Source organism: Chrysemys picta, chromosome 4 (assembly GCF_011386835.1).
Source record: "Chrysemys picta bellii isolate R12L10 chromosome 4, ASM1138683v2, whole genome shotgun sequence".
Classification (NCBI taxonomy): Eukaryota; Metazoa; Chordata; order Testudines; family Emydidae; genus Chrysemys; species Chrysemys picta.
In genome coordinates, this window is record NC_088794.1 from 7479385 (window position 1) to 7612666 (window position 133282).

Here is a 133282-nt window from a genome sequence, read left to right on the forward strand (position 1 = left end):
CCCCCCATGCTATTATAGCCCCCCCCCCCCCCTGTGCAGCTAGAGGAGCTGGAATCCCATCCTGTGTCGGTGACTGAACCCCCCCCTGAGTCCTTGCCTTCATAGCCACCCCATCCAACCCCTTCCCTTCGGTGCCCTCCTCCCCCGCCTGCAGCCTAGCAGGGAGGAGTGGTCGACCTCCCCCTCTTTCCCCTCCAGCCTCGCCTCTCACTAGGGCAGGGAACAAGGTGGGTGGGAACCCTTGGGCAGCCCCCACTTCTTCTCCTCCACCTGCCCCCCGTTGTCCCCTGTGGCTCCCACCTCAACCGCCGCTGACAATCCACCTGCTACCGCCCCTGCTGGCGCACTGTCAGCGGCAGGCAAAGGGGTGGACTCCACTGCGGCCATGTCCCTTGCCCCCTCTGATTCTGGGGGACCCCCCCCCAGCCAGTGGTAAAGGCCAGGGAAAGAAGAAAGGCAAGGGCCCTGCCAAACAGGCTAGGCCCTCCATGGTAGGGACTGTCCCTTCTAGTGTGGCCCGGCCGCAGCGTCCCTCCCCACTACTTCCTCCACCAGCTCTGCAAATGCCCCTCTCCTGGCCCCCAGGGCATACGCCCAGGTGACAGCGGCTCCCCCGCCTGCTGCTACGTCGTCTCCCACAGTCATCACCTCTGCTACCATCTCTGGCGGCCTGGGCCCCTTCCCCACCTTGACCAAGAAGCACGGTGTCCGTTGCCTCCTGGTGCCTGCCTCGCCCCAGGTGGAGACCTACGTGTGGGCGTTGGCGAGAGTGGTGGGGCCCACGGCCATAGTGGCGGCCTCCAAAATGTACGGGAAGGTGGTCTTTTTTCTGGTAGCGGAGGCTGCCACCCAGGAGGCGGTGAAGAAGGGGGGGCCTGGTGGTGGGGGGCGTGTTCGTCTCCCTGGAACTTCTGGAAGACCTGGGCGGCCGGTTGGTCCTGACCTCTGTTCCGCCGTTCCTCCCTAATGCCGCCCTGCTACCTTGCCTCTCTACCCTGGGGAAACCCCTCTCCATAGTCAACCCTCTCTCGCTGGGCTGCAAAGACCTCGCCCTCCGTCCTGTCCTCTTGTTCCATTGGCAGGTGCAGCTTCAACGGCCACCAGCGGCGCGTGATGGAGAGGCCCTCAAGGGGTCCTTCCTGGTGCCCCACCAGGGGGCCCGCTATTGGGTGCATTACTCTATGGGGGCATGCCAGGAGGGACTGCCCCTTGGCCCAGTACGGAGGAGTGTCCGGGAACCCCAAGTCCCGGCAGGGCACCGGCCCCATCATCGTCGGCACACCTGGCTGCCCAGCACCCAGAGCCGCCCTCCTCCTCCCTGACCCACCACGGCTCCTGCTCAGACCCTAGGGGCACCTCCCCCAGCACGCCCAGCGTGCAGTGTGGCAGGGCCTATGGAGGAGGGTGAGGTGGGATTACCACCGGGCATGGTGAAGGGCCCGCCCCAGGGGGGAGTTTTCCCTCCCTCATGCCGCCCCACCACTACCTCTCTGAGTTTCTGTGCCACCACGCCTACCACCCAGCCCAACCTCTGTTCACCGGCTCACCGATTATACCATGGAGGGCTGGATCCAAGCACAGGGGAAGCGGGGCCAGTGGAAGTCTTGAGCTCCACTCCTCCCAGCTGATTCAGAGGCCCCTCAAAAGATCAGGAAGGGGGCCCCTGACACCGAGCCTTCTGCCTTTCCCCCAGATGAATCCCATCTGCTGGAGCCAGCTGGAGATGATTTGGCAGCAATGGAGGGTAGCACTGCCTCTCCTCCGGAGTCCCTCCTCAAGGGGGCCTCCGATGGAACCCCTCCTGCCCCCTGCCACCTATGACCCCTGCAAGTTTCGAGGCGAGCGTTGCTTTGGGTGCCAGCGAAGAGGTCCCCGGTGGGTGGTGACTTCCCCTCCATCTTCAAGGAGATCAAGGCCCTGGGTCTCGCACCAGTCACCCAGGGGGAGCACGACCCTCTGCCAGCGGGCCTCGATCTGGGCGACCTCACCCTAGCCCCCCTTTCGCCATGCTCCCTCCCCCTAACCGCTGCTTCTGCTCCCACCTCCAAGGAACGCCTGGACTCTTCCACCGGCTCAGCCGCAGATGGCACCCGGCTACCAGTCACCGAGCCGATCGAGGTGACGGCCAGTGCCATGCAGCCAGAATCTGAGGTACCAGGGGCATCCCTCGCTGATCCCTCCTTCTCGGGTGGGGGCCCCACTGCTGCTTGTCCACCTGACGATGCCGTGTCTGCAACACCCGCCATGGAGCACGAGCGCGGCATCACCAAGGGCCCCCTTCCCCCTCCACAGACCCCTGAGCCCGGCTGAGAGGTGCCCTCCAGTGGCTTGGCTGCCGGGCCTCCAATTGCAACTCTCCCCCTCTCCCCGACCCTGCTCCTGACCCCTGCCTCGCCCCTGATGCCGACCTGACCCCCCTCCCTCCACCTCCCGTGCTGCTATTGCTACCCCTGGGGCCGTCTCCTTCCCGGATGATGATTCCCAGGAAGTTGCCTTCATGTTTCTCTATCCCAACCCCATAGGGGCTATTTTCCCTCTACTGCCCCTCACTGAGCCGAGGTCTAAGGCGAGTTGTGTGGCACCGGCACATCCCATCGCGGTAGGCCACGGGTCATTGACAGGGGCCCCACCAGAGGAAGTCCAGGGGCCAGCGCCCCCACCCCTTCATAGGCTGTGAGACAAGCTGCGAGAATTTCTCCAGAACACCCGTGGGTCCTCTTCAGCTCTGGGGGGGGACTTTCATAAAATCCTCCGGCCATGCCGGCCATTTTCGGGGAGGATAGAGGGACCAGGAGCCTGGGCGCTTTGGCCTACCAGAGGACCTGCTGCTTCCATGACGCCTTGCTTACATATGGGGTCGGTCGTGGATTGCTGTGCGGCCCAACAGTGGCTGCAAGCATCCCTGCCGGCGAGGATTCCCCCCACCCTCCACCCCGCAGCCCTCCCTATGGTGCCCAGCACCTTTGCTGCACTAAACACCTGGGATTGTAGGATGGGTCTCTGCAGATGCCAGGTGCTCTTTCCTTCGGGGGCGGGGGTCTTTGTGGTCTTCCTGCAGGAGACCCATAAGGATCCAGCCGCCAAAGCCAGTTGGCGGCTGGAGGCGGAGGAAAGGGTTTATTTCAGCCACCTTACAGCTCGTACAGCTGGAGTGACTACCCTGTTCTCCCCCGACCTACGGCCTGAGGTGCTGGGGGTTGCCGAGGCTGTGCCAGGCTATCTGCTGCACCTGCGGGTACGCATGGAGGGGCTGGTGGTCAATCTCGTCAACATCTATGCCCCCGCCATCGGGCCCGGAGCGGCTGCGATTTTTTTTTCCGGCAGGCATCCGCCTTCCTTGGATCCTTGCAAGTGCCTGGTCCTGGGCAGGGACTTGAACACCACCTTCGATGAGCGGGACTGCTCAGGGGTCGAGTGGTGTCCGGCCGCTGCAGATGTCCTCTGGGAGATTGTTAACCGTCACTCCCTGGTGGACGTTTGGCGCTACTACCACCTGGATGACGTCTTGACGTTCACCTATGTCCGGGTGGAGGCCCATCAGTCACGCCACTCCCTGGTTGGACTGCATTTTTGTATCACGCTGTCACCTTTCACGGGCCCACTCCTCCAGCATCCGGCCAACCTCATTCTCGGATCACCATCTGGTGACTGTGATGGCCTCTCTCAGCGCAGAGAGGCCAGGGCCAGCCTATCGGCATTTTAATAACAGCCTGCTGGAGGATGTGGGCTTCGTGGTGTCCTTCCGGGAGTTCTGGCGGGCCTGGCGAGGGCAGTAGCACAGCGCGGGGGTGGTGGGACGTTGGGAAGGTGCACGCCCAGCTCTTCTGCCGCGACTGTACTCGGGCTGCCAGCTGGCGGAGGGATGCGGCGATAAAGCAGTTGGAACGGGAGGTCGTGGTGAAGGCCATCTCGCTGTGACTGGGGTTCATGCTGGCGGACGTGGTCCATCCTGACCAAACCTACACCGCCCTGGACCGTACCATCTTCCACAATCTTTATTTGGTCTGAGATCTTCTTGAGCTTGTGTATAGGGATGGTCTGTCATTTGCCCTCCTTTCCCTGGATCAGGAGAAGGCGTTCGACTGGATGGACCAGGTATCTCCTGGGCACTCTGCGGGCATTTAGCTTCGGGCCCTGTTGTGTGGGATTTCTCCAGGTGCTGTACCCTTCCGTGGAGTGCTTAGTCAGGCTCAACTGGACCCTGACCTGTCAGCTTCGAGCGAGGAGTGCGTCAAGGCTGTCTGCTGTCAGGCCAGTTGTGTACTGCGGCCATTGAGCCCTTCCTCCATCTCCTCTGGAAGAGGTTGATGGGCTGGTGCTCCATGAGAAGGGGATGCGGCTGGTCCTGTCAGCGTACGCCAATGATGTGCTCCTCATGGTACAGGACCCAGGTGACATAGTGCAGGGGGAGGCCTGCCAAGCTGTGTACTCGGCGGCCTCCTCCGCCCAGGTCAACTGGGTCAAGAGCTCTAGCCTAACAGTCGGGGCTGGGTGGCAGGCAAACTCCCTCCCACCCACGCTTCAGGCAATTTAGAGGGGCCCAGGTCCACTGCTCTATCTTGGCATTTATCTTCCTGCCATGCATCATTCTCCACCGGAGAACTGGCATGATTTGGAGGGCAGGGTGGTTGAGCGGCTGCGGAGGTGGGCAGGACTGCTCCAGTGCCTCTCCCTTCGGGGGAGGGCACTGGTGCTTAATCAGCTAGTCCTTTCCATTCTCTGGCACTGGTTCAACACCCTGTACCCAGCCCTGGGGTTCCTGGACCAGCTCCAGGAGTTGGTTCTGGAGTTCTTTTGGCCAGGGCTGCACTGGGTCTCTGCAGGGGTTTTGCATCTTCCTCTGGAGGAGGGAGGACAGGGCCTGATGTGCACGTGCACGCAGGTCCATGTCTTTCGCCTCCTGGCCCTGCAGAGACTCCTTTATGGTGCAGGTGGCTCAGCATGGAGCATATTGGCGCATGCCTTCCTCTGCCGCCTCTGAGGGCTCCACTCATGGCAGGACCAGCTCCATCTATAACATCCCTGACAGGTGGTTGTCTAACCTGCTCTTAAAAATCTCCAGTGATGAAGATTCCACAACCTCCCCAGGCAATTTATTCCAGTGCCTAACCACTCTGACAGGAAGTTTCTCCTAATGTCCAACCTAAACCTCCCTTGCTGCAATTTAAGCCCATTGCTTCTTGTACTATCACTAGATGTTAAGGAGAACAATTTTTCTCCCTCCTCCTTGTAACCACCTTTTAGGTACTTGAAAACGGTTATGTTCCCTCTCTGTTTTCTCTTTTCCAGACTAAACAAACCCAATTATTTCAATCTTCCCTCATAGGTTATGTTTTCCAGACCCCTAATGAACCTCGTTGCTCTTCTCTGGACTCTCTCCAATTTGTCCATATCTTTCCTGAAGTGTGGAACCCAGAACTGGACACAATACTCCAGTTGAGGCCTAATCAGCATGGAGTAGAGTGGAAGAATTACTTCTCGTGTCTTGCTTACAACACTCCTACTAATATATCCCAGAAGGATGTTTGCTTTTTTTGCAACAGCGTTACACTGTTGACTCATATTTAGCGTGTGGTCCACTATGACCCTTAGATCCCTTTCCACAGTACTCCTTCCTAGGCAGTCATTTCCCATTCTGTATATGTGCATCTGATTGTTCCTCCCTAAGTGGAGTACTTTACATTTGTCTTTATTGAATTTCATCCTATTGACAAAGTTGAGACACATCTTATCAGGACAATACTGATCAACAACTTGTGAGGTATAATTTGAAAACTCACAAGGCATACTTTGTACAAAGAATATTACAATAGTATGTAAGATGTGAATACAGGAATGTATTATGTCACAGCCTCATTACTACATGTGGCAGGGAGTTCCTCAGGTTAAACCTTCAGGCCAGAGACATTTATTTTTTCCTTTTCAATCAGTTTTAAAAATTCTCAAGCAGTAAATTTTGATTATTAGCGATGGAAATATTTTGTCAGCAGTTTGCATGTGTGTGATTAATTCAACATTTACCAATAAAAATCCATCCTTCCAAGCATACTTATAAAACTTTAATTTTCTGAATCTCAACCTCTAATTCAGTAAATAAGTGTCTTACCTTCACATATGGCCTGACCCCCTGTCAAGGCTGGATCCCCACTTTGAACTTTAGGGTACAAATGTAGGGGCCTGCATGAAAACTTCTAAGCTTAACTACCAGCTTAGCTCTGGTTCCGCTGCCACCATTTCAATATTTCCCTCCCTGGGAAGCCTTGAAAAACCTTCACCAATTCCCTGGTGAATACAGATCCTAACCCCTTGGATTTTAAAACAAGGAGAAATTAACCATCCCCCCTCCTTCCTTTCACCAACTCCTGGTGAATACAGATCCAAACCCCTTGGATCTAAAAACAAGGAGAAATTAACCATCCCCCCTCCTTCCTTTCACCAACTCCTGGTGAATACAGATCCAAACCCCTTGGATCTAAAAACAAGGAAAAATCAATCAGGTTCTTAAAAAGAAGGCTTTTAATTAAAGAAAAAGGTAAAAATCATCTCTGTAAAATCAGTATGGAAATTAACCTTACAGGGTAATCAAACTTAAAGAGCTCAGAGGACTCCCCTCTAGTCTCAGGTTCAAAGTACAGCAAACAAAGATAAACACTCTAGTAAAAGGTACATTTACAAGTTGAGAAAACAAAGGAAAACTAACACGCCTTGCCTGGCTATTTACTTACAAGTTTGAAATAGGAGAGACTTGTTTAGAAAGATGTGGAGAACCTGGATTGAGGTCTGGTCCCTCTCAGTCCCGAGAACGAACACACTCCCAAACAAAGAACACAAACAAAAGCCTTCCCCCCCCCCCCCCAAGATTTGAAAGTATCTTGTCCCCTTATTGGTCCTTTAGGTCAGGTGCCAGCCAGGTTACCTGAGCTTCTTAACCCTTTACAGGGAAAAGGATTTTGGAGTCTCTGGCCAGGAGGGATTTTATAGTACTGTACACAGGACAGCTGTTACCCTTCCCTTTATAGTTATGACACCCCCAATACACACACATTCCCAAAATCGTGATCGTTTAAATTGATAAAAATGGGGGTGGGAGGCTTAAAACCCAGAATTTTCCACATCAGAATTTAAATCAATTGAATTCTAAAAAAAGCCTATAAAAATAACCTCAGTGTTCTCCATCAAAACTATAGAAAGGTGAGTAGAATTCTGCCCAGCGTAATTTGAGTAACGATTGGCTCTAGTTGGCACTAGGACCGCTTTTGTTGGTGGGAGGGGGGCAGTGACCAATTTTTCTTCATCTTAGAGGTGGCAACATAATGGGGGTGGGGTGGATCTGGAGCAACCCAGAGGGAGGCAAAGGCGGGGGGTGGGGGTGGGCAACATTGGCAACTCGTGCCTGTGGGGAAGGGGGACAAGGAGGGGGGCAGAGTGAGGGTGCCCAGCTTCAGCAATTAAAATTTGGGGGTTCTGTGACCCATCTAGGGGAGTGCATGGGGGGCTATTGTTTGGGGGTATTGGAAACAGGGATTGCCAGCAGCATGCTCTGGGTCAGGCGAGGCCCCTCGCCCTCCACAGTGTCCTCCATCATCTGCTTGTACTGGGGCTTGAAGAAGATGAGCTGGAAGGAGACAGAGGGGGGAAAATGGTGAGAGCCAGACAGACACAGGCTCATGGCTGAGGAGCGGGAGGGACAGGCTGTGGAAACCTAGGAAGGGAAGACCCTTGCTCCTTCTCCACCAGCTGGGAGAGCCACAGGCCCCGCCCCCAGGGTGATGGGCTGTGGGGGAGAGATCCAAGCCCTGCCCCACTCACCTTGTAGAGAGCTGCGGTGATGAGAGCCAGCAGGACCAGACCCCCCACACTGCTGCCCACAATGATGGGCAGGTAGTTATAGGCCTCAGAGCGCTCCACCACCGTCTGCACCTGGGGGAGAGGAGCTGTGAGATGGGGACCCAGGAGTCCAGGCACTATCACCCTCCCCTGCTCTAAATCCCCAGACTCCACTTCCTCCCAGAGCAGGGACAGGACCCAGGAGTCCTGGCTCCCAGCTCTAACCACTGGCCGATGCTCTCTCTATCCCGGGCACTGTCACTCTGGTACCTGGCGCTGGACGAATCCCTCCTTCTGGGTGTATTTCTCCTCCTCGTATTCAATCCGGGCCTCACTCACCAGACTCACTTTCTGCTGCTGAGTCTGGAACAGAGAAATTCACCGTCCCTGACTGGAAATGACACAAACCAGCCCAGAGCGTCAGCCCAGAGGGACCCAGAGCAATTTACAGGCCGTTCAGAGAGGGATCCCTTGCCCAGCACTGAGTTGCAGCCACCTCTGGGGAGGGGCTCAGGGGCTGTTCACATGGGGGGATCTTTCGCCTGGGGCCGGGGGGCAGAGGCAGCTCTTGTACCTGGGAGACCCACTGGAAGCTGACGTTCCCTTTGATCATGAACTCCAGTGGCTGCTGCATTTCCAGGGAGGTGATTTTGCACTGGATCTTCTTACAGGTGGCCATGGAGCAGTCCTGGGGGTGGAAGGATATCGCCGGGTGAGGCAGGGGGTGTGCAGGAGCTCAGCATGGCCATGAGGGTCTGGGTCTGTCTATAGCAGGGGTCCCTCCTCCAGCCCAGCCCCCCACTCACTGTCTGTGTTAGTGAGGAGGGGAAGGGGCTGCTGGGATCCACCCCAGCCTGTACTCACCAGCAGGGGGCACTCGCTCATCTGCTTCACAAAGGCCTTTGAACCGGGCGTTTCAGCCTCACTGATGCACTGAGCCAGCTGGGGCTGGGGAGGGAGAGACACACGGTGTTAATGGGGGCAGGAATGGGACATGGGGCCTTCCCCCTTGTGACGGTATCTCCCATAAGGCTTTATGGAAATATGCTTAGAATGTGTTTTATGCTACATATGCCATGTAATATCTCAAAGGTTATGATCTACTGAATGTATTAATCCTATTTGTATGCATGTATCATTTTTGTATTAGAAGTTATGAATATTGGCTGTGTACTGGCTTGATTTCTAAATAACCTTAATAGAGCATTTGGTCAGTTCCTGGAGAAAGGAATGTTGAAATTAAGTACCTAATCAAGAGACACTTAAAGGACAATGAATCTTGGAATGCTCCAATCCACATAAGAAATCTTCTGGAGACAGTCAAGATACCATGTGGGCAAGGGCTCCTGCCTGTAAAGACAGTGAGTCATGCATTGACATGTGACTTGCCCAGGTGACTCCTAAACTCCATCTTGGAACTGGGAGTCTGGTGGCACCTTAAAGACTAAACAGATTTATTTGGGCATAAGCTTTCGTGGGTAAAAACCTCACTTCTTCAGAGGCATAGAGTGAAAGTTACAGATGCAGGCATTATATACTGACACATGGAGAGCAGGGAGTTACCCCTGGAAGACCCCTCCATTTTGTCTTCAGCTGTCTAAAGAGAGAGCCTTTCCACCCCCCAGGATACTTGAAAGAAACTGGAACAAAGGACAGTGTGCAAGAGGTGTGAGTGATTGCTGGACCCAGGCTAAAAGGAGATTAGTCTGTAAAAGGGAGCATTCGGGAACTGGTGAGGATCTTATCTGTATTCAGTTCGATTAGACATAGATTTGCACATTTTATTTTATTTTGCTTGGTGACTTACTTTGTTCTGTCTGTTACTACTTGGAATCACTTAAATCCTACTTTCTGCATTTAATAAAATCACTTTTTACTTATTAATGAACTCAGTATGTATTAATACCTGCGGGAGCAAACAGCCATGCATCTCTCTCTATCAGTGTTATAGAGGGTGAACAATTTATGCGTAAAATGGATTCATTTGGGTTTAGACCCCATTGGGAGTTGGGCATCTGAGTGTTAGAGAAAAGCACACTTCTATGAGCTGTTTTCAGTTAAGTCTGCAGCTTTTGGGCACTTGGTTCAGACCCTGGGTCTACGTTGGAGCAGACGGGCGTGTCTGGCTCAGCAAGACAGGGTGCTGGGGCCCCGAGCTGGCAGGGAAAGCAGAGGGATAGAAGTAGTCTTGGCACATCAGGTAGCAGCTCCCAAGAGGGTGTCTATGATCCAACCCGTCACACCCCTCTAGGGGGCCTCAGCACCAATCTGGCCCTGGGCAGGAGACTTGCTGGCTCGGGGCTGGGGAAGGGGCAGAGGTGAATGTAAGCCAGTAGGGGCCGCTATGATGTACTGATAAGAAAAAAGCTGGTCCGGTCCACTGTACCAGCAAGCTAGTTATAGCCAGTACGGCATACGAGAGACACCGTACCGCCCCCAGCCCCTCCACAGAACTGAGCCTCCTCTGGTCGGCCCATACAGCGGTAGCCCTGCTGGAGGAGATGCAGCTCCTGGAAGTATAGGGGGCTGGGAGGGGCAGTGGGGAAAGGAGCAGATGCCGGCAACTCCTCCGGCTGCTGTACAGCTCCCAGCCCCCTCTCCCCCCAGGTAACGAGGGATGGGAAGAGCGCAGAGGTCCTGGGCTGAGGGTGGGGTGGAGTCGGAGGGAGGGTCATGTGGGGAGGTGACGTGCCTCCACCCCTTAGCTAGTGTGACTCCGCCCCACCCCCCATACCGGGAAAAAATAATTTGACTTTCACCACTGGGAAGGGGTCTTCCTCCCCTCCCCCCCCCCCCCAAGCAGCCTGTCCCAGCAGGGGGCACTGTAGGGCAGAGCAAGCATCACTGGGCCCATCACACACACACACGGCCATGGAGAGGCAGGTACCTTGGAGGTGACGACTTCAGAGGTGTCCCACACCCGGACCCCGCTCAGCTCCACGGGAAACTGGAATGTGACTGAGATGGGGATGCTTCGCTCCCGCAGGTTCTTGAACTTTGGCGGGGGGGAAGAAACAGACTCACCATAGGGCACTGCAGGAAGAGAACCCAGGATCTCTGATCCCCGGCACCTGCTCTAACCCTCAGAGCCCACTCCCCTGCCAGGTCTGGGGATAGAAGCCAGGAGTCTTGGCTCTCTCCTCCCAGCCTCACCTCGTACTGATGTGTCACTGGCACACTTGCCCCTGCCTCCTCGGTGGACAAGCTGATGTACTGGCTGACTCCTCGAGGCTGGGGGAGGCAAAGGATGGAAAGAAGGAGAGAGACAGCGATGGATGGGGCTGGAGAGTGGCAGTGAGTGGGGGCGCTGTGCTGCAGGAAACAGGGGTCCTAGCAGAGGGCGCTCTCCCCTCTGTCCCTGCACTGACCAACCTGGTGAGGATGATGAAGATGCCGTTCTGCAGTATCAAGTTGGGAAGAAGAGGAAGGGGGACTGCTGGTCATATCGACAGCCTGACCGGTTCTGGAAAGCAGTTTTGTCTGTGCCATGCTGGTGCAGTGAGAATCATAGAAGTTGAGTCTTGTCTGAGCTTCATTAAAGTTCTTGGAATCAGTGGAATTGATGGTTAAGCATAATGAAGGCCAAAGATCCTGAGGTTGGGGGTGAGTAAAAATACTCACATCCCTAAGAAGGAATATGGTACCTCTTTTCTGATCATGGTAAGCTCCCAGATGGCCTCATGAATAAGCAAAACCACTCTGGCAGGCCCAGCCATATGTCAAATATGAAATAATTTATATGGATTGTCATTAACCAATTCTACCTATGCACCTAGGCTGCCCTTTTCATAAGTTCCTGGTACACCTTATAATTGTCAGGAACCAGGAGGATGATTCAGAGACAGTGGCCTCTGTGATGCCGACAGACCAGGTGCCAGCACATAACAAGGCCCCTAAGTCTCAACTGAACACTGACCTGGAGATGAATCTGGTTCACCTATATGAACTTTTTAAACACAAGGCCAAAATTAGGATGGGACTAACACCCCAGCATGCCTGTCGGTGGTTCAGAGCCCTAAGGTGGAAACCAGACATGGCATTTTCCTGACACGCCTACCACATTGTAAAAAATTGGAATGCCTGGATATCAGGAGCGACTGTTAAGTCTCTGGAAGATTTGTCTCTCCTAATACAAATGGAGCAGTTCTTAGAGGGTGTTCCTGAGGAAATAAAAAGGTACATCCTAGACAGGAAGCCCAAAACTGTAATTTGAGGCGGGGAAGATCAGAACCAAATGGGTGGAGGTGGCAGAGAAGAAAAAAATTGGGAAAAAACTTCATGGAGCAGCTAGTCCTGGAACCCACAAAGGGAGAGGCAATGCTTGATTTAGTCCTAAGTGGCGCACGGTATCTGGTCCAAGAGATGAACATAGCATGATGGCTCAGTGATAGAAACCATGATGTAATTAAGTTTAACAACCTTGTTGGGGGGGAATACCAAAGAAACCCACTACAATAGCATTTAACTTCAAAAAGGGGAGCTACACAAAAAAAAGAGGAGACTAGTTAAATGGACATAAAAAGGAACAGCCACAAGAGTGAAATGCCTGCAAGCTGCATGGAAACTATTTAAAACACTGTAAGAGGCCCAAACTAAATGTATACCCCAAATAATAAAAAAAAAAAAATGGAAAAACGTGACCACTGCTAAACAGCAGAGTAAAAAGGGTGCTTAGAGGCCAAACAGCATGCTTTAAAAATTGGAACTCAAATCCTTCTGAGGAAAATAGAAAGGAACAAACTCTGGCAAGTCAAGTGTAAAAGTATAAGTAGGCAGGCCAAAAATGAATATGAAGGCTAACAAGCAAAAAACTAACGGCAAAAAGTGTTTTAGAAGTAGGAAGGCTGCCAAACAATCAATGGTGCCACTGGACCATCGGGGTGCTAACGGAGCACCCAAGGAAGACAGGGTCATTGTGGAGAAGCTAAATGAATTCTTTATATTGGTCTTCACAGCTGAGGAGGTGAGGGAGATTCCCACACCTGAGCCAAGCTTGTTAGGTGAGAAATCTGAGGAACTGTCCCAGATTGAGATGTCAATAGAGGAGTTTTTGGAACAAATTGATAAAGTAAACCATACTAAGTCCCCAGGACCAGATGCGATCCACCCAAGATGAAGTCAAATATGAAATCCCAGAACTACTAACTGTGGTACATAACCTATTATGATGTCCCAGGACTTGAACTCAGGCCTACACATCCCCCAACAGCTGCCACATCCTGGCTTCCACCCAATAGCTGTTGAACTCAAGTGGGCTGAAAAGCTACTGGGGTTATATGAAACACCCACAATCACTCTGACTGGAGTACTGCCCGGCTCTGCTGATTGTCCTACTACGCTATTTAAGCCAGGAGGCGGAACGGGACATTTGTCTGAGCAACAAGGTGGTTTCCTATTGTGACTGCATTGGACACGGCTTGTGTCTGCCTCCTGCCCCCATCCCTGCTCCTGGTTCCTGCCTTACCCCTGGCTTCGCTCTTATTCCCACCACGCTCCTGCTCTGTGCTTGATCCTGGTCTCTCCTCCTGGCCTTATGCCTGACCTCCAATCCTCAGTGACCCGTCCTGCCTTTGACCCCATCCTCTGACTTCTGATCCTGGCTCTGGAATTTGGCATCCGACCTTGGCTCTGACCTTCAGCTTAGATTCATAGTTTTGACTCTGGCTTCACCCCTGACTCTGGTAACTGGTAGTTGACTGGTGATGACCCTTGGCTTCATTCCCCAACCTGGATGCCTGCTCCACCCGCTACACTTCACTCCTGCTCTGCTAGGCCAGACCACCTACACCCCAGTCCATACCACCTATCCCTTAAATCAGCCTCTGTACCAGAAGACTGGAGGATAGCTATATAACACTGACTTTATTTTATTTTTTGTTAAATAAAGGCTCTAGAGGTGATCCTGGCAATTACAGGCCAGTAAGCCTAACAGAGAATCCCGGACAGCGCTCACACCCATGCTCATGGCTCTGTGAAGAAGCGGCCAACTAATATCCCTGGTGGGCCGTGGGACCAGAGTGAAATATACACTTGCCCACCAAAGCTCCTCACCCTCCACAAGGGATAGGAGGTCCCACCACTTAGTGCTGGGGCAGGACACAAGGCTGAGGAAGTGAAGGGTGTGGAGCACAAGCCTTGACAGCTATTCCAAGGCACAGTTCAGAGGTGGGCCAGCTGCATATCACACAGCTGGCTCAGATAATGCATAGGGGGTGGCCGGGGAGGCTCGCGGGTCAGGGGCCTGATTGTACTTGGGGTGGATAGCTGAAGAGGCAGAAATGTCTTATGTATTTACACTTTCCCTGACAACCGCTTAGGAAGTTTGTCCATTGGAACTGGACTATGGCCACTACATCATTTCACTCTGGGGTCCATGAATGCCCAGCAGAAGGGGTGTGCATTAGGTAGGAAAGGCATCTATTAGTACTCAGCAGATGGGTCTAACAAAGATTTATTGAGGCAAAACACTCAGCAAGTTGTGATCAACTACTTACAAGTTGGAAGCTCATTAGGAGGACTGCAGTCACTTCCAGCATCAGACAATACAGCTTCAACCTCCCTTTGTTACACAAACTTACTTATACTTTTTTATCTTTTCTCATATATGTGCAGTAGTCTCTCACTTCCATGTTAACTCTCCTCCCCCATCAGTACATGTTTAGTGTTAGTTCAAACTGGTCTTTTCCAGCTTTTTAGTCACGGGGTCTTTTCTTGTTCTCACTACCATGATTGCTCTGCAGTTTCTTACACATACATAGCTCTGCTTCTGCTGTTAAACGTTATCAGAACAAACTCTTAAAATCCACAGCAGGCTTCTGCCTATATATGCCTTCTTCGTTCCCAACAAGCTCTAGTTCACGCTTTGTGATTTTGTTTTGTATTGCGACCACCTCTCTCTTGTTTCTAGGGGAATGTCTATCTTTCCCTTAAATAAACCTTTTGTTTTTAGTATAAGTGCTCACAAGTGCTATGCGAGCGGTGAGGTAAGGTCAGACTCGTAAATTGGGGTACACGGCTTCTTTGGGAGCAGAGGATCTGGGATTTCTGTGAGTAATCAGTGTCAGGGGCTGGATGTACCACGGGGGATGCTTCAAGGAGACTACAGTGCACTCTTGTTTACCTGCGAAGTAAAGACAGGGCTGGCACAGCTCAGAGGAGAGTGTTTGGTGGCTGAGCAACATAACTCGGTTGACTTAATTTTTGAGTGTAGACGTGGATTTAGGAAGAAAAAATAAATCAAATGGACAACTAGAAAAGGGGGAGCCCTGGCTAGCAGTAATACAACTGAAAAGGATCTGGGGTTATAGTGGATCACAGATTGGATACGAGTCAATACAATACAGGCTAATATCGTGCTGGGGTGTATTAACAGGAGTGTTGCGCGTAAGACATGGGAGGTAACTGTCCTGCTCTACTCAGCCCTGGTGAGGCCTCAGCTGGATAGCGTGTCCAGTTCTGGGCGCCGCGCTTTAGGAGAGATGTGGACAAACTGGAGAGAATCCAGAGGAGAGCAACAAAAATGATCCAAGGTTTAGAAAACCTGATCTATGAGGGGGGAAAATGGAGCATATTTAGTCCTTACAAAAGAAGACAGGAAGGGAGAACCTAATAACATATTTCAAATAGAGCCAGGGCGATTATAAAGAGGACAGTGATCGTTTGTTCTCCATGTTCACCTACGGCAGGACAAGAAGTAAGCAGCTCAGTTTTCAGGCAGGGAGATGTAGGTCAGAGATTGGGAAAACCTTTCTAACTCTAAGGGTACGTCGACACTACCCGCTGGATCGGTGGGTAGCGATCGATCTATCGGGGATCAATGTATTGCGTGCAGTGTAGACACGATAAATCGATCCCTGATCGCTCTCCCGTCGACTGCTGAACTCCAGCAGTGCGAGAGGCGGAAGCAAAGTCAACAGGGGAGCCGCGGCCGTCGATCCAGTGCTGCGAGGACGCAAAGTAAATAATTTTAATTTGATCTAAGATACGTCGACTTCAGCTATGCTATTCTCATAGCTGAAGTCGTGTATCTTAGATCGACGCCCCCCAGTGTAGACCAGATCTAAGGATAGTTAAACTCTGGATCAGGCTTCCAAGGGAGGCTGTGGCCTCCCTGTCCCTGGAATTTTGGATGAACAGGTTGCACAAATACCAGTCAGGGATGGTCTAGACAGGATTGGTCCTGCCTCAGTGCAGGGGGCTGGACTAGATGAGCTCGGGGGGTCCCTTCCAGACCAACTTTTCTTTGTGAGGAATGAATGGCAATGCTGTATTGCTCCCTGTCTCTCCAAAGATGGTTTGGGATGAGAAGAACCTAAATATAAGGAGATATACCTATCTTATAGAACTGGAAGGGACCCTGAAAGGTCATTGAGTCCAGTCCCCTGCCTTCACTAGCAGGACCAAGTACTGATTTTACCCCAGATCCCTAAGTAGCCCCCTCAACGATAAGCCCCATAACCCTCTGCTTAGCAGCCCAATGCTGAAACCACTGAACTATCCTCACCCCCTCCCCAACTTTTACTGGAAGTACCTTGCCTGATACATCCTGGGATTGTTTGCGCCTTTTCAATGGCCACATGACATTGGGCTCATAGGTATCCCAGCAATGGTGTTTATAAAACTAAAAGGTTAGGACAGTAATGAAATGCCCTCCCCACTCCAACCAGCAGACCCCGCATCCTCCTAGAGCTGGAAATGGAACCCGGCCATCCTGACTCCCAGCGCCTCCTCTAACCCACTAAATCCCACTCCCACAACAGGGAATAGACTCCAGGTGTCTTGACTCCCAGCCCCCTGTTTTAACACACTAGACCCCACTTTTCTCCAGGTGCAGGGAATAAAACCCAGGAGCCCCGACATCCATCCTTACCGCTGTTCTATCCCATCAGACCCCACTCCCTTCCTAGAACTGGGAATAGAATCTAGGAGTCCTGATAATCCAAGACCCCTGCTCTTGCCACCAAGGTCTGAGCTCCAAATTAAGCTTTCTTTCAAATTTATGTCTCAGGCCCATCCTGGGTATGTGTCTTCAGATGTCTTGTGAAATTTGGCCAGTCACTAAAGCGCTTCCCATAGTTGGGACATTTACAGGGTCACTCCCCTGTGTGGATCCTCTGGTGCATAATAAGCCTGGAGCGAACACTGAAGCTCTTCCCACATTCATCGCATGTAAAGGGTCGCTCCCCCGTGTGGGTCCGCTGATGCTGGGTGTGGTTGGACCTCTGGCTGAAGCTCTTCCCGCAGATGACACATTTGTAGGGTCGCTCACCAGTATGGATCCTCCGATGGCCTGTCAGCGAGGAGCTGTGGCAGAATACTCTCCCGCAGTCGGGGCATTTGTAGGGTTTCACGCCCGTGTGAATCCTCTGATGCTCCAGGAGGTTGGAGGTCTGAGCGAAGCTCTTCCCGCACTCATCACACCTGTAGGGTTTCTCACCTGTGTGGGCCCTGCAGTGCTTCATCAGGCTTGAGTTTTGCCCAAAGCTCTTCCCGCACTGGGCACATGTGTAGGGTCGCTCCCCCGTGTGGCTCCTCTGATGGCGAAGGAGGTTGGAGGGGTCGGCAAAGCTCTTCCCGCACTGGGCACACACGCAGGGTCGCTCCCCCGTGTGGCTCCTCTGATGGCGAAGGAGGCTGGAACTGTCACCAAAACTCTTCCCACACTGGGGGCATTTGTAGGGTCGCTCTCCTGTGTGGGTTCGCTGGTGCTCTAGGAGCTTGGCGCTGTCAGCAAAGCTTTTCCCGCACTCACACCCATAGGGTCGCTCCCCTGTGTGGCTCCTCTGATGGCGAAGGAGCTTAGAGCTGTCGGCAAAGCTCTTCCCACACTGGGGGCATTTGTAGGGTCGCTCCCCCGTGTGGGTTCGCTGGTGCCTCCTTAGGGTTGAGCTCTGCTTAAAGCTTTTCCTGCAGTCTGAACATTTATGGGGTTTTTCTTCCATGAGGGTGGGGTCGTCTTTACACCGGAATGAGGGGGTCTCTCTGCTGTCAACCAGCCCCGCTCTGATTCAGGCTGGTGTCTCTCCCTGCTCAGGGCTTTGGGGTCTCCCCGCGAGTGGCCTGTGCAGCGCTGGTCTCCAAGTCCCGGCCTGATGGGGATTCCCTGATCCTTTGTTCCCACCTTCGGGACAGGAAGAAAACACCGCACAGCTGATCTAGAAACCCCCCTCCGACCTGGCTGGCGGGGAGTCTCTCCGGTACCAGCCGCGTTTCGGCTCCGATCCCCCCCGGCCCTGGAGCACTTCCCCAGGCAGTGATTTCCTGCCTCGGCCTCTCTCCGGCGCCCCCACTCACCGCCCGGCCAGCCGGGGCGAGCTCTCCCTGGGCCCGCTGGCTGCAGACTGGGACTCGCCCCTCACGGCGCTGCGAGCCAGGCTCGGAACCCAGACGTCCGGAGCGCCTCTGGGCTCGCCCCCTGCTCCCGACCTGCCCTATTACAGCCCCCTTATGGCACCACGTGCCCCGGGAAGGGGCGGAGTTCGGATTAACCCTTCCCTGCCCAGACGTTAGGCTCAAGACTCTGGGGAGGCGCGCCGCACCGTCATGCTTGGCCGAGCCCCAGGGGGGCACTGGCTGGCAGCTAGCCCTTGTGGAAGGGAGCCCCGGCCGGGATCTCACCCAAGGCCCCATCCCTATGGATGTTCAAGCACAAATGGACACAGCCCCACAGGGATCCCTTATCCCAACAAGGAATGTGCAGCTGGATGGAGTGTTGGTGCCCTGCCCTGTTCTGGTTCTGTGGCAGCTGAACAGAATGTTGGGTTCCTGAGCGTTCCGAAGCAACTGGATGGAATGTTGGGGTCCTGCGGGTTCTGAGGCAGTGGATGCGTGAGAAGCAGACAGACAGGTTTCATTGGAAGGGATTTCATGCCTAAGCATTTGCTCTGGTGCGGGGTGTTGGGTACTGGGCATGGGTGGGCCTAAAGGGAGGATATTATTTTGAGGGACAACAAAGTAAAAATACAGGGACATGAGTGAAAGTCACCGTTTCAAAGGCAAGGATTCAGAGGGGGACACTGAGCAAGGAATCCCGGACAGTGCCCACTGCTCCTTAAAGCCATCCAGGGAGCCAGTGGACATGGACCTGAGGAACTCTGCCTGGAGATGTGATTTAAGGGAGGATTGGAAGTAGGCGCCATAGTTACAGAACACCTCCCTATCCGGCTTCCTCCTCCCGGTATGGTGGATGGTCATCTTGGCCAGCACCAGGAGGAGGTCCACAACACAGGGTACTGAGGTTTTTTTCTTTTCCTGTGTGCCATGGAGATGCTTGCCCCATGAGACAGCCAGTATTTTTCAAGCCCAAAGGGTCAAGCTATAAAAGGAGAGAACAAAGGCTCCTCCCCACGTCTTTCCTATCCCACCTCTGGACTGATGAATTCTATCTAACAAGAGAATTTTGACAAAAGGACTGAGGTCCCCCCAAACTACTTGGGCAATCCAGAGAGATTTACAGAAAACCAGCCGATTAAAATCCCTGCTATCTTTTGGACTATATGCGATATAATTCAACTGTAATGTACTTTATCGGTTTAACCTTTTAATAACTTTCATTTCTTTTTCTTAGTTAATAAATCTCTAGACCGCTTACTAAAGGATCGGCTATCGGCATGGTTTTTTATTTATGATATGAAGTATCCATTGACCTTGGTAAGTGGCTGGCCCCCCAGGGCTGGAAGAACCAGATGTGTGGTGAATTTGGTTTTAATAAGCTTTCATCACAAAGTCCAGTTTGACTGTGTGGTAAAAAGAAGGGGGGGGCTGGAATGTCTAAGGGGACTGTCTGTGGCTTCAAGGTAAAACTAATACAGTGTCCCAGGAGTGACTTTTGTTACTGGCTTGGTGAAATCTAATGCGAGAATATACCACCTTTTGGGGGGGGGGGGGTCTGCCCTGTTTTCTGACAGTCTGCTCTGAGTTTGTCATTTTCAGCTGGGACCCTCACTCAGGCCAGGCACCCTGACAGCTGGGTCCACGTGCGCTTGAACATCCGCAGCGATGAGGTCCGGGATGGCTCCTCAGGGACGTCTGCATCCCTGTGCCTCCTTCCATAAGGGTTAGCTGTGTCCCAGAAGCCCCTCACGGGGCCAGTCTAGAGCCAAGCTACTGAATAACGTCTGGGCATTGAAGGGTTAATCCCAGTCCCTCCCCACCCCCCACCCCCCGCGGAGTGGGGGTTTCACAGCTCAGGCGCTTTCCTGACACCCCCCCCCCCCCATCTGCTGATGATGTGACCAGCTGGGCTCTGTGTGGTGAAGGGGGCCAGGGGCGAGTCCCCGTCTGCAGCCCCAGGCCCAGGTGGGGATCGCCCCGCCCGGCCAGGCGGTGAGCGAGGGCTCCGGGGAGAGACAGTCTCAGCGAGGGGGGCTCTGGGGAGGGAGAGAAACAGCAGCAGAGGCAGGAAATCGCTGTCTGGAGGAAATGTGTGTCTGTGTGTGAAGGGGAGAAGAGGTCGGGATCAGAGCCAAACAGGGGCTGGACTCTGGACACACACACGCACCGCAGGTGTATCGGAGCAGCAAGGGGAGGGAGTTTGGGGAGCTGAACCCCGTGGGTCTCCCACCCACCCAGTCGGCTCTTGGGCAGCAGTGAAGCAGGAAAGATTGGGCTGTATTCATCGGCTGCTCAGCTGTGGTTTATTCTCTTCCAGGAGACGAGGAGGAGACATCAGCGAGAGTCAGGGCAGAGCAGGACAGCAGCGGGGAGACCCCCGCCTCGCTCAGCATGGAGAAGACTTCAACCAAACCAAAGCCAACCCTATCCCCATGGGAGAAAGAGCCCACAATGGGGGCAAATCTTTAGCCGGAGATCGAACCTTCACAGGGGCACCAGAGGAGCCACACGGGGGATCGACCCTACAAATGCCCTCAGTGGGGGAAGAGCTTTGCCGACAGCTCCAACCTCCTTCACCATTAGTCGTTTGCTTAGCATCTCGGCTAATAATTGTGATGGGTCTCTCAGGGTAGCCAGGATTGTAAGTCGCCTTGTTACCCTCCTGCCTCTGGGGAGAGGGAGTCTTGCGCCTGACTTCGGGGCAGGGAAGGGTTAATCTCAACTCCGCCCCTTCCCGGGGCACGTGGTGCCCTAAGGGGGCTGTAATAGGGCAGGTCGGGAGCAGGGTCTCCCCCTAGCTCCCTTCAGTTCTACCTTGTCTCTGTCAGTATCGTCCCCAGCAGGTCCTTGTCGTCACGGCAGGTGACACTCCCAGATTCCCACCCCTGGCAGGAGCCTTCCCCCCCTCCTGCTTTTCTCAGAGGGCTCAGCTGGGCCCTTGGGGCAGAACTGGCCCCTCCTCTCCCCTCAGGGAAGGGTTTGGGGGATTTGCTTCCTGACCATCAAGTTTTCCGCTCAGCATCCAAGCCCTGTGCCCCTCCCCCGTCTCCCCGGCACAGGGAATGAGCCCCGGCTGGATTCTCTCTCTCTCCCAGCAGGTGCCAGGACAGAGGGGGAGACTTCGCAGCAGGAAGAGGCTGCAGGAGCAGAGCCGAACGGGATGTCCCGGAGCCCTGAGTGGGAAGACCCCGGTGGAGCAGGATGGCAGCAGGGAGACCCCATGGTGGAGAGACCTGCTGGAGGTGATGATCATAATCCTCAGAGATCCCACACGGGACAGAAACCCCATAAATGCCCCGACTGTGGGAAGAGTTTCAGGGGGAACTCGGCGCTCCTCCATCACCAGCAATCCCACACAGGGGAAAAACCTCATCAGTGCAGGGAATGTGGGCAAAGCTTTGTGCAGAAATCAAACTTGACTAGACACCTGAAGGTCCACACTGGGGAGAGACCCTACACATGTCCCCAATGTGGGAAAAGCTTTCGTCAGAAGTACAGCCTTTCCCAGCATCAGTTAAGGCACCGGGAAGAGAGACCTCACAAATGTACCACATGTGGGCAAAGCTTCGCTCTCAAATCGTACCTTGTTCAACACTTGATGAAATGCCACATAGAAGAGAAATTCTATAAATGCCCCGATTGTGGGAAACTGTTTGCTCGGAGCTCATACCTTAGGAAGCACCAAATGACCCACATGAGGGAACGTCCCACAGATATCTCCAGTGCAGGGTAGGGATCACCCAGAGGTTCAACCTTCTGGTGCATCAGAGGACCCACACAGGTGAAAGACCCTATGGATGCTTGGACTATGGGAACAGCTTCAATTGGAGATTGGGGCTTATCCAGCACCAGAAGACTCACATGGGGGGGGGGGAACCTCATGAGCGCACTGAATGCGGGCAAGGTTCAGGCAGAAATCAAACCCGACTAAGCACGTGAAGATCCACACCAGGGAGAAGCCCCATAAATGTCCCCAGTGTAGGAAAAGCTTTCATTAGAAGATCGCCCTTTCCCAGAATCAGGTTATACACACCAGCAACAGAGCCCTCACAAATGCAGCAAGTCTTAGAAAGCTTCACTTTCAAATCAAACCCTGTTCCACACCCGATGCCACAAATGTAAGTTCAGATGAAATGCGATCTAGCATCGCAATAGGGACTCCACACAAGATAGAAAACATTGGCGTGGTTCTTCCTTTTCTTGGAGCGGGGCACTACTCCACTCATATATATTAAAAATTACAAGGTTCAAAGTGCATGGGTGGGTAGTAGCGGCTTATTTATGGTGAGAGGTGTGAGATTTGGGTGGGGGAAGGAGCTGGTGAAGGAAGGAAAGGAGATATTTCACTGGGGTGAGATGGTTAGTGGAAATTTCAAGGTATGATGATTAGGTGTTGGGGAGAAGTGATTGCCAGGGATTGGCAGGAACCAAAAACAGAGAGAGCCTGGTTGTGTCCACATAGGTACTTATGGTGATATAATTAACGAGGTATATTTGTGATGGTAAAATTCCCCATGTAAACAAGTCTTTAGGAAGGAAAGTTTAAAGGTAACAGCTGAGCACTTTCAGGTTTATAGAGAACTAATATGCCTTGAATGATTAGTACCTATTAGTTCCTCCTGGTCCTCAAAAATTAGCAAAGCTATCTACCTCTGTTCATCCTCAAATAAGATCCACCTGGACAGTAAGAAAATGGTTCATATCATGTGAGACACTTTGTCTAAAAGCGTGGTTCTCAAACTTATTGTATTGGAGAACACTTTCACACAGCTAGCCTCTGAGTGTGACCCCGGTTATAAATTAAAACCACGTTTTAAAATTAAAACACATTTTTATCAAATTATTGTTCTACACAGAAAAGTTGGTTTGTAAAATAGTTACTGGTTAACAGTGAGAGGGCGCTGCTGTGAAGTCTGCCCCAGCCAGTCTGCTATGAAAAGTGCGATTGTAGGTTTGTTAATTTCACTTTTCAAAGCCTTCCTGGTCTGAAGGCAGCGGTGCCGCCAGCAGCAGTGCAGTGCAATAGGGTCCTAAGTCTGCTGTGAAAAGTGATATTAATAAAGTTTCTTCGCGCCCCTCACCAGAGAATCTCAGACACCCCTCCCAGTTGGTGCACCACTGGTCTAGTCCAGCTCTTCCCCACCTCAGGGAAGAGGCTGGCACAGCCCCTGACTCATGACCCCCATGTAATAACCTCGCAACCCCCAGTTTGAGAATTCTTGATCTAACACACTTGTCCACAGATCAGCCAAGGTCTGGAGTTCCACTTCTTCCCAAAAACACAACCTAAAATGGCTGAATGAGATTATTGTTAATTGCCTAAGCAAGAATCTCACTCATAGTGTCATACGGATAAAACCTCTTTCTCACTCCCAATATAGCTAAAAAGATCTCCAAAAAGTCACCAAGTAGGGTGATACCCTGCTTCCCCATGGCACACTGGGAGTGGATCAAATAATGGGCGGGGAAGCTGGCAAAATGTCTGTTACCCCAAGAAACCAAAGCACATGTTTTCATCCCAAATGCGAAACTATATATCTGTTGTGCTTATCAATCAAATATACCATTGATGATCTGTTTTGTCCTATCAATATGTCCTCCACCCCAAATTTAGAAGCTGAACACGTGTCTGCTCTGTGAATCAGATATCCTCAGAGAGAGAGAGAGAGAGAGAGTTTAATTTCTTTTGTGCTATTGTGATAACTAAATAGTATGACATGCTTATATACGATGAAAGAATGTATGGAATTTATCCACCAAATTTAGAAGACTACAATGGATTTTGTTTGTTTTCCTAGAGAAACATGGCTACTCTTATTTCCATGCTGCTGCTGGTGGCAACACTGCCTTCAGAGCAGGGAGGCTGTGAAAAGTGAAATTAACAAACATACAAATCTCACTTTTCACAGCAGACTTGCTAGCACAGAATTCACAGCAGCAGCGCAGCAGGACGGGTGGCAATGGGGCGCTAAGTCTGCTGTGAAAAGTGATATTGACAAAATTCCTTTGCACCTCATCAAGAGTATTAAACAGTAACTATTTTCCAAAATAACTTTTCTGCTTAGAATAAGTCAATAAAAATGTGTTTTAGTCTTAAGTTGATCCAATAAAAGATATCACTTCACCCATCTTGTTTCTCTAGTATCCTGGGACCAACATGGCTACAACTACACTGCATGCAATAAAGGAGGTGGGCTAATCTGAAATACAATCCTTGAAATGAATCAAACATAAAAAGACATAGGAAAAGGATTGTAGACTTTTGTTGTACACTACCGCCATCTACTGGATACCCATGGAAGTAGCAGAGAAACTGAGCTGAAATCTGAGCACTCGGTTGGCAAATGACCAGTAGAAATTACAGGGAGGTCCCCTCCAATAAGGACTGGAGTCGGGGTCTATAAAACTGAGGTCACTCTGTGGGAGGAGCCTGGGGTTGACTGAACCCATGAAGAAGCTGCAGTATCCCCAGATGTTCGGAAAGCAATCTCCCCCTTGATCCAGGGTTAACAGGATAAGAAGAAGAGGTGAGATTTCATTTCAAAGATTGTATTTCCCCTTCTGTTCTTTAACGTAAGCTGAAGGTTGTATTGAGTAAGTCAATATTCTCTAGTGAGACATCATGTAACAACACTATAGATTTTCACTAATGCTCTAAGCACTCTCTCCTTTATAAACGCAAACAAACTGGCCTGCGAGAGATTTAAAACAATAACTTTAAGCAATTGCTTTTAATAGTCTAAACTTGTCTCTTTTGGGCCAATCCATTCAAGTAGCCGTGATCACGCTCTTCAAAGTGCCTTAAAGATAAGTACCTCCTTGGAACTGCCATAAGGTGTCAGGTACTAAAGTACCGATGCCTGATGTCATAATAAAGGTCATAAGAAACCTTGGTGCCTTGTATCGTTCATTGATAATGACTGCAGAGCCTCAATGCTTGCAAGATTGTGTTGTGTATTCCAGTGGCTCTCAAACTTTTTTACTGGTGACCCCTTTCACATAGCAAGCAGTAGCATAGCTGCGGGGGCGGGGGAGTAGGGCAGCAGCCGCTCTCCCACTGAGCACAAGTGGCGCCTTTTCAATTTCTTGGTGCCTTTTTAATTTTTACTAACCTGGCGGTACTCCGGGTCTTCAGCGGCACTTCGGGGGCAGGCCCTTCACTCACTCCGGGCCCGCCGCTCTTCACTCGCCAAAATGCCGCCGAAGACCCGCGGAGCAAGTGAAGGTCCCGCCGCAGAGTGAGTGAATTTCCGCCGAGGTGCTGCCGAAGACCCGGAGCGCCGCCCCGTCAGTAAAAGCACCGCAGCGGGTGGTGCCTTTTTTTGTGATCGCTCCCCCTGTTCCCTCCACCTGGCTACGCCACTGATTAGCAAGCCTCTGAGTGTGACCCCCTTATAAATTAAAAACACTTGTTTATATATTTAACACCATTATAAATGCTGGAGGCAAAGCGGGATTTGGGGTAGAGGCTGACAGCTCATGACCCCCCCCCATGTAATAACCTTGTGACCGCCTGAGGGGTCCCAACCCCCAGTTTGAGACCCCCTGGTGTATTCAGTACATCCCCAGAATGGTGGTTGTATCTACACTGGATTGGTGAATTGTTGGTTCTACACTAGGATGGTTCTAGGTGAATTCATAAATTGTTGATTGGTTAAGAATAACCAGTGTCCTGATTGGAGAGAGACTGTTCAAGTTTAACGTTGACCTGAAGAGAACCTAGTGTTAAATTGCTGAACTAGCATTCTCTGCCTTCAATAGGAAGTGATTATCCATTAGATTCCATTCTAATATTGGCCACACCCCCTCCACAACGGATCTAGTTTGCTTTCAATCTAATTGGCACATGGTCAGTTTATTAATTTGCCATTCTTTCACGCTTTCAGCAGGACTAAAGCAGTCATGCCCCACTCACACAGCAGCTTTCTACCATGCACTAACTGGCTAGTGCGCTATTGGCTGAAGATACAGTTCATGTGCACAAACACTGTTAATAATGTTACCAATGGTGCATCTTAACTCACAGCTTCCATCTCTAGCTGCTCCGTCTATCCCAGGATTCCTGCAGGTGGCTAGGCACACAGGGATTTTCCCGTGTGGTAGGTACCCCCAACTGGTCATTCAAGTCCTACTCTTGCCCATAACTGCATCCCACAGTCCGCTGAGTGTGTCTGAAAAAACAAAACAACCCTGCCCCCCACACCCCAAAAACCATAGTCCTTGCTGCATGGCCAGTGTGGAATAGCTGCCCAGGATGTTTCACAATTTACTCCTAAAAACACATCCAGGAAGGGTGCAGAGTGTGAACTGGAAAACAGAAGATGATTCAGTTGGGAATTGGTCCTGCTTTGAGCAGGGGGTTGGACTAGATGACCTCTTGAGGTCCCTTCCAACCCTGATATTCTATGATTCTAAGGGACCTATATGCCCATCCCTTATTTAAATACCTCGCAAGTTGATTAATGCAGAGTTAAAGTTGCCTACTGGTGTCCTGTCCCCTTTCAGAGTGGCCGAACCTAAATCTCTGAAAACCAGGAAGCACAAAGTCAAGGTACATGATCTCGAGGTACAAAAGAACCTTGGAGATATTTGAGTCATGAAGCAAGTAGAGAGGGTTTTGAAAACAAATTCTAGCTGCTTCATTGTGGTGACATCCATTGTGCTGGTTGCAACATCTGAATGCTGTGTGTATGTATATGTATCTGTGTGTTCATGTACTGTGATGCAATATGCCTGAAAGACCACACTTTGCAGAGAACAGATCCCATTTCATGAGAAAATAATTTCTCCGGAGGATTATTTTTAAATTTCTCACCCACTGTTTCTTAGAGGTGATGATGCATGCTGGGATTTTCCAAGGACCCTGGGGGAGTTAGGTACCCAAAATCCCAGCTGTAAAGAACTGCTGGATTTACAAGGAATAGTGAAGGGCATTCCCTCATCTGTGTATTTGATCTTTCCTGGTAAAACAAGAGTATTTATACTTAAAATTACTAAATAATTTCCTAAACAACCTAACGTATGTCCACAGGAGGGGAAGAAGTTCTGCGATTGAGCCTTATAGGTGCTATTTTCAAAAGACCTCAGCATTGCTCTCTCTCAGCTTCCTTGGGAGGAGCAGCTGAATGGGATGCCCTGGGAAGGGCCCATATCTCAGTGTCTGCCCTGGAGGTCACTGAAGTAACCTGAAGTGTCCCCAGAAGTAAGACACCCCATTCCTCTCCCAGCCTGTCCCTTAGTGAAGACATTTGTGCATTGGATCCAGACTGACCTGGCAGAAGGGGGTAACTGTGTGGGATGTTTGACACAGGGCAAATCTACACTACAAAATTAAGCCGACCCAAGTTAAGTCGATGTACAGCCACTGCAGTAACTGAATCGGTTTTACACGTCCACACTACGCTACTTGCATCGGCTGTGCACATCTTCACTACAAGTGCTTGCACCAATTTAACTGCCAGGGTCGGGCTTGGGGGATGGTTTCTGAAAGGCAGCAACAGTCGATGTAAGCAATGAAGTGTCTACACTGACACGGCGTCAACCTAACTACATCAACCTAAGCACTATGCCTGTCGGGGAGGTGGAGTTAAGTTGGTGGGAGCTACGTTTCAGTATAGACACTTACAAATCTAGGTAGACGTAAGCTGCCTCACGTCGACCTACCTCTGTAGTGTAGACCAGGCAATTGTAGGGCACTGCTAGCCCCATATGGTTCTGATCAATGGTACACAGGAATTGACTCCGAAGGGGACAAGATTGGCCTCAGGAAAAAAAAATTGATTCACCCCCCAATGATAGTGTGAAGAAAAGTTACATTCTACCAGAAAAGACAACTTCACATTTCAGTTGAATTTTTAACAACTCACATTGCACAAGATCAACACAATGACTCTTCCAAAAATAAGAGGTAGAAAAGAAGCTCACTATCCGCCCCCCTCTAACCTGGAGGCCCCACTCCTCTGCCACAGCAGAAGTCCTGTTCTGAGCTCTGAATGACGCTTACCTCCACATTTATTGCTCAGGCCTGTCTCTGCTGTAGATCTTCTGATGAATAATAAGGTACATCCTGGGACTAAAGCTCTTCCATCAGTTGGGGTGTTTATAGGTACCCCCCCCCCCCCCGCCCATGTGGATTCTCTGGTACCTACAAAGCTAGGAGCTGAGACAGAAGCTCTGACTACAGTTGGGACATTTATAGCATCTCTCCAATGCATGGGTTCTCTCTCTAAAGAGCCCAGAGCGCTCACAGTAGCTTCTCCCAGAATTGGGTCACCTGTCGGGTTTACTCCTGGGCGTGGGTCCTCAGATGCCTGCTAAAATTTGGCCAGCCACTAAAGCTCTTCCCACAGTCGGGACATTTATAGGGTCTCTCTCCTGTGTGGATCCTCTGGTGGACAACAAGGCTGGAACTTACACTGAAGCTCTTCCCACACTCATCACATCTATAGGGCCGCTCCCCGGTGTGGGTTCTCAGATGCTGGGCATGGGTGGAGCTTTGACTGAAGCCCTTCCCGCAATGAACACACTTGTAGGGTCGCTCGCCTGTGTGGATGCGCTCATGCCGGGTCAGGACGGAGGGATCGCTGAAACATTTCCCGCAGTGGGCGCATTTGTGGGGTTTCTCCCCTGTGTGGATCCGCTCATGCTGGATCAGGACTGAGAGAACGGCAAAGGCCTTCCCGCAGTGGGGGCATTTGTAAGGTCGCTCCCCTGTGTGGATCCTCATGTGTCGCACGAGCATGGAGCGGCGTCCAAAAGTCTTCTCGCACTCAGGGCATTTATAGGGTCTCTCACCTGTGTGGACCCGCTGATGGTTGGTCAGCGAGGAGCTGTGGCAGAACACTTTCCCGCAGTTAAGGCATTTGTACGGTTTCAGGCCTGTGTGGATCCTCTGGTGCTCTAGGAGCTTGGAGCTTTCCGAGAAGCTCTTCCCGCACTCATCACATCTGTAGGGTCTCTCGCCCGTGTGGGTCCTGCAGTGCTTGATTAGGGTTGCGCGGTGCCCGAAGCTCTTCCCGCATTGGGCACATATGTAGGGTCGCTCCCCTGTGTGGCTCCTCTGATGGCGAAGGAGGTTGGAGCTGTCAGCAAAGCTCTTCCCGCACTGGAGGCATTTGTAGGGTCGTTCCCCCGTGTGGGTTCGCTGGTGCCTCCTTAGGGTCGAGCTCTGCTTAAAGCTTTTCCTGCAGTCAGAACATTTATGGGGTTTTTCTTCCATGGGGACGGGTCGTCTTTCCCCTGGGATGGGGGGGGGGGGGGCGGGTTCCTCTCTGCTGCCAACCAGCCCCGCTCTGATTCAGGCTGGTGTCTCTCCCTGCTCAGGGCTTTGGGGTCTCCCCGCGAGTGGCCTGTGCAGCGCTGGTCTCCAAGTCCCGGCCTGAGGGGGATTCCCTGATCCTTTGTTTCCACCGTCGGCACAGGAAGAAAACACCGCACAGCTGATCTAGAACCCGCCTCCGACTGCTGCCCCAGGGCGGGCTCGGCTGGGGGGACCCTGCTGGGCTCAGCTGCACAGACCCCCCCGCGCTGCTCCAGAGCTGGCTGGGGGGGGGGGGTCTCTCCGGTACCAGCCGCGTTTCGGCTCCGATCCCCCCCGGCGCTGCGAGCACTTCCCCAGGCAGCGATTTCCTGCCTCGGCCTCTCTCCGGCGCCCCCACTCACCGCCCGGCCAGCCGGGGTAAGCCCTTCCTAGGCCCGCTGGCTGCAGACTGGGACTCGCCCCTTACCGCGCTGCGAGCCAGGCTCGGAACCCAGGCGTCCGGAGCGCCGCTGGGCTCGCCCCCTGCTCCCGACCTGCCCTATTACAGCCCCCTTAGGGCACCACGTGCCCCGGGAAGGGGCGGAGTTGAGATTAACCCTTCCCTGCCCAGACGTCAGGCGCAAGACCCTCAGCTACCACAGGCAAGACTCCCTCTCCCCAGAGGCAGGAGGGTAACAAGGTGACTTACAATCCTGGCTACCCTGAGAGACCCATCACAACTGTTAGCCGAGATGCTAAGCAAACGACTAATGTTGGTCTAGGGGTGAAGGAGGTTGGAGCTGTCGGCAAAGCTCTTCCCCCACTGAGGACATTTGTAGGGTCGATCCCCCGTGTGGCTCCTCTGGTGCCCCTGTGAAGGTTCGATCTCCGGCTAAAGATTTGCCCCCATTGTGGGCTCTTTCTCCCATGGGGATAGGGTTGGTTTTGGTTTGGCTGAAGTCTTCTCCATGCTGAGCGAGGCGGGGGTCTCCCCGCTGCTGTCCTGCTCTGCCCTGACTCTCGCTGATGTCTCCTCCTCGTCTCCTGGAAGAGAATAAACCACAGCTGAGCAGCCGATGAATACAGCCCAATCTTTCCTGCTTCACTGCTGCCCAAGAGCCGACTGGGTGGGTGGGAGACCCACGGGGTTCAGCTCCCCAAACTCCCTCCCCTTGCTGCTCCGAAGCCGGCGGTGTGTGTGTGTCTCCAGAGTCCAGCCCCTGTTTGGCTCTGATCCCGACCTCTTCTCCCCTTCACACACACACACACACACACACACACACACACACACACACACACACACACACACACACACACACACACACACACACACATTTCCTCCAGGCAGCGATTTCCTGTCTCTGCTGCTGTTTATCTCCCTCCCCAGAGCCCCCCTCGCTGAGACTGTCTCTCCCTGGAGCCCTCGCTCACCGCCTGGCCGGGGCGATCCCCATCTGGGCCTGGGGCTGCAGACGGGGACCCGCCCCTGGCCCCCTTCACCACACAGAGCCCAGCTGGTCACATCGTCAGCTGATGGGGGTGGGTGGGTGTCAGGAAAGCGCCTGAGCTGTGAAACCCCCACTCCGCGGGGGGTGGGGTGGGGTGGGGAGGGACTGGGATTAACCCTTCAATGCCCAGACGTTATTCAGTAGCTTGGCTCTAGACTGGCCCCATGAGGGGCTTCTGGGACACAGCTAACCCTTATGGAAGGAGGCACAGGGATGCAGACGTCCGGATGTTCATCGCTGCGGATGTTCAAGCGCACGTGGACCCAGCTGTCAGGGTGCCTGGCCTGGGTGAGGGTCCTATCTGAAAATGACAAACTCAGAGCAGACTGTCAGAAAACAGGGCAGACCCCCCCCCCAAAAAAAAGTGGTATATTCTCGCATTAGATTTCACCAAGCCAGTAACAAAAGTCACTCCTGGAACACTGTATTCGTTTTACCTTGAAGCCACAGACAGTCCCCTTAGACATTCCAGCCCCCCCCCCCTTTCTTTTTACCACACAGTCAAACTGGACTTTGTGATGAAAGCTTATTAAAACCAAATTCACCACACATCTGGTTCTTCCAGCCCTGGGGGGCCAGCCACTTACCAAGGTCAATGGATACTTCATATCATAAATAAAAACCCATGCCGATAGCCGATCCTTTAGTAAGCGGTCTAGAGATTTATTAACTAAGAAAAAGAAATGAAAGTTATTAAAAGGTTAAACCGATAAAGTACATTACAGTTGAATTATATCGCATATAGTCCAAAAAATAGCAGGGATTTTAATCGGCTGGTTTTCTGTAAATCTCTCTGGATTGCCCAAGTAGTTTGGGGGGACCTCAGTCCTTTTGTTCAAAATTCCCTTGTTAGATAGAATTCATCAGTCCAGAGGTGGGATAGGAAAGAGGTGGGGAGGAGCCTTTGTTCTCTCCTTTTATAGCTTGACCCTTTGGGCTTGAAAAATACTGGCTGTCTCATGGGGCAAGCATCTCCATGGCACACAGGAAAAGAAAAAACCCTCAGTACCCTGTGTTGTGGACCTCCTCCTGGGGCTGGCCAAGATGACCATCCACCATACCGGGAGGAGGAAGCCGGATAGGGAGGTGTTCAGTAACTATGGCGCCTACTTCCAATCCTCCCTTAAATCACATCTCCAGGCAGAGTTCCACAGGTCCATGTCCACTGGCTCCCTGGATGGCTTTAAGGAGCAGTGGGCACTGTCGGGGATTCCTTGCTCAGTGCCCCCCTCTGAATCCTTGCCTTTGAAACGGTGACTTTCACTCATGTCCCTGTATTTTTACTTTGTTGTCCCTCAAAATAATATCCTCCCTTTAGGCCCACCCATGCCCAGTACCCAACACCCCCCACCAGAGCAAATGCTCAGGCATGAAATCCCTTCCAATGAAACCTGTCTGTCTGCTTCTCACACATCCACTGCCTCAGAACCCGCAGGACCCCAACATTCCATCCAGTTGCTTCGGAACGCTCAGGAACCCAACATTCTGTTCAGCTGCCACAGAACCAGAACAGGGCAGGGCACCAACACTCCATCCGGCTGCACATTCCTTGTTGGGATAAGGGATCCCTGTGGGGCTGTGTCCATTTGTGCTTGAACATCCATAGGGATGGGGCCTTGGGTGAGATCCCGGCCGGGGCTCCCTTCCACAAGGGCTAGCAGCCTGTCAGTGCCCCCCTGGGGCTCGGCCAAGCATGACGGTGCTGCGCGCCTCCCCAGAGTCTTGAGCCTAACGTCTGGGCAGGGAAGGGTTAATCCGAACTCCGCCCCTTCCCGGGGCACGTGGTGCCATAAGGGGGCTGTAATAGGGCAGGTCGGGAGCAGGGGGCGAGCCCAGTGGCGCTCCGGACGCCTGGGTTCCGAGCCTGGCTCGCAGCGCCGTGAGGGGCGAGTCCCAGTCTGCAGCCAGCGGGCCTAGGAAGGGCTCGCCCCGGCTGGCCGGGCGGTGAGTGGGGGCGCCGGGGAGAGGCCGAGGCAGGAAATCGTTGCCTGGGGAAGTGTTCGCAGGGCCAGGGGGGATCGGAGCCGAAACGCGGCTGGTACCGGAGAGACTCCCCGCCAGCCAGGTCGGAGGGGGGTTTCTAGATCAGCTGTGCGGTGTTTTCTTCCTGTCGCGAAGGTGGGAACAAAGGATCAGGGAATCCCCATCAGGCCGGGACTTGGAGACCAGCGCTGCACAGGCCACTCGCGGGGAGACCCCAAAGCCCTGAGCAGGGAGAGACACCAGCCTGAATCAGTACGGGGCTGGTTGACAGCAGAGAGACCCCCTCATTCCAGTGTAAAGACGACCCCACCCTCATGGAAGAAAAACCCCATAAATGTTCAGACTGCAGGAAAAGCTTTAAGCAGAGCTCAACCCTAAGGAGGCACCAGCAAACCCACACGGGGGAGCGACCCTACAAATGCCTCCAGTGTGGGAAGAGCTTTGCCGACAGCTCTAAGCTCCTTCGCCATCAGAGGAGCCACACCGGGGAGCGACCCTATGGGTGTGAGTGCGGGAAAAGCTTTGCTGACAGCGCCAAGCTCCTAGAGCACCAGCGAACCCACACAGGAGAGCGACCCTACAAATGCCCCCAGTGTGGGAAGAGTTTTGCCGACAGTTCCAGCCTCCTTCGCCATCAGAGGAGCCACACGGGGGAGCGACCCTGCGTGTGTGCCCAGTGCGGGAAGAGCTTTGCCGACCCCTCCAACCTCCTTCGCCATCAGAGGAGCCACACGGGGGAGCGACCCTGCGTGTGTGCCCAGTGCGGGAAGAGCTTTGCCGACCCCCTCCAACCTCCTTCGCCATCAGAAGAGCCACACGGGGGAGCGACCCTACACGTGTGCCCAGTGCGGGAAGAGCTTTGGGCAAAACTCAAGCCTGATGAAGCACTGCAGGGCCCACACAGGCGAGAAACCCTACAGGTGTGATGAGTGCGGGAAGAGCTTCGCTCAGACCTCCAACCTCCTGGAGCATCAGAGGATTCACACGGGCGTGAAACCCTACAAATGCCCCGACTGCGGGAGAGTATTCTGCCACAGCTCCTCGCTGACAGGCCATCGGAGGATCCATACTGGTGAGCGACCCTACAAATGTGTCATCTGCGGGAAGAGCTTCAGCCAGAGGTCCAACCACACCCAGCATCAGCGGACCCACACGGGGGAGCGACCCTTTACATGCGATGAATGTGGGAAGAGCTTCAGTGTTCGCTCCAGGCTTATTATGCACCAGAGGATCCACACAGGGGAGTGACCCTGTAAATGTCCCAACTATGGGAACCGCTTTAGTGACTGGCCAAATTTCACAAGACATCTGAAGACACATACCCAGGATGGGCCTGAGACATAAATTTGAAAGAAAGCTTAATTTGGAGCTCAGACCTTGGTGGCAAGAGCAGGGGTCTTGGATTATCAGGACTCCTAGATTCTATTCCCAGTTCTAGGAAGGGAGTGGGGTCTGATGGGATAGAACAGCGGTAAGGATGAATGTCGGGACTCCTGGGTTTTATTCCCTGCACCTGGAGAAAAGTGGGGTCTAGTGTGTTAAAACAGGGGGCCGGGAGTCAAGACACCTGGATTCTATTCCCTGTTGTGGGAGTGGGATTTAGTGGGTTAGAGGAGGCGCTGGGAATCAGGATGGCCAGGTTCCATGTCCAGCTCTGGGAGGATGCAGGGTCTACTGGTTGGAGTGGGGAGGGCATTTCATTACTGTCCTAACCTTTTTCGTTTTATAAACACCATTGCTGGGATACCTATGAGCCCAATGTCATGTGGCCATTGAAAAGGCAAACACAATCCCAGGATGTATCAGGCAAGGTACTTCCAGTAAAGGTTGTGGAGGGGGTGAGGATAGCTCAGTGGTTTGAGCACTGGGCTGCTAAGCACAGGGTTATAGGTTCAGTCCTTGAGGGGGCTACTTAGGGATCTGGGGCAAAATCAGTACTTGGTCCTGCTAGTAAAGGCAGGGGACTGGACTCAATGACCTTTCAGGGTCCCTTCCAGTTCTATAAGATAGGTATATCTCCTTATATTTAGGTTCTTCTCATCCCAAACCATCTTTGGAGAGACAGGGAGCATTACAGCATTGCCATTCATTCCTCACAAAGAAAAGTTGGTCTGGAAGGGACCCCCCGAGCTCATCTAGTCCAGCCCCCTGCACTGAGGCAGGACCAATCCTGTCTAGACCATCCCTGACCGATATTTGTGCAACCTGTTCATCCAAAATTCCAGGGACAGGGAGGCCACAGCCTCCCTTGGAAGCCTGATCCAGAGTTTAACTATCCTTAGGCCTGGTCTACACTGGGGAGGGTCAATCTAAGATACACGACTTCAGCTATGAGAATAGCGTAGCTGAAGTCGACGTATCTTAGATCAAATTAAAATTATTTACTTTGCGTCCTCGCAGCGCTGGATCGACGGCCGCAGCTCCCCCGTTTACTCTGCTTCCGCCTCTCGCACTGCTGGAGTTCAGCAGTCGACGGGAGAGCGATCAGGGATCAATTTATCGTGTCTACACTACACGCAATACATCGATCCCTGATAGATCGATCGCTACCCACCGATCCAGCGGGTAGTGTCAACGTACCCTTAGAGTTAGAAAAGTTTTCCCAATCTCTGACCTACATCTCCCTGCCTGAAAACTGAGCTGCTTACTTCTTGTCCTGCCGTAGGTGAACATGGAGAACAAACGATCACTGTCCTCTTTATAATCGCCCTGGCTCTATTTGAAATATGTTATTAGGTCCTCCCTTCCTGTCTTCTTTTGTAAGGACTAAATATGCTCCATTTTCCCCCCTCATAGATCAGGTTTTCTAAACCTTGGATCATTTTTGTTGCTCTCCTCTGGATTCTCTCCAGTTTGTCCACATCTCTCCTAAAGCGCAGCGCCCACAACTGGACACGCTATCCAGCTGAGGCCTCACCAGGGCTGAGTAGAGCAGGACAGTTACCTCCCATGTCTTACGTGCAACACTCCTGTTAATACACCCCAGCACGATATTAGCCTGTATTGTATTGACTCGTATCCAATCTGTGATCCACTATAACCCCAGATCCTTTTCAATTGTATTACTGCTAGCCAGGGCTCTCCCTTTTCTAGTTGTCCATTTGATTCTTTTTTCTTCCTAAATCCAGGTCTACACTCAAAAATTAAGTCAACCGAGTTATGTTGCTCAGCCACCCAAACACTCTCCTCTGAGCTGTGCCAGCCCTGTCTTTACTTCGCAGGTAAACAAGAGGTGCACTGTAGTCTCCTTGAAGCATCCCCCTTGTTACATCCAGCCCCTGACACTGATTACTCACAGAAATCCCAGATCCCCTGCTCCCAAAGAAGCCATGTACCCCAATTTACGAGTCTGACCTTACCTCACCGCTCGCATAGCACTTGTGAGCACTTATACTAAAAACAAAAGGTTTATTTAGGGAAAAGATAGACATTCCACTAGAAACAAGGGAGAGGTGGTCGCAATACAAAACAAAATCACAAAGCGTGAACTAGAGCTTGTTGGGAACGAAGAAGGCATATATAGGCAGAAGCCTGCTGTGGATTTTAAGAGTTTGTTCTGATAACGTTTAACAGCAGAAGCAGAGCTATGTATGTGTAAGAAACTGCAGAGCAATCATGGTAGTGAGAACAAGAAAAGACCCCGTGACTAAAAAGCTAGAAAAGACCGGTTTGAACTAACACTAAACATGTACTGATGGGGGAGGAGAGTTAACATGGAAGTGAGAGACTAATACACATATATGAGAAAAGATAAAGTAAGTTTGTGTAACAAAGGGAGGTTGAAGCTGTATTGTCTGATGCTGGAAGTGACTGCAGTCCTCCTAATGAGCTTCCAACTTGTAAGTAGTTGATCACAACTTGCTGAGTGTTTTGCCTTAATAAATCTAATAAATCTTTGTTAGACCCATCTGCTGAGTACTAATAGATGCCTTTCCTACCTAATGCACACCCCTTCTGCTGGGCATTCATGGACCCCAGAGTGAAATGATGTAGTGGCCATAGTCCAGTTCCAATGGACAAACTTCCTAAGCGGTTGTCAGGGAAAGTGTAAATACATAAGACATTTCTGCCTCTTCAGCTATCCACCCCAAGTACAATCAGGCCCCTGACCCGCGAGCCTCCCCGGCCACCCCCTATGCATTATCTGAGCCAGCTGTGTGATATGCAGCTGGCCCACCTCTGAACTGTGCCTTGGAATAGCTGTCAAGGCTTGTGCTCCACACCCTTCACTTCCTCAGCCTTGTGTCCTGCCCCAGCACTAAGTGGTGGGACCTCCTATCCCTTGTGGAGGGTGAGGAGCTTTGGTGGGCAAGTGCATATTTCACTCTGGTCCCACGGCCCACCAGGGATATTAGTTGGCCGCTTCTTCACAGAGCCATGAGCATGGGTGTGAGCGCTGTTCGGGGTTCTCTGCTTGGTGCCCCAGCTGGATCTAGGTTTTTGAACCTATGACTTGTATCCCTGTTTTTTTCCCCACTTGTTGTCCCTCAAAATCATTTGAAAGTTGGGTCCAGTAGCTCCCCCCCCCCTTAGGCTGGAGGAGAGGTGCCTTAGATATGGGCGGACTTGTACCATCCCCCATCCTGAGAGCCTCAATAGATACCCCCCACGCCGCCCTCCCCAGGTCAAAGTCTGAGGCATGAAACCCCTTCCTGTGGAATAAAGTTTGTCTACTTCTCATCCCCACCACTGCCTCAGAACCCTGAGGGCCCCAACATTCCATCCAGTTGTTTCAGAACTCTCAGAGGCCCAACATTCTGTGCACCTGCTTCGAACCCTCAGGGCCCCAATATTCCGTGCAGCTGCCACTGCACCTTCAGGGTCCCAACTTCTCGCCCAGCTGCACATCCCTTGGGATAAGGGATCCCTGTGGGGCTGTGTCCATTTGTGCTTGAACATCCATAGGGATGAGGCCTTGGGTGAGATCCCGGCCGGGGCCCCCTTCCACAAGGGCTAGCAGCCTGCCAGTGCCCCCCTGGGGCTCGGCCAAGCATGACGGTGCGGCGCGCTAATGCCCAGGCTATAGGTATATCCCGCCCTCGCCAGAGTCTTGAGCCTAAAGTCTGGGCAGGGAAGGGTTAATCTCAACTCCGCCCCCTTCCGGGGCACGTGGTGCCATAACGGGGCCGTAATAGGGCAGGTCGGGAGCAGGGGGTGAGCCCAGCAGCGCTCCGGACGCCTGGGTTCCGAGCCTGGCTCGCAGCGCCGTGAGGGGCGAGTCCCAGTCTGCAGCCAGCGGGCCCAGGGAGAGCTCGCCCCGGCCGGGCGGTGCGTGGGGGCGCCGGGGAGAGGCCGAGGCAGGAAATCGCTGCCTGGGGAAGTGTTCGCAGGGCCGGGGGGTACTGGAGAGACCCCCCCTTCCCTCCAGCTCTGGAGCAGCGCGGGGGGGTCTGTGCAGCTGAGCCCAGCAGGGTCCCCCCAGCCGAGCCCGCCCTGGGGCAGCAGTCGGAGGCGGGTTCTAGATCAGCTGTGCGGTGTTTTCTTCCTGTGCCGAAGGTGGGAACAAAGGATCAGGGAATCCCCATCAGGCCGGGACTTGGAGACCAGCGCTGCACAGGCCACTCGCGGGGAGACCCCAAAGCCCTGAGCAGGGAGAGACACCAGCTTGAATCAGAGCGGGGCTGGTTGGCAGCAGAGAGGAACCCGCCCGCCCCCCCCCCCCATTCCAGGGGAGAGACGACCCTGTCCCCATGGAAGAAAAACCCCATAAATGTTCAGACTGCAGGAAAAGCTTTAAGCAGAGCTCGACCGTAAGGAGGCACCAGCAAACCCACATGGAGGAGCGACCCTACAAATGCCTCCAGTGTGGGAAGAGCTTTGCCGACAGCTCTAAGCTACTTCGCCATCAGAGGAGCCACACGGGGGAACGACCCTACAAATGCCTCCAGTGTGGGAAGAGCTTTGCCGACAGCTCTAAGCTACTTCGCCATCAGAGGAGCCACACGGGGGAACGACCCTACAAATGCCTCCAGTGCGGGAAGAGCTTTGCCGACAGCTCCGACCTCCTTCGCCATCAGAGGAGCCACACAGGGGAGCGACCCTACATATGTGCCCAGTGCGGGAAGAGCTTCGGGCACCGCGCAACCCTAATCAAGCACTGCAGGACCCACACGGACGAGAGACCCTACAAATGTGATGAGTGCGGGAAGAGCTTCTCGGAAAGCTCCAAGCTCCTAGAGCACCAGAGGATCCACACAGGCCTGAAACCGTACAAATGCCTTAACTGCGGGAAAGTGTTCTGCCACAGCTCCTCGCTGACCAACCATCAGCGGGTCCACACAGGTGAGAGACCCTATAAATGCCCTGAGTGCGAGAAGACTTTTGGACGCCGCTCCATGCTCGTGCGACACATGAGGATCCACACAGGGGAGCGACCTTACAAATGCCCCCACTGCGGGAAGGCCTTTGCCGTTCTCTCAGTCCTGATCCAGCATGAGCGGATCCACGCAGGGGAGAAACCCCACAAATGCGCCCACTGCGGGAAATGTTTCAGCGATCCCTCCGTCCTGACCCGGCATGAGCGCATCCACACAGGCGAGCGACCCTACAAGTGTGTTCATTGCGGCAAGGGCTTCGGTCAAAGCTCCACCCATGCCCAGCATCTGAGAACCCACACCGGGGAGCGGCCCTATAGATGTGATGAGTGTGGGAAGAGCTTCAGTGTAAGTTCCAGCCTTGTTGTCCACCAGAGGATCCACACAGGAGAGAGACCCTATAAATGTCCGGACTGTGGGAAGAGCTTTAGTGGCTGGCCAAATTTTAGCAGGCATCTGAGGACCCACGCCCAGGAGTAAACCCGACAGGTGACCCAATTCTGGGAGAAGCTACTGTGAGCGCTCTGGGCTCTTTAGAGAGAGAACCCATGCATTGGAGAGATGCTATAAATGTCCCAACTGTAGCCAGAGCTTCTGTCTCAGCTCGGAACTTAGTAGGTACCAGAGAATCCACATGTGGGGGGGGGGTGGGTTACCTATAAACACCCCAACTGATGGAAGAGCTTTAGTCCCAGGATGTACCTTATTATTCATCAGAAGATCTACAGAAGAGACAGGCCTGAGCAATAAATGTGGAGGTAAGCGTCATTCAGAGCTCAGAACAGGACTTCCTCTGTGGCAGAGGAGTGGGGCCTCCGGGTTAGAGTGGGGCGGATAGTGAGTTTCTTTTCTACCTCTTATTGTGTTGATTTTGTGCAATGTGAGTTGTTAAAAATTCAACTGGAAGGTGAAGTTGTCTTTTCTGGTAGAATGTAACTTTTCTTCACACTATCATGGGGGGGGGGGGAGGAAATCAAGGCAATAGCGCACTAGCCAGTTAGTGCATGGTAGAAAGCTGCTGTGTGAGTGGGGCATGACTGCTTTAGTCCTGCTGAAAGTGTGGAAGAATGGCAAATTAATAAACTGACCATGTGCCAGTTAGATTGAAAGCAAACTAGATCAGTTGGAGAGGGGGTGTGGCCAATATTAGAATGGAATCTAATGGATAATCCCTTTCTATTGAAGGCAGAGAATGCTAGTTCAGGAATTTAACACTAGGTTCTCTTCAGGTCAACATTAAACTTGAACAGTCTCTCTCCAATCAGGACACTGGTTATTCTTAACCAATCAAGAATTTATGAATTCACCTAGAACCATCCTAGTGTAGAACCAACAATTCACCAATCCAGTGTAGATACAACCACCATTCTGGGGATGTACTGAATAGACCAGGGGGTCTCAAACTGGGGGTTGGGACCCCTCAGAGGGTCACGAGGTTATTACATGGGGGGGGGGTCATAAGCTGTCAGCCTCTACCCCAAATCCCGCTTTGCCTCCAGCATTTATAATGGTGTTAAATATATAAACAAGTGTTTTTAATTTATAAGGGGGTCACACTCAGAGGCTTGCTAATCAATGGCGTAGCCAGGTGGAGGGAACTGGGGGAGCGATCACAAAAAAAGGCGCCACCCGCTGCGGCGCTTTTACTGACGGGGCGGCGCTCCGGGTCTTCGGCAGCACCTCGGCGGAAATTCACTCGCTCTGCGGCGGGACCTTCACTTGCTCCGCGGGTCTTCGGCGGCATTTTGGCGAGTGAAGAGCGGCGGGCCCGGAGTGAGTGAAGGGACCGCCACCGAAGGGCCGCCGAAGACCCGGAGCACCGCCAGGTGAGTAAAAATTAAAAAGGCACCAAGAAATTGAAAAGGCGCCACTTGTGCTCAGTGGGAGAGCGGCTGCTGCCCTACTCCCCCTCCCCCGCAGCTATGCTACTGCTTGCTATGTGAAAGGGGTCACCAGTAAAAAAGTTTGAGAGCCACGGGAATACACAACACAGTCTTGCAAGCATTGAGGCTCTGCGGTCATTATCAATGAACGATACAAGGCACCAAGGTTTCTTATGACCTTTATTATGACATCAGGCATCGGTACTTTAGTACCTGACACATTATGGCAGCTCCAAGGAGGTACTTATCTTTAAGGCACTTTGAAGAGCGTGATCACGGCTACTTGAATGGATTGGCCCAAAAGAGACAAGTTTAGACTATTAAAAGCAATTGCTTAAAGTTATTGTTTTAAATCTCTCGCAGGCCAGTTTGTTTGAGTTTATAAAGGAGAGAGTGCTTAGAGCATTAGTGAAAATCTATAGTGTTGTTACGTGATGTCTCACTAGAGAATATTGACTTACTCAATACAACCTTCAGCTTACGTTAAAGAACAGAAGGGGAAATATCATCTTTGAAATGAAATCTCACCTCTTCTTCTTATCCTGTTAACCCTGGATCAAGGGGGAGATTGCTTTCCGAACATCTGGGGATACTGCAGCTTCTTCATGGGTTCAGTCAACCCCAGGCTCCTCCCACAGAGTGACCTCAGTTTTATAGACCCTGACTCCAGTCCTTGTTGGAGGGGGCCTCCCTGTAATTTCTACTGGTCATTTGCCAACCAAGCGCTCAGATTTCAGCTCAGTTTCTCTGCTGCTTCCATGGGTATCCAGTAGATGGAGATAGTGTACAACAAAAGTCTTCAATCCTTTTCCTATGTCTTTTTATGTTTGATTCATTTCAAGGATTGTATTTCATATTAGCCCACTTCATTTATTGCATGCAGTGTAGTTGTAGCCATGTTGGTCCCAGGATACTAGAGAAACAAGATGGGTGAAGTGATATCTTTTATTGGATCAACTTAAGACTAAAACACATTTTTATTGACTTATTCTAAGCAGAAAAGTTATGTTGGAAAATAGTTACTGTTGATGAGGTGCAAAGGAATTTTGTCAATATCACTTTTCACAGCAGACTTAGCGCCCCATTGCCGCCCGTCCTGCTGCGCTGCTGCTGTGAATTCTGCGCTAGCAAGTCTGCTGTGAAAAGTGAGATTTGTATGTTTGTTAATTTCACTTTTCACAGCCTCCCTGCTCTGAAGGCAGCGTTGCCACCAGCAGCAGCATGGAAATAAGAGTAGCCATGTTTCTCTAGGATCCTGGGACCAACACGGCTGCAACTACACTCCATGCAATAAATGAAGTGGGCTAATATGAAATACAATCCTTGAAATGAATCAAACAAAAAGACTCTGATAGGAAAAGGATTGAAGATTTTTGTTGTACACTATCTCCATCTATTGGATACCCATGGAACCAGCAGAGAAACTGGGCTGAAATCTGAGCACCTGGTTGGCAAATGGCCAGTAGGAACAAAAAATAAGTTATCACCTCACCCATCTTGTGATGTTGTTGATTGGAATTTCACCCCTTTTAAGCAATTTCTTTTAATAATTCAAGGCTGTACCCTGGTGAAGTGGTGTTATCTTTCAGTCTTCCATTTTGTGCTATCCAATGCCTATTGCTTCTGGAGTGCAACCATCATATACCAGGAAAACAAACAAAATCCATTGTAGTCTTCTAAATTTGGTGGATAAATTCCATACATTCTTTCATCGTATATAAGCATGTCATACTATTTAGTTCTCACAATAGCACAAAAGACATTATCATCATAGAGAGAGAGAGTTTATCTGATTCACATAGCAGAGGAGTGTGCAGCTTCTAAATTTGGGGTGGAGGACATATTGATAGGACAAAACAGATCATCAATGGTATATTTGATTGATGAGCACAACAGATGTATAGTTTCGCATTTGGGATGAAAACATGTGCTTTGGTTTCTTGGGGTAACAGACATTTTGCCCTATTAGACCTTCAGTCTGCCAGCTTCCCCACCCATCATTTGATCCACCCCCAGTGTGCCATGGGGAAGCAGGGTATCACCCTACTTGGTGACTTTTTGGAGGTTTTTTAGCTATATTGGGAGTGAGAAAGAGGTTTTATCCGTATGACACTATGAGTGAGATTCTTGCTTAGGCAATTAACAATAATCTCATTCAGCCATTTTAGGTTGTGTTTTTGGGAAGAAGTGGAACTCCAGACCTTGGCTGATCTGTGGACAAGTGTCTTAGATCAAGAATTCTCAAACTGGGGGTTGTGAGGTTATTACATGGGGGTCACGAGTCAGGGGCTGTGCCAGCCTCTTCCCTGAGGTGGGGAAGAGCTGGACTAGACCAGTGGTGCACCAACTGGGAGGGGTGTCTGAGATTCTCTGGTGAGGGGCGCGAAGAAACTTTATTAATCTCACTTTTCACAGCAGACTTAGGACCCTATTGCTCTGCACTGCTGCTGGTGGCAGCGCTGCCTTCAGAGCAGGAAGGCTTTAAAAAGTGAAATTAACAAACCTACAATCGCACTTTTCATAGCAGACTGGCTGGGGCAGACTTCACAGCAGCGCCCTCTCACTGTTAACCAGTAACTATTTTACAAACTAACTTTTCTGCATAGAACAATAATTCGATAAAAATGTGTTTTAATTTTAAAACGTGGTTTTAATTTATAACAGTGGTCACACTCAGGCCTGCTGTGTGAAAGCGTTCTCCAATACAATAAGTTTGAGAACCACGCTTTTAGACGAAGTGTCTCACATGATATGAACCATTTTCTTATTTTCCAGGTGGATCTTATTTGAGGATGAACAGAGGTAGATAGCTTTGCATTTTTGAGGACCAGGAGGAACTAATAGGTACTAATCATTCAAGGCATATTAGTTCTCTATAAACCTGAAAGTGCTCAGCTGTTACCTTTAAACTTCCCTTCCTAAAGACTTGTTTATATGGGGAATTTTACCATCACAAATATACCTGGTTAATTATACCACCATAAGTCCCTGTGTGGACACAACTAGGCTCTCTCTCTGTTTTTGGTTCCTGCCAATCGCTGGCAATCACTTCCCCCCCAACACCTAATCATCTTACCTTGAAACTTCCACTAACCATCTCACCCCAGTAAAATATCTCCTTTCCGTCCTTCACCAGCTCCTTCCCCCTCCCAAATCTCACACCTCTCACCATAAATAAGATGCTACTACCCACCCATGAACTTTGAACCTTGTAATTTTTTATATATATGAGTGGGCTCCAAGAAAAGGAAGAACCACGCCAATGTTTTCTATCTTGTGTGGAGTCCCTATTGCGATGGTAGATCACATTTCAGCTGAACTTACATTTGTGGCATCGGGTGTGGAACAGGGTTTGATTTGAAAGTGAAGCTTTCTAACACTTGCTGCATTTGTGAGGGCTCTGTTGCTGGTGTGTATAACCTGATTCTGGTAAAGGGCGATCTTCTAATGAAAGCTTTTCCTACACTGGGGACATTTATAGGGCTTCTCCCTGGTGTGGATCTTCACATGCTTAGTTGGGTTTGATTTCTGCCTGAACCTTGCCCGCATTCAGTGTGCTCATAAGGTTTCCCCCCCATGTGAGTCTTCTGGTGCTGGACAAGCCCCAATCTCCAATTGAAGCTGTTCCCATAGTCCCAGCATCCATAGGGTCTTTCACCTGTGTGGGTCCTCTGATGCACCAGAAGGTTGAACCTCTGGGTGAACCCTACCCTGCACTGGAGATATCTGTGGGACGTTCCTTCATGTGGGTCATTTGGTGCTTCCTAAGGTATGAGCTCCGAGCAAACAGTTTCCCACAATCGGGGCATTTATAGGATTTCTCTTCTATGTGGCATTTCATCAAGTGTTGAACAAGGTACGATTTGAGAGCGAAGCTTTGCCCGCATGTGGTACATTTGTGAGGTCTCTCTTCCCGGTGCCTTAACTGATGCTGGGAAAGGCTGTACTTCTGACGAAAGCTTTTCCCACACTGGGGACATATGTAGGGTCTCTCCCCAGTGTGGACCTTCAGGTGTCTGGTCAGGGTTGATTTCTGCACAAAACTTTGCCCACATTCAGTACATTTGTGAGGTCTCTCTTGCTGGTGCATTAACTGATGCTGGGAAAGGTTGCACTTCTCACGAAAGCTTTTCCCACATTGGGGACATGTATAGGGTCTCTCCCCAGTGTGGACCTTCAGGTGTCTAGTCAAGTTTGATTTCTGCACAAAGCTTTGCCCACATTCCCTGCACTGATGAGGTTTTCCCCCTGCATGGGATTGCTGGTGATGGAGGAGCGCCGAGTTCCCCCTGAAACTCTTCCCACAGTCGGGGCATTTATGGGGTTTCTGTCCCGTGTGGGATCTCTGAGGATTATGATCATCACTCCCAGCAGGTCTCTCCTCCACCATGGAGTCTCCCTGCTGCCATCCTGCTCCACCGGGGTCTTCCCACTCAGGGCTCCGGGACATCCCGTTCGGCTCTGCTCCTGCAGCCTCTTCCTGCTGCGAAGTCTCCCCCTCTGTCCTGGCACCTGCTGGGACAGAGAGAGAATCCAGCCGGGGCTCATTCCCTGTGCCGGGGAGACGGGGGAGGGGCACAGGGCTTGGTTGCTGAGCAGAAAACTTGATGGGCAGGAAGCAAATCCTCCAAACCTTTCCCTGAGGGGAGAGGAGGGGCCAGTTCTGCCCCAAGGGCCCAGCTGAGCCTTCTGAAAAGCAGGAGGGGGAGAGGGCTCCTGCCAGGGGTGGGAATCTGGGAGTGTCACCTGCCGTGACGACAAGGACCTGCTGGGGACGATACTGACAGAGACAAGGTAGAACCGAAGGGAGCTGGGGGAGACCCTGGCAGCTTTGCTGGGATCCCAGCTTTTCCCTTCACTCCCGGACAGTCTCCGAGCCGGTGTTGCTCATTCCTCACCTGTGCGGGCGCCTCTCGGGGTCTCCCTTTCCTCAGAGCCCTGGAGATCCGGGACCCTCGGCTTTTCCCCTCGCTCCACTCGAGAGACCATGGCCAGGTCGGGGACGGGGAATCCTGCTCGGGGGAAGGAAACAGGTGAGATGGCGCTCGGTGAAATCTCCCTCCAGGGCGCGGTATGGAGAACTGCTCCTTGATTTTAACCCCAGCCCCGCTCTCTGCTTGGGGGGAAGCGGGATCTGCATTGTGGGGTGACGGTCTCTGTGCTGCTAGGTCTGGGGGATCCAGAGGCCAATGCCCCAAAGGCACCATGTGGGCTTCAGAACCTCCCTTCCCCCCACCCCCACCCAGCTGCTAATCCCGGAGGGGAAGCTGCTCCTCACCCGGTGAGATCAGAGGCTTTTCTTTATTCTCCTCCTTCACCTCCCTGCAGATCTTGCCCTGCTCTGGGGCCAGCGCTGCCCGCTCTGCCCTGGAGGAACACGCAGCCTCCTCCTCCCATGTCACCGGCTCCTGGAACAACAAAGACTCCCGCTCAGCACCTGCAATCCCCGCCAGCCCCACTCACTGCCCATCAGCCAACGAATCATCCGCTGGGAGCTCCTGCCATGGGTCCTAGAAGAGAATGGCCTCATGTCCCCTTCCCCACCCCCAGGAGCCAGCCAGTCCTGCTGCCCTGGGGCCGGATGGGAGCTGGTGACGCTGGTGGGAACGTGCTCAGGATCTGCCGTTTGGTAAACTGGGCCCCATGCAAACACAGTGTGTTTCAATACAGCCAGATGCAAGGTCATCCCACCGGGAACAAAGAATACAGGCCTTACTGACCCCACGCGGGACTGTCTCATGGAAAGCACTGCTTCTGACAGGGATTCTGCTGTCATTGTCGACAGACCACTGGACATGAGCTCCCAGTGAGATGTTGTGGGTGGGGGGGGAGAAGGGCCAATGCCATCCGTGGCTGTTTAAACAGAAGCAGCGAGGAGGGAGGTGGTTTGACCCCTTTGTGTGGCTTTGGGGAGACGCATATTAGAACAGAACGTCCAACTCTGGTGTCCCCATTTTAAAAAGGATGTTGACAAACTGGAGAGGGTGCAGAGAAGAGCCACAAAAATGATTCATTGTGCAAGGCACTGCATTTAGCCGTATGGAGTGGAAATCCATCTTATTGTTCTTTTTTAAAAATGATTCCGGGGCTAGAAACGATGCCTTACAGGGAGGGACTTGGCTCACTCTGTTTAGTTTATCAGAAAGGTTAGAGGGGTAGAAGTGTCTTCACAGGGAGAAAATTCATCAAAATTTAGGATCTACTTTCCTACACACACACACACACTCTGCATTATTAGCCTGTGTAACTCATTTCCACTAGATAGCACTGAGGCCTGGAGCTCAGTGGAGGATCGGATAGCACCAGGGATAATGAGAACCTCCCTAGGTACATTATTAGCTCAAGTAAAAAATGTTTTTAGGAGGAATCTGCTTCTGGGCACAACCCAACAACTAGCTGACAGGATTAGGAAGACACTTGGACAAGGGGCAAATTGTGCCCCCTTTGTCCACTACTGGATTTCTTTCATGTACCTATGAAGGGCCTAAACATTGGCCACTGGCCCCCAGTGTGGCTTGTTCCTGTGGGGACTGAACAACGTCATGGCAGACGGTGAAAGAAGAGAGAGCTGATTTTGGCGAGGGGCAAAGGGAAAGAGACTCATATCTTAGTCTTGGTCTACATCAAAAACTGGTATCAACCTGGCTATGTCACTCGGGGCTGTGAAAAATGTCTTGAATTCTTTGCAGAATTCTTCTGCCAACCTAGCTACTGCCGCTCGTGGAGGTGGATTTGCTACAGGGACAGAAAACCCCCTTCCATCGCTGTAGTGTCTGCATTACACCAGCAGAGGTGCAGCACTGGCGTTGTGCTGTGGTAGCACGTGTAGTGTAGACATACCCCTAGTCTCTTCCCCGCGGACGGCAGTGACCAGGCATCTGAGGAGACTCTCCAAGGGGATCCATTTTTCAGAAACAAGGGATTCACCCCACCACCTTCCAGACTCAAAGCAACATGTCCCCTGGGAGCCCTGGGATGAGGGATGGGGGCGGGGGGGGTCTTTTGTTGTGAGCTGCAAGGTCACAGCTGTCCCCAGCACAACCAAAAAAATACACAAACTCGCTGTTCTGCAATAGGCACAGAGGCCTTCACAGGGCACGTTCCTGCTTAGTTAACAGCACGCAGGGTTGATCAGGTAAAGTAGTGATCACTTGGTTCCAGCAGCCTAGTGGGAAACGAAAAGGAATGGCCGCTTCGCCGTGCCCTGCAATCCCCTCCCCTAAAAGCCCCACACTTCTGGGACACCGTCCTGCTCAATCCCTATGAAACCGACTGGCCGATGCCCCATTTACACTGCAGAGAGAACTGGGGTTTTGTGATTGGTCTAGGACATATTAGGGCTTAACCAGCTACGAGGCAAATGGGGCATTTTCCGGTTCACACCCAGCACTCGGCCCAGCGGTGTTTGTAGGAATAAACGGGGAAATATCCTGGTCTGCTAGTCCACACTGGCCAAGCAGCAGCTCCCTACAACAAGGACGTTATTTATTTCAGACACTCACAGTGGACTGTGGGATGCAGAGCTAGGGGAGGAAGTAGGATGTAAATCACCAGTTACAGGAAGCGGCCACACAGGAAAACCGCTGTGCGCCCAACCACTTACAGGAACTCTGCGATAGTCTGAGCGGCTCAACACTGAAGCCGCAGGCTAAGATGGGATGGTTGGTGACCCATTGTTCACCGTGTGCTTTGTGACAGTGAGCTGCATTTTTATCCCATAGTGCCACTTGCCAGTTAGGAGCATGGTAGCAAACTGCTGTCCGGATGGGGCACGACTGATTTACTCCTCCTCGGCTGTCACTGTTAAACTTCCCCCTGTGAGAGTTGGTCAATACAGGGTATTTTACAGGCATCAGTATACACGTCTAATTATAACTCTGTAACTTCCTGTGTGGACACACTTATTCTGGAATAAGAGTGTTCACTGCGGAAGTTATAACCTGTATTACCAGAGAGGCATAATTATACTAGTAAACCTCACGGGGTAGACATGCCCTAAGACGTGTTTAAAAGACACACACGCACGCACACAGAAACACACACGTATTCCCACTCCTACATCATCCCACTTTTCAAATGGTCCATACCTCCACTACCAGTCGCTCTCTGCTCTAGTTTTCTACCACTAGTGCCCTTGTGATCACTTCCCTCCAACATCCAATCATCTAACCTCCCTAACTATCTCCCCCTCCCCCCTGAGAAAGATCTCTTCCTTCCTCCCAAACATAGGCGCCAACTCCATGGGGGCTCCAGGGCTGGAGCACCCATGGGAAAAGTTAGCGTGTGCTTAGCACCCACTGGCAGCCAAGCTCCTCCCTTCCTCCCGCCCACCGGCAGCCCGCCAATCAACTCCTTCCCCTCCCTCCTGGCCTCCATGATCAGCTGTTCCATAGCACGCAGGAGGCACTGGGAGGGAGGGGACAGGGTGCACTCAGGGGAGGGGGGAGAACTGGGCAGGAAGAGGTGGAAGGGTGGAGTGGGGGCAGGGCCTGGGGCTGAGCAGGGGTTGAGCACCCCCAAGGAAAATTGGAAGCTGGCGCCTGTGCTCCCAACTCTCACACTTGTCACCATCGATAAGCCACTACTACCCACCCACGCTCTTTAAACCTTGTACTTTTTAATACGTATGGGGGAAGAAGTGCCCCACTCCAAGCAAGGAAGTACCACACCAATGTTTTCTACCGTGTGTGGACTCGCTATCGCAATGCTAGATCTACTGAATCTGAAGTTACATTTGCTGCATCACGTTTCTCTCCCATGTGGCGTTTCATCAAGTGTTGAACCAGGTTCGATTTCTGAGTGAAGCTTTTCCCACATTTGGTACATCTGTAGGGTCTCTCCCCAGCGTGGATCCTCAGGTGTCTAGTCAGGTTTGATTTCTGCCCGAAGCCTTGTCCGCATTCAGTGCACTCATGAGGTTTTTCCCCCGTGTGGGTCTTCTGATGCTTGACAAGCCCCGATCTCCTGTTGAAGCTCTTGTCACAGTGGGGGCATTTGTAGGGTCTCTCGTTCATGTGGGTCCTCTGATGCGTTAGGAGGCTGAACCTCTGGGTAAACCCTACCCCGCACTGGGGACATCTGTAGGGGCGCTGCCCCATGTGGGTTGTCTGGTGCTTCCTCAGGTCTGAGCTCCAAGCAAACTGCTTCCCACAATGGAGACATTTATGGGGTTTCTGTCCCATGTGGCGTTTCACCAAGTGTCGAACAAGGTACGATTTGAGAGCGAAACTTTGCCCACATGCGGTACATGTGTGAGGTCTCTCTTGCTGGTGCGTCATCTGATGCTGGGACAGGCTGTACTTCTGGCTAAAGCTTTTCCCACACTGGGCACACGTATAAGGTCTCTCTCCAGTGTGGATCCTCAGGTGCCTAGTCAGGGTGGATTTCTGCCCAAAACTTTGCCCACATTCCCTGCACTGATGAGGTTTTTCCCCCGTGTGGGATCGCTGGTGGTGGAGGAGCGCCGAGTTCCACCTGAAGCTCTTCCCGCAGTCAGGGCATTTACAGGGTTTCTGTCCCATGGGGGTTCCCTGAGGCTGGGGCTCACCACACCCAGCAGGTCTCTCCTCCCCTGGGGGATCTCCCTGCAGCCATGCTGCCCCACAGGCATCTCCCTGCTCAGGGCTCCGGGACATCCCAGGTGGCTCAGCTCCCACAGGTCCTTCCCATTGGGGATTCCCGTCGTCTGTCCCGGCACCTGCTGGGAGAGAGAGAGAGAGAGAGAGAGAATTCAGCCGGGGCTCGTTCCCTGTGCTGGGGTGAGAGGGGGCAGCAAAAGGGGTTTGTCGTTGAGCAGAAAACCTGATGAGCAGGAAGTGAAACCCCCAAACCCTTTCCCAGAGGGGAGAGGAGGGGCCGGGGCTGCTCCAGCATCCCAGCTGAGCCCTCAAAGAAAGGCTGGGGGAGGGATGGGCTCCTGCCAGGGGTGGATCCAGGAGTGGCACCTGCCATGAGGCAAGACAGAACTGGGGGGCTCCCACTGGCTTTGATGGGATCCCACCTGTTCCCTTCACTCCGAGGCGGCGTCGCTCATTCCTCACCTCTGTGGGCGCCTTTCGGGATTTCCCTTTCCTCAGAGCCCTGGAGATTCGGGACCCTCGGCTCTTCCCCTGACTCCATCCGGGGGATCGCAGCCAGGTCAGGGATGGTGAATCCTTCTGGTGGGGAGGAAACGGGCGAGACGCACCTGGTGAAATCTCCCCCTAGGGCTTTGTATGGAGAACACGCCCCGATTTTAACCCCAGCCCTGCTCTCTGCTGGGAAGATGCAGCATCACCATTTGGAGGGTGACCGTCTCTGTGCTGCTGGGCCCCCATGGGGGCTCCACAAGCCACTTCCCCAGAAATGTAATGCCCCCGATGCAGCATGACTTCTTCAGTAACTCCTGCCAACCCCCACCCCCAGCTCCTGAAGCGGCTCCTCACCCAGCAAAATGAGAGTGTCCTCCTTAACCTCTCTGCAGATCTCACCATGTCCTGGATCCAGCTCTGCCCGCTCTGCCCCAGAGAAACACACAGTCTCCTCCTTCCATGTCACCAGCTCCTGGAACAACAAGGGCCCCCGATCAGCATGTTATCGTTCAGTTTAGCCATCTCACAACCAGGCTCAATCAGGCTTCATTAGTCAGAGCCCAAAAAGCACAGCACAGAAAGGCAAAGGTTAATACATCACCAATCCGATCTGGAAGACCGTTTTTGCAGCGATCCAGATTGTCCTGAAATTATTGGCTTACCTCTAATCATATTTATTCCCGAGTTGTTTACAACAAAGGGAAAGTTCTACTCATCCCATGATATTAACCAAGGTTGACATACCAGTCCTCACCAGTTTCTTATCTTGTTTTGAACATAGTTCTCTAAAGGTCAGCAACCCTTAGAGACACGTACCTTGATACTGACCGGATGTTGGTTACGCATCAACAAAACTATCCATCTTATCCTGTCTCTTTGGTATGTCTCTGTACCTGACACTGAAATTGCAACTCTTCATATGTGCCCTCAGTTAACCAATCTTAGCATAACTGAAAAGCACCCTGGGAAGAGCTTAATATGAATACAATTCATAGTCACACAAAGCATTAATATAACACACGCTATTGATATAGATTGTATATGATATTGGTTAACACAGAGACCTCATCAATTTTCTCGTCTCTAGTTCCATTTAGGAGTTGCCAGACACAGAGGTGTCTTGTAACAGCCAGACTCAGATACCCGGAGGCTTCTGGGTTTCGCAAGCCTCAGATATCCTCATTCTGACAGGTCCTGCTAAGCTTCCAAACATCCAAAGAACAGAGGCACAGGCAAGCAGCACAGCGATTGCAACAGTGATTTAGTTCCCATGAGGTTTGCACAGCAAAGTTGAATACAACTCTAAAGAAATGGGAGAGTACAGTTCACGGATATACAGCATATCCTATTCCTTATCTGCTGTGCACAGCCACCTTAGACAATCATACTGCAGTAGTAAAGCAAGTCACATTTTGTTCATCCATCTGTTTGCGAGCTGATTTCACACTCCGCAGCAGGATTCCATTCCTTGTATGGAAATTGCCTCTCTAGCACTAGTACGGGAGTTTTGCAAGCCGTGGTCTCTCCCGTCACATACGGCCTAGGCGCTGCTTCAGTTGGTGACCAAGAGCTGTAACCTTAGCCAGACCCACTCCTTCCCCGCCAGCCTTCAAACCATCAGATGGGAACTCCTGACCCAGAGACGTAGAGGAGAAAGGCCTCTCGTTCCATTCCCCACCCCCATGAGCCACACCGTCTCCCCTTCTAGGGGGTGGATCGGAGCCAGCGCCTCTTAGAGGGGAAAGGCCCCATGGCCCATTCTCCACTTCCTGGGCCAGCCAGTCCCCTGTCCTGGGGCCAGGTCAGAGCCAGCACCTCCCCGTCCCAAGGTGAAAGGTCCCGTATCCCATTCCCCGACCCCCTTCAGCCAACCAGTCCCCCCCACCTCATGGGTGGATTGGAGCTGGCGCCCCCTAGAGGGGAAAGGCCCCGTGTCCCACTCCCTAATGATTTCACATCCGTAAATTACCTCCTGCTGTGGCCATATTCCGGGCTCTTCCTTGGCTAACTGGAAACCCTCCACCAGAGCCACGGCCTGCTCCCCGGTCTGGGGGTGACACCCCCCTACCCAGCTCTGGATCTCCTGGGGCAGGATGCTCAGGAACTGCTCCAGCACCAGCAGCTCCAGCATCTGCTCCTTGGAGCGCTGCTCCGGCCTCAGCCACGCCCGGGAGAGAAGGCAGAGGTGGTCGTACGCCTCCCGGGGCCCCTCAGCCTCCTGGTAGCGGAACCCCCTGAAGCGCAGACGATGCATCTCCATGTCGACGGGTCCGTGGGCATCCGGTTCCTCCACTTCCTCTTTGGGAACCAGGTCACATCCCGGTGGGGGCTGGAACTGGAGCCTGAGAGTGGCTGGGGGAGCCACCTGGGCAGCCATGGCCCGTCTCTGAGCCGGAGCACAGCTGTATCTCCCTGGGGATCGCCTGGCATCAGCAATGGACCCCCTGCAGCACCATCTGTACGGGGGGGCACGTCCAAGGGGGGATGAGATCAGCCCAGGGGATGATCACCTCTGTGGAGAGGGGAGAGAAATTAGAGCCACAGAAGAAATGAGAACAGCCCCCTCCCCCCCCATCCCCAGTGTTGTGGGGAGAGATGCAGACCCAGCACAGGTGACCCCAAGATTGGTGGCTCTCGATCTATCACCTACGTACTTCTGCACACCCGGGTCTCCTCCTGGCCGTGTGAAGTGAAAATCAACCAAAAAAGTATCATTGTTAGGACTTGTAGCCTGATCTACAGGTTATATATTACTTAAGAATCACCAATTATCACTTTGAGGGTTGACAAATTCTTGCCCCCAAGATCAGGCCCTGTATTATTCAAATTATTATATAGTTGGAAACCCCAATGTGCACAGTTGCAACACTCACACTATAGGAACTCTTCTATCTTTATAAATATAGTTTATTAATACATTGAGCACAGTGACAAACACCCCAACTCAGTAAGGTAGGTAGAGATACTACAGAATGTACATCTGCACGGCCACATACTCTCACCAGCCCTTGCATTACATTACGATCAACTTCTCCATCTCCTCCAGTGGCCAACCCAAGGAGTACATCTCCGTCTCCTACTGCCCCTGGGCTGGATGGGACTTTTATAATATGATACGCTGACGACACTATGTTTGATGCATATTCAGTAGGGGTATTTCCCTTTTTCCTTATTTGTATATCCTTACCTTTCCAATTTTGGACTGTCTTTCTTCTATGGGTTAGTATATCAATGATCTCAACTTATTATCATATATGTCAATTCGTTGCCATGGCCCTTTAGTGGTTAAGTATCTGCGAATGTAGCTCATGTACCTGTTATATATGTAAATTCGTTGCCATGACACTTCTGAAGTTGGATCGTGTACCTGTGGTCAGAACTTCCCCTTAAACACTCTATTTTCAGCTCCCAAAATACTTGGGGTTTTCCACTGGGCCGTTTATCTGCGCAAAGTTTAGCTCTTCAAAGTTCATAGGCCTCAAGGCTTATGCTAACTTGCTGAAGCTAATGTCTTACAGGATTCAGGCCTGTAGGTTCCTTGCATTACTGCTGAATACAGAGGCACTGGAGCCCCCATGGAAAAAAATTAGTGGGTGCTTAGCACCCACTGGCAGCCAGCTATCCCCGTCCCCCCAGTGCCTCCCGCCTGCCAGCGGCCCTGCTGATCAACTCCTCCCTCTCCCTGCCAGCCTCCCCACCCGCTGTGATCAGCTGTTCCATGGTGTGCAGGAGGCACTGGAGGGGGGAGGAGAGGGGATGGGCGCACTTGGGGAGGGGATGGAACTGGACAGGAAGAGGTGGGCCGAGGGCGGAGTGGGGGCAGGAAGAGGAGGGGTGGGGTGGAGCCTTGGGGGAAGGGGTGGAATGGGGGCCTGGGCGGCGTGTCCATTAGGCCGGGGAAGGCTGTGCCTCCCCAAACAGCCCCGCATGGCCTCAGCCATGGTCCTCCCCAAAGCTACCTCCTTCTTGCCCTTCCCCTTTGGCCCCAGCCCAGGCAGGGTATTCCTCTTCAGTACTGCTGGGGCTGGAGCTAGGGTGGCCAGGACTTGGGGGGGGGAGGTTGGGGCTGCCTAGCGCTGGGGGGGCCCCAGGTGCTGGGGCTGTGCCACCTGGTGCTGGTTTGGGGGGCTGGAGGCGCTGGGGCTGCCCACCCTGTGCTTGTGGGGGCTGAGGGTACAGGGGGGGCTAGCAGCCACGTGGAGGGGGGGCTCCAGATGCCTGCAAGGGAAGGGGGTGGGGCCGCAGCAGGGGGCCAGCCAGCACCTGCTTCCTATGAGTGGGGGCAGGGCCAGGGGGGAGTCAAGCACCTCCAGGGAAAGGAGGAAGCAGGTGTCTGTGGCTGAAAGGCAAGCTAGCCCTCTGGGCTACAGACTCCTTACCTGTGTCTTGTTCCTAGACCAGTGGGTCTCAAACTGTTGTCCTGGTGACCCCTTTCACACAGCAAGCCTCTGAGTGTGACCCCTCCCTTATACATTAAATCCACTTGTTTATATTTAGCACTATTATAAATGTGAAGCGGAGTTTGGGCTGGAGGCTGACAACTCGCAACCCCCCTGTAATAACCTCACGACCCCCAGTTGAGAGCCCCTGTCCTCAGTCCTGATACACAGATCTTCACGGATCTAATTACAAGCCCCCACTGCTTTCCCAGAGTTGAGGACAGAACCCAGGAGTCCTGGCTCCCAGCCCCTGCCAGAGCCAGGGAGAGAACCCAGGAGTCCTGGCTCCCAGCCCCTGCCAGAGCCAGGGAGAGAACCCAGGAGTCCTGGCTCCCAGCCCCCCCTGCTCTAACCACTAGACCCCTGGGGACCCAACCCAGTGTGTAATATCTGTGCTTTCCCTGCAGCTGGCTGGGGAGGGGAGGCGGGTGTTTCTCCGTCCCAGCCACAGTTGGGCTCCGATCCCCTCGCCCCTGTGGTGCCGCTTTCTCCAGGCAGTGATTTCCTGCCTCTGCTGCAGTTTCTCTCCCTCCCCGGAGCCGCCTCTGGCTGCTTCTCCCCGTGTCTCCCCCGCGCCCCCACTCACCGCCCGGCCGGGCTGCAGACGCAGACTCGCCCCTGCGCACCGGGAGTGACTCCGAATCCAGGCGAGGTGCAGGGGGCTGGACAGGAAGGAGCTAAGGTCCCTGCACTATTTACAACCGCCCCTTACAGCACCGCTCTGGGAAGTGGCCAGGCTCGGAGCTCATTGGTTTTAACCCTCCAGCCCGCAGGGGAGCTCCAAACAGGGAAAGAACCAGGGAAATCCACAGCTTCCTCCCTGCTCCATTACCAAGCCGGACCTCCCTTTCTCCCTGGCTCAGACCAGTGCTGGGCCCCTAGCCAAGTATCCTGCCTCCAGCTCTGCCCAAAGCCAGCTGCAGCAGGGGGATGGTGCGAGAAACACAGTGGCCAACTCTCACCTGGGTAAATAAGCACCCCGACGGTCATAAGAAGCCCAAACACAAGGTAATCCCATTTCAAAACAAGCCAATCCCTAAGAACCCCAACACTGTATGAGACTAGACCTCCCCAACCCCCCGACATGCAGTCTGGGACGGTGTTGGGCCCGCTGTGCACCCCGACTCTCTCCCCCCCCCTTTGCCCCTGCTTGCCAGGAGCGGATCAAACAAACAAACAAAAAAGAAGCAGCAGCACCAACAAGCTACAACAAGCCAAAAACTAGCCAACAAGCAACTCACAAGCCAATTAAGCCAAAAACAAGCCCAATTTCTGCAATGGGGGAAGGGATAGCTCAGTGGTTTGAGTATTGGCCTGCTAAACCCAGGGTTGCAAGTTCAATCCTTGAGGGGGCCACTTAGGGATCTGGAGCAAAATCAGTACTTGGTCCTGCTAGTGAAGGCAGGGGGCTGGACTCAATGACCTTTCAAGGTCCCTTCCAGTTCTAGGAGATAGGATATCTCCATAAATTTATTTACAATGGGCACTTTGGGAAGAGTTCCCCACCCAGGGGGGAAATTCCTTCATAGATCTGTAGAGATGAACTGAAGGCACCATCGGATCATCTACGCTGACCTCCTGAATAGCTCGGGCCAAAGATTTTCACCCCGTCACCCCTGTACTGAGCCCAGTCGCTTCTCTTTGGCCAAAGCATCTTCCAGACCAGCCTCCTGTCTGGTTTGGATGCCGTCAAAGGACAGCAAATACATCATGCCCCTGGGGAGTGTGTTCCCATGGTTAATCATGCGCACGGGTAAAAACTGGCACCCAGGGGCGCTGGAACGGGGCGGGGGGGGATCAAGGGGCCATGGCCCTCCCACTTTTCACCACAGTCCCAGCTCCCTGCCCCTCTTCTTCTCCCCGAGGCCCTGCCCCCCGCAGCCAGGCCAGAAACTGGAGCCTGGCCTGGGTAAGAGTGGCCAGGCAGCTGTGGGGAGCCCAGACCCCTCCACCTGCCCAGCGTGGGGGGCCTGAGAGCAGCCCCCAGCCCCCATTCCCAGGGCAGATGGAAGGTCTCTGGCTCCCTACAGCTGCCCGGGCGGCTCTTACCATGGCCCGGCTGCGGTTCTTTGGCCCCCAAGGCCCCACCCCCAGCCAGGCCAGAAGCCAGAGCCAGGTCGGAGTAAGAGCCATGTGGTCAGCTGTGAGGAGCTGCAGACTCTCCATCTGCCCTGGGTGGGGGACACAGGGGGTGGGGACACAGGCCGGGGGCTACTCTCAGGCCCCACAACCCCAGGTAGGTGGAGGGGCCCAGGATCCCCGACGCAGCTACAGTTTTCAGCTTGGTTGGGGGCAGGGCCTCAGGGGGAAGAGGAGGGGCAGGGTGGGACCATGGAGTGGGGGTCTCTGGCCCTCCCACTTTTAGGAAGAATCCCTGGTGCCTTGTTTCTAATTGGAGTTTGTCTGGGCTTAACTTCCTCCCATTCATTCTTGTTCCACCTTTCTCCTCTAGGTGAAAGGGCCTTTTCATACCTGGTGTTGTCTCCCCTTGAAAGTACTGATTGTTGGGGTTTGCTTTCGAATATTGATGAGATGTCAAATAACCAATCCTCAATCAGCTTTATTAGTCAGAGACAAAAAAGCCCCACCCAGAAAGGAAAGGGTTACAGCCAGAAAGGAAAGGGTTAACCCTTTATCACTCTGATCTGGGAAGCAGAGACTCCTCTGTTTTCTCCAGCAACATTCAATCTTCTCCAGAATCGTCAGCTTCACCCTCCTTGTGTCTATACCTCAGTTGTTTACAACAAAGAAAGGCTTCACCCAGTTTTTAATCAGTTTCTTATCTTGTTTTGAACACAGGTTTCCAGATGTCAGCAAACCCAGCCGGATCCTGCCCTAGCCCCAGGTGAGCCTGCATATTGGTCAAGCATCAATAAAACCATCTCTCTCCTTACCAAGCTGTACAGACTGTACCCGGCCCGCTAGCATATTTGGCAAACTTCAGCACAACATTGAGTATCGGACAGGTCCTGCGTGCACAAAGAACTGGGATTACACACAGTTCACTGCAGGCTTGGCCTCAGTGAAAAGCATGCTGGGAATCTGATTCACAGTTACACACTGTTAGCATAAGTATAAAGAATATAAAGCCTGATAGATAGATATGTAGTGCCCCCTCTCCACCCGGTTACCTTCTTGAATGCCAATCTGCTTACAGGTTTTGATGGACAAGTCTGGGTCCTTCTGGATCCCGCCACCCACTCAGCAGGGTGTATCTTCTTTATTTTTCACTATGAATTTATTTGGCAGTGACTCCACCCCCCTCGCTTCTTCCTGGCAGGGTCACCAGGGCAGCTTGGGAGGGAAATTCTAACCACAGGGTAATCCCCACGTACTTGCCAGATAGTTGGAGACTTCCAAGAAATAACACAAACACATAGAGTATATTCAACACAATAATTATATTAAACAGGAGACAAATATAACATAACAGGGTAAAACACTATTCTTAGGGTCACCGGTGCCCATGCTGCTAATATCTGTGACTTTCCTCAGTCACGTGACTTGATGTAGCAAATGTAAGATTAGTGTCCCGTTGTTGTACGTGTACTTTGTTGGGGCCCTTGATGACCGATGACCACAAAATTCTTCTCTGCAGTGGTTTAGCAGTGTGGCTGACTGGGCTCATTACGGCCCAAAGGACGCACAAGTGGGAGAAGGTGGTGGCACCGGTCTTTTCCCGGTCGGGGGGCTGAGGTGGGCCTTAGGCCCCCCCGCCACAGGGCCCCTCCTCTCCTCCTCTCCCCCTGAGGCCCTGCTCCCTGGCTAGGCCAAAAGCCACTTTGGGGAGCCCCAGACTGTCCACTTGCCCTGGGCGGCACGCCCTCAGGGATGGAGACACAGGCTGGGGGCTGCTCTCAGGCACCCCACCCAGGGCAGGTGAGGGTCCGGGCAGGGCTCCCCACAGTGGCCCAGGCTCCATGGGCAGCCCTTACCACAGCCCAGCTCTGGCCAGGGGTGGGGACTTGGGGGAAAGAGGAGGAGCGGGAGGCGAGACCACAGTTCCGGTGCTGGTGGCCCCCCCACTTTCTTCTTCACAGGTTCTGGCGCTCCTGCGGGGGGCCCCAAATTGGCTGGGACCCCTGGACACGTTAATCTGCCACTGACCAAAGTCAGGCCATGTATTAAAGCAGAGGCTTACAAGTTCACTGTCCGGTATATGAACTTAGCTAAGGTACTGCTAGCATTGCTAAAACACAGGCACTCCTCAGAAGTACTAGGCACCGGGGATGATTAGCACAGGCACGTCCTGACCTAGCACAAGATAAGAGGGTTTGGCAGCAGTGATGAATAGGGATGTTGTGCCTGAAACATCAGGGTAGTAGAAAGAGCCTGGAACCTGGGGCCTGGTGCAAGGCCTGAAGCCTGAACCAAAGTCAGCAAAAGTTATGCTACGAGAAAAAGTCAGGCAGACGTTTGCCTGAAAGTTCATTGTCTGGTACATGAACTTGGCACCTAAGTTCTCTCTAAGCTGCACGGTCGCTGCCTCTTAAGCCCCACGCAGGGGCTCAGGGCTGTGGTGGGGAGAGATGCCTCTCCTCCAGCACGGACCTGCCGCAGCGGGGAGAGGTGTCCCTGGCCCCTCCACGCCGTCCCCAGTGTGGATCTGCCCCAGACTTGCCATAGTGGGGGGAGAGGAGCCCCTTCCCTGGCCCAGCCCAGGCTGCACCCCGAACTCCTCATCCCCAGCCTTACCCCAGAGCCTGCACCCCCAGCCAGAGCACTCCCTCCCTCCCCCGCACCCCAACTCTCTGCCCCAGCTCTGAGCCCCCTCCCACACTCTGAACCCTTCAGCCCCACCCCACCACATCAATTCTATGTGCAGCAATATGAAGGTGATGTGTCACACATCACCTCTATATTGGTGCACATAGCAAAATTCAATCCTCACGTGGATGTAAGAAATTAGAGGCAACACTGCTTGGCACAGACACTGTTAGCCTTGCTAAAACACATTGAGTATGTAAACACATTCCAGCAGGCCAGCACAAGTACATCATAACCCAGCACATGATAAGATGGTTTGGCAGAAATAAAGAAGAGGGATGTTTTGTCTGAGACTTCAGGAGAAAGGTAAGAAACATGGATTGGTAAATCAGATAAAGGAGAAAACGGTAGGGTTAACAGAGCACCTTAGGGGACAGGAGATGTGACGTGATCACAGAGGAGTGGATAAAAAAGAATTTCCAAGCAAAAAACTGAGAGTAAGCAGGTTAACACCTAAAACTGATGCAGTCGCACATGGAGTTGTCCAGAAACAGTTAACTGCAGCAGAGAAGGGCCCTCCTGCAATCCATTTGGCATGTTGACGAAAAGCAATAAATTCAGGTTTTGCAAGAGCAGATGACCCCTACTTTCATCCCAGAATCAGGATAAAAGCCAGGGATACGGGTTCCCAACCGCTTTAACCCTCAGAGTCCCACTCCTTGCTCAGAGCTAATAGTATAACCTTTCTCAAATATTTTTACATACCAGTTTGATTTTCCTTTATTTCCTTTCTGTTTGCTAACCTTGCTGCTGCTGCCTGTACTTTAGGATACTTTGACAGAGTTAATTAACCTCTCCTGGCTCAGGTCTCCCTCCCTCTCTCCCTCTTCCCCTACTTCTGCTCACTTCTGTCCTCTGTTTTAAAGGTTAAAACTTATAGTTATTACAGAAACCTCTATCGCTGAAAAAGACAAACACCTGAAAACTAGACAAAACAAAAGGCCAACAAAGAGAAAACAAAGTAAAAGCTTACTTTAAATAAGCCCAGTAAATTAACCATTTTAACCCTTCAGGAATGCCACAGCTGGAATTACTCTGAACTTTCTTGACGATATGGTTCCCAAGCAACAGAAATGCAGACTTTGCTTCTAATCCTAACTACTGACCACTATTTGAAACATGTTTTCCTTATTTCCATAGAGTAGAGTTTTTTAATGCCTTAAATTACTAAATTAATACAACAAAGTGTGCAAATAACTTCATATGAATTGTTATCAATTCTTATGAAAAGTGTTAAATAAAAAGATAATAACTTGCTTATATAGATGTTGTTGCCTGGTTTTTAGATTATGAATTAATTATATTGATTACTTAAGAATTTTTAGTTATTACTTTGAGGGTTGACAGGCTTTTGCCCCAAGATCAGGCCCAGTATTATTTAAATTATTATATAGTTGGGAACCCTGATATGCACAGTTGCAACACTCACACTATAGGAACTTTTTTATATTTACAAATATAGTTTTTTAATACATTTAGCACAGTCACAAACATTCCAACTTAGTAAGATAGACAGAGATACTACAGAATGTACATCTGCACATTTATATACTTAAACCATTTTTTGTAGAACCTGAAATGTTAGCCAATATTTTTTTTTGGTTACCGTTACCTTTTTTATTATTACCAGTGGGCATTATTTTGGCACTTTCCAGTACTACATTTTTGTTTATTGCCCCTAGGCTGGGATGCCACTTTTACAATATGTTACGCTGATGCCGGTATGTTTGATGTATATTTAGTAGGGGATTTTTTTTAAATTTGTATTTTTTTACCTTACTAATGTTGGAGTGGGTTTTTTATAGGTTAGTATATTAATGATTTTAACTTTTTATTAGGGCTGTCGATTAGCCTCAGTTAACTCACGCGATTAACTCAAAAAAGGAATGGCAGTACAGGTCTGTCTCGTCTTACGCTGGGGTTACGTTCTGCAGTCAGCGCCTAAAGCGAAAATCGTGTATAGTCAAAATTACATTGAGTGTAATGGCGGGCGGAATCGCCCCTACTACAGAAACAGTATTTAAATTGTTATTTTTCTCTTTTCTTTGTTTTGGTTTTTTTGTTTTTGCTGACCGCGTAAAGCTGAAATAGCGCATGTTAAATGCGCCTAAGATGCGACAGACTTGTATACAAAAACCTGTAGGAGAACACTTCAGTCTCCCTGGACACACAATAGCGGATTTAAAGGTAGCCATCCTGCAGCAAAAAAACTTCAGGACCAGACTTCAAAGAGAAACTGCTGAACTTCAGTTCATCTGCAAATTTGACACCATCAGCTCAGGATTAAACAAAGATTGTGAATGGGTAGCCAACTACAAAAGCAGTTTCTCCTCCCTTGGTGTTCACACCACAACTGCTAGAAGAGGGCCTCATCCTCCCTGATTGAACTAACCTTGTTATCTCTAGCCTGACTCACTCTTGCTTGCATATTTATACCTGCCTGTGGACATTTCCATTACATGCATCTGATGATGTGGGTATTCACCCATGAAAGCTCATGCTCCAATACCTCTGTTAATCTATAAGGTGCCACAGGACTCTTTGCTGCTTTTACAGATCCAGACTAACACGGCTACAGTGGGCTGTAGTCCACGAAAGCTTATGCTCTAATAAATTTGTTAGTCTCTAAGGTGCCACAAGTACTCCTGTTCTTCTTTTTGCGGATACAGACTAACACGGCTGCTACTCTGAAACGGCTACCCCTCTGATACTCAAAAAAATTAATCACGATTAAAAAAATGAATCACAGTTTTAATCGCACTGTTCGACAATACAATACCAATTGAAATTTATTCAATTTTTTAGATTTTTTTTCTACATTTTCAAACATATTGATTTCACTTCCAACACAGAATACAAAGTGTACAGTGCTCACTTGATATTATTATTTTTGATTACAAATATTTGTACTGTCAAAATGATAAACGGGAAATAATATTCTTCAGTTCAGTACATGCAAGTACTGTAGTGCAGTCTCTTTCTCGTGAAAGTGCAACCCTCTTGTGATTAGGTATTGCATTTGTTATTTCTGTTATAATTGGATAGTTTGTTTTTTTCCAAGTTCCAAGTTGTGGTGTACCTAGTAAGTTTAAAAGGGTATGAACTTAGGAAAGCCCCTGTGCATCCTCTATGTTAAAGGTCATAGCCATATATGGATCTAATGCTTTATCTTATCACCATTTATTTTGGTGAAAGGTCCCAAATATAAGTATGCTAACATTGCCTTAGCTCAACATACAGGATGTGGCCTGTAGGTCCCTGGTGTTACAGCCAAAATATACTTTAATATAAACCTATAAACCTATTTTAGTAAAACAAATAATTAAACCCATAAGAAAATAAGAAACGTAGAAGAAAAGATATATAGGCAAGCAAGCAGGCTAGCCTTAGATGTATCTTATGTACCTGTTGTGACGTTGCACTCTATATGATTTTATGAAAGTATGCTGAGGAGTGTGAATATAATGTAACTAAAATATGCTTCATGCAAAAGGTGTCTTGTAAGGTATCGTTACGAAGCTTATAATCTACTGAGTGTGTTCATCCTATTTGTATGAATGTATCATTCTTGTATCTGAAACTAGAAGTATGAAATATAACTCTGAGGGCCTATTGTAATTATGCAAAATGTGGGCCATTAATGGTGGTTTGGAATCTTGATGGCTCCCATCAACCAAGACAATTGACTGTAGATGGCTCTGTTTTACTTGTAAGTCTTCCTGTATACATGTGTGCTGGAAAGTGGGTAATGAAGTCTTACAGTGACATGTGATCATGTCACCTGAACTGGAATCCATCTTTAACCTGGTGTTTTTCCATTGAGAAAGAGGGGTGGAACCCAGAGGGACAAAGGATTCCCGCCTTATGCAAAAGATATATAAGTGGGTGGAATAGAACAAATGTGGCAGCCATCAGGAGAAATCCCCTAGCTACCACCTGAGCTGGAACAAGGGCTGTACCAGGGGAAAGGATTGTGCCCGCACTAGAAAGGCGTCCAGTCTGTGAAAGAAACTTATTGAAACATCTCTGAGGGTGAGATTTTATCTGTATTCAGTTTTATTACTGTACTAGACTTAGACTTGCGTGTTTTATTTTATTTTGCTTGGTAATTCACTTTGTTCTGTCTGTTACTACTTGGAACCACTTAAATCCTACTTTCTGTATTTAATAAAATCACTTTTTACTTATTAATTAACCCAGAGTATGTATTAATACCTGTGTGTGTGGGGGCAAACAGCTGTGCATATCTCTCTATCAGTGTTATAGAGGGAGAACAATTTATGAGTTTACCCTATAGAAGCTCTATACAGGGTAAAACGGATTTATTTGGGTTTAGACCCCACTGGGAGTTGGGCATCTGAGTGTTAATGACAGGAACACTTCTGTAAGCTGCTTTCAGTTTAAGCCTAGAGCTGTTAGAAGATGTGGTTCAGACCTGGGTCTGGGTTTGTATCAGGCTAGCGAGTCTGGCTCAAACCAGGCAGATCACTGAAGTCCCAAGCTGGGAAGGCAGGAAAGCAGGGGCAGAAGTAGTTTTGGCACATCAGTTGGCAGCCTCAAGGGAGTTTCTGTGATCCAACCGGTTATACCTGTTATGTACGTCAGTTCGTTACCAGGACACTTTTGTGGTTGACTCATGTACCTGTGGTCAGAACTCCCCCTTAAATGCTATTTTTGGCTCCCCAAATACTTATATTATTTTGTTGTGCCGTTTATCTGTGCAAAGGTTATTTGTTCAAAGTTCATAGGCCTCAAGCCTTCTGCTAACTTGCTGAAGCTAATGTCTGACAGGATACAGGCCTGTAGGTTTCTTGCATTACTGCTGAATATAATGCAAAGTAGTAAATATAATAAAGACAAGGTCGCCCACTGGGCTACAGTAGCAGTGAATGTAACAAAGGGAAACTGGGCCACAGGCCACCCTTTGACAGGGTGATTATTAGTGAACCCTATCACAGAAGATGAGGACTTTACCCTTAACACAATAGATAACAGGTAAGTGGGAATTGGCACCTGCTCAGTTAGTATATGTGTAAATGTGCCTTTGGGGTTTAATTGATTATAAAAGTAATTTTGATATTACAATACTAGAATACCGGCCATTTTTATTATATGTTACCCTTTGCATACAAGCCTGGTTAGCCTGGCAGGCTACTGCCGACGATGACGACAGATTGTGTTGGTACCTTCCTTCGGGCCAGCCTGTGGCGTGTCCACCTTAAACATATTGTATCTGCCCGTGTCCCTTTTCAGAGCAACAGCCCATTTGTGGAATTGTCCCATTTGGGTGCTAAACTACGAGAAGAGGTACGTTGCTGCGTTTATTGTAGACGTTGTTTTTAAGGTGACCTACTGAGTGGATAACTGCCAAGTGACCGAACACATTCTCACCTGGACTGAACACAGGCAAAGAGGCTGGGAACAAGGTTTTGCCATGATAATTTTAGTTAAATAAGAGTTTTAATTATGGTGCAGGGTTACAGACGCCATACCTGAATTGCTTTCAGTGGCATTTTTGACAAGAATTAAACAAGTGTCTTTTTCTGTTTTAAAAACAGTAATTAACAATACAATTTAGCTATTGACTATTAGAGGGGTAGCCCTGTTAGTCTGGATCTGTGAAAAGCAACAAAGAGTCCTGTGGCACCTTATAGACTAACAGACGTATTGGAGCATAAGCTTTCGTGGGTGAATACCCACTTTGTCAGATGCATGTACGAAGTGAGTATTCATCCACAAAAGCTTATGCTCCAATACGTCTGTTGGTCTATAAGGTGCCACAGGACAATTGAGCGATTGCTAATTCTTGATTAAATGTGGGACCTTTCTCAATTTTAAAATTATAGGATGGTGTTATATGTGTATACTATATGAAGAACGGATTTATGCCATACTATACCCATTGCTACACCTGGTATAGATGTAGCCACTTTGGAGTTATTGATTTGAAGATAAACCCTTTTCCAGCTTACTAAAGGTGACATGGTTACATTCACTAGCTTATAGCTGAGGGTTGGACTGTCACCTGGTATGCCCCTTTACAATATGTCCCTTTTAGATACATATTGGTTTTAGTACATACATACATTTTATATATATATATATATATATATATATATATATATAAATAAAATGACACCAACAGTTTAGGCAATAAACTTAATACTGTTCAGGTTTAGTTTTTTTTAGAGCTGTTGATTAATCGCAGTTAACTCACGCAATTAACTCAAAAACATTAATTGCGATTAAACTAACTAATTATTAAATTTTTTGGATGTTTTTCTACATTCAAGTATATAGATTTCTATTACAACACAGAATACAAACTGTACAGTGCTCACTTTATATTATTATTTTTATTACAAATATGTGCACTGTAAAATTAAAAACAAAAGAAACAAGTGTTCTTTCAACACCTCATTCAAGTGTTTATCGTGAAAGTGTAACTTACAAATGTAGATTTTTTTGTTACATAACTGCATTCAAAAACAGAACAATGTAAAACTTTAGAGCCTACAAGTCCACTCAGTCCTACTTCTTGTTCAGCCAATTGCTAAGACAGACAAGTCTCAGATGATGACCCAGCTTTTATTCCAGTATAGACATATACACCTCCCTTTGTTCGGGGGATAATTTTAATTATTATTCCAACATCGTGTTACTTTAGCTAGAACTTGATTTTATATTTTTATTCATTTTAACAACAAAATACTAATTATTAATTATATCATATTATAACAAGGTAGAATTTTACATTAATATTATGGTGGCTTGCCCAATGAACTTTTTAATTTTAAATTGGGTTTTGCCAAACAACTGGCCACATTGCCTGACAAACTTCAAATTAAAATTGTATATATACACATTTATAAAACGTTAGTTGCAATTAAATTGTTTATCGACAAACATACCTATATTTATGACTGACTTTTGCAAAGATAGAACCATTACTGGTGTCTTATAGGGAAACAGCCATGGGGGTTAAACCCTAATTATAACTATAAATAGTGTGGTACCAAACAATTTTTTTTACTATTAATTTTTTATTACTATTATGCACAATTTGTGTGCAAAAATATTGTTGTTGCAACAAAAACTCCCTCAAAACCATAATTTAGTTATGTGACACAAAACATAGAACTCACAGACAAGTAATTTCAACATACCAACAAACCATACCACCAATGGATTAAACGTTGTTTAGAGCAGGTCCAGGAAACCTAAGAGTTGAAATCATTAATCGTTTTGGGTTTACACCTTGGTTTGCCTGTAAAAGAGGATTTAGTTAGGAGCCAAATACGGGTGGTGGGTTTTTTTTGCATCTTTAGACCCTAGATTAAAACATAAGTGGGTAAGAGAGAAAAATATTAACATATATTAAAAGATTAACTATTTGTTTAGGCGATTTAAAGAGAAAATTGCAAGAGATAATTCACCAAAATAAAATATTGGATTTAAGTCTTGTAACAATAACTATGATTTAGGTTGTAGGTAGCAAAAGTGGCTGCATTTTGCTTCGATACTTCCTGTGTAAAGCAGAAAGATTATACGTTGCTGGCTTTCTTTACCATGCTGAATAGGTCTGAAATCACAACTAACGTGATACCTATTTTTGGAATCATGATGCACCATCTACTGATTTAACCCCCAAAGTTTTGTGACTGCAATTTGGCTAATACAAAGATGCAAATGCAGCTCATACTTACAGCTGCACTTAGACAGTTTTCATTTTTATTCCCCTGATAAGCTTTAGCTGTTTGTGATACTTGTAAGTACAGTATTTTGTACTTTTCCTGACTATACCATACCACACATTAAACATTACATTAAATATATGATCATATGGTCAAACCCCACCGACATGGGGTGATTAAAATATTCTGGCTATGTTGCATTCGTACAAAATTTCCTTTCTGAATTTTAATGTATTTTCATGCTATATTTTGATTGACCACAACTGGGTTCCCAGAAATCTCAGGTAAATTTACTTTACTCACCTTCTGCTTCTACTTCAAATGAGCTTAATTAAATTCTACTAACTAGTTTAGTTAGCACTTTACACTATACATATGTAAACACGTTCCTTCTTAAATAATTAACCCCTTAACCGGTTTCAACAATTACTTAAACAAGTCCCAAGAAACAGCAGAGGGGAGGGGAGGGGGTCTGCTCCTTCTCTCTTCCCTCAATGGCTAATGTGCCCTTAACTGATTGAGAGTCGTAGGCTCAGTCATAAAAGTAATTCCTCAGTCAAGGTCCTGGACCTAACATTCCCAGGCCCACTATATGGAACTAAGAACAATTGGAAATGAAAATCTGCCTATTGATCTTATGTGGGAATATGTAGACCAAAGGACAGATGGGGCATGAATGTGTGGATGGCAATGCAAGATGGCCATATAACCGTGTTTAGCCCACTGGGTCATCTTGAGCCTATGCATAATCCTTTTCCTGGATGATGAGTAAACATCCTCCCCACAAAAAAGACATAAGTAGGGGAACATAGTAGAAAGAGAGAGACTGGAGCATGAGGCCTGGTGCAAGGCTTGAGGCCTGAACCAAAGTCAGCAAAAGTTACGCTATGAGCAAAAGTCAGGTACTGTTGAAAAGCAGATGCTTTCCTGCACGTTGACTATTCGGTACATGATCTTGGCACAGGTACCGCTAGCATTGCTAAAACACACTGACTATGTAAACACATTCCAGTGGGTTAGCACAAGTACACCCTAACCTACCACAAGATAATGTTTATTGGGCGTATGCCATCTGGTCAAGCCAAGCCACAGTGTTCTTATCAATGATGTTCAAGGCATGAAGATCTCCAAGAAATTGAGTCATTTTGGAGGACAACGGATCAGTGTTCCCGATGCGTCCCCCGTAACTACAGCTGCAGCTTGTCTGCCATTTGGAGAAATGGGCAATCCAACTAGCAGATTGAATTCAAGGATTACCACGAATCTCCATCAACCAGTCAAACAGGTTCCGGACGAGGATAGGTCCAGCACTTAAGATCCTCTAGCACAAGATAAGATGATTTGACAGAAGTGATGAATTGTCTGAAACATCAGGAGTAAAATACAAAGACAGAAGTGATGAATAGGGTTGTTTGGTCTGAAAAATCAGGAGCAAGGTACCATGGGAGGTAACAACCATGTCGTGAAACGTGGCAGGTGATACCTAAGTTGTTTATTGCAGATTGTTTGCCTCTGTCTATAAATGATGGGGTACCTCACTTTAACCCTGTGTCCGGCCTTGGTGGCCACAGATTGAGCTGGTCCATTGTGACGACCATACATATGTTCGTGTTTTTGTAACCATTGAGCTGGGGCTAGGGTGACCAGATGTCCTGATTTTATAGGGACAGTCCCTATTTTTGGGTCTTTTTCTTATATAGGCTCCTATTACCCCCCACCCCAATTGTTCACATTTGCTGCCTGGTCACCCTAGCTGGGGCTCTAGTACTGTGCTTCACTGACAATAAACCTGGCTGAGCACCGTCGCCACCAAACAGAATCTGTGATCTTTCTGGGCAGTTCCATGGAGGTCTCCTGAGCCAGCCACCTGCCCAGAACCAGGCCAGCACATGAAGAGAACACGCACACACCCCAAACTGACAGCACTGGTAACCTATAGTTTATTATTATAAGTAGTAAGTACTTGGTAATGTTCTATATTATTTAACCTCCTGGTGCAATTTTGGGGGTTTCCCTTTCAGGTTCTAAAAATTTAAAATCATCCTTTTTCTCTTGGTTTGCCTCTGCCTCTCCTCATAGTTAGCATAGCCTGACCTAGCCGGCTCACTGCAAATTAGCATCATGAATAGGATAGGAGGAGTCCAAAGCAGGAGCGAACCATCTTAAAAGAACATGAGTCAGTCAGGAGAGAATGCAGGAGGAAGGTCAACTAGGGGACACAATTTCCACTTGTGCAGACAGCCCAACCATGCCTTATTTCTTTGGAGCACTCCAGTTCCTAGATTTCCTGGAGAAAACTATGAAAATGATGCTGTTTCGTTTGGTGAATTTAAGACAAGGCTTCAGCCAATGTTTAGATCGTATGAACTGCTGGAAAGACAGGAAACAGAGAATCTTTTGGGGCAAATAGGGAGCCAGGAGGAAAGTGCCGACGTGGCCAGAAAATGAAAAAGGGAGCATAGAACAGATATTTAGAAGGCTAGGCTGTATGTTTGACACTCACACCTTGTCAGAACTGAAGAAGAAGTTCTCCAGAATACAGAGTCCAGCAGAGAGACTAAGGGGATATGCATTGGGATTACAAGAGGCTTTACAAGCAATAGGAGAGTTAGAACCAGATGAAGCCCGACATATGGATAAAATGTTGAAGGGGAAATTTGTTGAGGTGTTATATGATGATACTTTACTGAGGGAACTAAGGCTGTGACTAAGACAGAATCCCAATATTTCCTTCCTAGGCTTTAAGGAGGCTGCTATAAAACTTCTTGGAGGTGAAGGATCAGACAGGGCAATTGTGGTGTGTCCATAGCATGGCTGCAAATGTGTCATTGCCTTGTAACCTTGGAGGTGCTGGGTACTTTGTGGGGCAGGCTGGCCTGATGTCAGAGAATGGTAATTCTGGAATGGAAGACCCTTTTCAGAGCCAATTTAAAAGGGAGACAGAGGATTTGAAGAAAACACTCCTTGACGACAGAAGGAGAGAAATGCAACATGTGAGACTGAATTTGAAACAGTAGCTCCTGGGCCCCAGAGAATACAGACGCAGGCCAAGGGGAGTCAGAATGGATCATAGGACAATTAAGAAGTTTGGTCGGGATGGTAATCTTCTCTCCAGAAGATGTGGTGAGATGGAACATATAGAAATGAAGTGCAGGCCTAGGACTACTAATGGCATGGTTTTAAGCACAGTCTCCCGGATGGGAGTCTGGATCTCAGGGAGAGAAAGAGAAGACCTGAATGACATTAAAGGGCACACTACTGGTGTGGGAAGGTGTACGACAGGCTACGGCTAATGGGATAGAAATGGGAGTGAGGTGGAGTGGCCTCCCACTGAGCTGGGGGGGAGGGGGAGCGGGGAGGGGAGCTGCTCTCTGATCCCTGGTGGGTGGCTCTAGGGCAGGCTTGCCTCTCCCGCTGGAAGGTAAGGGGTGGGACAGGAAGTGTATAGGCAAAACCTCTAACCCAGTTGAGTGAGCCAGGGAAGGGAGCAGACGTCTCCAGGCTGCTGCAGATCCCCAGAGTTGAACCTGTGCTGCACCACACCCTGCCCCTGGAGGAGACGGACCCAGGTGACAAAGTGCCAGGACTGCCAGATGCCTTATATCCCTAAGAGAAGGGAGACCACCCTAAGCCGCAGGTACATTACACTGGGCGAGTCGGAAGCAGCCTAGGGCCACTACAGTCTGGTTGGGTTGTTGCCTGAATCCAGGTCGATGTGTTGTGGTAGGATCCCTGCTGACCCCGTGGTTGAACCCTCTGCCACTGTTAGGGCCTGGGCTGGGACCCAGTGGAGTAGGGTGGATCTGGGTTCCCCTACCCGCAGCTGTCAACCTCACCCTTGGGGTGGCAGCCTCCACACCTTAGGCCAAGAGGCCTGTGTTTGTCTGCTGACTGCCAGAACCAGGACGTCAGACTGTCTGTTTGCCCAGCCCTGCCTAAGGGCCTAGCCTGAAGACTGTAGTTTGCTCTGCCCTACCTGAAGGTTGGAGCTCTAATCCCTGATAGGGGGCGGGACCCAGAGAAATACCCAGTTTCCCACTACAGTGTACCTTGCTAGATACTAGGTCTCAAGTCACCCCCTTACAGAGCAGACATTTCAGGAAACACTGGACACAAAAAAGGTTGTCAACTACTAAGAACAGGATGAAATTGGTAGCAGAAAACTGTTTGGCTATTCCATGTGTTGTGAATTTGGAAGCTGAAATTGGAACTACGAAATATTCAGATCAGGGTATTTTTATTAGCAATGTCAACAGTGATTGTTTACCTCCAGCAGTCATAGGTATGAATTAAACGGAAATTAAAAAGGTACAGTCATAAAAGGGCAATGCCTGCAAACTGCATGGAAGCTTTTTAAAGACACCATCATAGAGGCTCAAATTAAATGTATACCCCAAATTAAAAAAAACATAGTAAAAGGACTGAAAAAGAGCCACAGTGGCTAAACAATAAAATAAAAGAAGAGGTTAGAGGCAAAAAGGCAGCCTTTAAAAATTGGAAGTCAGATCCTATGGAGGAAAATAGAAAGGAGCCTAATTTCTGGCAAGTCAAGTCTAAAAGTATAATTAAGCAGGCCAAAACAGAATGTGAAGAGCAACTAGCCAAAAACTAAACTAAACAGCAGAGAAAAATGTCAGTACATCAGAAGCAGGAAGCCTGCCAAACAATCTGTGAGGCCACGGGACAACTGAGGTGCCAAAAGAACAATCAAGGATGATAAGGCCATTGTAGAGAAGTTAAATGAATTCTTTGCATCAGTCTTCACTGCAGAGGATGTGAAGGAGATTCCCACAGCTTAGCTTTATTACCTAAAAAGAATGGCTAAGGAACTGTCCCAGATTGACATGTCAGTAGAAGAGGTTTGGGAATAAATTGATAAGTTAGACAGGAATAAGTCACCAGGACCAGCTGGTATTCACCCAAGAGCTCTGAAGGAACTCAAATATGAAATTGCAGAACTGTGAACTGTGTTTTTTTTTTAAAAAGGCTCTAGGGGAGATCCTGGCAATTACAGGCCGGTAAGCAAACTCTTTTGCTTCAGACTTCACTAAAAAGACCAAACCAGATACTCAACACAACTAATATTAACAAGGGGGAAGGAATGCAAGCCAAAATAGGGAAAGAACAGCTTAAAAAACACTTAGGTAAGTTAGACATACTCAAGTCGGCAGGGCCCAGTGAAATTCATCATAGAATACTTAAAGAACTGGCTGAAGAGATCTCTGACCCAGCAGTGATTATCTTTGAGAACTTGTGGAGGATGGGAGAGATCCTGGAGGACTGGAAAAGGGCAAATATTGTACCTATCTATAAAAAGAGAAATAAGGACAACCCAGAGAATTATAGACCAGAAAGATACTGGAATAAATTATTAACCAACCCATTTGAAGCATCTGAAGGATAATAGGATTATAAGGAATAGCCAGCATGGATTTGTCAAGAACAAATCATGCCAAACAAACCTAATTTCCTTCTTTAAGAGGGTTATTGGCCTACCAGATAAGGGGAAAGCAGTAGATGCAATATATCCTGATTTTAGTAAGGCTTTTGACACAGTCCCACATGACAGTCTCATAAGCAAGCTGGTGAAATGTGGTCTAGATGAAATTACTATAAGATGGGTGCATAACTTTTGAATACAATCTTTCAACTAGAGTAGTTACCAATGCTTTGCTGTTCAGCTGGGAGGGCGTATCTAGCGGGGTCCCGCAGGAGTCAGTCCTGGGTCTGGTACTATTCAGTGTTTTCATTAATGACTTGGATAATGGAGTGGAGAGAATGCTTGTAAAATTTGCAGATGACACTAATATGGGAGAGGTTGGTAACATTCAGATAATCCCAGTTGTACATAGCCAACACGTACATCACGCAATGATATCCATGACCAGTGTGTCACCAGTTCTTATTTCATGCCTTACAAGACACTATTTGGCTAAATATTGTGACAGCTGTGTGTTGAGGGTAATCAAGTCACCCCTTAATCTTCTCTTTGTTAAGCTAAATATATTGAGCTCTTTGAGTCGATTGGTATTAGGCAAGTTTTCTAATCATTCTCATGGCTCTTCTCTGACCCCTCTCCAAGTTAGCAACATCTTTGAGTTTTATGCACCAGAACTGGACACCGCATTCCAACAGCAGTCACACCAGTGCCAAACACAGAGGGAATAGAACCCCTTTACTCCCGCTTGATATTACTCTATTCATGCATCTGTGGCATGCAAGACTAGTGAGCAGCTGTGTTGCCCCTGCTCTGCAATCTAGGGTGCCTTACAAAGCCTCGATGAAATAGTTCCCAGCTGGGCCGCTCACAAACAACCTAAGAGCATGCAAGTCACACCCTGAGTGTCTGTGTGTAACTGCAGCCTGCCAGCCACACCTGGGTTACACTCTGGCTCTCACCAGCCTGGGTTATACAGCAGGGTGACCCCAGCACACACCCAGTCTTAGATTTTCTCCCAGAAATCTATGTCCTGTACTGCCTCTCCTGGACACTACACATTATATTCAGTCCATTATTCCTTTAAAAGTGTGCTATGCCTACAACTTGTCACCCCAAATGGAATTACCCAGACACTTCTATTCAAATACGCTAGATTAGATAAAATAAAACAAGTTTATTAAGCACAGAGATTTCAAGTGAGTCCAAGAAATGAGGCATAAAAGTCAGGAATAGTTACAAAGAAAAGAAAATATGAAATGTTTACTAGTGCCTAACTTACCAAAACTGTATCAGATTCAACCAAAGTTTCTCACCACATGCTTTCAGCAGCCTTCCAGACCAAACCGAGTAGGTCAGGCTCACTTCCTCAGTGTCCAGCGAATACTTCCTTTCTCACTTCAGGAATAGTGAATTAGATGAGGAGGTTGGGCAGAGGGTAATTGTCAACAAACACCAGTTTCACTGCGCACACACACACACACACACACACACACACACACAAACCAACGACACAATATTTCCATTGGTAATCAAATTGTGCCTCTAGACAAGGAACAAAAATTGTTGCAGGAGAACTTATTAGAGTCCCACCTTAATGTGTATAAAACTTGTGGTAATACCGGTGTCACTGGGGCTGCTTTCAGGATAATTACGTTGGATAATTCTCCATCAAAGTTATAAAAAGATCAATAGAATTCAACCAAGCCTAACTTGAGTAACGATTGGCTCCAGTTGGCACTAGGACGTGCTTTGTTGGTGGGAGGGTGGACAGTGGCCGGTCTCTCTGCATCTTGGAGGTGGCAACATAAGGGGGCAGGGGTGAATCTGGAGCAGCCCAGAGGGAGGCAAAGCCGGGGGCGTTGGCACATGGGGCTATTGTTTGGGGGCATCGGAAGCAGGGGGGTTTCCAGCGGCAGCGCTCTGGGTCGGGCCAGGCCCCTCACCCTCCACACCATCCTCCATCATCTGCTTGTACTGGCGCTTGAAGAAGCCGAACTGGAAGGAGACAAAGAGGGGAGATGGTGAGAACCAGACGGAGACAGGCTCATGGCCGTGGAGGAGGAGGGATGGGCTGTGGGAACCTCCAAAAGAAAGACCTTTGTCCCTCCCCCACCAGCTGGGAGAGCCACAGGCCCCGCCCCCAGGGTGATGGGCTATGGGGGAGGGGTCCAAGCCCTGCCCCACTCACCTTGTAGAGGGCTGCGGTGATGAGAGCCAGCAGGACCAGGCCCCCCACACTGCTGCCCACGATGATGGGCAGGTAGTTATAGACTTCGTAGCGCTCCACCACCGTCTGCACCTGGGGGAGAGGAGCCGTGAGATGGGGATCCAGGACTCCTGGCCCCACCACCCACCCCTGCTCTAATACACCAGACCCCCTTCCTCCCCGAGCAGGGACAGGACCTAGAAGTCCTGGCTCCCAGCTCTAACCACTAGCCGATGCTCTCTCTATCCCGGGCGCTGTCACTCTGGTACCTGGCGCTGGACGAATCCCTCCTTCTGGGTGTATTTCTTCTCCTCGTATTCAATCCGGGCCTTGCTCACCAGACTCACTTTCTGCTGCTGAGTCTGGAACAGAGAAATTCACCGTCCCTGACCAGAAACGACACAAACCAGCCCAGAGCATCATCCCAGAGGGACCCAGAACAATTTACAGGCCGTTCACACAGGGGCAATTCCCTGCCCGGCACTGAGATGCAGCCACCTCTGGGGTGAGGCATGGGGGATGTTCATACGGGGCGGGGGGGATCTCTCGCCTGGTGCTGGGAGGCAGAGGCAGCTCTCGTACCTGGGAGACCCACTGGAAGCTGACGTTCCCTTTGATCATGAACTCCAGCGGCTGCTGCATTTCCAGGGAGGCGATTTTGCACAGGATCTTCTTACAGGTGGCCACGGAGCAGTCCTGGGGGGTGGAAGGATATCACCGGGTGAGGCAGGGGGTGTGCTCCCAGCCCAGCCCCATACTCGCTGTCTGTGTTAGTGCCAAGGGGAAAGGGGCTGCTGGGACCAGCACCAGCCTGTACTCACCAGCAGGGGGCGCTCGCTCATCTGCTTCACAAAGTCCTCTGAACCAGGAGTTTCAGCCTCACTGGTGCACTGAGCCAGCTGGGGCTGGGGAGGGAGAGACACGGTGTTAATGGTGGTGGGAATGGGTCATGGGACCTTCCCCTCTAGGGGGCACCAGCACCAATCCATCCCCAGGGCAGGGGACTGGCTGGCTCAGGGGGGTGGGGAAGGGGACACAGGACTTTTTCCCACTAGGAGGCGCTGGCTCCAATCCAGTCCCAGGGCAGGGAATATGCTGGCTCAGGGGCTGGGGCAGGGGTCTTTCCCCCCTAGGCAGCCTGTCCCAGCAGGGGGCACTGTAGGGCAGAGCAGGTGTCACTGGGCCCATCTCACACACACACAAGGGCAGGGAGAGGCAGGTACCTTGGAGGGGACGACCTCAGAGGCGTCCCACACCCGGACCCCACTCAGCTCCACAGGGAACTGGAACGTGACCGAGATGGGGACGCTTCGCTGCCGCAGGTTCTTGACCTGAAAGAAACACCCACCATAGGGCACTGCAGGAAGAGAACCCAGGAGCTCTGATCCCCAGCCCCCACTTTTAACCCTCAGACCCCACTCTCCTGGGGGATCTGGGAAATGACCCAGGAATCCTGGCTCCCTGCCCACCCCTACCCTTACCCCTCCATGCTCTAACCCACTAGATCCCATTCAACCACTTCCACTCCCTCTCTCTTGCCCATCACACTGTGCCGCCAGCCTCACCTCGTACCGATGTGTCACTGGCACACTTGTCCCTGCCTCCTTGGAGAAGTTGACGTACTTGGTCGACTCCTCAAGGCTGGGGGAGGAAAAGGATGGAAGGAATGAGAGAGACAGGAGTGTGATGGATGGGGCTGGAGAGTGGCGGTGGGGTGTCATGTCCAGAAGGGGGCGTTGTGCTACAGGGAAGGGCTCAGTAGGGGGCGCATTCCCCTTGCAGTCAGTGCAGGCACCTATGATCCCGTGCGGCGCTAGGGGGCGCTGTGCTGCAGGGAACAGGGGGTCCAGCAGGGGGCGCTCCCCCCTCTGTCTCCGCAGTGACCTACCTGGTGAGGATGATGAAGATGCCGTACTTGACCGGCAGCTCCGCCCGGTGACTCATGCGCTCGGTGGTGGGGACGCCATTGTCACTGCAGGGAGGGGAGGGCAAAGGAGAGAGATGTGAGGAGACTCAGGCAGGTAACTGTGCAGGAAGACTGCACTATAGGCCTGCTCTGCTCCATGCATGGCCCCCACCCCACCCCCTGGCCCTCCACAGCCCCCTCACCTGCTGACGTTGGCTGTGATCTGCAGCCTGTCCCCCAGGTCGGCCTCAGAGGAGACGTCGAAGGTGGCGACGAAGACGGCCTGGAAAATACAGGTGGGGTGAGAGTCAGGGCCTGGGGAACTGCCAGAGACAGGGCAGGCACAGGGGATCAGGGGGACTGTTGTATGAACTTAGATGGAATAAATGGGCCTAGAGAGACGAAGGTGTTAACATGACCCTGTCCCGGCCCAACAGCATTAACTGGGTTTAGGGTTTGGGATTCACAGACCTTGGTTGGTTCCGTACCGTGGCAACACCCCATTCACCATCCTTTTATTACAGACACAGAAGAAATCAGCTAAGGCCTTTGCAATGTAATGTGTTCAATGAGACTTTTATTCTTCCCCCTCCTCCCTGCCCTGCGCCTGTCGCTGGAGCGAGCCTTTTATCCCTCCCCCCCCACTGTCTGACCGATAACTGGACGCAATAACTGGCCGCTGGGGGAGAAGAGGAGGTTAGTGGAGGGGCTGGAGCTGGCCTGGGCGCTGTGGTTGAAGTCCAGGCCCGGTTCCCAGCAGACAACGAGGCAAAGGCCCCAGTGGGGAGAGCAAAGAGCAGCACAGAGAGAAAATACAGCTTCTGCTGCGGCTGCTGCCTCTCGCTGGCAGCCCCCCCGCCGGAGAGACCCCAGATCGTCCGCGCCGAGAGCTGGCAAGCGGTACCAGCCTCGGGCTGGCGCGGACACTGGATTTAGCCGCCGTCCTGGGCACAGGCTCATCACAGCAGCGAGCACAACACACAGGCTTGGCCGGCTCAGCCAGACGCTCCTTAGACAGAGGGGAGCAGTGGGAAGAGAAGAAATAAGGTGGGGAAGGGACGCAGCCCAATGGGCAGGGGTGGAGAGACAGTCTCCCATCCCCGGTGGTGTCTGGATCTCACTGGGGGCAGGGGCAGGTGGCATAGGCACCCACCGGCAGCTCCCCTTGGCCCCGCCCCACCCCACTGCTCCAGCTCACCTCCGCCTCCTCCGCCAGGGCTCTGCTGCGTCCTGCTTCTCCCCCCTCCCAGTGCTTGCACTGTGACACAGCTGATTCGTGGGGCAGGGAGGGAGGGGGGAGGAGGGGGAACACGGCGCGCTGGGGGAAGAGATGGGGCTAGGGGGGGATTTGGGGAAGGGATCTAATAGGGGCAGGGAGGGATGGAGTTAGGGCGGGGACTTTGGGGATGGGGTTGGAATGAGGGCAGGGCCGGGGCGGAGATGGGGTGGAGTTGGGGCGGGGCTAAGGGCAGGGAAAGGGTGGGGGGGTGCGCACCCACCACCGCCGAGAAAATTGGCGCCTATGGCAGGTGGGTCCCTCTCCCTGGGCCTGGCCCAGTCGGGTCAGGACACCTCTCAGGATCAGGATGACGAAGGCCCAATGGTGTCACGCTGGGTCCGAGGGGACGGGTGTGGGGGAAGCCATGACAATGACGTTGGCTCCTTCCCTTTCCCTTGTCTTTTACTGAGCCACGGCTCTGTTTGCACTGACTCGCCGGGCTCTCCGGGCGCTTTCCCCAGCACATCTCTTGTCATGGGCTGGGCTGACCCCAGGGAACTGCCCCTCTCTGCTCCCAGCTGGGCTCACCCCTGGGGAATTCACAGGCCAGGGCCCGTCCCTACCTCAGCCCTGCTCCAGAAGATGGGGTGGTTGATGTGGCAGGTGCTGGTCCTTTGAGTCTGCTCCTCGGAGCCCACGGCCGAGCTGCACTTAACGGCCATGGCTCTCCTGTTGGACTGACCATGAGAGACCAGCCAGTGAGAGATGCAGCCCACAGCACCCCCTGCCGAGCCCCCCGCCTGCTCCCTGCAGCACAGCGCCCCCTGCTGAGCCCCCTGCCCGCTCCCTGCAGCACAGCGCCCCCTGCTGAGCCTGCCCGGTGTACACTGGGGTACCTGGAGCAGCAGGACCCGGCGGTAGGACAGCGCGGCCGGGTAGAAGAACTGCACCCTGGTACTGTAGGAATTCTCCCCACGGTTCTGGATGGAGACGGTGGTGTTGAGTTCAGGGGTGACCCCCACCACCAGGGTGCTCAAGCTAAGGAGGGGGAGAGAAAGGGGTGAGCTTCTGCAGGGCAGTGCGCTGGCCGGTCTGTGAACTACTTCTAGCAGTGTCCAGCCGGGGACCCCAGCCCTGAGAGCTTCCTATAACAGTGCCCAGCTGGGAACTCCACTGCTGTGAGCTTCCCATAACAGTGCACAGCCAGGGAACCCAGTGGTGAATCTTCCCCCCAGCAGGGTCCCCGACAGGATCCATCAGCAGTGGAAATCTGGCAAAATCTCCAGCTGGATGTTGAAGATCTGAGGCATGATCAAGCTGGACAGGTCCCACCATGGTAGGTGTTTGGGGGAGGAGGATTCAGTGACTTACCCAGAGAAATTGAAGGAGATTTCTAACTGGTCATCGCAGCGGCCATCTGTGCCACAGTCCTTCTGAAACGGGAGCTGCGGAGAGACCCAGGAGAGCAGGATCAGCGTGGGTAGGGAAGGGGCTGCAGCACCACCTGCTAGAGCAACAACGCAGGGACCCAGGGACCCTGCACTGGGGGACAGCTACACCCATCTGTAACATCCTGCATCTTTGGGGAGCACCGGGTAACCCCCATATTCCTCATGTATATATATATAAATGTGATCTTGTATATAAAGCAGGCCGTGTGAGGTATCAGGGGAAAGGTTATGATCTGCTGAAAGTCATTTTTTTATCCATATATGTATGTATATTGTTAATGCATATGAAGTTTTAAAAATTGTGTTGTATGGTTGTTAGTAAAACATGCGGTAGGTTTGGAAAGCACCCAGATACTAGCTCTCCAGAGACAATGACAAGGGAGGTAACCAACACCCGGGTGGGTGCTGAACAGACATCACCAACCATTAAAAAGAGGAACAGGAGTACTTGTGGCACCTTAGAGACTAACAAATTTATTAGAGCATAAGCTTTCGTGGACTACAGGGATTTGGCTGTAGTCCACGAAAGCTTATGCTCTAATAAATTTGTTAGTCTCTAAGGTGCCACAAGTACTCCTGTTCTTTTTGCGGATACAGACTAACACGGCTGCTACTCTGAAACCTATCACCAACCATTGTCAAGCAAGGGAGCTACAATGCAGTGACTCACCTGCATAAGGCCTCACCAGGGGTATTTCTCCACCTTGTGACTCAACAATGCTCACCCAACATGCCTGGACTTGTGTTCTCCACGCACATGGGACTAAGGGTATAGAACAGAACACAGGGGCCCCATGCTGGGCCTTTCTCCTGCCCCAACCTACGCTGCAAGCAACAAGGATGCTCAGAAGACTGAAGACTCCAACTGAGGGGACTGGTCCAGGCTTCAAGGGTGAAACCTGTGTACTATGAACTGCAGTATCCAGTGGGGTGAGAAAAACTGCTTAATCTAGATGTTGCCCAGTCAAATAGAGTTGGGAGTATAGACTCCGTGCTTATATTTTCTTTTCCTTTGATAACTAACTCTGACATTTTGCCTATCACTTAAAATCACTTAAAATCTCTCTTTTGTAGTCAATGAATTTGTTTAGCTGTTTATCTTTACCAGTGAATTTGCCTGCAGTGTTTGGTAAATCTGCTCAGGTTACAAAGGCTGGGGTATGTCCACTTTCCATTGATGAAGTGGTGAACCAATTAATACAATTTCATTGCTCATCTTGAGCAGTGCGAGATGGTATATTCCTGAGGTGCAAGGCTGGGAGCTGGAGGGATTTGGCTGGTGCCTTCTCTGTGTGTGTGATTCGTGAGTGGCTCTGGGAGTGTTCGTGCCATCTAGCTGGGTGTGGGGCTCCACATGCGGTTGTGCTGAGTGATCACAGTGCCTGGAGGAGTTTGCTGCTTGTCACTAGCAAAGCATTGTGAGAGACAGCCCAGGCTGGAGGGCTAAGTGGGCACAACAGTCCCAGGCTGCACCCCCAGAATACCGTCACACCATCATCAGCCCTGCACCTGCCCCCCCCACATACAATCCCTCTTCCTCCTCCCCCTCTGGCAAGCAGCAGCATCACACTTCTAGTGGTGCCAGGGTAGGGGGACTGGTTGGCTCAGGGCGATGGGGAACAGGGCATGGGGACTTCCCCCTCTAGGGGGCCCCGGCCAAAATACATTTTGATTTTTGATGAACATTTTTCAATATTTTTTTTTAAGACATGGATATTTTGGGAGTTTTGAGGAGAAGTTGGAATGTTCCCACGGATGAGAGATGGGTTGCACTGTGTAAAGGGGTTTAGGAGGCTGCTGCTGCCTCTGAATTTTCCAGACTCTTGCTTTCAAACGGTCACTGGTTCGATCCCTGCAGCAGAACCACCTCAGGGCCTGGCTCTGGCTCCTTACCGAGCCTGTAGACACCGGCGCAGAGTCCTCGCTCAGGATGGGTTTGAGGTTGCTAGCAGTAGAGATGGGCTCCCCTGTCAGGCTGTAGTTGAGGCGCAAGGTGATGGGGGTCACAGTGTCCTCCGGGCAGAGCTGTGGAGACAGAGAGACAAGTCGGGCCCCTGAAGGGTAACAGGAGCTGGGGGCTGGGTTGGACTCGGAAAGAGGTTTGTTCTCTGGGTGTTTTGGGAGCAAGGGGCAGACACAGTGGGAGGGGAAGGAGCCGGGACCCCCCACACTCACAGGTAACGTTATCCGATACGTTTCACATTTCTTCTCAATGCGGAGCCGCAGCTCCCTGCTCAGGACGGGGCCGGTGGCGTCGAAGGCGGCTCGGATCTTCGTCCGCCCGGGGTCCAGGGCCAGGCTGTACTGGATGGTGCTGGAGATCCTGTCGCCTACGGGGGAGGGGAAATGAGGGACAGAGAGAGACACAGTGGGAACCTCAAGGGGAAATGGGACACGAGGCCTTTCCCCTCTAGGGGGCGCTGGCTCCAAGCCAACCCCAGGCCAGGGGGGGGAGGGGAGCGGAGGATGGGTTTGGTCTGACCTAGGCTGTCCATGGTGCTCTTAGTGATGGTGAAGCAGACCTCTGCCCTGCTGGCCTCCGTGTTAAGCTGCTCCTGCTCCTGGCAGTCGAAGGCCGAGGTGGGGATCGTGGGGGGCTGGAAGCTGATGGAGATCTTGACTTTGAGCACAGGCCGGGACCTGCCATGGGGGGAACAGAACCATCACCCAGCTGCTCTCTGCAATGGGGCCAGCCCCCCTCCCTCCCCTGAGCCTCCCACCCAGCCTGGATGTGCTCACAGCACCCCAGGGAGTCTTTGCCTTTTAAACCTTTGTAACTGTGTAACTCATCAAACAGGGAAGGAGACTTCTCTAATGCAAAGGCTGGCTTCCTACAGAAGGGGAAGGAGAAGGCCATTGAGACCAAATGAGCCATTGTGAGACATGGAAGAACAGAGACTTGGTTAATTGCATTTCTCACCCCCTCTAGGAAGAGCAACCCTACGCACGAACTTGTCCCATCTGCGTGGGCTCTGGGGAGAAGGGGATACAAATCCTTGACAAAGAGAAACTTGTTGTCTTTGTGCCACTTGGACTCTAAAAGAGCAAGAATCAGTAGGCATAAGCAAAAGACCCCCAGCTGCTTAGTTTGGGTTACCCTAAAGGACATATGGAGTTTGCTTATTACAGAAGATTCTCTTATCTTTTGGAATCGAAGACAGTAACTCATTTGCATGTGTAGGTTACCTGCTTAAACAGTATAAATAACTCTCGTTTCTTTTTCTTAGTTACCAGATCTTTAGCTAGTTTATTACAGGATTGGCTACCAGCATGGTCTTAGGTTTGAGATCTGACATACAATTGCTCTGGGGTAAGTGACCAGTCCTTTGGGGCAAGGAGTACCCTGAATATTGTTGTGGTTTTTGGTGTAAGGGACCATCTATCACAAAGGCAAGCTTATCTGGGTGGCAAAATAGACCAGAGTGCCTGGAGGGGCTCTCTGGGACGCCATGGTGAGGTTGTTATAGTGCCTGAGGAGTTCATACTTCTAACTTGGGTGGTGAAATCTAATTATAGAGCACACAGCCAATTTGGGGTTTCTGCCCTTACTGTTTTCCAGCAGCAGGCAGCGCACACACACACATACATACACACATACATACACACATACATACACACATACATACCATGTACTGTCGCTGTCTGTGATTGCCATGTGGAGCAGTGCAATGACACAGAGTAACTCACCTCAGCAGCAGGACCTGCCCTTGTGCTCCCACCGCGATGTCTGGCAGCCCATCGCCAGTCAGCTCTGTCCCGCCACTGACGGCCCGGCCAAAGTAGTGCAGCCTGCTGGGAAACAGTGACCCCTCGATGCGCTGTGGGGCAGAGAGAGTAGTAAGGGGTGGGGAAGGGCAGCTGTACTGTATAATGGGTAGTAGGGGCAGAGGAGGGCGAGGGATGGGAAGGAGGCGGCTGTACTGTATAATGGGCACTAGGGGGCAGCAGAGGGTGAGGGGTGGGGAAGGGGCGGCTGTACTGTATAATGGACACTAGGGGGCAGTGGAGGGTGAGGGATGGGAAAGGGGTGGCTGTACTGTATAATGGGCACTAGGGGCAGAGGAGGGTGAGGGATGGGGAAGGGGCGGCTGTACTGTATAATAGGCAGTAGGGGGCAGAGGAGGGTGAGGGATGGGGAAGGGGCGGCTGTACTGTATAATAGGCAGTAGGGGGCAGAGGAGGGTGAGGGATGGGGAAGGGGCGGCTGTACTCTATAATGGGCACTAGGGGCAGCGGAGGAGGGATGGGAAGGAGGTGGCTAAACGTTAATATGCACTAGAGGGCCATGGGGCCCCATGGTGTCTCTTCGGGGCTCACCTGTCTGTACTGGGGACTGAGGCCTCTTTTTTCCCCATGGAAGATGTACAAGGCCCCGCGATTGTCATTCTCCATGGGAGCCCCGATGGCCACGTCCATCTGTCTGTCCCCGCTGATGTCCCCGATTTCAGACATGCTGGCCCCAAAGTGCCCGAACACCTGCCCTGTCTGCCCCTGCAGTATCTCGGTGCAGATCTTTTGCATCGTCCCCTGCTGGCCCCATCCAAAGAGACAAAGGGTGAAAGGATCAGCGCCCCCTACAGAGACTCTTCCCTGCTCCCTGCAGCACAGCACCCCCTAGTGCCACACTGGGGTATTGTTCAGCATTGACTGCAAGGAAAGAGCATCTTCTACTAAGCCCCCCACCCTGGTCTCTGCAGCACAGCGCCCCTTAGCCCTGGACTGGAGCATGGGGTCATCTCTGCCTAGCAAGCCATTTAATGGGATCCCAGCCTTAAATCTGTCCAGCTACATCATAAACCCCAATTCTTCCCCTCTCCTACCTGCTGGTTAATCTGGCAGATATAGACGCGCCCTCCATTCAGGGGTGTATAGTACATGGGGGCTCCGATCAGAACCAGGTCCGTGTTCCCATCTCTGTTGAGGTCCACAGCGCACAGTGTGCCCCCGAAATACGAGCCGACCTGGAAGGGCAGATAAGTCACTCCTTCCTTTTAGTCACTTCCTCCTTCTCCCACTGGGACCCTCACACACACACACACACACACACCCTGCTGGGAGCAGGATTAAATTCCCACGTTCATTCCGTCCTCACCATCACCCTCCTTTTACACACAGCAGGTAGTACTGTTCCACTGAACGTATAGGCTGTTAGGTCTTGGAGAAATGCTGATTGTTCACTGTGGTTCAGTTCTTTTTAGCTGCTGTGTTTGTACAAGTGAAGTTTATTCATTGAGTCTACTTGGCTGAAATGGTCTTTCCAGTTCTGTTTGCCTGAGTGCACAGGAAGCTGTATGTGAGAGAGGTGCTTCCTGCTAGCTGTGGTGCCATTATTTAAACTACCATGTTTGCACAAGTTAAATGTTTCCCCTCTCTGTCTGCATCACTCTTGAGTCTCATCTAACTGAACATATAGGCTATGAGACTGTCAGCTCTTTGTAGTCTGTGTTTGTACAGTGCCTAGCACAATGGGGTCCTGGTCTGTAACTTGAGCTGGTCTGTAGTGTTCCTAGGCACTACCTCAAAACAAATAAATGATCCTCCTCATGCTGATTGTTAGCTGTGGTGCAGATGTCTACACCAGTAGCATTTATCCATTGCTGCCTACATCTGAGATATGAACACAAACTGTTACATGTTGTGGAAATATTGCAAACTTCCTCTCCTCCCTCTCACTTTCTGCCCATCATTCCCCATGCCCTCCCCTTACCTGCTCTCCCAGCACCTCGGTTTCCTCCCGCCATCCTCCACGCTTGGAATCTTGCCTGAATAGAATGACTTTGCCAATGTGATTGTGGCGAGGGGCCCCAACCACATAGCTGCTTTGCCCCCGGGATCTGATGACCTGAACTGAATAACCTGCAAGAGACAGAGACACGCAAGGGTGAGAGGGGGGAGCAGGCATTTCCAGACACAGGGCCTCACACAGCCTTACAGCAAAGGCTTGATCATGAGCCCTGCTGAGCCTGCATGGGGGGTAGGTGTCAGGAGCCCCCCTTGCTCCCGTGTGGGAGATCAGCATCACTGGACCTTGCACAGGAGGATGTTAAACTAACAACTCAAGGAGAGAGTGCTAAGGTGGCAAATGGGGTCAGCACTGGCTGACAGGGAATGAGATTCCCACCCCACTCCATGCAGCACAGCACCCACTAGTACCTCACTGGGGCATTGGAGCCTGCACTCACTGTGAGAGGAGAGCGCCCCCTAGTGAGACCCAGGCCCCACACCCCTGAAGCACAGCATCCCTAGTGTCCCATTGGGGGCACCCCTGCTTCGCATGCCGTCTGATGGGATCCAAGCCCCAGATTTAAAGATATTACTTCAGCTCAAGAAGTCAGGGATGTATTGTACTGAGGTGGCAAAGAAAAGACATTTTTGAATGCTTCTATCATGATGCTAGCACTCTGGGTAATCAGCAAGAGGGCACTGGAAATTCTCATTCACGAGAAAAAAAATCTCAGGTGGCATAGTCATTACTGGAACCTGGTGGGACAATTTTTATGGCTGCAACGCGAAATTCCCTGGTTCCAACCCAGAGTGGGTAAAAGCAGGGCCGGCTTTAGGCCAATTCCCCCGATTCCCCAGAATTGGGCCCCCGCAGGTAAGAGGGCCTCGCGCCTTAGGCTCACCCGGTGGTGGTCCACTCCAGCGGCATTTTGGCGGGGGGGGGGGGGCGCTCTGAGGTCTTCGGCGGCATTTCGGCGGGGGGGGGGGGGAGAGGTCCTTCAGTGCCGCGGAAGACGCGGAGCGGTCCTCCCACTGCTGAAGTGCCGCTGAAGACCCAGACCGCGGAATTGGGCCCCACAGGTCCTAAAGCCGGCCCTGGGTAAAAGGGATGAAGGGTGGCACTCGATATGAAAGACTGGACATGACAGACACCCCAGCCTGGTTCAGAGTACAGATAACTCAGAACAGCAGGAGCAGGAAGCATGGGTGAGGGGTGAACCCCCGCTTCAGGTAGACTAGCTTGTCCCCCACTTTCACCAAGGAGCCACCCTGCCCACCTGCCAGAGCTCCAAGTGCCTGTCCTGCTTGCCCCAGCCAGCTCCCCTGAGCACCAGGCCAGCCCCAGCGCTGGGCCGAGTCGCCGGCCTCTCACCAGCACCAGGCTAGCCCCAGCGCCAGGCCGAGCCGCGCCCCCCCTCCACACAGAGCGGGTCCTGGAAGCAGCCATCAGCATTGACTCTGAAAAGTATTTAGGGGTCACAAGGGAACATGAGCTCCCACAGCAATGCTGTAGCCAAAAGAACTAATGCGACCCTTGGATGTATAAAGAGGAGAGTAACGAGTAGGAGCAGAGAGGTGATTCCCCCATATACCAATACTGGAACACGGTGTCCCAGTCTGTTGTCCACATTTCAAGAACGATCTTGAAAAATTGGAGAGGGTGCAGAGAAGAGCCATAAAAATGATTCAGGGGCTGGTGAAAATGTCTGACAGTGAGAGAGTTAAAGGGCTCAGTCTGTTGAGTTTGTCAGAAAGAAGGAAAGGTGATTGGATTTTAGTGTAAACAAACTTTCATGGGAGAAAACACTGGGTACCAAAGGGCTCTCTGATCTCTCAGAGAAAGGCAAAACAAGTAACCGGTGGCTGGAAGTTGAAGCCAGACAAATTCCAATCAGAAATGAGGCACCAATTTTTAACAAACTCCCCAGGGCTATGGTGAAGCCTAAATGGTCATGTAAAAATAAGGTTGTCAGTTATAATAGCAAGAATGAATGACAGAATAAATGCTACAAAGATAAAATATTGACAAATCTTAATGTAAGTGCAGTAATAAGAACATAAGAACGGCCCTACTAGGTCAGACCAAAGGTCCACCTAGCCCAGTATCTTGTCTTCTGACAGTGGCCAGTGCCTGGAGCCCCAGAGGGAATGAACAGAACAGGTAATCATCAAGTGATCATAGAATCATAGAATATCAGGGTTGGAAGGGACCTCAGGAGGTCATCTAGTCCAACCCCCTGCTCAAAGCAGGACCAATTCCCAACTAAATCATCCCAGCCAGGGCTTTGTCAAGCCTGACCTTAAAAACCTCTAAGGAAGGAGATTCCACCACCTCCCTAGGTAACCCATTCCAATGCTTCACCACCCTCCTAGTGAAAAAGTTTTTCCTAATATCCAACCTAAACCTCCCCCACTGCAACTTGAGACCATTGCTCCTTGTTCTGTCATCAGGAACCACTGAGAACAGTCTAGATCCATCCCTTGTCACCCATTCTCAGCTTTTGGCAATCAGAGGCTAGGGACACTAATAGCCATTGCTGGACCTAACCTCCATGAATGTATCTAGTTTTTTTTTTAACCCTGTTATAGTCTTGGCCTTCACAACATCCTCTGGCAAGGAGTTCCACAGGTTGACTGTGCGTTGTGTGAAGAAATACTTCCTTTTATTTGTTTTAAACCTGCTGCCTATTAATTTCATTTGGTGACCCCTAGTTCTTGTGTTATGAGAAGTAGTAAACAGCACTTCCCTATCTACTTTCTCTATACCAGTCATGATTTTTTAGACCTCAGTCATATCTCCCCTTAGCCATCTCTTTTCCAAGCTGAAAACTTCCAGTCTTATTAATCTATCATACGGAAACCGTTCCATACCCCTAATAATTTTTGTTGCCCCTTTCTGAACCTTTTCCAATTCCAATGTATCTTTTTTTGAGATGGGGCGAGCACATCTGCACACAGTATTCAAGATGTGGGCGTACCATGGATTTATAGAGTGGCAACATGATGTTTTCTGTCCTATTATCTATCCCTTTCTTAATTATTCCCAGCATTCTGTTTGCTTTTTTGACTGCTGCTGCACATTGAGTGGATGTTTTCAGAGAACTATCCACAATGACTCCAAGATCTCTTTCTTGAGTGGTAACAGCTAATTTAGACCCTATCATTTTATATGTATAGTTGGGATTATGCTTTCCAATGTGCATTACTTCGTATTTATCAACATTAAAATGATAATAAAATATGAAAAGTTACAATGAGGAAACGACAACAGTCATTACAATAATTACAGTGATACGATGAGAATAGTTATTACAATAAAAAGCGACTGCAGCTCATCTGTCAAGAAGGAACATAAAAGCTTTTATAAACGGATAGATTTCACTTGTTAGTGAGATACATCTGCTTCTGGGAGGGGCGGGGGAATCTTACAGGGGGGGTGATCTCACTGGGGTCCCACTGCTGGTACTGAAATGCACCACCTCTTGAGTGGGGCACGGGCACTGTTCATGCATGGATCCCTCCCCCAGTGCTGAGATGCAGCTGTCTCTGGGGTGGGGTGTGGGGACTGTTTGTACAGGGATCCCTCCCCCAGCACTGAGATGCAGCCATGTTTGGGGTGGGGCACAGCAGCTTGTAAATCACCTGACAGGAACACTGGGCTAGAGCTGTGTTGAAAGATTTCTCTCAGGCTATTCTTACCGAGGTACGCATCTTTCATGTCCCCAGAGGCTCTGGATACGTTGATGAAGCTCGGCTCCCCGCTGCTCCCGTACAGGTATATCCCGCCGGACCAGTCATAGGCTCCCACTGCTCCCAGCACAGGCCCGTCCTAAACCGACACACACGGCAAAGGGAATGGATTGCACAAATCAGACAGCCCAGCAAAATATAGCCAGGGAGAAATAATTAACAGACTGAGCCACCATTCAGCACAGCCTCCCCCCCCCAGCTGCATTTGGCCAGCACTGACTGCAAAGGGGGAGCACCCCCTATGGAGCCCCTGCCCCACTCCCTGCAGCACAGCACCCCCTAACACCACCCTGGGGCACTGGGGCCAGCATTGACTGCTAAATTAAAGCACCTATAACTGCTGTGGACTACTAAGGGATGGTCTCTCCCATCCAGGCATTAAACCAGCCAGACTCTATCCAGGAAAATCCATCAGGCACCCCAGTAAATGGCAGCGTGGGACAAGCACTGGGGCCAGGCATCACTCACAGGGGACAGCAGGGAGCTGAATCCATCCTGAGACATCTCCAGCTGGAAGGAGCTGCCGCTCTGGGACTGGGTACCTGGGGGGAGAGACAGACAGACAGACAGACATGGGAGAGATCATCCCTAGGGAGGTCTTGTGTCCCATCCCCACCCTCCATGAGGCAACCCAGCGCTCCCGAGAGGGGAAGGTCCCATGTCCCGTTCCCTGCTGAGCCAGTCAGCCCCACTGATTAATTTGGCCCCCTGAGCAGTACATTACAGAAGCAGCCAGAGTTGCTAGCACTTCACCCTGGAGCTCAGATACTCTGGTGACGGGTACAGAATGGACTCCTTACAGGGATAGCTCCTGGGTCCCTTTGCGATACAGAATCCCAGCAGCTCCCTGGCCCATCGCTACCCCAGGAACCAGTTTACACAGCCCCAGGGCAAGTGAAGTGCTTCCCCCTGGTCCGGTACCTTCAATGGCAAAAATCTTCTCCTGCAGCTGGTTCTGGATGCCCCGGAGAGCATCAAAGTCATTCACCTGGAAGATGTGCTCGTTGGTGGGATTAGAGGCAATCTCACGGAGCTCCTGCTGGGCACTATGCTGGTAGAAGGCATCGCCTACCTTCATGAGGCAAAGGTGCAGGAGAGACAGGGACAGAAACAGAAGAACATAAGCATGGCCAGACTGGGTCAGACCAATGGTCCATCTAGCTCTGTTTCCTGTTTTCTAACAGTGGCCATTGCCAGATGCTTCAGAGGGAATCAGAAGTGATACATCCTGTTGTCCCATCCCAGCATCTGGCAGTCAGAGGCTTAGGGACACCCAGAGGCTTAGGGAAATACCATGAGACACCCTGACCTTCTTGGCTAACAGCCTTTGAGGACCTATCCTCCATGAATTTATCTAATTCTTTTTTGAACCCAGTTATACTTTTGGCCTTGGGGTTTTGAGGGTGTGTAGTGGGCCGGTCACTCTGTTCCAGTCAGAAAGGGGTTAAAAGCAGCCAAGGGAGGCTGGTTGGGTGGTCAGCCACTGGTGTGGCTGCACCCAATTAGGGCACAGCTGGCCCTGATAAAAGGGCAGGCTGAGAGGGTGAGAGATGTCTCTTCCTCCAGCTGGGGAGCAGAGATGACCAGGCTGCCTGGGAGAACAAGCAAGGTACCTGAGACAGAGCAAGGCTGGGGAAAGACAGGCAGAGCTGAGGAGCTCTGACCTGGTGAGTCCCCAGGCTGAGGCCTTGCTAAAGGCCAGGGGAGGTACTAGGGCTGAAGGGAGGCAGGTGGGGCTAGAAAGGCAGCAGGTCCAACCCTTGCCAGTGATGAGTGTCCATTTCAGACTGCAGTTTGCCCCTGAAAGAAGGGGCTAGATGACAACTGGCAGTAGCTACTGAGGCAAGGTGGGTATAGGGGGTTGGGGTTCCCCTGGGAGGGGAGACCCAGAGTGTGGGGGCACTGCTGCGGGGTAGTGCCCCAGAGAAGGGACACCATGGGCCAGGGGGGATGCAGGGCCTAGACTGACATCAGTGGTAAGACAAGTAGTGACAGCTGGAGAGACACTGGCCAGCAGAAGGTGCTCCAGTGCTGGAAGAGCTAATTCCCGAGGTAACCAGCAGGAGGCGCTGCGCCAGTGAGTGCTGCGCCTTACTACACAGGCACAAGACGTCAGGAAAATTTCGTGCCCATCCACAAAGGAGAGAAGCTTTGGTTACACACCTGGAAAAAGCAGCCTGGATAAAAAGATCCAACTTCCTTCTTTTTGGAGGGGCCTTACACCGTGATTAAGAAACTAAACAACTTGTCTGTTCTCATACAAGACACAAGGGTGTGCCCCTTTGTAATGCATTGAGAGTCGGCAAACAGATTAATTGAAGGAAAAAGGAGGGCAAACCAGAAGGCTGCTCAACCACTATCCCAGAGGGATGTAGAAAAAAATTCAGAGATACCCAGCAGGTAGCTTATAAGGGGAGACCAGTTGTGGAGGTGGAATTGCCAGGGTGTGCTTGGGACCTCAGCCCACTGCCATCTTCAGCAGACAGTCTATCCACAATAGATAGACCTGACCTAGAGGACATGAATCCTGCACTCCTGTCATTTAGATCCAACTACAAGTGATGTCTGGGTGGCTGAATTTGTTGCAGTGTCCCAACAAAGCTCTGTGATTCTGTAGGTGAGCATTAGGATAGATAGATCTCACCCCGATGGCATAGCGAATGATCCCAGCTCTCTCTGCTTCTGGAATCACGACTGAGTATCGAAGTTGATCATTTTTCATGCCGTCTGTTACCACAATGAGAATCCTGGCAGCTCCATCCCGGGATCCTTTCTGTGAGATAAACAGCTTCGTCCTGGAAATGTGGCACGGGCAGAGGGGTTAGTTCTTTCAGCCTCCATGTCTGTGGGGTGGGAAGGAAAGCACTTGTAGGGGAAGAGGAGGTACCTACACCACTTCCTGGATGGCAGTGGCTGTGTAGGTAAGTTGTCTGAACTGTCTAACTTGACGGACGAGTGAATCTATGTCGTTGGTGCTCTTGAACTTATTGAAGTCAAAGTGTTCCTTAAAAGTGGTGGAGAACTGCATGAGGGCAAACTGGGAGACAAGAGGGGGAACAGGACAGGGTGGAGTAAGAGTGGGTCAGAATAGCACAGATGCTGGGGCATTGGGGTCAACACAACTGTGAGGGGAAAGGGCCCTGTATGAGCCCCCAGCCCGCTCCCTGCATCTCAGCACCCTTTGATGCTGCCCTGCCTGCCAGGGGCAAGGGATGCTGGCGGCTCAAGGGTCTGGAATCAGCGGCTGCCAGTTACCAGCGTGTCGGTGCCACGGAAACGCCTTATGACCTCGATGACAAATGTCTTCATCGTTTCAAAGTCATGGTAATCAATGCTGCCTGAGCCGTCAATAAGGAACACGATGTCTGTGAGGTGTTTGGGACACTCTGGGGAATGGAGAGGGTGGGGGTTACCCAGAGAAATTCAGCTAGATGGGCCAAGAGACACCAAATGGCAGTGAAACTGCCAAGACATCTGCCCATCTAGCCTGGTATCCCGCCCCCTCCCCGCCACCGTCGTACAGGCCCATGGACCCATCTAGCCGGGTCCTGTCCCTGCTGCCCCAGATCAGACCAAGGACCCATCTAGCCTCATTCCTCCTCCTCCTCCCCTGCTGGCCCATATTCCCCCCCCCCCCACTTGTCCCCTGGGTGCTGGTTCCCCACCCCCTGGACTGCCCCTCACCTGGCAGACTGTCCGGGATGCGCCGGAGCTGCTGGAGTCTCTGGTCCAGGAGGAAGCAGTAGCCTTTGACGTACATGTTCTCCCCGCAGGCCTGGTGCACCGTGGGGCCGCACACCTGGGCACAAGAGAGGGACGGGGTCACTGGGCTCTCGTGAGTAGAGCCCCAGTGCGGGAGAGCCAGGGCCTTCTCTCCATGGATATGCAAGTTCCTGCCAGGAGAGGGGACTCCCATAGGGCAGATGGGACCCCAGGACCCAGCACTCGTTTCCCAGAGGGGACAGGGGAGTGACACAGGGACATCACCTAGTTACCACACTCCCTGCTATGGCAACGCCCAATCATTGGTGCCATGTCTACATCAACCAGTTACACCCCTCCCTGCTATGGCAGTGCACAGTCAAGGTTGCCACGGTGAAGTCATCCAGTTGCCACACGCCCTGCTATGGCAGTGCACAATCGATGTCACCATGGCGACATCACCTTGTTACCTCCATCTCTTACAACATCATCTCATGACAACTGTCTCCATGGTGATGTCAGCTGGTCACCATGCTCACTGCTAAGTCAGTTCATAGTCACTGTTGCCTTGGTGACATCACCCGGCGACCACCTTTCCCCACTAATTACGGGAGTTACCAAAGACCCCCATAGAGTTACATCACAATTATGTCACCCAGTCATGAACTCTGCCCAAGTACCCCAGTCGCGCTGACACAGCCGTTACTACCAGCTGTGAGGAGTGGGGTTTGGGGGGAGCTGCCCCATGACATTCCCAGGGAGCAAGTGTCAGACCCCAGTCCCAGCACCCATCCCCCCCATGCACGGTACCTACCAGGAGCTGGGAGCCCTGGGCAGCCAGAGACAAACCAAGGGACATCTTCACAGCATCAGAGGGCCCTGAGGGTGGAAAAATGCACACCAGAATGAGCAAATAAACCCCACCCCCTGGATAGAACCCAGGAGTCCTGACTCTCAGCCCTGCCTCCCTTCACACCCCAGCTCCAACCCACTAGATCTCACAGCGCTGGAGATAGAACCCAGGAGTCCTGACTCCCAGACCCCCTTGCTCTAACCCACTGGACCCCACAGCACAGGGTGCCCCTACTCTGGATGGGGATCTCCTGGCAGCGTCCGGAGCCCGGGCCGCACTTGTAGACTTTGCCGGTTTCATTCACGTTTCCTGTCTGCAGTGGGGCCCCGACGAGCAGCCTGTGGGGAGAGAGCAGAGGGGGGCTCAGGGGATACCCCATCACACCCAGAGGAGTGGGGCCCAGGAGGGGCAGCCCAACCAGACGGGCCCCTCGGGGATGGGTGTGAGGCACATAGCTATGGGGTCCTGAACCCCGCTCAGCCCTTACCCCCCAGCACTGGCACTCCCAAACTGCACCACGCTCTGTCCGAACCCTGCAGCAGCCTCCTGGAAGGTGATGGGTCCCTCCATGTCCACGCTGAATCCATGGCTCGGTGCCAGCACTGCAGGGGTTAAACAGCCATCTGTTAGAGCTTCCCCTATGCAGAGTGGGGCCAGTGGTGGGGGCTCAGGGACCAGCCCCTCCTGTTTCTAGGACTGACTCTGAGGCCCCACTCCCCTCCCAAAGCTGAGTATAGAACCCAGGAGTCCTGACTCCCAGCAGCTCATTTAAACTTCCCTTATGTCTAGCCCTTGAAGGCCTTTTCTTCCAAATCATTCCATGCAAATCAGCCTTCATAGATTTATGGACTGTACCGCCAGCTGGAACCACTGTGATCATCTAGCCTGACTTCCTGTGTAACACGAGCCAGCAAACTTCCCTGAACTGAACCAGACCAGAACATTTAGAGAAACATCCAGTGGTGGAGAATCCACCACAACCCTTGGTAAATTGTTCTGGGGGTTAATTCCTCTCACTGTTAAAAATGTTGCACCTTATTTCCAGTCTGAATTTGTCTAGCTTCAACTTCCAGCCATGGGAGCACGTTAGACCTTTCTCTGCTAGATTGAAGAGCCCATTGTGACAATCAGCAGCATCCCCCCACCTTAATAGCTAGCAGCCAGCAGCCATTAGGGGGAAGCAGACACCTCAAGTACACAGTAACCTGAACTTTTCAACTGTCTTCCCTTTCAAGGCCTTGAGGTAGTTGGAGCTGGTCCCAAACTGGTTTTCACTGACCAGATAGCAGAAGCACGAGTCTGGCAACCACCAATCAAGTGTTAACACGGCAAGGGCCTTTGTCTGAATGTGTATAAAGGATCTGTAAAATGTGTGTAAGACAGAGTTTTTGTACCAAGGTGCAAAGCTCTCCTTTCTTCTGCAGAATAAAGCAACTCTTCCTTATCCCTGTCTGGCTGTTATTGGCTCTCAGCTAGGTGAACCCTATATTTCAGTGACAGTTTCTGGCGACTCCGCCGGGACTCTCCTAGCTCAGACATTGGACTCCGGATGGCTGCGGCGAACTGAAAATGGCGCCAACGGGGTGCTTAGCCCCTTTTCCTCATTTCACCGCAGCCCCTGGGATTCGTGCTCCGATAAGGTGAGACCTAATAAAATAAGAAGACACTATCTGGGTCTGGTCTGGTTAACTGGTTAATAAATTTCTGTCTTATACATGTGGGCATTAGGTGTGTAAACGAAACTGAGCCTCTCATTCATAATTCCTCAGAGGAAAAGCCATTGCGTGCAATAAAGCTCTGAGGTTGAATTGGGATCCTTCTGTCCCGTCCCCTGTAGCGGTCAGTATTAGTAAAAATTCCTGTAATAAAATCCTATTAGGCCATAATTCCCTCTGATCTCTGTGTAATTCTCTGTTAAAGTATCAGCAGGCAAATGGGTGGGTCTCTGATAAAACCCTCTAAGGATAGCCCTTTGAATTATATGTTAAGTAAATGGCCTTTACCCGGTGTTTAAAAGTATTCTGGTAATGGGTATAGGTGGAAAGCCATTTGACTGTTCTGTGTTACAAAAAGCTACTGTAAAAATCTCTGAAGTCTCCACCTCCCATGCCTTTCTGCTAGCTCCTGATTCCCCAGTTAATCTCTTGGGCAAAGACCTGTTGTGTAAATTGCGTGCTCAAATGTTCTTTTCAAATAACAAAATCGTCCTCCGGTTACCTCAAAACCAACTTCCCCAGCTATGTGCTGTATTAACCCAGAATTCAAAAAACTCGATCCTGCCTGCGGGCCTGATCCTACCCGAGCAAGTCAGACAGAAGGTACAAGCCTCCCTATGGGGCACTTCAAAAGCGAACTTGGGCACTCTCCGGACAGAGACGGTACGAATACCCCTGAGGCCAGGCATTAACATTCCTCAAATTCGTCAGTATCCCATCCCCTGAAAAGCTCTGTTTGGCCTCTGAAGTCTTATCACCACATTCCTGCGGTTGGAAGTGCTGGTTCACACCAAGTCTCCTTTCAATACTCCCATTCTGCCAGTCAAAAAACCTGACAAACTAAAAAAAAACCCTGGAATACCGATTTGTCCAGAACTTACGTGCAGTAAATAAGGTTGTTCAAGCTAAAGACAATGTGGTACCTAACCCCCACACAATCCTGACTGCCATTCCAGCAGGTACTGCTTGTTATTCGCTAATAAACTTATGTAATGCTTTTTTTTAATATTCCTCTAAATAAAAACAGCTAAAATATCTTTGCATTTACATAAACGGACCCAAAAACTAAAAAAGCAAAACAACGAACCTGGACTCGGCTTCTGCAAAAATATGTAACATGCAAAATGGACACTATTCCCTTGTTAAATTGTCTTCAAGTAATGCATCATCAAAAAAAACCTCAACCAGATCTTTCAGATGTGCCCATTCCAAATGCTAAACTGGAGCTGTATACAAATGGCTCGGCACGGGTCGTGGAGGGCCAGCGGGTATCTGGGTTTGCAGTAACTACTCAGTTTAATGGATTACAGTCTGCTCCCCTGGAACCTTCCACCTCAGCCCAGGTGGCAGATTTAATAGCCCTCACCCAAGCATGTAAGCTGGCAGCAGGTCAGTCTGTAAATATATATACTGACTCAAAATTTTTCTTTGGCGTTTGCCATGCCACAGGCCAACTCTGGGCAAAGTGTGGGTTTATTACCTCCAGTGGCACTAAAATAGCACATGGGCCCTTAATCCTAAAATTATTAAAAGCCATACACCTGCCATCCGAAATTGCCATCATCCATGTTCGGGCCCATCAGAAGGGAAACAATCCCACCATCTGTGGGAACCGGCTGGCTGATTCAGCTTTAAAAGCAGCCTCCCTACAGCCTTATATTACCAACCAGATGGTTCTCACATCCTCCACCCCACCAACTCCAGTCCCAGCCCCTTTTACCCCTAAGCCATTAAAGGTCAAGCGTTGAAAAAGCATGGGGGCCGCCAAAATGCCAAAAGGGAAATGGCAACTACCTAATGGAAAAAAAGCCCTGCCCCGAGCTGCTCTGCGACCTGCCCTATTTAAGCTACACAAAAAAAAAACACACGGTAAAGCAAAAGCCATAGCAGCTACTGTAAATAAACTTTAATATGCCCCTAAAGTATTCCAGAAAGCCAAACAAGTCCTTGCTACTTGTGACATCTGTGCAAAATTCAATCCAAGGGGGGAACCTAAAGGCCCCCCCGAAGCCAGGTTATGGGCATACACACCCTTCAAGCAACTTCAAATTAACTACTCAAAAATGCCTAAGTACCAAGGCTACAAGTACCTTCTTGTAATTGTATGCCAACTAACTGGCTGGACCAAAGCATTCCCAACTAAACAAGCAACTGCCTTAAATGTAAAAAAAACCTTATTAAACCATGTCATCCCTAGGTTTGGCCCTCCTAGGTCTATTAACTCTAATCAAGGAACTCATTTCACCGCCCAGGTTATTCAACACATTGTTAAGGCCCTAGGTATTACCTGGCTTCTACATACCCCTTGGAAAAAGAAGAACAGGAGTACTTGTGGCACCTTAGAGACTAACAAATTTATTAGAGCATAAGCTTTCGTGGACTACAGCCCACTTCTTCGGATGCATATATGCATATATGCATCCGAAGAAGTGGGCTGTAGTCCACGAAAGCTTATGCTCTAATAAATTTGTTAGTCTCTAAGGTGCCACAAGTACTCCTGTTCTTCTTTTTGCGGATACAGACTAACACGGCTGTTACTCTGATACCCCTTGGAGACCACCATCTTCTGGACAAGTAAAAAAAATAAACCAAACTTTAAAGCTTAAGCTCTCCAAATTGTGTGCACAGACTGGGTTAAAGTGGCTTCAGGTTCTACCTTCGGCCCTCTTGGCAGTTCGAACTGCCCTTAGGGGCCGGCTCCGTGTCTCACCCTTTAAACTTTTATTTAGCAGGCCATACACTGGATTTGCTGATCCAGGATCTGTAACCGATTTAGCCACTTGGGGTGACGAGGAGCTAACCAGATATGTTGTTTCCCTCCAAACCACTCTCAAATCTCTCCACAGGTATGCAGTTCAGTTTCAGTCCCTACCTGCTGATGTACCTGCTCACCGAATCAAGCCAAAAAACTGGGTCTATATAAAAAAGTCAAAACATGAGCCTCTCCAACCCCGGTGGGCGGGCCCCTTCCAAGTCCTTCTTACCTCTCACACTGCCATTCAAGTAAAAAACCAAAACACTTAAATACACCACACCCAAGTCAAGCTAGCCCTTAGAACGGGGCCAGAAGCAGACAACTTCGAACCTCAAGGAAGCACCGCCAGCTCTTCCCACCGCGACCCGGAAAAGCCAGAAGCAGACAATACCTGGAAAGCTGAACCTCTCAAAAAACTAAAGCTTCTGTTCCGGCAAACAAAGTCCTAAGACTTTATAACTATGGGTTCTCAGACGGTGCTGCAGTGGCTATTACTTTTGGATCTGCCCCTTGTACAAGCTAACCCGCACCCAGCCGTTAAACCTCTTCAGCGAATGGCTACCTTGGGACACTTGTCTAATTGTTAGGGGGGGTTTGTGCTCGCATCAAAAAAAATGTTGTTTCTATGTTAATCATTCCGGCTTAATTAAGCAGAATTTACAAGCCATTAAAAATGCTGCTGTTATTTTCCATGCTGTATCTCTTAATCACACCTTTAGTTTTAAGGACCTCCTCCCAGACCTTGGGTCATGGTTCACGGGGCTCTTCTGAAAAATTATCAAGTAAATGTTTTTTTTCTTTCTATGTGTTATTTAAGTAATGTTTCAATATGCAAAATGTTTATGTAGTGCTGTTACTAAGGGCTCTGCCGCCCATAAAAAAAACACAGTATCTTTCCCTCCAGCTTAATCGCAAATTGCGTAACGGGCCTGACAATTTGGGTTTGTCAGGCCCGAAGGGGGGACTGTGACAGTCAGCAGCAACCCCCCCCCTTAATAGCTAACAGCCGTTATGGCAGCCAGCGGCCATTAGGGGGAAGCAGACACCTCAAATACACAGTAGCCTGAACTTTTCAACTGTCTTCCCTTTCAAGGCCTTAAGGTAGTTGGAGCTGGTCCCAAACTGGTTTTCACTGACCAGATAGCCAGGGCCAGCTCTAACTTTTTTGCTGCCCCAAGCAGCAAAAAAAAGTGCCCCCCCACCCCCCCGAGCGGCGCGCCGCTGGAACCCCCCCCCCCCGAGCACCGCGCCCCCCGCCAAGCACCGCGCCACCGGAAACACCCCCCCCCGAGCGCTGCGCGCCACACCGTCAGAGCGCCCCCCGCTGAGCGCCGCACCGTCGGAGCGCCCCCCGCCCGCGGAATGCCACGCCGCTCTGCCCCCCCGCCACCCCAACATTGGCCGCCCCTTACCAGGTGCCGCCCCAAGCATGTGCTTGGTTGCCTGGTGCCTGGAGCCGGCCCTGCAGATAGCAGAAGTACGGGTCTGGCAACCACCAATCAAGTGTTAACACAGCAAGGGCCTTTGTGGGAATGTGTATAAAAAAAGTCTGTAAAATGGGTGTAAAACAAAGTTTTTTGTACCAAGGTGCAAATCTCTCCTTTCTTCTGCAAAATAAAGCAACCTTTCCTTATCCCTGTCTGGCTGTTATTGGTTCTCAGCTAGGCGGACCCAATATTTCGGTAACACCATCATGAAATATTTGTTCCTTATCACTATCAGGCAGGTTTTCTAATCTTCTAATCATTCTCATGCCTCTTCTCTGACCCTTCTCCAATGTATCAACATCCTTCATGAAGTGTGGGCACCAGAACTGGACACAGGATTCCAGCAGCACTTGCACCACTGGCAAATACAGAGGGAGTAGGCCCTCTTTACTCCTACTTGAGTTTCCCTCACTCATGCATCCAAGGGTTGGCCGCAGCATTGCACTGGGAGCTCCTGGGCCCAAGCAGTTCTCGGTCTCTCTATCGAGTCTATCAATGAGTGCAAGGTGGCCTGGTAAGCTTGTGCCATGGGAGCCAGAGCTGAGACCCACCAAACTCATGTCATACAAGAAAGACCCAACAGCCAATTGGTGAATCCCTAATGCACAGCGTAGCCAACTCCCCCTATGCACAGCTCTCCTCCCTTCTGCCCTCTCCATCCCTGCAAGCCCAGGCCTGGGAGGAAGAATCCCCTTAGAGCGGCCCCCACCAACCCTGAGACGTGGTAAAGACCCTGCAGAGCTGTAGGAGGAGCAGATATGGGGCACAGTGGGTGCAGAATTATGGGGCAGGTGGGTGGGGCTGGGGGGTAAAGGGGAAAGACAGGGACTGAGATGGTTCTAGGAGGGTGGGAGAAGCTGAGCTGGCCTCCCCCATTCTTCCCTTTTCAGACCCCATCTCCCAGTCTGTCCCCCCTTCCCAGTCCATCCCCCTCACTCTCAGCCACCCCAAAGTCTGCCCCCTCCATTCCCTGATGAGTCCAGGCCTCAGGGACAAAAGGGACGTGACATTGAAGCAGGAGGAAGCATCTGTGGTTTTACAGCAGGTTTGCGCAATTGCAAACACTGCATCCACTTCACACCTGCCAGACCCTCCCCCACATCCTACAGAGCACACACCCCACAGAGAAGGGGAGTCGCACTGTGACCCACTCCCATCCCAGAGAGTCTGGGGGAAAAGAACACAGAGGGAACTGAACCCAGGAGTCCTGATTATCAGCCCCCCCACCCAGACCGGCTCCAGGCACCAGCTGACCAAGCACATGCTTGGGGCGGCACCTGGTAAGGGGCGCCCAATCTTGGGGTGGCAGGGGGGCGCTCAGGGTTTTTTTTTTTTTGGTTCGGTCAGGCGGTGCTGGGGGTTTTAGTTTCGGCGGCGGGGCACCCGGCCGTGCGGCGCTCAGCGGGGTGTGTGTGGCGATGGGGCGCTCCGCAGGGGGGGTTTGTCAGCATGGCGCTCCGTGGGGGGGCGGGAGAGGGCGGCAGTGCAGCGCTCGGCGGGGGGGGGTGTTCAGCGGCGCGGTGCTCAGCGGGGGGGGTGTTCAGCGGCGCGGCGCTCGGCGGTGGGGTGGTGTTCAGCGGTGCGGCGGTGTTCAGCGGCGCGGCGCTCGGCGGGGGGGGGCGTGTGTTCAGCGGCGCGGCGCTCGGCGGGGGGGGGGGGCGTGTGTTCAGCGGCGCGGCGCTCGGCGGGGGGGGGCGTGTGTTCAGCGGCGCGGCGCTCGGCGGGGGGGTGTTCAGCGGCGCAGCGCTCGGCGGCGCGGTGCTGGGGGGGGTGTGTTACGGTGGGGCAGCTTTTTTTTTTTGCTTGGGCGGGGGAGGGAGTTAGAGCCAGCTCTATCCCCCACCCTCTCAGGCACTACAGCCCCATTCCTCTCCCAAATCTGTGGAGAGAACCTAGGAGTCTTGATACACAGGGCCCCTGCTGTAACCCACCAGACCCCCCCAGAGCCAACCAGGGAAAGGACCCAGGAGTCCTGACTCCTGACTGTCCAGCTGTTCCCATCCGCCTGCCAGGGAGTACTCACTGGGCACCCATGTGGAGGATCCCAGCTTTTCCCAGTCCCTCTGGCTGGCACTTACCTGCGCACAGGTAGAGGAGCAGAGGCAGGGGGTCCATCCTTTGCTGGGTGAGGGGTGTGTGTGGAGCGGGGAGTGAGAGGTTCAAGGACGCTGCCTGGAGAGGAGGGTGCAGAGGAAAGAGAAGTGATACCGAAAAGAGAGAAACACTGACCAGAGGAAGGAGAGTGTGTTACGAGGAGGCGGCAGAAAGAAAGAAAGCGACAGTGAGACAGACACACAACTAGTCAGACACACTCTAGCAGTGCCTGCTCTCAGCCCCTCCACAAATGCTGTCAGAGACCAACTGAAGTGCAGCACCCGTGTCTTTTTATTGTTTGTGTCCTCACCACCTATTATTTACAGAGACCAACACTCTGGGCAACTACTAACTTCCCAGCCAGCAAGGATCTAGAGCCCACACTCCTCCCTTTCCTGTCTCCCCCTGCTTCCCATCTCTTAGCCAGCCTTATAAGGCAGGCTGGCTACTCAGGCCTGCAACTGGATCCACTCTGGTAATTAGGTGTGGCCCCTCCGCCAGCCCAACTAATACCCTTCTTCCTCTGGAACAGCGCTAACAGGGGCCTGGCTTGTTTCTCCTAGGCAGCACCCTGTTACACACACACACACACACACACACACACGCCACACCACACCACACCAAGAGACAAAAAACACACACAAAAACACAGACCAACCAACATACCTACACTGAAACACACACACAACTACACAGATGCACACAACTACACTGAGATATACACACACATCTCTATATTGAGTGAGAGAGAGACGCACACACAAGGCAAACAAACACACACACAGAGGCACGCAACTAACAGACACAAAAACACTAGATACACAGAGACAACTAGACAGAGAAATACCCCTACACTGAGAGAGAGACACACAACTACACAGAGATAGACAGACACATGCACAATTAGACAGAGACACACAACTGTAGTGAGACACACACACACAGCTAAACACACAGACACATATACACAACTACACTGAGCCAGAGCTAGACACACAACAATACTGAGACACACAAATCACACACACAAAACACTGTCACCCAAAAACATGCACAGTTAGACACCATCATAATCGTACACACAATATGACAGAAACAACCAGACACAGATAGTCACAACCACACACACTCCTGCACTGACAAAACCACACACACTTTTCTTACACCCAGTGACGACCACTGGACAAACATTCCCTCCCAGCCATTCCTGAAGAAGCAAACCCTTCTGGGCCAGTGCCTCCCCTTTGGCTGTGTGAGCCGCTCGGTGTGAGAAAGCCAGAGGGCTCCCACCTGATCTGCACCAGTGGGGAGCTCATACCTGAGCCCCTTGGCAGCTGCACCCTGTTGCAACTCACAGGAGTGGAGTAGGGCTCTGCTAGGTCATGGCCATGATGGAGGAAACTCGGGGGGGCAGGGTGGGTTTCAACAGCACACTGGGTTTCACTTCTTCTAAGTTGTGTTGTTGGGTGACGGCTAACCAGCCCCTGTGGTCCACTCTCCCAGTGGCTGCATCTCAGCGCCGGTCAAGTGATCACTGTATAAACAGTCCCCGCGCCCCATCCCAGATGTGGTTGATTCCCATTCACTCTGTGGTCCAGAGGAACATAGAACCATAGGGTTAGCAGGGACCACAACGGCCATCTAGTCTAACCCCCCTGTCAAGATGCAAGATTTGTTGTGTCTAAACCATCTAGGACAGATGGCTGTTCAGCCTCCTTTTGAAAAACTCCAGTGAAGGAGCTTCCATGGCCTCCCGAGGCAGGGCCGTTCCATTGTCCCACTGTTCTTACAGTTAGGAAGTTTTTCCTGAGATTTAATCTAAACCTACTGTGCTATAGTTTGAACCCATTGCCTCTTGTCCTGCCCTCTGTGGCAAGAGAGAACAACTTTTCTCCATATTTTTTATGGCAGCCTTTCAAGTATTTGAAGACTGTCATCATGTCCGCCCTTAATCTCCTCTTCTCCAAGCTTAAACATACCCAGTTCCTTCAGCCTTTGCTCATATAACTTGCATTGCACCCCTTATATCATCTTTCTTGCTAGTCTCTGGATCCTTTCCAGTTTCTCTGTATCCATTCTATACAGCAGTGACCAATATTGGACGCAGTTCTCCAGCTGAGGCCTAACCAGCACTGAGTAGAGTGGTACTATCACTGCCCGTGACTTGCATGCTATGCCACTATTAATGCAACCTCAAATAGCATTTGCTTTTTTTGCAACAGCATCGCTTTGCCGACTCATGTTGAGGTTGTGATCCACCGCAACTCCCAGATCCTTCTCAGCAGTGCTGTTGCCAAGCCAGTTATCCCCCATTCTGTATTTGTGCATTTGGCTTTTTTTCCCTATGTGTAGCACCTTATATTTGTCTTTGTTGAATTTCATTTGGTTGTCTATAGCCCAGTTCTCCAATTTATCAAGATCCCTCTGAATTTTAGCTCTACCCTTTGAAGTATTGGCATTTTCCGACCCCAAGCTTTGTGTCATCTGCAGACTTGATCAGTAAGCTCTCTATTCGTACTTCCAGGTCATTAATAAAGATGTTAAACAACACCGGGTCCAGAACAGATCCTTGTGGAACCCCACTTGAGACCTCCCTCCAATCTGACATCATTCCATTAATAGCTACTCTTTGTTTGTGGTTGTTTAACCAATTTTGTATCCATTTAATGGTAGTTCCGCCGAGCCTGCGTTTCTCCAGCTTACTTATGAGAATGTCATGTGGGACTGTGTCAAAGCCTTGCTGAAATCCAAATATATTAGGTCTACCACATTCCCCCTATCCACCAAATCAGCTACCCTATCAAAGAAGGAAATCAAGCTGGTTTGGCATGATTTGTTCTTGGTAACTCCATGCTGGCTGCTATCGATTACCCCTTCATCCTCCAGGTATTCGTAAATTGAATGTTTTATACGTTGCTCTAGTACCTTCCCAGGTATCGAAGTTAGGCTGACTGGTCTATGGTTTCCCAGCTCCTCCCTTTTCCTCTCTTTAAGGATGGGCACCACATTAGCCCTTCCCAAGTCTTCCAGGACCTCTCCTGTCATCCACGAATTTGTAAATATTATTGCTAGTGGCACTGAGGTTTCTTCAGCTAATTCCTTCAGCAGAATTGCCAACTCTCATGACTTTGTCATGAGGTTCATGATAATTATTGTTGTCCTTATAGCCCCAGCTCCTGGAGTCAAGTGGATATGTGATGATTTCAGCCTTCATTCTTAAAGAAAAATTAAGTTTCTAGCTCTTGTGGCTGTGGAGAAAGCTTCAAAATGTGACCCCAGTGCAGCCAAAAGGCTCAAAATGCAGAAGGCAAATAAAAAGAACTCAAAATTTCCTGTTTTTAGCTAATCTCATGATTTTAAAAAACAATCTCATGATTTTTCGTGAGCCTGCCTCATGATTTTTGAACAGTTGGGGTTGGCAATATCGCTTCAGTACCCTCCAGTGAATAGCATCCGGCTCTGCTGATTTGAATTCATTGCCTTCTTATCGTCTTCCGTTACCAGCTCAGCTTCTCCACTGAGCAGTGGACCCCCACCGTCTTTGAACGTTCTTTTTTGTCTGACATATTTTGTCTGAACATGCAGAAATGGAAAGAAAAACACGGAGGGGGGTTGGTCATTTCAGAAAAATGTGGAACTAGTGAGGCAACCTGACTTCTAATTTCCCCAATTCTTATCGCGTACCAGAACGTGGCATCTGATCGCACGACAGAAGGGGAAATGGCAAAACCACACGGAGAGCCAGGACACGGTTCCCCATTTAAAAATAGACAGCGGGATCCTCGTTCATCTCCTTGTGCCTTCAAACCTGCAGAACAAAGACACGCTTTCCAGGCTGAGCATTTACACAGCGATCCCTTGCCCAGCACAGAGATGTAGCCGCCTCCGGGTGGGGCACAGAGTGTGATGTTCTTTACAGGACACCCACAACTGTGCGCCACTGTGGCACCCCTCTGTCTTAGAAGGAGTGAGCTTTACTGGAGATTAGACTGGTTGGCAGCTCCCTGCCACCTGTCTGTCCATCTCTCCAGCCAACTCCTCAAGGCTCTGCCAGTCTTTACCTTGCCTTGCAGGTAACGGTCAGCGGCCCCAGTTCCCGAGTTCCCCAGAAACGTTTCTCTGCAGTGTCCGGTCCCTCTCCCTGGACACTCACAGACATTTTTCTTTGCTGCCTCCGAAGAGACAGAGTGCACACACCAACCTGTTAGCTTAGCTGAGGACTCTCTTCATACGTCAATACAACAGCACAGAGATGGTTTATAGTAAAACTAAGTTATTTTACAAAGAACAGAGATTTAAGTGATACTAAGCAAGAGAAAAAGGGACAGGTCTGGCTACGAACCAAACACACTTTCAAGGACCTAAAACTTAATCTTAGTGAGTTACAATCTTTGCTTGAGTTTTCTCACTTATGCCCAGTTACCAGCATCTCTAGCTCTTCCCAGTCCCAGCGGTCACAGAATCAGAGGGTGCTCTCCGCAATGTGCTGGAAACTAGAATGTCTTTTGGGTCCCCTTATACTTCCCCAAAGCCCATTGTCTCTGCCTCCAGAGCCAGGAAGATTCCCAGGAGTGCCAGACTCTGTCCTGTGGTGAGCTCACTAAGCTCTTCCCTCCATACCTTACATGACACTGTGAAGGTCCATATTATGACAGTGTGTTGGGGGCAGTGAGTGCATCAGGCCTGGTATGAGTTACAGTATGAGGTCCTCTGCTAGGTGGCACCGAGGGCCTCCCAGGGTCACCCGTCCTCTCTTGCAAGCAGGGGCGGCTCTAGCTATTCCGTCGCCCCAAGCATGGCAGGCAGGCTGCCTTTGGCGGCTTGCCTGCGGGAGGTCCCCGGTCCCGCGGATTCGGTAGCATGCCTGCGGGAGATCCTTCGGTGTACCTGCCGCCAAATTGCCACGGAAGCCGCGGGACTGGTGGACCTCCCTCAGGCATGCCGCCAAAGGCAGCCTGACTGACGCCCTCACAGGGACTGGCAGGGCGCCCTGCACGGCTTGCCGCCCCAGACACACGCTTGGGGCGCTGGTGCCTGGAGCCGCCGCTGCTTGCAAGGCTGCAGAGGGTCAGCCACTGGCTGATCTGTAGACATTGGCTCAGAACCCTCATTCCAGGACAGGGCATCTGCTACTATATTTTCCTTAATAGGTGCAATTTACATGACATATTCTTTGCGCGTCAGGTGTGGTAAGATGAGGCCCTGAGGCCTGGTATGAGACATGAGGCCTGAACTAAAAGTAATGCTCAAGACTTTGCTAACATAAAAAGTAAAGTTAAGCTGTGAGCCAGAGGCAGGTCCTGCTCCCAGAAGTTGGCTGCTAATTGCACGTACACACATACAAGCACTAATAAGATGAACGTGTGCCAGGATGGCACCAGAACATCCCGGTACGAACAAATCCCACGGAGATAACAAGGAACAGGCAGACCCATCCTAAAGACAGGGTCAAAAGGACAATATGATGGATGGACTTGTTTGTTCGAACCAACCTGTACCAGGGGAAAGGCAGCACCCTAATGCATAGAGAAGTGGTACCTCAATACGTCAGGAGTGATGTGTAAGCTGTTTGTACCTGGGTATAAGAATGCATCCCTGAGTGGATGTCTCTGTCCGGCCTAGGGGGCAGTGGAAAGTCCCGCCACTGACTGAGCCGGTCCATTGTCGGGGGAACAAATTCGTAGTATGTCCTGTAGAATCTGCAAGGAACTATTACTGTGCTTCATTTGACAATAAACCCGACCGGGTGCCTTCGTACCTTATCAGAGTCTGTGGTCATTGGGGGTTCTCTCGCGGTTTGCTGTACCAGCGATCTGCAGAGCTGGGGCAGCACACAAAGGGAACACACGCATGCAGCCGACTGTTATCAACACTGAACAGAGCAGAGCACCACACCGGTGACGTCTGCTCCACCGCAGCAGATTGTTTTAGTACCATGACATGCCCACAGCCCTAACAACACCCCCTACGAGCTTTCCAGAGTCACTGCTTTCCAGGCTACAGGCCCCCATCCAGGAAATGTGAAAGATATTCTCGTTGTTCCTGGATGGACAGCTTTGCATTGGACCGCGTTAAAACACATCTGTGACTCTGGCAGACCAGCTGTCAGCTCATGCCAAGGCATGGCACACTGACACATGCACAGCTGGGAACCAGTCTGGCTCACCTGTTAAATTAGGTATTAGATTTTGAAAAATGTGTGTAATGTTTAGACTTTATGAAATGCTTGTGTAAGTTGCTGCAGGCATTGATCTCACTGAAATATCTATACCCCATGTTATAAGGTTATATTGTGGACAAAGACCATGGGAAGTTCCGCCTCATGGGTTTGACAGGCAGCAGCCCCATGGCTCCTGATTGGCTCCCTGTCCCATATAAACCCAAGGGGCAGTTCAGTCTCCACCCAGGCAGCAGTGTGGGTTTTCAGTAGCTGCCATCACTGCCCCTGGCCCATGCTCTTCAACTCCTGGCTTGATTTGGACTTAGACTCAGATCCTGAAATCTGACCCTCCATATTGAAGGTCTCCAAACTGGTCTGGACCTGACTATGGACTCCTCGGCTACACCTAGCCTTAGGTTTGTCCCTGCTCTGACACCTGGCCCTGACTGCTCTTGTTGGGATCCTGGCAATACTGGATATGAGTATATGCCCCCAGTCACCCAACCTGCTATCCTGAGCAGACAGCAGAAGACCCACCAGTGTGCTCAGAGTGGTGTCACAGGCTTAAAGGCTGGACCTTTAAGGGGAGTTGGGCTCAGCCCTGGTCAGCTGCTCCTGTGTCTCCTGCACACCCAACCCTGGGGGAGCTGAGTGAGGGAGAGGGTGGCAGGAGAGAAGGAGACTCCAGGGGCAGGCCCTGGAGAGGCAGATAGCCTGGAGGCAGACTGGGAATAAGGCTCTAGCCTGGGGGAGAGACTCCAGGCTTGGGTAGGAGCCAGGGATCCAGGGAGACAATCCGGAGGGTCAGCGCTCTGTGTGAGAGAGCAGGGCTGAAAGGGGGGCCCAGGAAGGATGGTGATACTGCTTAGGGCCATTATCAGTGCCCAACCGGGGGATGGTAGAGCATGAAGCCAGCTCGAATGAAGAGTTTATGAACTGCCAGAGGATCAACCCGAGGGGGAAGCCCCAAGATGGGGAGGGCTCCTAGCTCCAGCCTTATGGAGCATCAGGGAAGCCACAACGGGGAGAAATCTCAGTGGTGATCCCATTGCAATCAGAGCTCGGTCCTGCCTGCAAGGACCGAACCCAGGGGGCAGCGGATGCCCTGAAGGGGGAAGGTGCTGCAGTCAGCACGGGGAAGCCCATGAGGGACAGTCCCTGTTGACTTTACTGCCCAAAGCTTTGGTGCTTAGGAACAGCTGGTACAGAACGCTGCAGTGCGGGATATTGGGCGTGCATCAGACTGTCCACTCCCTCCACCGGCTTCCCTTCAGGAGCAACTCCAGAATGACGCCATGTGCGGACGCTCCGATTCTAGAAAAGGAGAGTCTTGTTCCTGTTGGGTTTCACCCATGTTGAAAGTGGAGCCCTGCACCTTAAATTCATGCTCACCTGAATGCAGCTTAGTTTCCATACCCTGAGATACTGAATCTGGTTCAAAGGCTTGGTCCTTAGCTTCAAGGCCTGGGCCCAGGGAATCGAGAAACATCTCAAGCTTCAGGATAAGGATCAGGGTTGGCAAATCTACCCCTCTGGGTCTTGTTGTTCCGTTTCTGTACAGTGCCTAAAACCATGGGGATGTGGTTGCCTACGTGCTACCATAATACACCTAATAAATGTACAGTACCTAACACAGTGGGGTCCTGGTCCATGGGCAGGTAGCCTACATGCTACCGTAATTCACCCAGTAAATAATGTTCTGTGCTTAGCACGTTTGGATCCTAGTCAATGACTGGGGCGCCTAGGTGCTACCGTAATACACGTAATAAATTCTATATAGTGCCCAGTGCAATGGGGGCCCATTGTGTAGGCTGGGTGAGACATTCCAGTGGCCAGCAGAAAGCGACGTAGCCTTCTCAGAGTTGGAAAAAGGCTCCTGTCTGGAGGATAGCTTTTACTGTAGTATGGGGAGGGGATGCTGTCTGCCCACAGCAGGAACACTCCCATCTCCGATGCAATATTTTGTAAGATCAAATCTGAGTTGGCATGAAAAACATCTTGACAGTAAGACGCTGTGTCAATATAGAAATACTTAAGACTGTATCATTGGTAATTTGCTAAACTATGTCTTTCCTGAGAGGGGAGGGTATTGCTCTGGGTTGGATAAAGACTAATTCAAACTGCCCTTCATTCCGGATACATGTAAGAAACGAACCATCAAGCTCCTTTATGAAATGGCGAGCTGAAACCATAGGAGCCGCTGCGCAAAATGAAGGTCATGAAAGGCCACTTGGAAACTGAGCTGTGGGCGGGGGGGGGGGGGGGGGGGGGGTTCTGGGTGCTGTGTGTGTGAACAGAAGGAAACGGAAGTCAGCAAGGAAACATTAGCCACAGAAGCACTGAAAGCCTGACCCTGACTAAGAGGTGAGAGAGGTTTTGGACAGAGTGATAGCTAGAAAGGGGGCTGGGGGTGGGAGCAAAGAAACTGTCTCCTGCTGTTTGATTCTCGCTGTGTTCAGGGAAACAGGATTTTGTATGTTCTTTGTAAACAAACAGGATTGCATCAAAGGAATATCTGACCCCATCATCAATGTAACCTTCTAACAAAAAAAATGCACAAGACCCTGAATATTGACTAACCACTCAATTCAAAAGGTACAATGCTATTTAGAATTGTGCCCTAAGGAAGAGGCTAATAGCTGCCATCAAGTGGTGTTTGATTCATTGGCAAAGCTGTTAGGAGTGTTAAACACCTTTCTTTCAGACTAAATTGAAGGAGCAATTAAATGTCCCTTTATGTAGTGAGAGTTGGAAATGGGAAGCCACTGCCCAAGCCAGAAAGCAACGTGGGAAGGCCACTCAGAAGTTTAAACCATGAGGACTGAGGGACTTTGATACCCAGAAAGATACTGAAGTCCCACAAGGATCAATTCTGTCTAGTCCTTTTCAATATCTACATGCAACTGCTAGGTGAAATCGTCAGATGGACTCAAGTGCAAGCAATATGCAGATGAGACACAGCTCTACAAACCCTTGGGCACACACCAACACACCACTACCACCAAAAATGGCCAGTGCTTGGATGTGATCAACTCATGGTTAAAAACAATTGGCTGATGAAGAACCCGAGCAAGACAAGGGGTATTGCTGGTGGGCAGAGGAAAGTACTTTGAAGAGTTCACAGCTCTGGTGCAGTCTCCTCCAGTTGAACAAGCACACTCACAATTGGTCAGTTCAGTCCATAGTCTAGAAGTACTTTTGGATTCCCTGTTGATGCTGATCTCTCACATAGCAGCATCTATGGGTAACCTTTTCTACGATCTCTGGTTGGCTAGAACACTCTGTCCCACCCTGGCCTCAGTTATACACCTATTCACCACCTCTCAGCTGGACTACAGTAATGTGATGGACCGTCACCTGGACATGAAGCCATCAGTGCTTAGGAAACTCTGACCAATCCAGAACACTGCAGAACATCATTCCCCAGCATGGGATACCATGTGTGAATTTATCCTGTCCGGTGCTCTCAACACTGGCTGGGGCTGACAGCTCATGGCCTGGGCCCAACAGAACTCTCTACAATAAGGGTAAAGCTTGTCTGTGCCGGAGACAAAACTTTCTCGGGGGCTGGTTTGTGGAACCAACTCCCCCAGGAAGTAAGGACCATCACAAATCTCCCCACCTATCATTCCAAGTGCCAGGTGCATGGTGATGACTCATATCAGCAAAGGCAGGTCAAAACAACAGCAAAAACCCTACCAAAACAAGCCACTCCACTGCACACACAATTCCTCACCATGGATGATAGAGGGAGAAAACTCCCTATGACAGATGTTAGTCACGTTGCTTGGTGCACGGCTGGAAGGCGCTCAGATACTGCAGGTATGAGCACGTTATACAAACAGGATTGCTGCCTCCAGAGCCCCACCACCACCACACCCATGGCCTGGGATGGTCCTGCAGACCCCCTACCCTCAGTTTCCTCTTGGTTTTCTGCAATAATTGACTCCCAGATCTGAGGACTGATTCCACCGCCCCACCGCCCCTTTGTGGGCTCTGAGTGATGACCTCCTTTATGGAGTCCAAACCTCTTCATCAGCCCCACAAGTCCAACCCTGCTGCTCCCTGAGTCAGGAGTCCCAGAGCCCTCCCTGCTGGAGCCATGCTGACTCAGGTCAGCTTTCCCTCCCTGGGCTGGGAGAGGCCTGCGGGCAGCCTGCCTTGCCCTGCTTGTATCTCCCCTGTTAGGAGAGAGGAAGCAGCATAGCTGGTTGGCTGGGAGAGAGGGGAGCCTCTCTCTACAAGGATCCTGCTCCCACGCCCTTCAACAGTGCTTGATTTGTGCCAGGGCTAAGCCCCAGCATCTCTGGGTTTGGCAGTTCGTAGCCCCGGCACCCCAGGCTTGGCAGTTCAGAGCCCCGGTACCTCTGGGCTTGGCACATCAGTTACGAAAGTAAAAAAAAAAATTGCTTGAGCCCCGGCACCTCTTTCATTACCAATTAAGCAAAGCCCTTAAAGAAACAGCAGTTTGGGGGTCCCCCCGCTCCTGCCAGCATTAACTGTTTCCCCAAGACCATCTTCCTCTCTGCCTTTCCCTCCGCATTCATTCCCTCCAGAAGTCCCAGGAACCTTTAAAGGCATGCTCAATAGAACAGAGGTTGACCAACCCCTAGTCCCTACTACTCTTAAAGGGACAGACCTCCCTGTTACAAACCTCTATCGACTCCAAGGCCACTGTGATAATCTCGTCAGACCTCCTGTATCACACAGGCCAGAGAATGTCCCCAAAATAATTCCCAGAGCTGAACTTTTAGATAAATTTCCAATCGCGACTTAAAAATTGCCAGTGAAGGAGACTCCACCATAGCCCTGGGTGAGTTCTTCCGACGATTAATTCCCCTCACTGTTAAAAAATTTGCACCTTATTTCCAGTCCCAATTTGTCTGTCAAGCAATTAAAAAAATTAATTGTGATTAATTGCACTATTAAACAATAATAGAATACCATTGATTTAAATATTTTTGAATGTTTTCTACATTTTAAAATATACGGATTTCAATTACAACACAGAATACAAAGTGTACAGTGCTCACTTTATATTTATTTTTGATTATAAATATTTGCACCATAAAAAATAAAATAAATGGTATTTTTCAATTCTCCTCATACAAGCACTGTAGTGCAATCCCTTTATCATGAAAGTTGAACTTACAAATGTAGAATTATGTACAAAAAATAACTGCATTCAAAAATAAAACAATGTAAAACTTTAGAGCCTACAAGCCCACTCCGTCCTGCTTCTTGTTCTTCCAGTCGTTCAGACAAACAAGTTTGTTTACCTTGGCAGGAGATAATGTTGCCCATTTCTTGTTTACTGTGTCACCAGAAAGTGAGACCAGACATTCGCATGTCACGGTTGTAGCCGGCATTGCAAGATATTTATGCGCCAGATGCGCTAAAGATTCATATGTCCCTTCATGCTTCAACCACCATTCCAGAGGACATGCGTCCATGTAGATCATGGGTTCTGCTTGATAACAATCCAAAGCAGTGCAGACTAATGCGTGTTCATTTTCACCATCTGAGTTAGATGCCACCAGCAGAAGCTTGATTTTCTTTTTTTGGTGGTTTGGGTTCTGTAGTTTCCACATCGGAGTGTTGCACTTTTAAGACTTCTGAAAGCATGCTCCACAACATGTCCCTCTCAGATTTTGGAAAACGCTTCAGATTCTTAAATCTTAGGTCGAGTGCTGTAGTTATCTTTAGAAATCTCACATTGGTACCTTCTTTGTGTTTTGTCAAATCTGCAGTGAAAGTGTTCTTAAAATGAACAACATGCTGGGTCATCATCTGAGACTGTTATAACATGGAATATATGGTAGAATGTGAGTAAAACAGAGCAAGAGACATACAATTCTTCCCCAAATTTCAGAGTGGTAGCCGTGTTAGTCTGTATCAGCAAAAACAACGAGGAGTCCTTGTGGCACCTTAGAGACTAACAAGTTTATTTGAGCATAAATTTTCGTGGGCTAAAACCCACTTCATCAGATGCATGGAGTGGAAACTACACTAGGCAGGTATAAATACACAGCACATGAAAAGATGGGAGTTGCCTTACCAAGTGGGAGGTCAATGCTAACAAGCCAATTTAATTAAGGTGGAAGTGGCCTATTCTCAACAGTCGACAAGAAGGGGTGAATACCAAGGTAGAGATAATCACTTTTGTAGTGCTAATGAGGCCAATGCAATCAAGGTGGCCTATTTCAAACAGCTGACAAGAAGGTGTGAGTATCAGTAGAGTGAAATTACTTTCTGTAGTGACCCATCCACTCCCAGTCTTTATTCAGGCCTAATTTGATGGTGTGCAGTTTGCGATTCATGACTCTTCCTCCCTCTCTGGATTATCGCTTGCTCTCATTTATAGCTCCCAGGCCAGTCCTACCCTTCTCATTACACCAAAGGAGGATGCCCCTGCACTGGAACAGGATTTAAAGGTATTTTTCAATTCACCTCATACATGTACTGTAGTACAATCTCTTTCTCGTGACAGCTTACAAATGTAGATTTTGTTACATAACTGCACTCAAAAACAAAACAATGTAAAACTATAAGTCCACTCAGTCCTACTTCTTGTTCAGCCAATCGCTTAGAGAAACAAGTTTCTTTACATTTACAGGAGATAATGCTGCCTACTTGTTATTTACAATGTCACCTGAAAGTGAGAACAGATGTTTGCATGGCACTTTTGTAGCCAAGCTCTAAGGCCCCGTCTACACTGGCACGTTTGTGTGCAGTAAAGCAGCTTTGAGTGCTGTAACTCCTTGGGTGTACACACTGCCAAGCCACTTAGTGCACAGAAATTGTGCAGATGCAGTGCTCTAAAAAAACACCTCGACAAGAGGCATAGTGTTTTCTGCACCATGGCTACAGCACTGCGGTGCTAGTGTAGACACCATGGTGATTACAGCACTGTGATTGACCTCCAGGAGGTGTCCCACAATGCCTGTTCTCACCTCTCTGGCCATCGGTTTGAACTCTACTGCCCTGCCCTCAGGTGACCAACCGTTAGCCCCACCCCCTACATTCCTTTGCAAATTTGAAAGTCCCCTTCCTGTTTGCTCAGTGATGCATGCAGTGGTCTCAGCGCATCTTTCCAGGTGGCCATGCGATGCCTGCTTGGAGCAATGCCGAGCTGCTGGACCTCATCTGTATTTGGGGAGAGGAGGCAGTGCAGTCACAGCTGCGCTCCAGCTGTAGGAATTATACCTATGGACAGATTTCTAGATGCATGATAGAAAAGGGCCATGACCGGGACACATTGCAGTGCAGGGTCAAAGTGAAGGGGCTGCGGAACACCTACCAGAAGGCGTGGGAGGCAAACCGCCACTCCAGTGTTGCGCCAACGAGCTGACGGTTCTACAAAGAGCTGGAAGTGATACTCAGTGGTGACCCCACCTTCATTGCAAAGTCCTCTGTGGATACTTCGTTGGCATCATTGACAGTAGAGAGTGGACCGAGCCAGGAGGAAGTAATCTTGGATGGAGGTGGAACCAGAGGCAGAGGATGACTCAGAGGCTGGAGATGCATGCAGTCAGGAGCTCTTTTCTACCCCAGAGGAGCCTAGCCAGTCACAGCAGGCGAATATTGGTGAAGCGCAAACAGGATAGGAGGCCCCTGGTAAATGAATCTGATTTTGGAAATTGCTGAAGTGAGTTGTTGGGGGAGGAAGGTTGCAGAAAGCAAGCTTGTCTCCCACCTCATGCCTAGTTTGAGTGGCGGAACAGGCTGTTGATACACTCCCTCACTTCATGTGAATCACCCTCAGAGATCTCCAGGAAACTCTCATGGAGATACTGAGCAATCTGCTGCCTCAGGTTCCTCAGCAGACCTGCTTTGTTTCTTGCCCCATTAATGGTAACTTTCTGGTGCCGTCAAGGGTCGGGGGACCATAGCTGCACACGCTAGCCGCATAGGGGCAGGAGCTGAAGCCACAGGCTTGGAGAAAACCCTCCCTTGATTCCCTGCTCACCCTCAGCAGCAAGATATCTTCCAAAATGATCACCTCCTGTGGAAAGTGTGGGGACAGGAATGATTATCAGGCCCCCCTACAGTGCTGGTTCTCCCCAAGTGCCCAAGAGTCACGTGCCCAGTGTACAGCAGGGTCCGGCAACAATGATTTACCCTACCCCCCACCATTTTGGGGGTCTTGTGGTTTATGTGTGCTTGCCTGGAGTCAGCCAGTTAGGGTCAGGTGTGAGAGTACTGGCTGTGTTTTAAAGCACTGAATCAGTGTTGTCTGTGTTGAAAACAATACTGCTTCTGTAAAATGTTGCATTTAAACTTCACAGAGATGACCTTGGGAGGCCAGCCTCCCTTATCAGCAGCAGAACGGTTGTGAATAATTAGAAAGCGTCCAAGAAGAACTAAGGAGGATTTTATGTGTGAGGTTATGATGCACTCTGCCGCTGAGAAAAAGGAATTGAAAGTGTGTCGGGACACTGAGAAGAGGGAACGAAAGGAGAATGTGGCACACCAGAAAGAAGCCATGCAGCGGCTCTTAATACTGAGGCCAGTCAGGAGCACCCATGTCTGCCCAGGAGCCCCCGACTTCGATTAATCACAATTAATTTTGTAATCGTGATTAATATTTTCAGTTAATCGCATGAGTTAACTGTGATTAATTGACAGCCCTACTTGAAAATAAACATTGATGTTATCCATCAAAATTATTTTAAAAAACCAAAACGAATTCTGAAAAGCCTAGTTTTCAGCTAACTAAGTGAAGCTCTTTCCATCTCCTCTCATAAACTAGGTACTCCATTCCGCTTGTTGTTAGATGTTTGGCTGCCTGTGTGTGTTCTCCCTGTGTGCTGCCCCAACTCTGCGCAGACAGCTGACAGAGCAGGCCTCGAGCGAACCGCCCAGTAACCAAAAGATCCGTTAAGGTACGAAGGCACCAGGCCAGATTTATTGTTGACAAAGCATGGTAATAGCACCTGGCAGACCCTACGAGGATACTAAGACATGTGTGCCCATGACAATGGATGCAGCTCTAATACGAGGCTTATATTTCAGGCTCTCTTCCTACTACACCTCTGATCATCCTAGCTGCCTTCTCTACACCTGTCCCAGTTTGAATTCATCTTTCTGGACCATGTGACCAGAATTGGACACAGTATTCCAGATGAGGTTTTACTAGTGCCTTCATTTCCCTCCCAAATCATTAATCCCTTTTGAAAATCTTGACCACTGTATCTTTGAGAGAAGCCAGTCCAATCTGGATTGAAGAGTCCACCCCATCCTTTCTGGGAATTGTTGTGATGTGGTGTCTTTGACGTTCTGCACCTAGTGGGAACACCCTACACCCCCATGTTCATTCTTATAAAATGACTGTCTGCTATCCAATGCAAAGTTTTTCATGTGGGGTGTCTTCGGAAGGCTCATGATGTAATGAGCATTGTTGCTATGGGAATGTTATAATCGTCGTCATTATAGTAATGTTATAAGTTTTAATTTCATGTATATAGTTATGAGGCTGAAAATGTGTCCTCACGGCTTAAAGCAAGCCCAGGCAAAAACTCCCCAAGAGCAGAGAGGCAGTTCACACCTCATCAGGGCATGTATGGGACAAACCCAGCCCAGCCTCACAGGCACAAAGGACACTGGCCTAGCGAAGAACAAAGGATCTGTTGGAGTCTTGAGTGAGTCACTCCCCTTCCTTTGGTCAGTTTGGGACTGCAATGATGTAATGCTCACCTGACTCTGAGGGGGGAAGCGGGGCAAAACCAAGAGGGAAGAAAGAACTTGATAAAAGGGAGAGACGTTTGACATGCTCTTCCTCTCCCTTCCACCTCCATCTACAGACATCACCCCCAAGCGACTGAAGCGCTGATCAAAGGGGAGAGCCTGGCTGAAGGGCAACCAGCCAGCCTGTGGTGAGAAGCATCTAAGCTTGTAAGGGCACTGAAAGTTTTAAGGTCAGCTTAGAATGCGTTTTGCTTTTATTTCTTTTGACCAAATCCAACTTGTTATGCTTTGACTTATAATCACTTAAAATCTATCTTTATAGTTAATAAATCTGTTTGTTTATTCTACCTGAAGCAGTGTGTTTGAATTGAAGCATGTCAGAGCTGCTCCTTGGGATAAAAGCCTGTTACATATCAATTTCTTTGTTAAATTGACAAACTCATATAAGCTTGCAGCGTCCAGTGGGTATAACTGAACACTGCAAGACGATGGTTCCTAGTGTTTTGTCTGGGACTGGAGATATTGGCGAGTGTCATTCGGTTGCACAATCCAAGCAGCTTACATGCCAGAGGCTGTGCATGGACAGCCCAGAAGTGGGGGTTCTCACAGCAGAGCAGGGTAAGGCTGGCTCCCAGAGTCAAGGATTGGAGTGACCTAGCAGATCACTGGTCCAGATAACACCATGGGAACGTCACAGTGTCACTTTACCGATGGGCAACAGAGAACCAGGGATCACAGATTTAAGGAGAGGCAAAACGAGAGAAATCTAGTTATGATCCAGTGGCATGTGAAACTTCATGACCAGGGGGCTGGGAATTTCCTTTGTTCTTGAAGCAGAGTGGCAAAGGGCCCCAGACTGGGATTCAAACCCTTGGATCCCAGCACCACCCTCTTTTGCATATCCCCCACTCAGCCCCTGCTGAGTTGGCTCCTTTATTCTCCCGTTGTAAACTGGTCCCTGCAGCCTCTGATCATGTCTGTTGCTCTGCCCTAGGCTCCCTGCAATCTGTCTATATCTCTCCAGGATTGAGGGACCCAGAGATGAGGCAAAAGGAGCCTCCCTGGTTTTATATAGATAGGAACTATTCCCTCTGTTCTCAAGTCTGGGAATGGGACGTGCAGCCTTTCCCTTCTAGGGGCTCTGAGCAGCCTCACGGCAGTAGAGTGGGTGGCTCAGGGGAGTGGGGAATTGGATACAGGCCAGGACCAGTGTGAGAATCTCGTTTGCTGTGTTCATTAGGCCTAGTGTGAAACGAGTTGGGTCTCAGCCCAAGGTATGCGCTTGACCACAGTTCCCACAAAATTGTGAGCTCAGTGACAGCAGGGGCCATGAATCCTTGAGACATTTCTGCCTCGTCAGGTCCCCCCAGGGTTAGTGACTGAGGGATTTACCTCATGCCTGTGACCCCCTGTCCACCTCAGGCCCCAGTCTCCCCCCAACTGCCACAGAGCCACCAAACCACAACATGCTCAACTGGCATGGAGCCTCCAGAGCCCAACATTCCACCCGACTGCCACAGAACCTCCAGATCCCAGCACCTCCCACCCAACTGCCACAGAACCTCCAGATCCCAGCACCTCCCACCCAACTGCCACAGAACCTCCAGATCCCAGCACCTCCCACCCAACTGTCACACAACGTCCAGATCCCAGCACGTTCCACCCAACTGTCACACAACCTCCAGATCCCAGCACCTCCCACCCAACTGTCACACAACCTCCAGGCCCCAACTTTCAACCCAACTGACATGGACTCCAGAAACTCCAACATTCTGCCCAATTGCCATCATACCTCCACATCCCAACTGACATGGAATCTTCAGATCCCAACATTCCAGCCAACTGCCATAGAACCCTCAAACCCCAATAGTCCATTTTAAATGGGCTGTGTAGCAAGGGTGCTGGACCTTTAAATACTGTTCCAGTGCAAGTGCTGTGACCTTGCAGTCTATATGGGTTTATAAAAATATTATAATAAGTAAATATAATGTAACTGGGATATGCTTGAGGCAAAAGGTCTCTTGTAAGGTATTATTACAAAGCTTATAATCTACTGAGTATGATCATCCTATTTGTATAAATGTACCACTCTTGTATCTAAAACTAGAAATATAAAATATAACTCTGATGGCCTATTATAATTATGCAAAGTGTGGGCCATTAATGGTAGTTTGGAATCTTGATAACTCCCATTAACCAGAACCATTGTCTGCAGATGGCTGAGTTTTACCTGTGAGTTTTTCTGTATATCTGTGTGCTGGCAAGTGAGTAATGAAGTCTTGATCATGTCACCTGCACTGGAATTCACCTTTAATCTAGTGCTTTTCCATGGGGGGGGGGGGAAGTGGAAACCCAAAGGGACAAAGGGTTTCTGCCTTATGCAAAAGATATATAAAAGGGTGAAACAGAACAAAGAGAGAGAGAGGAGAGCCATCATGAAAAATCCCCTAGCTAACACCTAAGCTGGAACAAGAGCTGTACCAGAGGAAAGCATTGTGCCCAGGCCTGGAAAGTGTCCAGTCTGAGGAAAAAACTTACTGAAACATCTCTGAGGGTGAGATTATCTGTATTTAGTTTGATTAGACATAGATTTGTGCATTTTATTTTATTTTGCTTGGTGACTTACTTTGTTCTGTCTGTTACTACTTGGAACCACTTAAATCCTACTTTCTGTATTTAATAAAATCACTTTTTACTTATTAATTAACTCAGTGTATGTATTAATACCTGGGGGAGCAAACAACTGTGCATCTCTCTCTATCAGTGTTATAGAGGGCAAACAATTTATGAGTTTACCCTGCATAAGCTTTATACAGGGTGAAACAGATTTATTTGGGTTTAGATCCCATTGGGAGTTGGGCATCTGAGTGCTAAAGACAAACACACTTCTGTGAGCTGCTTTCAGGTAAACTTGCAGCTTTGGGGCAAGTAATTCAGACCCTGGGTCTGTGTTGGTGCAGACGGGAGTGTCTGGCTCAGCAAGACAGGGCGCTGGAGTCCTGAGCTGGCAGAAAAAACAGGGATAGAGGAGTCTTGGCACATCGGTTGGCAGCTCTCAGGGGGGTTTCTGTGATCCAACCCGTCCCAGTGGTGTAGTCAGCAGGATCTGTGCACAGCTGATTGCTTTGAGGTACTGGTAGTGATTTTAAGTGAGTTTTAAGTGTAGTGGCCAGAAAACAGACAAAGTGGTTACTGGCTTGTTATTTTCTGTTTGCTTATTTCGGGAAAGGGAAGTAGGGACAGAAAAGAAAGCAAAATAAGTAAGAATGAAAATCAGAAGAAGCTAAAACTACACAAGCTGCAAATTGCCCAGAAAGACTGAACATTGGGCGCTGGGAAAGTCTCTGTTAACTAAGAAGCCCCTGAGCTGAGTGCATCTCAGTTTCAGTGAACTGCAGATGGGTACGGCCCAACCTCTGTGTCTGTGCTGAAGCTGACTGGAGTGTCTAACTTAGCAAGGCAGGAGTGGAGGGGTGCCTGTTCTGGCAGGAGGGGTTCTCTGTGGTATCCCAGCTCATCCAGTGATGGTCTCAAGGGAAGACAAATGGAAATTGATGTACAATTTGCCCGGGAAAAGGCTCACCTGGAAAAAGAAAAGGCTGCCCGCCAGCCTGGACTTAAGAGACAAAGCAATTAAGACCGAGAAGCATGAACTGGCTGTAATGGAGTGGAAGAGGGGCACAGAGACATGTATCCTGGAGCTGGAAGTTGGGGTCCTGGTGACTGCTGCGGTGGGAACAAACCCCAAGGACTCTAGCTGAAAGCAAACCCAACCTGAGTGGGGGGTGGGGGAGGAATTTTACTGGCCAGCAAAAGGTCTGTCATAGCTGGTAGCTGTGAGCCTACAGCTGGATCAGGGTCTCTTACCCTTTTGGGGGACACAGGAGTATCTGCCCCATAGGGGAGCCCAAAACCAAATTTTAGGTATACTGCCTCCGCCATGGTCAGTGTCCAAGTCTCTGCCAGTAAGTTCAGGAGGAGGGTGTGACATTGTAGTCTATATGGTTTTATAAAAATATGCTAATAAGTAAATATAATGTAACTGGGATATGCTACATGCAAAAGGTCTCTTGTAAAGTATCATTACAAAGCTTATAATCTACTGAGTGTGATCATCCTATTTGTATAAATGTACCACTCTTGTATCTAAAACTAGAAATACAAAATATAACTCTGATGGCCTATTGTAATTATGCAAAGTGTGGGCCATTAATGGTGGTTTGGAATCTTGATAACTCCCATTAACCAGAACCATTGTCTGCAGATGGCTATGTTTTACCCGTGAGTCTTCCTGTATATGTGTGTGCTGGCAAGTGGGTGGAAACCCAGAGGGACAAAGGGTTCCCGCCTTACGCAAAAGATATATAAAGGGGTGGAACAGAACAAAGAGAGAGAGAGAAGAGCCATCATGAAAAATCCCCTAGCTAACACCTAAGCTGGAACAAGAGGAAAGAATTGTACCCAGGCCTGGAAGGTGTTCAGTCTGAGGAAAAAACTTACTGAAGCATCTCTAAGGGTGAGATTATCTGTATTTAGTTTGATTAGACATAGATTTGTGCATTTTATTTTATTTTGCTTGGTGACTTACTTTGTTCTGTCTGTTACTACTTGGAACCACTTAAATCCTACTTTCTGTATTTAATAAAATCACTTTTTACTTATTAATTAACTCAGAGTATGTATTAATACCTGGGGGAGCAAACAGCTGTGCATAGCTCTCTATCAGTGTTATAGAGGGCGAACAATTTATGAGTTTACCCTGCATAAGCTTTATACAGGGTAAAACGGATTTATTTGGGTTTAGATCCCATTGGGAGTTGGGCATCTGAGTGCTAAAGACAAGCACACTTCTGTGAGCTGTTTTCAAGTAAACCTGCCACTTTGGGGCAAGTAATTCAGACCCTGGGTCTGTGTTGTAGCAGGCAGCAGTGTCTGGCTCAGCAAGACAGGGTGCTGGAGTCCTGAGCTGGCAGGGAAAGTAGGGCTAGAAGTAGTCTTGGCACATCAGTTGGCAGCTCTCAGGGGGGTTTCTATAATCCAACCTGTCACAGGTGCATCCTCCTTTGATGTAATGAGAAGGGTAGGACTGGGCTGGGAGCTATAAATGAAAGCCTAAAAGCAAGCGACAATCCAGTGGAGGTAGAGTCATGAATGCAGAGCTCTGGAGCAGAGCAGAGCGCAGATGGGCTGGGCTGGGAGCCTCAGGGAGGGGATGTCTTGAAGGAGGGAGAGGTGAGAGTTCCCTGGTGAGCAGTGGAGCCAAATCAGGCTGGAGAAAGCAGATGGCCTTTGGGGGAGTCACCTACAAACTCCCCCAGGCCGGACATCCATGGCCAGAGAGGACTGAAGGCTGACTGCTGCAGCAGAAGGCTCAGGACAGGTGAAGCCAGAGGACAAGAGAGGCCTGAACTGTGGGGAAGGATGGAGGGTTGAGCTCACTGATGTCTCCAGCTGGAACCATACCTGGGAATGAAACAAGGTGAAGAAGCACCCCATCTAGAAGGGTGCTGGAACTGTACTGAAGAGCTGGGGCATGGCGAGAGATGCCGGAGCTGTGCAGGAGAGCCAGGGCATGGCGAGAAACAGCGCAGCCCTACTGGAGAGCTGGGGAATGGTGGTGAGAGATGTTGGAGCCGTACTGCTGAGCCATGGTTTTGTTGATAGATCCCTGGATTCCAAGGCCACAAGAGATCATTGTGATCATCCAGCCTGACCTCCTGTGTAACACGGGCCATAGAACTTCCTTGAAATAATTCCTAGAGCAGAGCTTTTAGAAAAGTGTCCAAATCTGATTTTAAAATGGTCATTGATAAAGAATCCAATATGACCCTTGTTCAGTTGGTCTACCAGGTAATTCCTCTTCTCTCCTTGTTAAAAATGTGTGTTGTATTTCCAGTCTGAATTTGTCTAGATTCAACTTCCAGCCATTGGATCACGTTATACCTTTGTCTGCTAGATTGAGGAGCTCATTATTAAATATTTCTTCCCCATGTAGATACTTATAGACTGGGATCAAGTCACCTTCAACCTTCTCTTTGTTAAACTGAATAGATTGAGCTTCTTGAGTCTATCATTTCAATCATTCTTGTGGCTTTTTTCTGTCCACTCTGCAATTGATCAACATCCTTCTTGAATTTTGGGGACCAGAACTAAACAGTATTCCAGCAGAGGTCGCAACAGTGCCAAATATAGGGGCAAAATAACCTCTCTACTCCTACTTGAGGTTTTCCTGTTTATACAGTGATAAATTGGCTCCACCCCAGAGCCATCCCACACGGTCTGATAAGAGTCTAGATGATATGTGTGATGAGCAGGAACCCTCAGCTTGCCACAGCCCATGGGGACTCTCTGGGGCTCACCAGATCATTAAGGAGTTCCAGATGTTCAGCCCATGCAACACTCCCCAGCTGCTCCAGATGTTCTACAGGTGACATCATTCCTCAGCCCTCTCCAGATGTTCTGCAGGTGACATCATTCCTCAGCCCTCTCCAGATGTTCAGAACATGTAATTGTTACCCGAAATTGGGCCAGCTAGTAAGCTTAGGGAGGACTAATGACTCACCAGTTTGGCAGAAAGCAGCACGTTTATTATACTGATAGCTAAGCCCAAAAGAAAGGGGGATGGGGTCACACTCACACTCGCATACTCATGCTCCCAGGACAGGCACGGCACAGGAGATGTCAGCATCCTTTAAGGTAAGTGTCCCACCGCGCAGCGATGGACGGTGCGATGAAGGTAAGTCTTCCCAAGGCACGTTGGAATGCAACGCGGTGAACCACTGGCCAGGCGGTCCAGGCGAAGGGCCTTCACGGGAGGTACAAGCTTGTGAGTACACTCCTGAGCACATGGCCCCTTCCCCTTTTAAGGACCTGCTTCTCATGGCCTGCGACTAGAGATGACTTGGCTGCATCTGGTTGGTCACACTCCACCTCAGCCAGTGTCCATGCACTGTGGGTGTGAGTGCTGCCTAATTAAAGTCCCAGACACCTTGTCTACCTAGGAGCTCTTCTGATCTTCCAGCTGTTCAAGCAGCCCATTCATTCCACAAACATTCCAGGATGGAGAGAAAGGGGGAAAACTACTTCACGGGTATTCAACGAGGGAGAGGAGACAAAAGGGGGTGGGGGGAGTGTAACAGACCTTTTGAACATACAGGTTATATGAAGATCACTGCTGCTCCTACAACAGTAATAATATCTCTTCCCCTCCCCCCAGTCCCTTCAGATGTTCAGGACATGTGGTATTACCCCTGAGTCATCCCCTCTTCCTCCTTCTCTGGCCATTTTTGGGAATCTTTTCCTTTGCTTTTAACAAAAGCCTGATGTTGAATGATTTTGGGAGGGCGCTGTACAGAGAACACTCCCTGATTTTAGCCCTCCCAGCCCCGTTCTCTGCTGGGGCAACATGGGGAAATGTTCCTGGGGACCTTTTGGGGGGATATGGGCTGCAGACCCTGCAAGGGGAGGGGGTCAGAGATTCCAATACACAGGAGGCAGCAGCCTGGATGGCTCACAGCACACTATGAAGCCACTTGTCCATTTTTAACCCTGCAAAAGGGGACAAATTCTGGAGCTGTTTAGCTCAACTCTCCACCTCCTCTTGTATCAGGAGAGCTCCATCTGGCCAGGATGGCTGCTGAGGGTCCTCCATAAACCTTCTCTTCTGAAATAGGGTCCCTGTATTGCCTGCAAAATGGGAATCTGCCGAAACAGTAGCCCACTACCTCCTTGATAATTTACATTCCTCTAATCTCCCAGCAGCGGGCGCCCTGCCCCAAGATTGGAACAATAAAGGACCACTTGTCATGCTGCAACCACCAGGGAAAATCAACTGCAGGGACTTCCCTGTGCTGCCTCGGAGCTGTCTGGGTTCGGGGGTGTGGGGGAAGAACCCTGCTGGGCTCAGTTGCACAGACCCTCTCCTTCACCCCATGGTGCAGCAGAGTTAGGAGAGATCGGATCAGATGTATCCAACATAGGCTCCCCCACCAGTGGAATGTGGGCCAGGGGTGGGGTGTGGAATAGAGCCCCTCCCTGGGGACACGATATTATGTTCTCTAGGCCTTGTCATTTAAAGGCAGGTCTCTCAGAAGCAGCATCCCCTGAGACATGCTTCTTCAGCCAGGAAGTGGAAGACACTTCTTGCTAGGGCCCTACCAAATTCACGGTCCATTTTCATCAATTTTGTGGTCAGAGGGTTTTAAAATTGGCCAGTTTCACATTTTCAGATGTTTACATCTGAAATTTCAGTGTTGTAGCCATGGCAATCCCAACCCAAAAGGTACCCAGAGATGGGTGTGATCTCCCTCCCTGCCCCGAGCAGCCGTGCAGGTGAAGAGGAAATCCTGTCCCTTCCCAGCCCAGCTGGGACTCACAGCTCGGTGCTCCCAGCTGGGGGCACTCCCAGAAGTACGGAGGAGATCTCATGGAAGGAGGGTCTCAGCCATGCTGGTGGAGGCTTTGGGGGCAGCAGTACCTTGTTAGCCAAGAGGGGATCTTGTTAGTGCGCTGAACTCTGGACCGGCTTAGGATTTTAGGGCACCTGTCACCCATTGTGTCCTGTAGTCCTGTTTGCTGCCTGTGACTCTGCCCTTCGTTACACTTAGAGCGGCTTTCTCTAGAAACGACTCTAGGTACTGTGTGTTGTGTGGACCTGTGCACAGGGTGTAACCGGTGCGCTGGGGTGTACTGTTGCTGTGGGAACAGCAGGCTTTGTCAGGGTCCATGGAAGCTCCCTAAAAGTTGGGGGGGGGCACCATTGCCTGAACTGTTAACCCCCTCCCCACGCTGCCTGTTCCCCTGAGGCCCCGCCCCTGCACCGCTCTTTCCCCCAAGCTCCCACCCTTGCGCCACTCCTTCCCCCGAAGCTGGTCTCCTTCCTAAGCCCCTGCCGTTGCACCACCCATTCCCCCTGAGGCCCCACCTCTGGGACCCCCCGTCACTCGCCTTTATGGCTGGTAAAAAGTGAGGGGGCCAAGTCCCCCTAGTCCCCCCTCTTCCAGGACCCCTGGAGCTGGTGATGCTGTGAGTGTCCAGGGGACCAGGGCTGGGCACTGCCAGGGGATGCTCAGAGGACTGTTCCTCTCTAAGCTGCAGAGAGACAGATGAGCCTGTGTGGACGGACAGGGGAGGGCGTGTATTGCCTGTAGATGGGAGAGTCGGGGAGCGGGCCCCTGGCTGGCACAGCCATGGCTGCTTCACGCTAAGGGCAGGTGCCTCACAACCCTGGATCTCCCCAGGGAGAGTCACACATGGGGAGTGGGACACTGACTTCACAGGCAGAGGTGGATTGAGATCTACTCAGCTGTGTGTGTCATAGATCCTCTGTGACTGGTTGGATTACAGGAACCCCCTTGGGAACTACTGATGTGCCAAGACTACTTCTGCCCCTGCTTTCCTGCCCTGGCAGTTTAGGAATTCAGCACCCTGTCTTGTTGAGCCAGACACACCCGTCTGCCCCAGCACAGACCCAGGGTCTGAACCACATACCCCGAAGCTGCAGACTTAACTGAAAGCAATTTACAGAAGTGTTTCTGTCTTTAACACTCAGATGCCCAACTCCCAATGGGGTCTAAAACCAAAATAAATTTGTTTTACCCTGTATAAAGCTTATACAGGGTAAACTCATAAATTGTTTACCCTCTATAACACTGATAGAGAGATATGCACAGCTGTTTGCCCCCCCCCCCAGGTATTAATACATACTCTGGGTTAATTAATAAGTAAAAAGTAATTTTATTAAATACAAAAAGTAAAATTTAAGAGGTTTCAAGTAGTAACAAACATAACGAAGTAAATACCAAGTAAAATAAAATAAAACACGCAAATCTAAGTCTAATACAGTAATAAAACTAAATACAAATAAAATTTTGCCCTCAGAAATGTTGTAATAAGTTTTTTTCACAAACTGAACACCTTCCTAGTCTGGGCACAATCCTTTCCCCTGGTACAGCCCTTGTTCCAGCTCAGGTGGTAGCTAGGAAATTCTTCATAATGGCCACCCCCTTTGTCCTGTTCCACCCATTTATATCTCTTTTGCATAAGGCAAAAATTCTTTATCTCTCTCTGGGTTCCCACCCCCTCCTTCTCAATAAAAAAGCACCAGGTTAAAAATAAATTTCAGTTCAGGTGACATAATCACATGTCAGGCCACTTGCCAGCACACACGTATACAAAAAAACAAAGCCATCTACAAACAATTGTCCTGGTTAATAAAAGTTATCAAAATTCCAAACCACCATTAATGGCCCACACTTTGCACAATTACAATAGGCCCTTAAAGTTATATTTTATATTTCTAGTTTTAAATACAAAAGTAATACATTTATACAAATAAAATAACCACACTCAGTAAATTATAAGCTTTGTAATAATACCTTGCCAAAAACCTTTTGCATAAAGCATATTTTAGTTACATTATATTCAAACTCATTAGCATATTTTAATAACATTATATAAAGTGCAACGTCACACCCTTTACAATGCTTACAATAAGGATTCCCCTCCAACTTGTGAGGCTGGGGCTGGTGCTTTGGCATGAGGAAGGGACGGGATCTCCTGCTGCTGTTGAGATCTACAGCAGCCCTTCCTTTCCACCAGGGCACTGAGCTGGCACAGAGAGAACAGGGTCTGGGACAGAGCCAGGCGTCAAACCCAAATCTCTTGAATCAGGGCCGCACCTTAGTCCCCAGACCAGTTGGAGTCCTTCCCTCTAGGGTGGTGCTCAGCCAGTTTGGGGCACTTTGTCCTCCCCGCACAGCTCCCTACATTGGGCAGTTCCCAGGATGCTGCGGACAGCTGTGTTTGTTCCAAGGTCTGTTCCCCACCCCGGATCCATTCTCCGGGGACAGATGGAATGCAGAACCCGTGGAGAAGAATCGCGGCCACCATGAAGACATGGAGAGCTCCTCTGCGTCACGGTGACCCTCATCTCAAATGAAACCCCACCCACAATTAAACCATCAGTGTTTAGAAAACATCCTCTCCAGCTCTTCCCCCTGGGCCTCCCCTCTGCCTCAGGTTGAACTGTCTCTCCAATCCCTCTGGCCCTTGGGCTTCCCCTCCGCACTTGGCCAGCCACCCCTCCAAAAGCTTGCTATGACCCACTGGCTGGGAAACGTTGCTTTATTAAAATCCTGGACACACACTCACAAAAGTATCTTAGACACAAATCAAAATCAGGGCATCCATGACAGTTTTAGTACCATGACGTGCCCACAGTCCTAACCACACCCCCTACAAGCTTTCCAGAGTCACTGCTTTCAAGGGTACAGGCCCCCATCCAGTAAATGTGACAGATATTCTCGTTGGTCCTGGATATACGATTTGCATTTGGCCGCATTAAACACATCTGTACTTTGGCAGACCAGCTGCCAGCTCATGCCAAGGCCCCCAGGCCTCATGGCACACTGACATATGCACAGCTGGGTACCAGTCTGGCTCACCTGTGCATTAACATTGATAAATTAGGTATTAGATTTTGAAAAATGTGTGTAGTGTTTAGACTTTAAGAAAAGCTTGTGTAAGATGCTGCAGGCATTGGTCTCACTGAAATACCATGTGATAAGGTTATATTGTGGACACAGAGCATGGGAAGTTCTGCCTCATGGGTTTGACAGGAAGCAGCCCCATGGCTCCTGATTGGCTCCCTGTCCCATATAAACCCAAGGGGTGGTCCAGGAAGTGTCCAGGCAACAGCATGGCTCTTTGGTAGCTGCTACAACTGTTCCAGTTCTATGCTCTGGAACACCTGGCTTGATTTGGACTCACCAGGCTCAACCACCGCCCCCTCCAGTACAGGTCCGAGGACACAGTGAGTACGAGGTGCACGAGATACTGGACTCAAAAATCAGTCACAGCTCCTTCTAGCCTGGGAGGGCTCTGGCCTGGAATAGCAATCCTGGGAGTCTGCATCCCAAGACCATGTGCCCAACTTCATGGCAGCCTTCCATGATTGGGGGTCCACAGTTTGTGTTGTGGTTTTGGCACAAAATCTTACAAACCTGCCAAACTGAGGCCAGCGGGAGGCACCCTAGTTGAGGTGGGGCAGTAAATGTAAGGCCCCTGGGTCTAGAACCCAGGCTTGTAGTACTACCCAGCAGCAGCTAACACTAGCCTCTGCTCCACCTCCCATGACCCATTGTGGACACAAACTATGGGCTGGTCCACCTCAAGGGTTTGACAGGCAGCAGCCCCAAGGCTCCTGATTGGCTCCCTGCCCAATATAAACCCAAGGGGCAGTTCAGGATCTGCCCAGGCAACAGTGTGGGTCTTCTGTAGCTGCCATGACTGCCTCTGGCTTGATTTGGACTTTTCCTCCTGACTCAGATCCTGAAACCTGACCCTCCATATTGACCCTGGTCTGGACCTGACTATGGACTTCTCAGCTACTCCTAGCCTCAGGTGATACCAATCAGCTCTGTGTTCTTGGGGAACCAGGGCGCAGTATCAAGCCTGTCTGACTCATGAAAGACACCCCCACCCCAACCAGTCTCTGCTTGAACCAAAACCGATCAGAGAAAAGACTTGCAGAGAGCAGTGAAGGATGTTGGGAGACACACCTAGACCCCTCTTGACAAGGGTGACAAGGTTAGGGCATCTCCATTAGCATACAGAATTGAGAACAGAGAACCACCCTGAACTCTGGGACCTGAAAAGCAGGGAAGCACTGCATCATGGGGGATCTCTGCTCCAGATGTTAATGAACCTACACCTGCACACACCCAGCTCAGCAGTTATCAGACCAATTCTAGTAATGAATCCTTGATTGATATCCAAAATACAGAAGCAGCCTAATTGCATTGTGAGCTCCCTGGAAGAAACCACCACCCATGGCCAAGAGTGATCAGCTCCTATTGTCTAGCCTAAAGAAAACCCTTGAGTCATCAGTTTACCCATAAACAAATCTAGTGTTCTCCCTTGAACCATTGTATTTTCTCTACAAAAACCCCGACCTCTGCCCAAGTAAGTGTTCTGATGCTTGGATCCAAACTCCGCATCAGTTCCACTGGGACCCCATATCCTCCTGACTGATCGTGCTGGGGGCTCTGCCTGTCTCCAGCACTCAGGACCCTGAACTACCACCATCACCTGGGAACCCCGACCAGTTCAAGCTTCATGGAGTGGGTGAGACCCCAGCTCTCTCTCTCTGTTTTCCTTTCTATCTCAGGTATTAACCTTTAATAATGTAACTGTTATGTTGGTTTAGGCTCTCCTTCTGTAGTGATCACTATTATCCAATAAATAACTTTTATGGTTAAGCTGGTTGCTTCTCTCTCTCTCTCTCTCTCTCTCTCTGAACTTTACTCTTTTGTGTTTTTGGCTTCCCCATTTACTCTGCAGCAACGCTTCTTTTACCTAAGCTAAAGATCCCTGTAGCTCCCAAAAATCCTGTGGGGTTTGCTCGTCAAGTGGGTTACTACCAGAACAATTGTGTCGTGAAAGTGGGGATAGGGACGTGCTGAACCTGTGACATATGAGGATGGCAGCTTGAAAGTGCCCCCCCCCCCCCACTCCCAGAAGAGTAACCCGAATAAATGAGCACACCCCAAAGTAACGGGCAAATCTGGTAACACAGGTTTGCCCGTGCTGTGACCGCTGGCCCTGACTTCTCTTGTTGGGATCTAGGCGGAGAGACCCTATACATGCCCCCAGTATGAGAGAGGGTTCACCCAACCTGCTATCCTGAGCAGACAGCAGAAGACCCACCAGTGTGCTCAGAGTGGTGTCACAGGCTTAAAGGCTGGACCTTTAAGGGGAGTTGGGCTCAGCCCTGGTCAGCTGCTCCTGTGTCTCCTGCACACCCAACCCTGGGGGAGCTGAGTGAGGGAGAGGGTGGCAGGAGAGAAGGAGACTCCAGGGGCAGGCCCTGGAGAGGCAGATAGCCTGGAGGCAGACTGGGAATAAGGCTCTAGCCTGGGGGAGAGACTCCAGGCTTGGGTAGGAGCCAGGGATCCAGGGAGACAATCCGGAGGGTCAGCGCTCTGTGTGAGAGAGCAGGGCTGAAAGGGGGGCCCAGGAAGGATGGTGATACTGCTTAGGGCCATTATCAGTGCCCAACTGGGGGATGGTAGAGCATGAAGCCAGCTCGAATGAAGAGTTTATGAACTGCCAGAGGATCAACCCGAGGGGGAAGCCCCAAGATGGGGAGGGCTCCTAGCTCCAGCCTTATGGAGCATCAGGGAAGCCACAACGGGGAGACATCTCAGTGGTGATCCCATTGCAATCAGAGCTCGGTCCTGCCTGCAAGGACCGAACCCAGGGGGCAGCAGGTGCCCTGATGGGGGAAGGTGCTGCAGTCAGCACGGGGAAGCCCATGAGGGACAGTCCCTGTTGGTTTTACTGCCCAAAGCTTTGGTGCTTAGGAACAGTTGGTACAGAACGCTGCAGTGCGGGATATTGGGCGTGCATCAGACTGTCCACTCCCTCCACCGGCTTCCCTTCAGGAGCAACTCCTGAATGATGCCATGTGCGGATGCTCCGATTCTAAAAAAGGAGGGTCTTGTTCCTGTTGGGTTTCACCCATGTTGAAAGTGGAGCCCTGCACCTTAAATTCATGCCCACCTGAATCCAGCTTAGTTTCCATACCCTGAGATACTGAATCTGGTTCAAAGGCTTGGTCCTTAGCTTCAAGGCCTGGGCCCAGGGAATCGAGAAACATCTCAAGCTTCAGGATAAGGATCAGGGTTGGCAAGTCTACCCCTCTGGGGCTTCTTGTTCTGCCTCTGTACAGTGCCTAAAACCATGGGGATGTGGTTGCCTACGTGCTACCATAATACACCTAATAAATGTACAGTACCTAACACAGTGGGGTCCTGGTCCATGGGCAGGTAGCCTACATGCTACCGTAATTCACCCAGTAAATAATGTTCCGTGCTTAGCACGTTTGGATCCTAGTCAATGACTGGGGCGCCTAGGTGCTACCGTAATACACCTAATAAATACTATACAGTGCCCAGTGCAATGGGGGTCTGGGCCATGCCTGGGGCTGTCCTAATTGCTACTATCATTCTCCTAATAAAAAATAATACAATAGAAGTAGACTCATCTGTGCTGGAGACAGAATTGTCTCAGGGGCT

General features: G+C 50.5%; 5 protein-coding genes, 2 long non-coding RNA genes and 1 pseudogene across 28 annotated transcripts; 4 read left to right on the forward strand and 4 right to left on the reverse strand.

The window, feature by feature from the left end:
* Window positions 1-6501: 6501 nt before the first annotated feature.
* On the reverse strand, window positions 6502-12578 carry LOC101947290 (integrin alpha-D-like). 2 transcript variants are annotated; one of them, XM_024104294.3, is made up of 6 exons: window positions 10715-12578; window positions 8692-8775; window positions 8402-8515; window positions 8098-8190; window positions 7810-7920; window positions 6502-7615 (listed from the first exon to the last, which is right to left on the reverse strand). In XM_024104294.3, the coding sequence occupies exons 2-6, from the start codon at window positions 8710-8712 to the stop codon at window positions 7496-7498; spliced, it is 459 nt and encodes a 152-aa protein (XP_023960062.2). In that variant the 5' UTR covers window positions 8713-8775; window positions 10715-12578; the 3' UTR covers window positions 6502-7495. The 2 variants fall into 2 exon arrangements, with proteins under 2 accessions (XP_023960062.2, XP_065450519.1); XM_065594447.1 differs by lacking the exon at window positions 10715-12578 and adding an exon at window positions 9075-10622.
* Window positions 12579-14262: 1684 nt separating this feature from the next.
* On the reverse strand, window positions 14263-30970 carry LOC112061749 (zinc finger protein 91-like; annotated as a pseudogene).
* On the forward strand, window positions 20007-26922 carry LOC135983340 (uncharacterized). Of its 2 annotated transcripts, none has more exons than XR_010600924.1 (3): window positions 20007-20151; window positions 20477-20800; window positions 21255-26922. It is a non-coding gene; the product is annotated as an uncharacterized LOC135983340 (long non-coding RNA). The 2 variants fall into 2 exon arrangements; XR_010600923.1 differs by having other exon boundaries at window positions 20008-20151; window positions 21258-26922.
* Window positions 30971-31210: 240 nt separating the features above from the next.
* On the forward strand, window positions 31211-36796 carry LOC135983331 (zinc finger protein ZFP2-like). The gene is given in 2 exon segments (XM_065594430.1): window positions 31211-33677; window positions 33679-36796. Coding segments are annotated over 2 exon segments (933 nt in total). The 5' UTR covers window positions 31211-33203; the 3' UTR covers window positions 34138-36796.
* A 1200-nt stretch (window positions 36797-37996) lies between these two features.
* LOC135983325 (zinc finger protein 16-like) lies at window positions 37997-46552 on the forward strand. The gene is made up of 2 exons (XM_065594408.1): window positions 37997-39961; window positions 46415-46552. Exon 1 carries the CDS (start codon window positions 38580-38582, stop codon window positions 39681-39683), a length of 1104 nt encoding a protein of 367 aa, XP_065450480.1. The 5' UTR covers window positions 37997-38579; the 3' UTR covers window positions 39684-39961; window positions 46415-46552.
* Window positions 43716-56329, reverse strand: LOC101948756 (zinc finger protein 271-like). 14 transcript variants are annotated; one of them, XM_065594264.1, is made up of 8 exons: window positions 56182-56329; window positions 53126-53668; window positions 51556-51628; window positions 51127-51243; window positions 49819-50783; window positions 46365-46494; window positions 45985-46098; window positions 43716-45601 (listed from the first exon to the last, which is right to left on the reverse strand). In XM_065594264.1, the coding sequence occupies exons 2-8, from the start codon at window positions 53531-53533 to the stop codon at window positions 44793-44795; spliced, it is 2616 nt and encodes an 871-aa protein (XP_065450336.1). In that variant the 5' UTR covers window positions 53534-53668; window positions 56182-56329; the 3' UTR covers window positions 43716-44792. The 14 variants fall into 14 exon arrangements, with proteins under 14 accessions (XP_065450336.1, XP_065450334.1, XP_065450335.1 ...); XM_065594262.1 differs by having other exon boundaries at window positions 51511-51628; XM_065594263.1 differs by having other exon boundaries at window positions 49819-50786; window positions 56182-56328.
* Window positions 56330-56423: 94 nt separating this feature from the next.
* LOC135983341 (uncharacterized) lies at window positions 56424-64551 on the forward strand. 3 transcript variants are annotated; one of them, XR_010600928.1, is made up of 3 exons: window positions 56424-56561; window positions 58395-60668; window positions 62445-64551. It is a non-coding gene; the product is annotated as an uncharacterized LOC135983341 (long non-coding RNA). The 3 variants fall into 3 exon arrangements; XR_010600926.1 differs by having other exon boundaries at window positions 56490-56603; XR_010600927.1 differs by having other exon boundaries at window positions 56490-56603; window positions 58395-58440.
* A 10099-nt stretch (window positions 64552-74650) lies between these two features.
* On the reverse strand, window positions 74651-102927 carry LOC101948023 (integrin alpha-D-like). Of its 5 annotated transcripts, none has more exons than XM_065594238.1 (30): window positions 102343-102927; window positions 94795-94909; window positions 94542-94645; window positions 94269-94333; window positions 93437-93551; window positions 93008-93138; window positions 92644-92789; window positions 92397-92547; window positions 90674-90824; window positions 90221-90294; window positions 89702-89831; window positions 85986-86134; window positions 85099-85239; window positions 84596-84808; window positions 83966-84096; window positions 82761-82918; window positions 82454-82608; window positions 82172-82303; window positions 80199-80272; window positions 79724-79865; window positions 79451-79564; window positions 77812-77891; window positions 77591-77674; window positions 77268-77343; window positions 76926-77033; window positions 76524-76607; window positions 76285-76398; window positions 75972-76064; window positions 75685-75795; window positions 74651-75491 (listed from the first exon to the last, which is right to left on the reverse strand). In XM_065594238.1, exons 1-30 carry the CDS (start codon window positions 102377-102379, stop codon window positions 75369-75371), a joined length of 3501 nt encoding a protein of 1166 aa, XP_065450310.1. In that variant the 5' UTR covers window positions 102380-102927; the 3' UTR covers window positions 74651-75368. The 5 variants fall into 5 exon arrangements, with proteins under 5 accessions (XP_065450310.1, XP_065450311.1, XP_065450312.1 ...); XM_065594239.1 differs by having other exon boundaries at window positions 84596-84805; window positions 102343-102926; XM_065594240.1 differs by lacking the exon at window positions 102343-102927 and adding an exon at window positions 95342-95465.
* Between the last annotated feature and the right edge of the window lie 30355 nt (window positions 102928-133282).

Excerpts from the sequence above, each read along its gene's own strand:
- LOC101947290 (XM_024104294.3), bottom strand. The coding sequence starts at position 8,712 with ATGAGCGAGTGCCCCCTGCTG. Across the intron at positions 8,516-8,691 it reads TGAGCGAGTGCCCCCTGCTG|GACTGCTCCATGGCCACCTG; the intron begins GTGAGTACAGGC and ends TTCCACCCCCAG. Across the intron at positions 7,616-7,809 it reads TCACCGCAGCTCTCTACAAG|CTCATCTTCTTCAAGCCCCA; the intron begins GTGAGTGGGGCA and ends GTCTCCTTCCAG.
- LOC135983325 (XM_065594408.1), top strand. The coding sequence starts at position 38,580 with ATGGAAGAAAAACCCCATAAATGTTCAGACTGCAGGAAAAGCTTTAAG.
- LOC101948756 (XM_065594257.1), bottom strand. The coding sequence starts at position 53,533 with ATGGCTGCCCAGGTGGCTCCCCCAGCCACTCTCAGGCTCCAGTTCCAG. Across the intron at positions 46,495-49,818 it reads AGAAACGTGATGCAGCAAAT|GAGCCGGTGACATGGGAGGA; the intron begins GTAACTTCAGAT and ends TTGTTGTTCCAG. Across the intron at positions 46,099-46,364 it reads AAAGCCTCTGATCTCACCGG|GATTCCCCGTCCCCGACCTG; the intron begins GTGAGGAGCAGC and ends TCCCCCGAGCAG.
- LOC101948023 (XM_065594238.1), bottom strand. The coding sequence starts at position 102,379 with ATGGACCCCCTGCCTCTGCTCCTCTACCTGTGCGCAG. Across the intron at positions 82,919-83,965 it reads GGGCAGGTCCTGCTGCTGAG|GTCCCGGCCTGTGCTCAAAG; the intron begins GTGAGTTACTCT and ends CCCCCATGGCAG. Across the intron at positions 79,866-80,198 it reads ATCTCCTTCAATTTCTCTGG|CTTGAGCACCCTGGTGGTGG; the intron begins GTAAGTCACTGA and ends CCCCCTCCTTAG.